The 144,179-nt window shown below is 36.8% G+C and overlaps 6 protein-coding genes across 25 annotated transcripts in view; 1 reads left to right on the forward strand and 5 right to left on the reverse strand.

Annotated features, from left to right (window-relative positions):
- LOC137026190 (rasGAP-activating-like protein 1) overlaps positions 1 to 1,798 on the forward strand; it is a 46,598-nt gene extending 44,800 nt beyond the window's left edge. Inside the window, exon 21 of the mRNA XM_067393448.1 lies at positions 1 to 1,798. This exon is cut by the window's left edge and continues 738 nt beyond it. The gene's annotated coding sequence lies outside the window, so the exon portion shown is untranslated.
- A 1,458-nt stretch (positions 1,799 to 3,256) lies between these two features.
- dtx1 (deltex 1, E3 ubiquitin ligase) lies at positions 3,257 to 47,560 on the reverse strand. 6 transcript variants are annotated; one of them, XM_067394260.1, is made up of 11 exons: positions 47,325 to 47,560; positions 44,293 to 44,955; positions 27,832 to 28,552; positions 19,295 to 19,356; positions 18,032 to 18,193; positions 16,353 to 16,414; positions 16,067 to 16,225; positions 15,684 to 15,845; positions 15,525 to 15,609; positions 12,570 to 12,659; positions 3,257 to 11,066 (listed from the first exon to the last, which is right to left on the reverse strand). In XM_067394260.1, the coding sequence occupies exons 2-11, from the start codon at positions 44,546 to 44,548 to the stop codon at positions 10,951 to 10,953; spliced, it is 1,875 nt and encodes a 624-aa protein (XP_067250361.1). In that variant the 5' UTR covers positions 44,549 to 44,955; positions 47,325 to 47,560; the 3' UTR covers positions 3,257 to 10,950. The 6 variants fall into 6 exon arrangements, with proteins under 6 accessions (XP_067250361.1, XP_067250360.1, XP_067250357.1 ...); XM_067394259.1 differs by lacking the exon at positions 15,525 to 15,609; XM_067394256.1 differs by having other exon boundaries at positions 15,525 to 15,845.
- Positions 47,561 to 61,712: 14,152 nt separating this feature from the next.
- Positions 61,713 to 63,985, reverse strand: LOC137027419 (thyrotropin-releasing hormone receptor). The gene is made up of 2 exons (XM_067395604.1): positions 63,209 to 63,985; positions 61,713 to 62,108 (listed from the first exon to the last, which is right to left on the reverse strand). The coding sequence occupies exons 1-2, from the start codon at positions 63,983 to 63,985 to the stop codon at positions 61,713 to 61,715; spliced, it is 1,173 nt and encodes a 390-aa protein (XP_067251705.1).
- Positions 63,986 to 84,716: 20,731 nt separating this feature from the next.
- On the reverse strand, positions 84,717 to 102,031 carry LOC137026779 (uncharacterized). Of its 2 annotated transcripts, XR_010895926.1 has the most exons (4): positions 101,928 to 102,031; positions 95,073 to 95,237; positions 87,602 to 87,704; positions 84,717 to 87,516 (listed from the first exon to the last, which is right to left on the reverse strand). XR_010895926.1 is itself a non-coding variant. In XM_067394262.1 (2 exons), exons 1-2 carry the CDS (start codon positions 101,938 to 101,940, stop codon positions 94,207 to 94,209), a joined length of 1,044 nt encoding a protein of 347 aa, XP_067250363.1. In that variant the 5' UTR covers positions 101,941 to 102,031; the 3' UTR covers positions 93,416 to 94,206. The 2 variants fall into 2 exon arrangements, 1 of the variants encoding a protein (XP_067250363.1); XM_067394262.1 differs by lacking the exons at positions 84,717 to 87,516; positions 87,602 to 87,704 and having other exon boundaries at positions 93,416 to 95,237.
- A 2,148-nt stretch (positions 102,032 to 104,179) lies between these two features.
- LOC137026780 (zinc finger protein 91-like) lies at positions 104,180 to 119,325 on the reverse strand. 4 transcript variants are annotated; one of them, XM_067394265.1, is made up of 5 exons: positions 119,238 to 119,325; positions 118,266 to 118,327; positions 110,910 to 111,018; positions 110,287 to 110,392; positions 104,180 to 110,187 (listed from the first exon to the last, which is right to left on the reverse strand). In XM_067394265.1, the coding sequence occupies exon 5, from the start codon at positions 110,180 to 110,182 to the stop codon at positions 104,675 to 104,677; it is 5,508 nt and encodes a 1,835-aa protein (XP_067250366.1). In that variant the 5' UTR covers positions 110,183 to 110,187; positions 110,287 to 110,392; positions 110,910 to 111,018; positions 118,266 to 118,327; positions 119,238 to 119,325; the 3' UTR covers positions 104,180 to 104,674. The 4 variants fall into 4 exon arrangements, with proteins under 4 accessions (XP_067250366.1, XP_067250364.1, XP_067250365.1 ...); XM_067394263.1 differs by lacking the exon at positions 119,238 to 119,325 and having other exon boundaries at positions 118,266 to 119,213; XM_067394264.1 differs by lacking the exons at positions 118,266 to 118,327; positions 119,238 to 119,325 and adding an exon at positions 112,445 to 114,594.
- Positions 119,326 to 120,545: 1,220 nt separating this feature from the next.
- Positions 120,546 to 130,328, reverse strand: LOC137026782 (zinc finger protein 91-like). 11 transcript variants are annotated; one of them, XM_067394274.1, is made up of 6 exons: positions 130,246 to 130,327; positions 129,401 to 129,468; positions 127,546 to 127,674; positions 123,213 to 126,361; positions 121,548 to 121,581; positions 120,546 to 121,409 (listed from the first exon to the last, which is right to left on the reverse strand). In XM_067394274.1, the coding sequence occupies exons 3-4, from the start codon at positions 127,616 to 127,618 to the stop codon at positions 123,624 to 123,626; spliced, it is 2,811 nt and encodes a 936-aa protein (XP_067250375.1). In that variant the 5' UTR covers positions 127,619 to 127,674; positions 129,401 to 129,468; positions 130,246 to 130,327; the 3' UTR covers positions 120,546 to 121,409; positions 121,548 to 121,581; positions 123,213 to 123,623. The 11 variants fall into 11 exon arrangements, 9 of the variants coding, with proteins under 9 accessions (XP_067250375.1, XP_067250372.1, XP_067250371.1 ...); XM_067394271.1 differs by lacking the exon at positions 127,546 to 127,674 and having other exon boundaries at positions 120,546 to 120,845; positions 121,256 to 121,409; positions 129,401 to 129,642; positions 130,246 to 130,312; XM_067394270.1 differs by lacking the exon at positions 127,546 to 127,674 and having other exon boundaries at positions 120,546 to 120,845; positions 120,967 to 121,409; positions 129,401 to 129,642; positions 130,246 to 130,312.
- Positions 130,329 to 144,179: the final 13,851 nt, after the last annotated feature.

Raw genomic sequence — 144,179 nt, forward strand, 5'->3', positions numbered from 1 at the left:
CATACACTCTCATTGATACACACACACACTAATTCACAAACAAACACACTCACACAGACACACACACTCACACACACTCACTCAAACACTCTAACAGACACACACACTCACAATAACACACTCTAACAGACACACACTCATACACACTCACACTAACACACTCTAACAGACACACACTCACACACACTCACACTCACTCAAACACACTCTAACAGACACACACACTCACACACACTCACAATAACACACTCTAACAGACACACACACTCACTCAAACACACTCTAACAGACACACACACTCACACACACTCACTCAAACACACTCTAACAGACACACACACTCACACACTCACAATAACACACTCTAACAGACACACACTCACACACACTCACACTAACACACTCTAACAGACACACACACACACTCACACACACTCACACTAACAAACAAACACTCTCTCACACAGACGCAACATAAACACACACACACAGACAAATACTCACACAACACAAACACACACTCGTACACACTCTTTCACAGATGCACTCACACACACAAAACACACACGCATACACTCACTTACACACACACCAACACACTCTCTCACACATACTCTGACAAACACTCACTAACGCAACACACACACACGCACAAACGACACACACTCAGTTACACACACACACAACAACAAACACACACTCTCTCACACAGACGCACACACACACGCAACACAAACATACTCACGCACACACACTCACACAGATGAACACTCTCACACAACACAAACACACACTTCACACACACAGACGCACTCACACACACCAACAAACAAACACACACACACACAAAACACACTGACAAACAAACACAACACACACTCACATGCAAACACACACACACTCACTCACAAACACACACTAATTCACAAACACACACTCATACACACACACTCATGCACACACTCTCACTCTTTCTGGCTTTTCTTCCATGCAGGTGAACTAGTTCTCGACCAAATGAACTTGATTAATATTGTAATTGTAATATTTTTATATTTGCACACAAAGGATCCATATATCTTGTAATGAACATTAATTGTTTTATGTTTAAAGTGAATTTAAACATCCAGCCATGTTCTAGATTTGCCATTGCTGTGGACACAACCAGGTTACCCTGAATCCAGGTTAGGTGTAAAACTGAAACGGGGGCAGCCAATCAGACGCTTGACATCCAGTTGTGCTCTCTGTCATCCACTGCAAAAAATCTCTTTCTTCCTCAGTGTTTCTGTCCAGTTTGTGCTTAAAACAATAAAAAAATAGACTTAATTCAATAGGAAAACAAGATTATTTTTCTGACCCCATTGAAAGATTTTTTTTCTGTTTTAAGTATACATTTAATTAATTCTTCAGTCATTTTTCTTCTTCAGTAAATGTATCTTGATTTAAGATTGTTTAGATATTTGTGCTGGAAAACACTGAGGGAAAACATTGTTTTTTGCAGTGTGGAGTGTTTGTTTTTGGTTTAGATGTTTCTGGATCAGTTCTCTGGGTGGTAGTTGGTTCATTTAGGCCAATTCTGGTGGTTTTATTTATTTGTCAAAAAAAATACGACCTGGTTTTCCGAATAATCTTGGCTTTTTAAAGAGGCTTTTCATTGTGCCAAACAGTGTTTTGGGTTGTGTGAGCATGTGCGTGCAGGAAAACAGCTGAAAATAGTTGATTTGTTTTGTTTTTTGGCCAAATATACATTTAAAAGATTTGTTTTCTTGTGCAGTAATTTGATTTTGTTGGTTTATTTGGACGGAGAGCATTTGTTGTTGACTATAAAACCCATTTACACAAAACTGTGAAACTCTTTCTTTCTCTCAAACACACAATCCAGTCTGACCTCCAAAAATTCATACAGCGTTAGGTTAATGATTACATAAAGTTGACATTTAACGTAAGTCAATTTTGATTTGAAAGGAAATATTATTGCCTGCTAATATTTTGCTGAGAATGAAAAATTAAAGTTTTAAAAATTAGTAAAAAATTTTTTTAAAAATAAAGCAAAAATCAGCTGTGAATTTATATATATATATATATATATATATATATATATATATATATATATATATATAATTTTTTTAATATACACTACCATTCAAAAATTTGGGGTCATTTTTATGGGGTCATTTTTCACAGCCTACCTGAAAGCCTCATTAATATGCAACAATATTAGAGGTTCTTTATGCAATTCTTTTGTCTTCTCAGATGTAAATGGCCCATTATTCATGATGATTCACGCCTCCATGCATACTGTGTTTCTTGACAAAAAGTGTCTTACAAAAACTAAATCAATATGTTGTTTTATATGAAGGAGTAGGCATTATAATTTTTACATAATTTTGAAGCAAAAACTCTAGCCTACAACCTCCAATACCCAAAAGTCTTGTGAACACAGATTTAATTTATATTTTTGGCCTTATTTCAGTGACTTAAGTTTTTTGTTTTTCAATAACCATGCATAAATGTTATTCCTTCAAAAACACAAACATGTACATACATGTTCCTCACATATTATTGTAGCCTAGTTTGTGCTGAATACAGTGTAATGACACTTTTTCCATTAATATGTTTATGAACAACTGAAAAAAGCACAAATGTCAGGGCCTTTCAAAACTTCTCCAGGGTCCCAAATCAGCCTCAGACTCCAGAGGGTTAAAGAAGTCTTCTGCTCACCAAGGCTGCATTTATTTGATCAAAAATACAGAAAAAATTGTTAAATATTATTACAATTTAAAATATCCGTTTTCTATGTGAATATATATTAAAGTGTAATTTATATCCTGTGATCAAAGCTGAATTTTCAGCATTATTACTGATGATACATTTTATTTCTCAGGATTCTTTGATGAATAGAAAGTTCTAAAGAACATCATTTATTTGAAATAGAATCTTTTGTAAAATTATAAATGTTGTTACTGTCACTTTTGACCAATTTATTCTTACAGATCCTAGTTTTAGTTCTGTTCATAATGATAATGTCTGTACATTACCATGGCTTCAGGTCAATTTTCACTCGTCACCTCGGCTCTATTTTCAGCTTCGGAGCAAATAACTGCTGACAAAACAGGAGAAATAAAGAGGCACTTAAAGTAAAAGTCCAATGCATCAGCCGCTCAGAGCTTATCACCATTAATAACGCTGCCAATAACAATACATCTGAGACAAAAGAGAAGAAAAGAAAGAAAGGAACAAGTCAAATCAATCTCCCTTTGCTCAAGGAGAGGGTTTATTTCACAGGAAACATAGACATGCAACAAGATCATAACAGATTCATTAAGACACGTATCATAAAAGCCCTTTGTATTGTTTCATCAAACAACAATTCGTCTGATATTTGAAATAGATTATCTTGATGTACATGTTAATTCTATTGCCTGTAAGAGTCTATGACATGAAGAACAAATCCATGCGCTTTTTATTTGACATCAATTTTTAAATTCATCATGTGAGAGGTCAAATGAAAGAAAGACCTTCCCCCAAAACACACAATATCATCAACCACTTACACACCATTTACCAATACCCTTTAAATAAATTCAGAAAGATCTCTGAGAAGAGCAGGTTTGAGGTTGTGACACACTTAAATGTGTGCCAGCTACAAAATTATTCAGCCGTATTCTCATCAGAAAGCTTATTTCCTTCTGGGAAACTGTCCTGCGACGCTATTTCAGTTCCGTCACAAATGCTTTTCATTATAAAACGCTAATGAATCTGGGATGATGACGGATTTGGCTCGAATCAGCAGGTCTTTTTAGGCGCCATATGGTCTGAAATCACCTGACTAATCACCTTCCGCCACAATAAACACACACCAAAAACACACATCTATTCTTTCACCTGAAAACATCTCATGACCATCATGCAGCTGAGAGGATGACTCAAAACGTCCCATCGGCGGAAATATTGCGCTTATAGTCAAGTTATTTTGGGATGAGCCATATGGACAGGTGATAAATGATATAATCAGGCCTAATGAGGGGGGTCTAATTAATTAGTCACCTTTGAAAAGAGCGGCATGCTGGGTAAAAACAAAACATCCACCACAACGTTCAACACACGCCGCTTACAGAATTGCATAATGCGCCTCTCGTTTTTTAAATCCTTTTTCTTTGTAACATCTCTAGAAGAAACGAGACACAGACTATGAGAACGACGAACAACAACAAATTAAAGCTACAGTACCTGTACAAACCATCCAGTTACAAGATCTGAAACATGACATTCAATTTACCTCGACAAAAGTTTCTTTAGTCAGTAGTATTTGGGTTGCTGACGCATCAAACGGTGACAGCAGCGTCTGACAGCTTAAAACACTTCATCCAAAACTCATTTTAACACTAATTTGTGTGTAATTATTAGGCATATGTTTATTATGTATAATTATTTGAGCTTTATAATTGAGAGGCTACAAGGATTTATTTTTCACACTACAAAATGATTGAAGTGAACAGCAAAAAAACCTCAAATGTGATTAAATTTAGTGCTATCAACTCGATTAATCGCGATTAATCGTATCGAACCTAAAAGTCTGTGTATATTATACTCACACACACATATTTACAAATCTTTATATTGGATGCGATTAATAATTAATCGCGATTGTGATTAAAGTGCTGCCAAATCGATTAATTGCTTCTAACATAAAAGTGTGTGTGTGTGTGTGTGTGTGTGTGTGTGTGTACAAACTTTTGTTAGATGTGATTAATCCCAATTAATTGATCTGACATCACTTTGATTGTGATTAATCAAATTTGACACCACTTTAATCACAATTAATCGGTTTAGCATCGCTTTACCCTGATTAATCGTTTTTGGCACCACTTTAATCACGATTAATCGATTTGACACCACTTTAATCGTGATTAAGCGATCTGACACCACTTCATCCTGATTAATCGTTTTTGACACCACTTTAATGACGATTAATCGATTTTGGCACCACTTTAATCACGATTAAGCGATTTGACACCACTTTAACAGTCATTAATCAATTTGACACCACTTTAATCACGATTAATCGATTTGACACCACTTTATCCCGATTAATCGTTTTTGGCACCACTTTAATCACAATTAAACAATTTGACACCACTTTAATCACAATTAATTGATTTGACACCACTTTATCGTGATTAATCGATTTGTCACCATTAAATGTGATTAACTGATTTGACACCACTTTAACAGTGATTAATCAATTTGACACCACTTTAACAGTGGTTAATCGTTTTGACACCACTTTATCGTGATTAATCATTTTTGACACCACTTTAATTGCGATTAAGTGACTTGCCACCACTTTAATCACAATGAATCGATTTGACACCATTAAACGTGATTAATCAATTTGACACCACTGTAATTGTGATTAATCGATTTGGCAGCACTTAAATCATGATAAATCAGTTTGACACCACTTTAATCGTGATTCAGCGACTTGACACCACTTTAACAGCGATTAATCGATTTGACGCCACTCGTTAGACTTCAAATTGTTTAAAAAAATATATCAAAAGGTTTATGTCCATGGTTATCGGTCAACAACCCATTTATTATAATCAAGATTTCTTTTTGATGCAAATAGTTTTGTTGTATTAGTAACCGAACACATTTTTGTGGATTATCATCAACTAAAACTAAAATAAAAACATTTTTGTTAATTTAAATAAAATAAGAGTTAACTGAAATAAAATAAAACATTTCAGTTTGAGTTCATTCAGAACTTTCAGCTTGTTTGCAAGGCAACATTTATCATTTTCGTTTAGTTTAAGAGTACTAAAATTAATAAAACTGAAATAAAAGTTATTAAAACTATATAGGCATATTTAAATAAAATGAATAAAAATGGCAAAAAAAAAATTACTAAATGTTTGATTAAAATAAAAATATTTTATTTATAAAATAAAAATATTAATGAAATCTATAATAGTACATTAATGACTGTCAGTTCTTAAAGGGACGTTTCCTTCTCCAATCTCAAAGTCAGATTCAACACAGAATGTAGGTTTGTACAGGTTCATTTATATTTGTAAGGAGCTCTCCAGTGATGTCAGACACATGTGAGCAGTGCTTGTATTAATGACAATGTTTAATATTCCCTGCAGATTATAAAGGTACACGACCCATTTGGGTGGGCAAGTTAAAGTCACACAAACAAACCCTTCCCACCGACATCATCGATAGCAACGGTGATCATTGCTTGAACGGCACGACTAATATAAGACGCTCAGAACACGTTAACAGTCCCTGACGTTACTGACAAACTGTCAGATTTGACAAAAAAGCATGTATCAAATATGTACACGTTTATGTGTGTATGTGTGTGATGCAGATGTACACGTACATCGTGTGTAAGTATAAAAATAATTTAAACACTGCAAAGATATAATCACACTCTTACATGTATGTGTGTATATATGTTGACTTCTATATATTGTACTCTATACAGTTCTTTAAAGCATTACAAGAAACGAGGATAACTAAAGACACAATCAAAGAGTTGCTGCGTTTCAAGGAAGACTGCAGATCTGTGGGCCGTTCACACTGACACCGCTACGAAACGCAAATGTTTTTATGCTTTTATTCAGTAAAGGTGCATTAAATTGATCAAAAGTGACACTGTAAAAAAGAACTGTTGGTTTAACTTAGATTTTGAGTTAATACAATGAAGGTGATTGATTTTATTAACAGAAACTCAAAAAAATATGTTAGTTGATTTGTTTCATGATCATGAAAATAATTTTTTACAATGCAGTAAAGACATTTATAATGTTACAAAAGATTCTATTCCAAATAAAAAACTTTTTATTCATCAAACAATCCTGAAAAATCAAACATATGAACTTTTTTCAACATTGATAATAATCATAAATGTTTCTTGAGCATCAACTCAGATGATTTCTGAAGGGTCATGTGACACTGAAGACTGGAGCTGAAAATTCAGCTTTGAATCACAGGAATAAATTAGATTTTACAATATATTCACATAGAAAACAGCTAGTTTACATTGTAATAATATTTCACCATTTTTACTGTATTTTTGATCAAATAAATGCAGGCTCAAAAGGAAATAAAAAAAAAAAATGGTGCAATTTAAATGGAAATACTTCTCAAAACTAAAGCTTGTCAGTGTGAACGGTTACTGTAAATCACAGCAGAAGTAAACGACAGTTCACAGGCCCAGAGGGACGAGAGGAAACATCTCTGACTCTGAACGTCACAAACCCGCACGAGATCAGCAGTAAGACACACCGCCCAGGCCGTGATGGATAACACTGGCTGCGCTCGCGTCTCCACGGGCGGCATAATGACTGTGTGTTTCACACACGTCTCTGGGATCGACTTTAACCTTGAGACGAGTTTGAGTCGTGATTTATCAGCTCCGGCGTTACCAAACACCATGCCTGTGTTCAGAAGACAATGTTAACATACTACTTTTTCTGCAGTGTTGTATATGTGAATGTGTGCGCTGAATATCTGCATTTGTCGAAACTCTATGGAATACAGTATCCCACAATGCAGTGTTTCTCAACCTTTTTGACTCAAAGGTCCCACATTGCTATGGGAACACCTATAGTTTCTGTAAATTGTAAAAAAGCATCTAAATTTCAGGATTCCAGAAGTTTTCTCTTCCTCAGAAGTCTTCCTCTTTTTAACCAATGAATTTCCCGATTTTTTTTTTTTGTTTGTTTTTATTATTATTATCAGTGCTGGGTAGTAACTCGGATTATGTAATCATATTGCAAAAATTAAGTACTTCAATTACATTACATTTTAAAATACTCATAATCAGACTACTGTTACCTTTTTATTGATTGCATGTACATGTTATTCTCACAATGGCAGTGAATTATTCATAATTCTCTCTACGTTCAGAAGCTCTTCCAGGTTTGTGGAATTTCACACACATATCAGCCGCTTTGTCATGTGACTATCATTGAAAACCCACTGGATCTACAGAAATCACTTCACTTTTAAAAAGTGTTTTCTCAACATTGCAATCAGCTCCTGATGAACACATTAAATATGATTTGATTTATCACTTAGTGAGTCGTTTAACCATGCATTACTGTCTCTGGAAGGCTTACAAAGTACATATTCACATCATTTCACATTTACATGCAATGCAGAAATTTCCAAACGTTTGACTCTTTGATCTTATATATTTACTTGAAGTAACCCCTGAGATTTTACCTTAACCTTAACACAAGTTAATAAAATTAACCCAATAATAATAAATAAAATTAAGTTCTCTACTGTTGGTTAATGGTCACAAAAACAAGTACGTTTTTTATTGTGATTGTTTTTATTTTTAAATTATTTTAAAATTTTAAATTTTTATGCTTTTTATTAGAGATGCACCGATATATCGGCCAATAATCGGTAGTGGTATAGTTTAAAAACAGCCAATAGTCAGGGCCGATATATCCTGTCAATCAAAAGAGGGTGGGAAAATGCACTGAATTTGTGATTTGTGTAAAGAAAATGCTAAAATAACAATATTTCAATATTAATAGTAATTATATGAATTAACAACATTCCGAAAGTTAAGAAATATTAATTTAATCCTCAGAATTTAGTTAATGTGTGTTAATATTAATTTGAGATACCCATTATTCTGAAACAAGTTGATGCAAATCATGCAATGGAGAAAATAAAGTTTTCTTTATGAATATAATAATTAAAAATATAATAATTAATTATAATTAAATTATTACTAATTTAAAAGAAGGTATAAAAGTCAGAACCGGTATCGTTATCGGCAAATATTACTCCGATAATCGGTTATCGGTAGAGAAATTTAGTATCGGTGCATCTCTATTCTTTATTAAACTCATGAACCCCAGTCTGGGAAACCCTGATGTAATGCAATATTTAATGCACTGCATGTTGTTGATGACAAACAAAGGAATTCATTTTTTCTCTGTTTTTTTATAATCAATTCATGGTGATAAATGAGTTAGGTCAAAAGTAATCTAAAAGTAATCAGATTACATTACCTTAAATGTGTAATGTAATGGATTACGTTATGAACTACAATTTTTGTCATGTAATTTGTTAGCAGTAATCTACCCAGCACTGATTATTATTATTATTATTATTAATTTTACCTAAAAGTTCTACCCGATAAAATATTTTAGAGCTCGGCATAGCTAGTAAAATGTATATTTATTGTAAAAATGCCCAAGGAGCTTTAAGATTTTATTAATTTACATATTTTTTTAAGGAACAGAGATCACAAATGAGGCTTCCTCAAATATCCCAGTTTTCCCAGATTTTTTTTAAAAAGTAATAAAGTTTTTTTTTTTTTTATGTGTGTGTGTGTATGTGTATGTGTGTGTGTGTATATATATATTTACACACACACTTATTTTTATTTCAGTTTTTAGTTTTAGCTAGCTTAGCACATCAAATTAAACAAAAATGAGTTGCTTTGAAATAATTTGAAGTAATTATATAATTTATTTTATTTGTTTTTTTTTATTTTACCAACTATAAAAACCTGATTCTTTAAAAACAAAAAACAAAAAAGTTGTTGACTTAAAATGAAAAATAACTTGATTTTAGCTCATTTTAATGCTTGTTTTAGCTTAGTTTTGTCATATTTTAAATCATTTAAGTCATCTCACGGCCCCCTAGTGGTTGAGAACCACTGCAATATGCTCAACTTGATTTCTAGTGACAAATGAACTAGAAATGTCAGCCACAATTTGGATTATTTTGACAATATGTGGTCATTAGACAACTATTTAAAACATTTATCCTGGGATAACACCTACATTTTTTATTTTTAAAAACTCTGAACACAACATAAGCAGTGTGCAGTACTCGAGTAAAGTAGTATGCTAGTATCCCGTCCCAAACACAGCAAAGGACCACAAACAAACCCGTCTGCAAGCACTCTCAGATTTATGACATAAAAGAGAAACGAAGCAAGATAGAATATGAATCATTGCATATTTCAAGAAGACATCCTATTCATCTTATTCACTCTAAATATTAAACTGCACACAGAAGGATCCTCAAATCTCAGTTCGCTCCGCCTAATTGCTCTGAAGTTCAAAAGTAGCACACGAGCTGAAGAGCTGAATGTTTTGAAGTGCACATATTTTATGCAGCGGTTGCACAAACATCAGAAACAGCCCCGCGGATCCATCTACACAAATATCCCTACAAACGCCGACAACTACAGGCCTCCTTTAATTATATATACGGAGGCCAAACCGATAATGTTTCAAAGAATCCAGGCAGAAAACACCAGGAAAACCATCCCTGTCTGAAAGTGATGCAAAAACAACATGGAAACAAAAAAGTTGTCCATGTCAACCAATGGAAATAACAGATATTGGGTGCAACGGTTGACCGATATATCGGGAAACCCGATTATTAATCATCTGATATCTGGTGGTTTTGTGATTATCAGCATCAGAGGTGTTAACTTAGCATAAAATAAGCATTTTAAAAAGCGTTAAATCGTCATCTGCCATCTGTAGATCGGTCAACCACGAATGTGTGTATATACAGCCACCACATGCACTTGGGTCCGAGCCCAGCTGCATTAAGGGTAGCCTCAAAAAAAGAACGAGATAGAGAGAGATAGAGAAAGCTGTGACTGTTGTTTTCTTCGCTCCATCATCATCCACTCGGACTGACTCGGAGTCAGCGAGGACCGTCGCTCCCTGTTCAAGCCGCCGCCGCCGAGAGGTCAAAGGTCTCTCCAGCGGTCAGAAACGCCTCAGAATGAGGGGTGTGTGCAGTTGTGTGCCCCGCAGCGGACCGACCCGCACCGCACCGCCTCAGTCCTTCAGGTTGTCCTCGCCGACGCCCTGAGCGGACAGTTCTCTCATCACGTTGTCCAGGTAGTTGGGGTCGGGGTAGCCGTGGCCGGTCAGGTTGGAGCCGAACTCAGTCTTGTGGTGAATCTCGTTCCACACGACCGTGTCCGACTCTCCCGTGGTGCTGGACGTCCCGATGGTGAAGATCAGACGACGGTCCCACGCCATGATTAGCAACTTCAACACCTTCAGATAAGACAATATTCAGTCATATCATCAATTCAGCTTCATGAGAGCAACATTTGAACATTTGAATTAAATCAACACAAATGAATAGAGAATACACGGGTCAATGACGGGGCATTTTTTGACTAAAAGGACTTAATAATAAAAACCAAAGATATGACATGCAAAGTATGTAAGGCAGTACAACTAGATCTCTTTTATTGAACCCAAAAGGTTTTAATTATATTTTGCTACATATAAAGGGATTTTTAAAGATTTTGAAGGGTCATTCGGTTTTACTGGACTCCAATACAGCCATTTCATTTGTGATTAAAATATCTTAAAATGTAATAAATGTATATATTTTTCATTTTATAACATCATATATCAACATGGTGCAAAATGTTATTAAAATTATGTGTAGAAGTCATTTTGTTATGAGAAAGAATGTCCGGAAAAATTAATTTTACTGATGTCATTCGGAGTAACTGATATAAAGGGACCATTTTGGATCAAATCATGTGACAGGATGTGACATCATTCAGAAACATGAAAAGGACCACATGGTCGTGAAGCAAAGTCACTAACTCTCTCTTAACTATTTGAAAAATTCATGTTTTCTCGTTTATACGCATGTCCCGAAACATCAGGTCATTCGGTGCAACCGCTATAAAACATGGAAAATTATGGAATATTTTAAAAACTTGTACTAAATATAAAATGTTTGATTGTCCTTTTGATAGCTAAATTGTTTGTCATTCGTCAAAACCGAGATTTTGGTTAAATCGAATGACTTTTTTGGTGACAAATTTTGGAAAAAAAATGACAAAAGCAGTGATAATTGATTATAAAAACCACATAATCTCATTGTTAACATTTAATGAAACTTCAAAATTAATTATATCTCCATTATGTTTTTTTTTTACACTTTTAAAAACCTTATTCGTCAATTAACCATATACAGAAATATTGAGTAAAATAGTCTACATTCACATTTTTTGGTGTTTTTGATAGAAATTAATACTTTTATTCATCAAGAACACATTAAATTGCTCAAAAGTGACAGTAAAGACATTTATAATGTTACAAAAGATTCTATTTCAGATAAATGCTGTTCTTTAGAACTTTCCATTCATCAAAGAATCACAGTTTCCACAAAAATATGAACACTGATAATAATCAGAAATGTTTCTTGAGCATCAAATCATCATATCAGAATGATTTCTGAAGGATCATGTGACACTGAAGACTGGAGTAATGATGCTTTGATCACAGGATATAAATTACATTTTACAATATAATCACAGCTATTATAGCTATTATAAAATGTAATAATATTTCACAATTTATGAGCTAATAAAACATTAAAACATCTTAATGATTCTCATCTTTTGTGTTGCAACAGAATTACTTATTAAAAAATAAATAAAATGCATTAATTACATTTTATATTTTCATATAGTCTATAAAAACAACAGTAAGTTTTAACCGCAGTGATATGATTCACATCAGATTTAATCTCACCTTCCGGCCTTTCTCGTTGTCCGGTAAGTAGCAGTGTCGAGGAAATCCCCGCGCGCTGTACTTTTTCCCAGGGTTGGGATGCTCCGTGGTCTGGATGAAACACACAGAAAACACAGGCGGTCACACTTCACACTCCGCTCGCTCAATTAGCGCACAGCAGAGAGGAAGAGGCTAACGATGCCCTGAGGACTCGTCAGCGCGTGTGCTGTTCTTCAGAGGACAGAAGATCTCTCTGATCACATCACAGCTCCACATGTGCAGATCAAAGGCATACGCAGCAGAAAACCATTACTGCAGTGAATGAAGCATTATACTCCATCCCTCTCATCTCACACAACACCAGCGCGTGCCTACACTGGAATACGGCCTGCGGCGAGAATATTAATGAGGATTTATCATGCTCTTTTGAAATAGTTTGATGTGACGTACTTGAACTGTCACAACCTCACGTTGTTTATTAATGGTGTCTATTATATAATTATTGCTAGCAGAAGGTCGTTCAAAATGGACAAAAATGATATAACCGTTTTGGTGCAAGAATCCTTTCCTAAAACTGTAGGGGAACAGGGTTAGTTACATAAAACTAAAACTTAATCCATAAAAAAGACATTTTTGTTACTTGAGATCAAATAAAAATGAATTGAAACAATTAAATAATAAACAAAACTTAAACTTGTTTTATTTCAGCTAGTCGCCAAAGCAACACGTCTCATTTTCATTTAGTTTAACTTGTTCTAAAATAACTAAAACCTAAATAAAAACTACATTAGACATATTAAAAAAAATAATTAGTAAAAAGAAACACACACAACGAAGTTACTAAAAAATGAAAATGGAAAATTGACAATGAAAACAATAATTTAAAAAATATATATGTATACACACAATTTTAATATATATATACACACTACTGTTTAATTTTTTTTTAAAGAAATTAATACTTTTATTCAGCAAGGATGCATTAAATAGATCAAATTAACAATACAAACATTTATAGTTTAACATAAAATACATTAAAATAACTAAAACTACAATAAATATTAGACATATTTCAAATAACCCTAACCAGTAAAAACAAACTCGCACAACAAAATTAAGAAAAACAACTACAATGAAAATGTAAAAATAAATATATATATATATATATATATATATATATATATATATATATATATATATATATATATATATATATATATATATATTTTTTTTTTTTTTTTTTTACATTTTCATTGCAATTGTTTATATGTAAATTTTTTAGTAATTTAAATAATATATATACTAAAGTCTTTTATGTTTATATATTTTTTTTTTGTTTTTTTTTGTTTTAGTTATTTTAGTACATCAAATTAAACTAAATGATACTAAGAAACGTTGCTTTGGCAAATAGCTGAAATAAGATAAGTTTAATTAGGATATATATATATATATTATATTTTGATATATTTTTTTACATTATTTTAATTCATTTTTTTAAGTTTTACTAACTAGTAAAAAATTAAAGATATTTATAATGTTTCAAAAAATATATATTTCAAACAAATGCTGTTCTTTAGAACTTTCTATTCATCAAAGAATCCTGAAAAAAAAGTTTCCACAAAAATATGTTTTCAACATTGATAATAATCATAAATGTTTCTTGAGCAGCAGATCAGCATATTAGAATGATTTCTGAAGGATCATGTGACACTGAAGACTGGAGTAATGATGCTGAAAATTCAGATTTGATCACTGGATATAAATTACATTTTACTATATATTCACATAGAAAACAGTTATTTTACATTAAAATAATATTTCACATTTTTACTGTATTTTTGATCATATAAACCCAGCCTTGGAGAGCAGAAGAGACTTTCAAAACATTAATCAATTTTACCGACTCCAAACTTTTGAACAGTATTCTCAATGAGACTAAAATAACTGGCATAAAAACGCATTTCTTGCCATGATAATGATCATATTATGGATGGAATATGTTTATCAAGTTAATCTGGTGACGTGGGAGCCCAGAAAGCGAGTGGGAAGCCGATCATGAGCTTTGCTACTGTCCCCATTGAGCAGGAAATCCCCGCTCAGCCACTTCCTGTCTCACATATGGCAAAGCACGGTGAAAACACAGTGACCATAAGCCACAAGCCCACAGGTCATTCTGCAGAAACAGCTTGACATATTAAATATTGGTGCAAAGCATTTCTCTACAAAAACTGGGCCAAAGAACAAATGCTCCAGTTTCTACAAACGTGTCCCTCATTAACATTTAAATCTATAATTACAGTAATATCCGACACCAACTTTTAGTATGTATGTTTTTAATCGTCCAGAATACAGTTTTGTTATATGTTTACAACAGAGTCTTGTTTGTCCGGTTCCTACTCTTCATCTCCTCGCTGTATTAGCAAACAAGCACAATTTGACAAAAACAAAAAATATAAAACGTTTTTTATTCTCTCTATATAGATTTTAGCTGACATACTGTATTATTAAAAAGACACTGCAAAAAATTATCTTGTTTTCCAGCACAAATATCTAAACATTCTGTGCTAAAGTTTTCAAGAGTAATACTGAGCTATTTCATATGCAAAGATGTCAGCCAATCACAGCAGTGGGCGTTTCCTCTGAAGTCTCACAGAAGACACGCCCCTTAAAACAGAGCGTTCAAATCAGAGGATAAAATCAGGGTAGGAAAAACTGCCTTTTATTTCTAAATTATGGCAGTTTTTGATGTAAAAAGCATCCTAACATTATAAGTGCACCCCAAATGTTATAAAACAACGCAGTTCATGACCCTTTTAAATCAAGATACATTTACTGGAGAAGCAAAATGACTGAAGATATTATGAAAAAAACAAAAATATCCATAAAACAAGAGCAAATATCTGCTAATGGGGTCAGAAAAATGACTTTTATGACTCCATTGGCAGATATTAGTTCTTGTTTTAAGCACAAACTCACTTTTTTCCAGTAAACACTTAATATCTTCAGCCATTTCTCTTCTCCAGTAAGTGTATCTCGATTTAAGAATGTTGGGATATTTGTGCTGGAAAACAAGATAAAAGGAAAAGACATTTTTTGCAGTGTTGATAAGGAAAAGACAGATTTCACTGAATATACCTGTATTCCAGCAGGAATGTCATAGACGATACGGATAGTCTTGGTGTCGGAGTGTCCAGGCAGAGAATGAGGAATGACGTGGTACTCCATCTTCCCAGGGGGCTGCGTGCCGGTTTTCTCCCCGTAGATGGCCTTACAGGTGGGACACTGCAGACTGCCGTCCTGAAACACACATGAGCAACATTCAACCACAACAACACATGAAGAAGACTGCAGTGCTGTCGCACCAACATTTCTGCAAAGAAAATACATATTATCATCATATTATCAGTCATTATCAGTCATATTATTGTGGTTGATCTTGGAACTGGTTTAGTTAAAAGTCTTTGAAAAACTATGTACAATAAAACAGTGCTATGATCAGAGTCTTCTCATGCTCTGACCTTATTGCCGTTGTTGTACATGGCCACCAGACACAGGAGATGGTACATGTGACCACACTTTCCCAGTTTGCCGACCAGCTCGGGTTTGATGCCCTTGTAGTTCAGCACTCCCTCGTATCCGGACGCCGTGGCCAGTCTCTCCATGCAGATGGTGCAGTCCTGACGGATATCAACAATGAGTAACACCGACAGACATCTGCTGCCTCAGTCATTAGCTCTGCTAGTAAACAAGACAACGCTCTGCTGGTCACATGACGCTCATAAATCACATGCGTGCAGGAATCACCTCATCTGGGGCCGTTTTGACTTTCTCTGTGTACCGTCGAACCACATCCTCTGGGTTTTTACCTGAAGAAAGAGACGAAACAAACAAATGATTTAGATCCCAATCTCACAGACTGTGGGCTCGTGTCGTGTGTTTGAGCTTGATCTTGATCTTGATATCGGTGCTAAAACCATAATTTGCTTGTATAAATAAAATAATTCATCATTTGTCTTTTTGTTAAAATAATTTATTGTTTTTTATTTTACTTAAAATAAAAAATAAAATAAAAAAACATCTCTATATGCTTTTGTACAGAGTTAAGCTGTTAAAGTCTTCAAATAAAATAAAAAAATAAAAATACTAATATATGAAAAATATACACAAATAAAATAAAATAACTATTCATAATTTATTCATAATTTATGTATTTTTGTTAAAATTCATTAATTGGTTCTTATTTTATTTGCATGTAAAATAAAGAATATATATAAAATAAAACCATTTCTATACGCCTTTGTACAGAGTTAAGCTGTTAAAATGTTCAAATAAAATAAAACATAAAAAATAAAATAAAAAATACTAATATATGAAAAATATACAAAAATAAAATAAAAAATAAAATAAAATAATTATTCATAGTTAATTCATAATTTATGTATTATTTGTCTTATTTTATTTGCATTTTATTTTATAAAATACAATAAAATAAAAAAACAAGTTAAGCTGTTAAAACATTAAAATAAAATAAAAGAATACTAATAGGAAAATTAAACAAAAATAAAATAAAAAATACACAATACATAATACATAATAAACAAATAAAATAAAACAATAATAAAATAAAATATACAAAATAAAAAAATAAAAATATATAATAAAAAATAAAATAATTTCTGTACACCTTTGTTAAGCTTACTTGAATGTTTAAAAATAAAACAAAATAATAAACATAGTAAATAAAAATAAAAATAATAATAATAATAATAATAATAATAATAATAAAATAATAAAATAAAATAAAATAAAATAAAATAAAATAAAATAAAATAAAATAATTAACAAATAAATTCAATTAATAAATAACCAGCATTTGTCTCTGGTCAGGCTTTCACCAAGAACTTCAGAAATATAAGATGGCAGACAGAAGTGTGCGTTTATTTGACTCCATATGACAGACTCCAGCTTTTAAAGCTCTTATGTTTCTACTTTCCTTATTAGTCATTTTTACATTGAAAGATGCTAAAGAGAAGACCTGCCAAATTTAACAAATGTAGTCTTTAAACTATAGTAAACACAGTAAACACACACACACACACACACACACATACACACACACAGCGTGCTTCAGTTTATTCCTCAAAGCGTCTTTATTCTCGTGACCTTTAGTGCATGAACACACACCTGCTGTCACACTTTCAATACACTACTGATTCCTGCTTCTTGATTTTTGCAGGAACGGCAGCACAAAAGCAAATCTGTGTGTGTTGAGCAGATCTTTGGTAACATGGTTGAGATGTTGTAATGCGGTTGTGTAAGAGAAACCTTGTCACTTTCCGTTGTTGCTCGTTTCACACTCTGTGTGTAAAGTCTGTTCTGCTCACATCAGCAAAAAACTGAGACAGAGAATCAATCGCAAGACACACACACACACACACACACACACACACACACACACACACACACGGCCTCTGCTGCCTGACCTTTACGAAGGTGTTTTTTCTTGGTCTTGCGTCGGATGCTGTTGATTCCCGGCACTGGTTTCAGGTCGCTCTTGTTGATCGGCGGTGGATGGAGGATGGGTTTAGGGGCTCGAGTCAAACACACGGGGAGTCCGGCAGCGCACATGAGGATACCTGTGATACCTGACACAAACACACATATATGTGCTTTCATTTATGCTATACATGTAAAAACTAAAAATTATACTGTGCCAATAGAGCAGTTTGTATCAGATATAACTTTTTCTTTATTTATTCCTATTTTATGTGTTTTTTAAAAACTCATTTATTGGAACTTGTTTTACTTGCATTTTAAAATAAAATTTAAAAAACAATAAAAAATTAATTTCCATACACCTTGGTACAAAGTTAAGCTGATTATTTGCAAAATTAAATAAATAAATAATATAACTTTGTACAGAGTTAAGCTGTTTACTTGCAAAATTAAATTAAATTAAATTAAATTAAATTAAATTAAATTAAATTAAATTAAATTAAATTAAATTAAATTAAATTAAATTCTATACACTTTGGTAGAGTTAAGCTGTTTAATTAAAATAAATAAATAAATAAATAAGATAAAATAATACAAGTATTTTTATATACTTTTATAGAGAGCTAAACTGTTTACTTGTGTAATAAAATAAAATTAAAAAATAATAAAATTAAATAAACAATTTTGATATACCTTTGTCCAGAGTTAAGCTGTTTACTTGCAAAATTAAATTAAATTAAATTAAATTAAATTAAATTAAATTAAATTAAATTAAATTAAATTCTATACACCTTGGTACAGAGTTCAGCTGTTAGTTAAAAAAATATATTAAATAAAATAATAAAACTATTTTAATAAACTTTTTTTTTTACAGTTAAGCTGTTTACTTGCAAAATAAAATAAAATCTAAAATAAAATAAACTGTTTTTATTTATCTTTGTAGAGTTAAGCTGTTTACTTGGTAAATAAAAAAAAATTAAAAAAAATAAACTATTTTACTTGCAACTGTTTACTTGCAATATGTATATATATATATATATATATATATATATATATATATATATATATATATATATATAATTGTTGTATATTGTTATACAGAGTTGATAATTACTTGCAAAATAAAATAATTAAATAAAATAAGCCATTTTATATACCTTTGTACAGAGTTAAGCTGTTTACTTGCAGAATCACATAAAATATTAAAATAAAGTTGTTGTTTTACGGTAAACTGAATTTGATTGTAGTACCTGCTAAGGCAGGATGGACGGGTCCTGATCCAGTGAGGTTCTTCACAGGAAGTGCAGGAACCCTGAAAATGACAGACATCAACAGTCAAGGATCCATTTTAGCTCAAATATTTGCAGCTGAAACACTATAAGAGACGATTCAACACTGATGATGAGAAATCAACATACAGTACGAATAAAACACCAGAGTGAATACAGCCTAAAACTCACAACCTTCCTCATCTGTTCACCAGTGGAACCGTCCAATCAAATTAAGCTCTGAACGAACCAATCAGCATCCAGTGACAAACACTGAAGCCACCATCAGGTCACACATGTAAACACAAGGCTAAAGATGTGCAAGCTCGTGTTAATCTGAACATCATTTTAATTACATCAGCGGGGTGGAAGAAGCATCATTACAGCTGATCGGATCACATGAGGAACAAAAACTAATTAATAAAGAACAGAAAATGAGACTTTCATCCCAGAGGAGAGAAGATTAGCTTATCCAGCACATAAACAGCATTAATCTCAAATCAAGTGTTTCGTCTGGAGAATCTCACTATTGTTCGCTTAAAAGCCCTGATAGTTTCAGCCACACGACCGAGAAATGAAACCAGATAGAGAGCGATGATGATGATGATGGTGATGCATTTATAGATCAAATATGATTAGAAAGTGGAACTAGTTTTATTTGTTACTGTGTCTGAAAGAAATAATATTCTAGGATGCAGGAAAATAATAATAAAAAATAAATAATAAAATAAAATAGAAACAGGAAAGAAAGAATGAAGGAGACTGAAAATAAAATAAAATAATTACACGAGAGAAAGAATGAAGGAGACTGAAAATAAAATAAAATAAAATTAAATTAAATTAAATTAAATTAAATTAAATTAAATTAAATTAAATTAAATTAAATTTAAAAAAAATAGGAGAGAAAGAATGAAGGAGATGGAAAATAAAATAAAATAAAATAAAATAAAATAAAATAAAATAAAATACAGGGGAGAAAGAATGAAGGAGACAGACAATAAAATAAAATAAAATAAAAAACAGGAGAGAAAGAATGAAGGAGACAGAAAATAAAATAAAATTAAATTAAATTAAATTAAATAAAAAAGGAGAGAAAGAATGAAGGAGACAGAAAATAAAATAAAATTAAATTAAATTAAATTAAATAATAAATAAAATAAAATAAAATAAAATAAAATAAAATAAAATAAAATAAAATAAAATAAAATAAATAAAATAAAATAAACAGGAGAGAAAGAATGAAGGAGACGTAAAATAAAATAAAATAAAATAAAATAAAAACAGGAGAGAAAGAATGAAGGAGACATAAAATAAAATAAAATAAAATAATAAAATAAAATAAAATAAAATAAAATAAAATAAAATAAAATAAAATAAAATAAAATAAAGGAGATGGAAAATAAAATAAAATAAAAACAGGAGAGAAAGAATGAAGGAGATGGAAAATAAAATAAAATAAAATAAAATAAAATAAAATAAAATAAAATAAAATAAAATAAAATAAAATAAAATAAAATAAAATAAAATAAAATAAAAACAGGAGAGAAAGAATGAAGGAGATGGAAACTAAACTAAACTAAACTAAACTAAACTAAAATAAAATAAAATAAAATAAAATAAAATAAAATAAAATAAAAACAGGAAAGAAAGAATGAAGGAAATGGAAAAAAAATAAAATAAAATAAAATAAAAACAGGAGAGAAAGTATGGAGATGGAAAATAAAATAAAATAAAATAAAATAGGTCATCTAATAAATGGAATTATTACATAACTCACTGAATTAATAATAAAAAAAGATGAATAAAAAATACAAATTAATAAAATGAAATTTAAAAAAAATAAAAATGATTCTGCTCCACTGGCCTATACATTCAGATGAATAATTAAGATGTTTGAAATGTACATCTGATTAATGGATTACATAACTCAAAAAAAAAAATCTCTGCACAGAGTTAAGCTGTTTACTTGCATGTTAATATAAAACAACATAAAACAATTTCTATACACTTTTATACAGATTTAAGCTGTTTTCTTGGAGTAAAATAGAGCGTCTCATAACAATACGCATCAGGAAACAGTCGCGCTCATCTCGTCTCATCTCTTATCTCTCGTCTGTTATAGATCTCAAACTCTTTCTGGTTTCCACATGCAGCGAGTCAAAGCCCTGCTGCCCCGATCGAGCCACCAAACCAACATGAGAGCCATCCTACCGTCTGTCCTCCTCTGAGTCTTCATCCGACTCCATCGTCTCTCCTGCTCTCAATAAACACTAAACAACACCAACTTCCTCTTCTGGTCTCACACACACTCACTCTCACAGGAAATGAAACAGGAAGTCAGTCGCTGTGTTGAACTCTGAAGCCTGTTAGTGTTCATTTAAGCCAAAAATAAGATAACACTGAACTAGATCAGATGTTCTAAAGCTTTTTAGAAAATTAATCCGCTTCAAATACCCTTAGGAAAAGTACTGTACCATTGTACAAAATGATTAACATAGAGATATATCTGAATTACACCATATAATACACTAATTATACATAGGTCTATATTTGTTATTGAAGGCCAACGGCACTAAACTATGAATTCAGATTGAATGATTTGGCTCAAAATGGCCTATTGGTTACGTTATGATGAATAATGAAGATATCTGAAATGTACATCTGGTCAATGGAATTATTCAGTAATAACTCAATGAATTATAACAGCATGACAAGACATAACATGACATAACATGACATAACATGACATAACATGACATAACATGACATAACATAACATAACATAACATAACATAACATAACATAACATAACATTAAATGCCAAGGCATGACAAGACAAGACAAGACAAGACAAGACATGACAAGACAAGACAAGACATAACATAACATGACAAAACATAACATAACATAACATTAAATGCCAAGGCATGACAAGACAAGACAAGACAAGACAAGACAAGACAAGACAAGACAAGACATGACAAGACATAACATAACATGACAAAACATAACATAACATTAAATGCCAAGGCATGACAAGACAAGACAAGACAAGACAAGACAAGACATGACATGACATGACATGACATAACATGACAAGACATAACATAACATAACATAACATAACATAACATTAAATGACAAGGCATAGCATAACATAACATAACATAACATATCATAACAACATGACATAACATGACAAGACATAACATGACAAGACATAACATGACATAAGACAAGACATAACATAATATAACATAACATTATGTCATAACAACACGACATAACATTAAATGCCAAGGCATAACATAACATGACAAGACATACATGACATAACATGACATGACATGACATGACATGACATAACATGACATAAGATAAGACATAACATAACAACATAACATAACATGACAAGACATAACATTAAATGCCAAGGCATAACATAACATAACATAACATGACATAACATGACATAACATGACATAACAACATAACATAACATGACAAGACATAACATGACATGACATGACATGACATAACATGATAAGACATAACATAACATGACAAGACAACATTAAATGCCAAGGCATAGCATAACATGACAAGACATAACATAACATGACATGACATAACAACATAACATGACATGACATGACATGACATGACATAACATAACAACATAACATAACATAACATGATAAGACATAACATAACATGACATGACATGACATAACATAACGTTAAATGACAAGGCATAGCATAACATAACATAACATAACATAATGTCATAACAACATGACATAACATTAAATGCCAAGGCATAACATAACATGACATAACATAACATGACAAGACATACATGACATAACATGACATGACATAACATGACATAACATGATATGACAAGACAAGACATAACATGACATAAGACAAGACATAACATAACATAACATGACAAGACATAACATTAAATGCCAAGGCATAACATGACGTGACGTGAAGTGACATATAACATAACATAACATAACAACATTAAATGACAAGACATAACATAAGAAAAAACAACGTAACATGACAAGACATAATATTAAATGACAAGATAACATAACAACACGACAAGACAAGACATAACATAACATGACAAAGCAGCATTAAAAATGACGAGACATAACATGACAAGACATAATATTAAATGACAAGATAACATAACACGACAAGACAAGACATAACATAACATGACAAAGCAGCATTAAAAATGACAAGACATAACATGACAAGACATAACATAACATAACATAACATAACATAACATAACGTGACATAACATGACATAACATAACATAACATGACATAACATGACAAGACATAACATGACAAGACATAGCATAACATAACAAGACATAACATGACAAGACATAGCATAACATAACATGACATAACATGACATGACATGACATAACATGACATAACATAACATGACAAGACATAACATGACATAACATAACAAGACATAGCATAACATAACATGACATAACATGACAAGACATAACATGACATGACATAACATAACGACAAGACATAACATGACATAACATGACAAGACATAACATGACATAACATAACAAGACATAGCATAACATAACATGACATAACATGACAAGACATAACATGACATGACATAACATAACGACAAGACATAACATGACATGACAAGACATAACATGACAAGACATAACATGACATGACATGACAAGACATAACATGACAAGACATAACATGACGCGAAAACATTAAATGACAAGACATAACACAGCATAACAACATGACAAGACATAACATGACATAATATATAACATAACATAACATAACATAACATAACAACAAGACATAACATAACATTAAATGACTAAGCAACATAATAACATGACAAGACATATATAACATAGGCTAACATAACATGATATGATTCTGCTCAATTTGCCTATTGATTACATTATTATGAATAATGAAGATGTTTAAAATGTACATCTGATCCATGGAATTATTAACTAATAACTCAATGAATAATAAAATAAGATAAAATGAAAATAAAATAAAATAAAATAATAAATCATTTAACCTCAAAACTCTTCAGATATAATAAATCTCACAAACGTTCATGTTCAGATCAATAGTAAAGATTAGTAAGAGCATATATAAGATGAATAAATGATTTGAAATGAGATTTAGCAAAATCTGCAGTCAAGAGGAAAACTGGAAGCTGTTTTGGTGAAAGTACTTTAGATCCTGTACCATAGTAAGCTTGTGTAAGTGCTTTTGGGCATTAGAATCTGTCAGAATCTGCCCTCTAGTGGTGGTGCAAAATCACACAGTAATCAGACTCGGTTGTGCAACACAACTTCCTTCTGTCCGAACTGTGTGTGGAGGTCTCAAAACTTCAAAACCAGAAGCGTTTCTAGCATTTCATCATCAGAAAAAACTGTCCCCGTATTTTGATACTTTTCTTTTTATACTGTTACTGATATGGGATGTAAAGTTGTTCACAAGCTGCATGTGCAATAAAGATCTGCTTCAATGCTGACAAACGACAGAACACATTTCCAAGTTTTGTTTCCTAAAAGGGATTGAAGGTAAATATCATCTGACGCTCTTTTTGTTTTCTGATTTCTGGTACTATTTCAATGTAATCACTAGAAATGATTCAGTACATAAGTGAACTGTCCGAATGAATCAAACTGAATCGCAAACAATTCCAGTGCCTTGTGCAAAGCTGTGTGTGTTTCAGAGTGTGAGTGTGTTTGACTGATTTAACGTCTCAGTGAAAAACACTATTGATTATTTCTCTGTTCAAGACCATCAATCTCTACAAAACTGAAAAGCATCAATAAACAAAGAAAAGAATGATTTGTGACGCAGTAAAAATAATAGAAACCTGTTAAACAGCAAATTGTTAGCCAGACCTCACTATTTAAGAGGTAGTGAATAAAAAAAATGTAATTGTCAATGAGATTTATGAGAGATCCTTAATCTTTGTGTCTGTTCGTGTGTTCATGTCACACAGCTGAGAGATTGACGGTGTTTTATGCACGTGATGCTTCTTTATCTCATGCGATCTGCTTGAGTGTGTGTTTGTTTATGCACATGCACAGGCAGTGTTACACACGTGTGTGTGTGTGTGTGAACCACGCTCATCCTGTGTGTGGAACCGCTCGCCTGGGAACAAAGCAAACTCGTCTGTCTTTACACTCTTTTTCTTTCTGCCTCTCTCCGTATCTGCGCTGCTCTCTGTGATTCTGCTGAAGTGTGTTTGTGGTTTCAGAAATGTGGTTTCATCGTCACTTCACATTTCCTAGGATTTACACCCCTTCATTAGATGCTTTACTGGGTGTGTGTGTCTCTGCTGAGGCTCCGTTTTGCCTTGATCCATTATTCATCTTCCCCCTGTGTATCACAGCCTGGATGGCAAATGATTCACACACACACGCACACACACTCGCATGCGGTTTAACTCGACCAAAGACACACTCAAACTATGATTTTCACACGCTCAGAGGAAAGGACAGGATTTATAGATGCATTACAGCAGTACTGTGTGTGTGTGTGTGTGTGTGTGTGTGTGTGTGTGTGTGTGTGTGTGTGTGTGTGTGTGTGTGTGTGTGTGTGTGTGTGTGTGTGTATGTGTGTGTGTGTGTGTATGTGTGTGTGTGTGTGTGTGTGTGTGTGTGTCTGTGTGTGTGTGTGAGTTAGTGAATGTGTGTGTTTGTGACATATCAGGACACAAATGTGTATAATGACACGGGTATTACAAGGAGAGGGTGACTTATGAGGACATTACCCCATGTCCCCATTTTTCAAAAGGCTTATAAATCATACAGAATTTTTTTTTTTTTTTTTTTGAGAAAAGTAAAAGTTTTCTGTGATGGGTAGGTTTAGGTGTAGGGCGATAGAAAATACGGTTTGTACAGTATAAAAACCATTACGCCTATGGAATAGCCCCACAATTCACAAAAACAAACCTGTGTGTGTGTGTGTGTGTGTGTGTGTGTGTGTGTGTGTGTGTGTGTGTGTGTGTGTGTGTGTGTGTGTGTGTGTGTTTGACTGATTCACTGTCACAGTACAAAAGGACACTATTGATTATTTCCCTGTTCAAGACAATCAATCTCTACAAAACTGAAAAGCACCAATAAACAAAGAAAAGAATGATGCAATAAAGTGCAAACAGCTCAAAATACAGATATTCAAAAGAATCAAATATAACGATAGAATGATAAACGATAGATATAGCAATAGAACAATAGATATAGTGATAGATAGATAGATAGATAGATAGATAGATAGATAGATAGATAGATAGATAGATAGATAGATAGATAGATAGATAGATAGATAGATAGATAGAGACAGAACGACATATAGATAGAACGACAGATAGATATAATGATAGATAAAATGATAGAATGATAGATCGAACGAACAAATGAATGATAGATAGATATAGAATGATAAATAGATTGATAGAATGATAGAACGAATGATAAATAGAACAATAAACAGAATTATATAATGATAGATAGAATGATAGATAGACGAACAAACGAACAAAAGAATGATAGAACGATAGATGGATAGAACAAACAAATGAACGAATTATAGATAGAGAAACGATATAGTGATAGATTGATAAACAGAACAACAGAACGATATAGACAAACGAACGAACGATCGATAGAACGATAGAATGATCAATAGAATGATAGATAGATATAGTGATAGGACCAATGATAAACAGAATGATAGAATGATAGATAGAACGTTAAACAACGAGCGAACAATAGATAGAACAATAGAACAATATAGAACGATAGAATGAGATAGATAGATAGAACAACAAATAGAATGACAGAACAAATGATAGATAGATGGAGAGAGAGAGAGAAAGATAGAATGATTGATAGAACGATAGACAGATAGATAGATAGATAGATAGATAGATAGATAGATAGATAGATAGATAGATAGATAGATAGATAGATAGATAGATAGATAGATAGATAGATAGATAGAATGATAAATAGATTGATAGAATGATAGACCGAATGATAAACAGAACAGTAAACAGAACGATAGAATGATAGATAGAACAAATGATAGAACAATAAATAGAAGGATAGAATTATAGAAGGATAGAACAAACAAACGAATGAACGAATGATAGAGACAATGATAGATATAGTGATAGAATGATAAATAGATTGATAGAAAGAACGATAAATAGAACACTAGATAGACAAGCGAACGAACGAATGATAGATAGAATAATAGATTGATAGAACGATAGAACAATAAATTGAATGGTAAATAGAAGAATAGACAGAAGGAAGGAACGAATGCTTGATAGATAGATAGATAGATAGATAGATAGATAGATAGATAGATAGATAGATAGATAGATAGATAGATAGATAGATAGATAGATAGATAGATAGATAGATAGATAGATAGACGTAATCATGTCTTACCCAGGAGGGATGGATCCTCGGCTCGTCGTCACCGCGATCCGCTGCGTTCCCGGCCGGTTCAGATTATTCTGTCCGTTAATAGTAAGCGCGTGATTGGTCGGAAGCGTCACCAGCGCAGGGGCGCATGGGAAATTCCCCCCGTTCATCTCCATCTTCCCGGCTCCTCCTCCAACGACCTTTATGTTGTTATGGTGTCCCCTGGCAACAGTCGTCGTGGGCGACCAGAGGGAGGTGCCAGCGAAGGTGTTGCTCTGCCTCACAACAGCGGCCGTCTGATTGGCTCCGCCCTCCGTCCCGTACAGTTTCCTCCTCTGTTGCAGGGCCAGGATGGCGTTGGACGCGGCCCGTGTGCTGTGGACCAGCATGCACTGCTGGCAGGTGCACGGGGTGCCCGAGTTGGTGCCCACGGGCCAGGACTGGGATTTGGGGATGGATCCGGCGATGAGTGGATACGCAAGGTCCATCCGCCGGCGAATGCGCCGCTTCCTCTGGCTCTGCCGGTTGGTTTGTGACATGCCGTCGAAGTCCACCAGGTAGCTGAAGCCCAGCGAGCTCAGGTCCAGCCAGGGGTGCTGCTTCTCGTAGGCGTTCTGGATGCTGACGCACAACTCCATGTCATACGCCGTCCAGGATCCACAGTCGTTTTCCCACTCCCATACAATGCCCTTGCCCGGAGACGAGGACGGGTCGTAGAAATTGCGCTGCACGGGACGCATTGTGCCTACAGGAAGAGAGAGAGAACTAATGAAGAACTAATGAACTGATACAAAGCATACCTTTAATTAATGCAGTGTAAGATAAAAGCATCTGCCAATGTAAAGAACTTTAATTATTTTTCAACACATTCTCACTCTGCAATTAATGATGTTCTTCTTCAGTGTTTCTGTCTTGTTTTCCAGCACATTTATCTAAAAAATTCTTAAATTACTGGAGAAGCAAAACGACTAAGGATTTGTTTAATGAAAAATGTATCAAAACGAAGTGAGTTTGTGGCTAAAACAAGAACAAATACATCTGTATCTGCCAATGGAGTCAGAAAAATAAACTTAATTCAAAGAGAAAACAAGATTATTTTTCTGACCCCATTAGAAGATACTGATTCTTGTTTTAATCATAAATATGATATTTTTTTTTATTAAGCAAGACTAAATATCTTAAGTCACTTTGCTTCTTCAGTAAATGTATCTTGATACAGATATTGTGTGATATAAAGTCGCATTAAATTTAGAGAATAAAGTCGTTGTGTCGTTGAGAAGAAACTTGTTAAATTTCAAGAAAAAGTTTAAATAAAATGTTGAGAATAAACTCATTAAATTGAGAATAAAGTCGTGTTTGTTTTGAGAAAAAACTTGTTATATTTAGAAAAAAAGTTAAAATAAAATGTTGAGAATAAACATTAAATTTTGAGAATAAAGTCGTGTTTTTTTTTTCGTGAAAAATGTTGAAATAAAATGTCGAGAACAAACTAATTAAATTTAGAATAAAGTCATTATTTCACAAAAAAAAAAAAAATTGAAAAAAGTTCAAATAAAAAGTTGAGAACAAACATTAAATTTTGAGAATAGTCATTGCTTTCAAGAAAAAAAATCTAAATAAAATTGAGAATGAAGTCGTCATGTTTCGAGAAAAAAAATCTTTAAAGGCGTCCTAGAACTTCTTTTTAAAAGATGTAATATAAGTCTAAGGTGTCCCCTGAATGTGTCTGTGAAGTTTCAGCTCAAAATACCCCATAGATTTTTTTAAATTAATTTTTTTAACTGCCTATTTTGGGGCATAATTAACTATGCACCGATTCAGGCTGCGGCCCCTTTAAATCTCGTGCTCCCAGCCCACAGAGCTCGCGCTTGCCTTGAACAGCATAAACACAGTTTACACAGCTAATATAATCCTCAAATGGATCTTTACAAAGTGTTTGTCATACATGCTGCATGCATGCTTCGGATCATGTGAGTATAGTATTTATTTGGATGTTTACATTTGATTCTGAATGAGTTTGATAGTGCTTCGCGGCTAAAGCTAACATTACACACTGTTGGAGAGATTTATAAAGAATGAAGTTGTGTTTATGAATTATACAGACTGCAAGTGTTTAAAAATGAAAATAGCGACGGCTCTTGTCTACGTAAATACAGTAAGAAACGATGGTAACTTTAACCACATTTAACAGTACATTAGCAACATGCTAACGAAACATTTAGAAAGAAAATTTACAAATATCACTAAAAATATCATGTTATCATGAATCATGTCAGTTATTATTGCTCCATCTGCCATTTTTCGCTATTGTTCTTGCTTGCTTACGTAGTCTGATGATTCAGCTGTGCACAGATCCAGACGTTAATACTGACTGCCCTTGTGTAATGCCTTGAACATGGGCTGGCATATGCAAATATTGGGGGCGTACATATTAATGATCTCGACTGTTACGTAACAATTTTAATTCTAGGGCACCTTTAACTTTGAAGAAGAAAGTTGAAATAAAATGAGAAATAAATATGGCTGCTGTCTCAGATGAGTGTTTGATAAGGAGCTCCAGACAGGACGGACAGTGCGACTGCAGGGACGTGACGGGAGGAAGATGGGCAGAGAAAGAGGAAGAAGAGAGGTGAAGGAGAGCAGCACTGTTTTAAAGCTCATTACAGTCACACACATGAGATCATCACACACACATCAGCACAATCAGCACGACTGACCTTGAATTTTCACAATCCAACCCTGACTTTCCCATCCAGGGCGGATCATAACGGCATCACTGACCTGAGGTCAGACCTCAAAGTGCCACATCCTTAAACTAAATCTGAAACGTTTCGGTACAGCTGCGAACTTTTGCACCAAGTATTTCCCAGTTCCTTATTGGGAATGAATTATTGACAGTGGTTACAGGTGAAGACTCATACACTTTGTTTGTATACGTAAAGACCAAATCAAAGTAGTAAAATGAATCATTCCTTGTCATATTATGATAAAAGAAGACCAACTTATGTGATTTACAACTTTAAAAATGTAAGTTTGTTATAATTGTATCTTATAAATGAACCCATAAATGATGAGGATATGAGAATGCGCTGCATAACAAGAATTACAGTCCACAGATCTGGAGATTTCAGCCTCATTTCCTGGAATTGCATAACTAGATAAAAGTTTCCCGCAGGCCTTATCATGATGGACTGACTCTTCTTCAGTCTCAGTGTGACTTACAGAAAGGTCACGTGTGTAAACGTGAACACGCACACCAAAACACACACATAAATATGCAATGAGCTGTTACAACAGTAAACCACTTCAGTTCCATGGGCTGTGAATCTGTCAAGAGTAATTGCGATTAGGGCTGTATATATAACAGGACGTTCTGTTCTCAGACTTCAACTGAGACCAACACTTGAACACAGAGTTAAGGAAAACACACACACACACACTTTCTCCATGTCCTTCCTGTATGCACTGGTCACATCCTGCCGGATCCTCCGATGATTTTATCCTCATCTGTCCTCTTCCCTGAACCCAAACCTCACACTTTCCCTTTACACTCGCTTCCGGTCACTCATCCTGTCAGTCTGTCTGGACCGTGTGTCTCTGTCTCGGTCACACGGCATCAGACTTCTGACATTTGCATTAAATTTGATCCAATTTTCAGCTTATTCTGGTTAAGACTCGCCCACTTATACAGAAAGAGACCATCTGGCTGACCTGAAAAAGTCATGTACATTAATAAAATCATAAAGATGCATGAGCATTTTTGATGTTATGGGTAGAAACAGAGAGTAATATTCAGTTGCAAAAGAAAAAGTATGTGAACCACTTGCAGAATCTGTGAAAATGTGCAAAATTTTAACAAAATAAGACAGATCATACAAAATGCATGTTATTTTTTATTTAGTACTGTCCTGAGTAAGATATTTTACATAAAAGATGTTTACATCTACATCTAATAAGACAAAAAATAGCTGAATTTATTAAAATAACCCCGTTCAAAAGTTTGTGAATCATTGATTCCTAACACTGTGTGTGGATCCACGACTATATATCTTACTCAGGACAGTATTTGTTAAAATTATTAACATTTTCACAGATTCTGCAAGTGGTTCACATACTTTTTCTTGCAACTGTACATATATACATACTAATATATATCAAATGACTGGAAAAGCCGTTTGGCCTTCGAATATTGTTGTATTTTTATATTTTCATATATTTATATTTCATTATAATGTATAAATTATATAATATTAATTATATATTAAAGATATTTATTATTTTAATTCACCCCCTCAACAACTGAAAACCTGGACATGTGAGGTAGCTTAATTTTACAAGTGATTTCTAGATCTTGAACAGTGATGTAAATTAATAAAATTGTGCATTTTTACACATTTTTGTCCATTTTATACACTTTGCTACTTGCACCAAGCTCATAAGTATTTTATCGAGTAAAAACTGAGAGTAAAAATATATATTTTACTAATATCGAATGACCAGAAAATCAAGAGGCCTTCGAATATTGTTGTCTTTTTATACATTTAACTTTTAAATATTTTTACATTTTATTAATGTATTTATTTATTTACAGTATTTTGTTTATTTTATGATAAGATAAATACAATATAAAATATTTATAAAATAATAATAATTATATATATTAAAGATATTTATTATTTTAATTCACCCTATCAACAACTGAAAACCTCGACATGTGAGGTAGCCTAATTTAAGAAGTGATTTCCAGATCTGGAAAAGTCATGTAAAATAATAAATAAATAAATATATATATAATTTTATTTTTATTTTTTTTACTCTATCAACAACTGAAAACCTGGATATATGACGTAGCCTAATTTTACAAGAGATTTCTGGATTTCTAGATCTGAAAAAGTCATATAAATTTAAAAAAAATTATTTCTAATAATGCCATGCTATAAAATATTTTTAAAATACAGGTAAAAATTGAGAGTAAAACATTTTTTTTTTTTACTAAGAAACCATGAACGACAGGAAAACTTACAGGGCCTTGGAATATTGTTGTAAATAATAGTGGGTTTTAAAAAAACATGGTACAGTTGTACTGTGTCAGATCAGATCTGATAAAAAACAGTATTTGCTGTATGTTAACAAAGGGAACAGAATTGCAAAAAAATTACTTATCAGTTTAGACAAACTCCACATGCGGTTTTATCTAAATACAGATACAGATACAAATAATTTTGCAATTGCAACAGATAGAGATATTGGCTTTGCTCTAGTGTGAATCCTTTGAGGCTGCTAGTTAACAGAGAGTTACTGCAGAGCTTGCAGAAAATAAGGACTTAAAAGACTGTAGCTCTAAGCCATGACTGCAGAAGACCCAAAACACACACACACACACACACACACGTGTAGATGCATCGTGACCGTCCTGCGCCAAAGGAAGTTGGTACAACAAAGTGTCCGCTGCCCCTGTGATGCCCAGTATGTGAGCGATTATGCCCACTTCACTAAACAGATCCACACACATACAGTATATGATGTACTACAGTAAACTCAGAGGGTACAGTAAATGCTTTGCTGTGATGCAGCTCTTGGTGTCAAGTGTTTCAGATAAGACCACTGTATTTCCTGCAAGAAAAACCCAAAACGCATACTCTCACACACACACATGCACACACTCGGTGGAAAACCCCGTGATAAACCAAAGTAGTTCAACACCTCCACTATTCCCACACACTGTCTGGGGTGGAGCCTCTAATCTAACAATCTGGGGGCGGAGCCTGTCATTTTGATGTCTTCAAATCATGTCAGAAAAATTGGATTTAAGATAAACAACCGTCAATGAAAGAATCATAGCGGAGTCAGGGTTATTAATAAAACTATTAAAAAATTAAACCATTAAACAACGTTGTTACGTGCAATATATTAAAAATTAACTGAAATAAAATAAGATAAAAAAAAGTAAAATAAAATAAACTTGGCTAGTTTCCAAGAGAATATTTCTCATTTTCATTTAGTTTAAGTCAAAGTACTAAAATAATAATAAAAAATAAAAAAATGAAATGAGAATATAAACACTATAGACTTTTTAAAACATTATATAAAAAAACTGTATTACTAAAATAAATACAGCATTACAATTAATTAAATTAAAATTAAAATGGAAAATTCAAAACATAAAAAACAATAATAGTATCTCAATGATACTAAAGTAACACAATATTAATCATAAAGATTTTGACATGGTTTTCTAGTTTGTTTTCTAATCAATGTATTGCTAAGCAGAAAAAAATACAAACCCATTTTATTTTTAAATATCATTAATATTATATTAAAGTTTTTAATATTAGTTTTTATATTTTCTATTTTAATTTTAGTAAACATTTTAGTAACTTTGCTGTGTGTATTTGTCATTTGTATTTGTTTTTTTAAAAATATATTATTTTAATGTTTTATGTTATTGTAGTAGTTCAAGTTAATCTAAATAAATTAGAAATTAAATGTTTTTTTCAGTTAACGTTTTTTATTGCAAGTAACAAATATGTATTTTTAATGGTTTCAGTTTTAGTTAATGATAATATTCTTGCTTCAAACTTCATGTAAGAAAGTAAAATAAGCGTAGAACTAGAGGACATGTCATGTTCTGCCTGATTAAAAATTCACCTTGAGACTGCAGATCCTTCTAAGAGCACCTTTGGCTGTCATTCCTAATGAGCAAAGTGGAAACTGTGTCCGTACGCTACTCCATTTTGGATCGGCCGCATGGGGAGCTGCTGCCAAAAAGCATCTGGCTGAAATTATTCATTCCACCAGTCAAGACAAGACAAGTGCTGACCAGAGAGAAAGAGAGAGAGAGCAAGAGCGAGGGGAGGAGTCTTGGCTCTCCTACATCACCTTTACTGGTTAATTGTTTTAAAATGCTTCAGTGTGCAAACGTGATAATAATACAGAAGAGGCTGCTGTAATGAACTGCCCTGCAAGTACAACAACTCATCTGTCAGACGGCCTGTAAAACACACACATGACAACTAAAGCTGAGGTGTGTGCTGTATAAATATTCTGACCCAACCAATGGCGTGAGTTTGGGGCGGGGCTACCTGTGTGCCTGACAAATAGAAAATAAGAAGCAGAGCGGAAGAAACAGAGAAAAGTTGCTACTTTGGTGCATATGGGAGTGGCAGATTTTAGTTGTCACAGAACTGCTAAATCTCCAACCTTCCATTTTAAACAATGGAAAATAGAGTGACAGAGCTCGTAATAAAACAAGAATAAACATTAGCTTGACTTTACAGAGATGGTGAGAACGGAGCGATTTGAAATGTCATAAAAGCGACGTAAAGATGGTGTTTTTATGACTCAACAGGTGAGTAAGGTGTTTTATTGAACAGATAAACTGCCATATGTATCTCTCTAACAGAGTTCAGTGTAAAGCATAATCTGTTGTGAAGATCATTTCATTTTGGTTGTTGTAGCTGTGCTGGAATTTATTTTTAAGGAAGTGTCTATTAATGGGTAAAACTAGAGTAATGTCTTCAGCTAGTCAGCGTGAGATAATTTCCATCTAAACTGTTTATATCCCTTAAGCCTAGTAATGAGTGTTTTATAAGCAGGATAACCATATTCATCCACACAATCACGCAGAGCCGAAACAAAACCAAAACAATGTTCTTCCACAAAATGCATGTAGTTTTTTTTTTTTTTTTTAACCGCTAAAAGTTACATAGTGCCCTTTTCACAAGATGTAATATCAGTCTCTGGTGTCTCCAGAATGTGTGTGTGAAGTTTCAGCTCAAAATCCCCCACAGATCATTTATTATAGCTTGTTAAATTTGCCCCTATTTGGGTTTGAGCAAAAACACGCCTTTTTTGTGTGTGTCCCTTTAAATGCAAATGAGCTGCTGCTCCCGCCCCCTTTCCAGAAAAGGGCGGCGCTTTAACAGCTTATTCTTCGATGAGTTGATTCAACTCATCCACTAGCATGTGCCGTCATGTTAATCTTTTGTGTTGAATTGACCCTCGTTTGTGAAGCATGACGGCATGGCAACAACACTCTAATACAACAACTCTTCCTCTTCTCTAAGGGGCCGTTCACATATCGCGCCTAATAAAGCATCGAAAGCACTGCCGCGGCGCTTTCTCTTCCTTTCCACAAGCACAAGTGATGTCACCAACCTGGGAAGAAGCTTGTTGTAGTCCCTACCAGCCGTTTGTTGTAGTCCTTAAACAGAGATTTCTGTAAAAGAAAATATCTCCTTTGCATTGAACCTTGAGTGTCGTAACTTTGCAGATGTTGTTTATGATCAAACAGCAACATTACACACTAACTAAAGTTAAAAAAGTGAAATCATAATCAACCACCCCTTTAAGCCTTACCAATTTAAATATCCAAGCACAACAAGACACGAAAGAAAACTTAATTCAGTACTCACATGCAGTGAAAGAATTTTCTGTGCGAAAACATCCGAAGCGTGCGCCTAGAAAGCTGCCTCTCAGACACCGTGTGAACACTGAATTGAGTTCTCTTTTATGTCTTCTTGCACTTGAACAGACAAACTCTCTCAAAATTGTGTCAAAATGCCCGTCTTGGTGAGTATTCCAGTAAACACAGTCGGTTATGTCTTAAGAGAAAACTTGTGTAACAGTTTATTGGATCCGTGCAGCTCTTAAAGTAACGGCAGCCTAATGAACCTATTTTTGCCTGTGTCCTTAAAGGATTCGTTCATTTCAAAATTCAAATTTCCTGATAATTTACTCACCCCCATGTCATCCAAGATGTTTATGTCTTTCTTTCTTCAGTCGAAAAGAAAGTTTTTTGAAGAATACATTCCAGGATTTTTCTCCATATATCACACATGATCTTTCTAACGTGATTACGCCATGCGTGGCGCATCGCAGAGCAGGGCAAGATGAGCATTTGTGGTTAAAAAGTATATACATTTTCATTTTGTTTAGAAAATAACCACTGGTTTCTCTAGATAAGACTCTTATTCCTCGTCTGGGATCATGTAGAGCTCTTTGAAGCTGCACTGAAACTGACATTTGGACCTTCAACCCGTTGAACCCCAGTGAAGTCCACTATATGGAGAAAAATCCTGGAATGTTTTCATCAAAAACCTTCATTTCTTTTCAACTGAAGAAAGAAAGACATGAACATCTTGGATGACATGGAGGAGAGTAAATTATCAGGAAATTTTAATTCTGAAGTGAACTAATGCTTTAATGTTCATCTAAAAACCAAAAAGATTTTGGAACAATTTATTGTGTCCTTACTCAATAAAATGTTGTTCATCCGCTTGCTGGGAAACTGCTGCTATAGACTTTACCTATATATAAGTTTCATTCTCAGTAAGAATTCGCAGGTATGAGACTCTGCACGCAAATGCCCTACAAAAAACACTAACACAATACAAACCTGCATTCAAAGAACACACACTAACACGTTTGTGACCACACACACCACAACATTCACACATCAGCTCTGATGAGTTTCTCACGCTCAAAACAGAGCTGTGGAAATCTTACCATGACAACTACCCATCCTTGAGGGTAAACGGAAACATCACAGTTGAACACACTCATACACAACACAATCAATCAATCAATCAATCAATCACAGGCGTAGCCATCATTGTACCTGATCCCTCCACCTCTAGAAGTGACTTTAAACACTACTTTCTGGCAGATAAACTACTGGACACCAGCATGAAGGGCAAAAAGCAGCCAGAGGCATGAAACAAAAACTTTATGACCAAGCAGAAGCATCTGCCAAATGACTGCTTTAGCACTCGACTGAATGAAAGCATTACACACTAATCCTATTGGCTAACGCTCACCTTCTAACATCTGCCTTTCAGCAAATCAGATATCACATAACTTAATTAATATTCATGAGCCAAGCCATGGCGCAGACCACAGGCTGTTCTGTTTGAATTAAAGACACAAAAAATTAGTCACACTATAAATTAGCTTGCCGCCGACATACGAGCATTTCTAGGTGTTCGTCAGGGTCAGCAGAAGGCGTGTTCTGTGAAAAAAAACTTAATGCAAATGACAACTATGTGACGCCTGCTGCAGTTTACATACAATCTCAATCTCCAGCAGAACCTTTATTTCTATGCATTTATCCAAAGCAACTTGCATTCAAGCTATACATTTTTCCAACTCATGCATTCCCTGGGAATCAAACCCATGACATTGTAAGTGCCATGCTGAACTGTTTGTGCTTCAGGAAAGCTGCATAACTGGTTAGTTTAGTTTTAAAACTTATTTTTAATATTGATTGGCTGATGAGATTTATACTGTGATTTATAATGCATCCTTGAATACAACACTGTATATCTCTGGCCAGTCCATTGAGCAAAACAAATGATTGCAGTGTCACTTTACAAATCTGTGTTAAACGTGTAAGAGAAGACATCTACAGCACTGCAGAAAACCACAGACTCTCTCCTGAGACAAACAGACCGATTCAGTCTGGCCAAAGATCAAACCCCATTCAAACACACACAATCACATCTGACACAGTCTCTGCACTGCTGTTCATCACAGACAATCAATCTGTACCTCTGTTGTCATTCCTTATTAGAGATGAGATGAAACCTCAAACAGTCAGTATTAAAGTTGAGTGTGTGCGTCATCCTGCAGCGTTTGTGCTCCAGACACAAATAATTCCCTGAAACCCTGTGTGTTGTTGAGGAGAGAATGCTGCTACTTTACTAAGTGATCAGATGCACCACTTTTACCTGTTGGACCCTAAAACAGGTAAAAAATATCCCACAGATGCACATAGAAGCAACCCAGAACACCTTAGAAACCCCTAGCAACGCCTTGGCAACCATCCACAGCACCATAGCAACTGCATAGCACCACCAGTCAGAACACACTAGCTACTGTTCCACATTGCAACATGCTAAAAACTATTTAGGAAAGGCTGGCAACTGAATAAAAACATGCTTAAAACCTTCTTAGAAACCACATAGCAACACCCTGGCAACCACCCACAGCACCATAGTAACTGAATAGCAACACCCTGGCAACCAGTCAGAACACACTTGAAATTGTACAGCAACATGCAAAAATAAATTGAGAAAACTCTTGCAACTGCAAAAAAACAACCTTAAAACCACTTTAGAACCCACATAGCAATGCCTTGGCAACCATCCAAAGTACCATAGCAACTGCGTAGCAAAACCCTAGCTACTGCATAGTAGTGTTGTCAAAAGTACCGACTTCGGTACCTATCGGTACTGAAACTTTAAAAACGTGACGCTTTGAGCGCTGTTGAGCGGATTCATAAACATCTCTGATTGGCCATTGTGTTGACACGCTCATCGGATATGCCTGTGATTGGCTAAAAAGATCAACGCGTGGGAGCATTTGAAAGCTCACGGAAGTGTTTGAATTTGAAAGCGTTTTGAAAGTGGGAGCGTGAGCGATTGAAAGCAGGCGTCTAACAGTGGACCGATCCGCGATAGGCGCCTGCTTTCAAACACTCCCGTGTGTATCTGTGTAAGCGCTTAGTGAAGAGATTAATTGATGACTATTTACAACGTTTTTACAGCGTTGATCATTGAAGCCTATCACAGACATATCCGATGAGCCGTGAAAACAACGGCCAATCAGAGATGTTTACGAATCCACTCAACAGCGCTCAAAGCATCACGTTTTTAAAATTTCAGTACAGACTAGGTACCGAAGTCGGTACTTTTGACAACACTACTGCATAGCAACTTGATAAAATCATTTAGAAAACCCTAGCAACTGCATAAAACATCCTTAAAACCACCTTAGAAACCACTCAGCAACACCCTGACAACCATCCACTGCACCATACCAACTGCGTAGCAACACCCTGGCAACCAATAAGAACACCCTAGCTACTGTATTGCAACATGCTACTATAATTTAGAAACCCCTCCCAAATGCATAAACATAACTTGAAAACACCTTGGAAATCACATAGCAATGCCCTGGCAACCATCCACAGCACCATAGCAACTGCATAGCAACACCCTGGCAACCAGTCAGAACACACTAGCTACTATTCCGCATCGCAACATGCTAAAAACCATTTAGAAAAGCCTGGAAACTAAATAAAAACATGCTTAAAACCACCTTAGAAACCACATAGCAACAACTTGACAACCATCCAAAGCACCATAGCAACTATGTAGCAACACCCTGGAAACCAATAAGAACACACTTGATATTGTATAGCAACATGCAAAAAAAACAAGAGAGAGAGAGAGAGAGAGAGAGAGAGAGAGAGAGAGAGAGAGAGAGAGAAATCTCTTGCGAATGCATAAAAATGTGCTTAAAACCACCTTAGAACCGGATAGCAACGCCTTGGCAACTAGTCCAAACATGCTAGCTATTGTTCTGTAGAACAACATGCTAAAAAAACATTTAGAAATCCCTAGCAATTGTATGAAACCATGACAAAAAAGCACCTTAGCAACCACAAAGTGATGGCCTGGAAGATTTGATCAGATTTACCTCATTTCTCTGCAGGGCTGAGGGCTGATGTCAGTGTGACCTTAGTGACCAGCTGCTGTTTATTAGACACCGTACCATACTGCATACTTACTGCACATGAGGAAACTGACAGATCCAACACCACCACGACTACACACACACTCACACACAGATAAATCTCAGAACACTAAGTCTATTAAGAGAGCTCCATCTGGAAGAACCAGGACACCTAAAATAAGCATGCATACATACAATTCATGGTCCAAGATTTTACACACATGCGAGATAAAATGCAGTAACTACCGAAAACAATGAAACACAAAAATCTCTTTATAGTTTTCTTATTATTGAATTTTGAATGATTTGACATCAGTTTTCTGATCAAAGTTCAGTCAAGCCCATCTAATCTGAGACAACTCATTTTAGTTGTCATAACTCAAAATTAATTTTGAGTAATTTTACTTAATAACTCAATTCCCAAATGGAAGGAAGGTTTTATCAGATTTAACTCAAGTCTAATGGTTATATCTAACAATAGTTAAGCAAACCCACACAAACACACATAAATGACAACACAGCTTAGACATATTGCTTTTAGATAATCCCCATTATAATGACTAAACACCATAAAAGAAAACTTTATGCATGTTTAGAGTGTTTAAAAACTCCCAAAGGGAGGTTTTGACAGTTTTAGTTCACTTCTGGGGACAATTTTGTCCCACAAGTATAACTAAAATTAAATCAATCCCACACACACACACACAGAGAGAGAGAGAGCATCTGGAAGTTGGTGAAGCAGTGTAAAAACAAATTCATCATACAATTTTAAGCTTTCACAAATTAGCCAGAAGTCTGAGTCTGTGGCACATTTTTACTTTCAGATACTTCCATATAAACAACCTTCCTGTGCCCATTTTTGAATTCACATGCTGGTTAGTACCAGTGGCGCCTGCAGCTGTACGGCCTGTGCATACCTTGAGAGGGCGCTAATTCATGCCGTTTTTATTTTTTACATAATTTTTAAATTGATTATTAAAATCTCTCTGCGAACACTCATGACATATTAAGAGAGCAAGAGAGAATGAAAATAAATAATGTGTTTATGTGCATCCATGGGTGGGCGTGGGGGATATGGGTGAAAAGAAATCTGATTGGCTAGTTTAGTTTCGTCGTTTTTTTCCACACATGAAAAATGACGTTACAGATAATGTTAACAGCTAAATTCAACTAAAACATTTGCAAAAAGGCCTAAAACTATTGAGTAGGGATGGAGAAATGAAGCCTATTAAATCTTTGAAGCTTTCCTCTAAATGGTTCGGGAAAAGGTTAGCATCAAGAGTGTCGAAAACAGCGCCATCTTGTGGCAGGTAAAATGTACGGCACCCATAAACTTGAGTGTGCGATTCCATTGTTTTATCCATTAAGCACAAACAAAAGCCTGACGATGCTAAATGTGTTTATTTAAATAATATAATTCACATATTAAAGTCTGGCAATAGATGAAATAATTAGGCCTCTAATAATATAATGATACTAATGCATACTGAGTTGTTTGAGGCAAGTAAATTGTGCTGTTATTTTATTGTAAATACTGTTTATATGACTATAGGCTTATATATATTTAAAATGTTTAGTAAATAGACTCCATATGGTCTGGGTTCAAACATTCAGACACGCAAAGTGAAGTTTCACTTGACTAGAAAAAAATGCGAGGATCGTTTCTCTGAAAACATACCCACATTTCGGGACAAAGCTGCTCAGAGACAACATAAAAAAACAAAACAAAAAATTCAAGAAGCATTAAGCAGTGCAGTTACATGCATTGGATTTTCTAAGTGGGGAACATGAAAGAGACAGTCGATCGCTCGATGTGTACAGCATTAGATCGTTCCCACCAACTCACTGATTGATTTAATCGGGACACCAACATTCAGATCACATTGATGTCACTCATCAGATCAATGTTCAGAGTCATTGTGGTTTGATAAAGAAACGCTGACTCAAACCAATGCGAGGAAATCTGTAGAAATATTTTTACTAATACCATCTGGTGATGTTATTTCCACGGAAATGACACACTTCGCCATTAAAAGATGTGCACAACACATAAACATGCACCAAAATAACACACAGCTCTGTTTTCCACGGAGCATCCCATGTGTCCTAATTTAACCCTGAACTGTTCTACTTTAGGTCATGTTCTCTCATGAGGGAAAACAGTGGCCTGCGGCAATGGCATCATGCGAACGGAGAGCCCTGGGGACGTGCCGATCTGTGTGTGTGTGTGTGTGTGTGTGTGTGTGTGTGTGCGGAGAGGGACGGTCTTCTGAGAATATCAGCTCTTGGTTGGAACTGCACAGATTTTCCAAACAGTCCAAAAACCCTGAAGCTTTCTTTGTTCATCGAGTTGACTTCAAATGCAGCACACACTAGAACATGAGAACATCTCAGTCTCTCCGCTGACGCTCTTTTCTGACTGTTTAACCTTGAAAGGTGTGCTTTTGATGTGTGGGAAATTTAGTAAGTTGTTATTCAGCTAGTCATTTAGCAGTTCACACATTCACATTCAGTTCAAATCCACTTCACATGCACTATAAAAAATGACTCTCTTTATTTAATATCTAAACATTCTTAAATAAAGACGCATTTACTCCAGAAGCAAAGTGTTTAAAAGGTCTTGTTTAATATTTAAAGGGGTGGTTGATTATGATTTGATGTTTTTAACTTTAGTTAGTGTGTAATGTTGCTGTTTGAACATAAACAACATCTGCAATGTAAAGACACTCAAAGTTCAATGCAAAGAGATATTTTCTTTTACAGAAATCGATTTTTAAACGGCTGGTAGGGACTACAATGAGCTTCTTTCTGTATTAGTGACATCATAATCCTAAAATTTACATAAACCCCGCCCCCGAGAACACACAACAAAGGGGGTGAGGCCATGTGAGCGTTGCTGACATGCCGTCATTTTACTCCGGACTGCTTCACAAACGAGGGTCAATTCAACACAAAAGATGAACATGACGGCACATGCTAGTGGATGAGTTGAATCAACTCCACAGCAACTACATCAATTTATCCACTAACCATTCAGAAACGTCTAAAAGTTGTAACTTCTTCCTGAGTCTCTCCATCAGTGTCGACTCCGGTTTGAACAATGTAAGGCTGAACACTTTCCTCATTTTGGCTGCGTGAGATTCTCCAGCTTTGTTGTTGTTGAGCTGCTAAAGCTCCGCCCTCTTCTGGAAAGCAGCAGCTCATTTGCATTTAAAGGGACACACACAAAAACGGCGTGTTTTTGTTCACACCCAAATAAGGGCAAATTTAACAAGCTATAATAAATGATCTGTGAGGGATTTTGAGCTGAAACTTCACACACACATTCTGGAGACACCAGAGACTAATATTACATCTTGTAAAAGGGGCATTATAGTTCCCCTTTAAACTGTACCAAAACTAAGTGAGTTTATGATTAAAATAAGAAATTCAATTCAAAAGACACCACTGATAGATATTTTGTTCTTGTTTTAAGCATAAACTCACTAAATTTGATATTTTCAGAAAGAAATACTATTTCCTTCTCAATTAAATGCATCCCTGTGGTGAAAATCAAGTTTTTAGTGTTGTTTATATATCTGTTTTTAATGTGCTTTAAGGCGGGGCTAATTTGCATATTCATAGAACTGCGTATACTAAATGAGGCAAGGGTGTAGAGTTACATTCAAGCTATTTTAAGGCATAAAGAATTAAAAAAAAAAACATTTAAATATGTCATTTTGGTGATCAAAGATAAGTTTTAAGGGATACAATTATTGACTACAGTGGAACTTTTTTACATTTGTACTGGAAAACATAAACACTGAATAAGAAAATCTATTTTTTGCAGTGCATGTGAAGTGGATTTGAATTGAATGTGAATGTGTGAACTCGCCTAAACACTTACTAAAGTTCCCACTCACCTTTCTAAACATCCAGGAAAAGTGCATCAGCGGAGAGATTTATTTGCAGTGTGTATCTGAGACTCACCTGTGTCTTGTCTGAACTGATGCATGGACTGCAGGTCTATGACGTACGGCGCGAGCTGCGGATCCACCTGTCCCAGTATGACGGTCCCACGTGCGTCTCCCTTCAGGACGTTTTCGATGTGATGGCAAACAGCGGCGCTGTACGGCCTCCAGCGGCCATGTTCATTCATCCATTCCCAAACCACCACCCTCGCCATGCTCTGAGACGAGTATCCGCCTCCCAGCGAAACCAGGACCCCGGAGCCGGGTCGAGCCATTGGATTCAACTCCACACCAACAGCAGGCAGAACAGAATTTGAGAGAATGTAAGCAGGAAATAACCTTCCAAGAAAATGATCTTAATAAAAAGACACTGTGAACATTCCGAAATTACACGAGCTGCTGTGGAAGTCAATGCACGTCCTGCAGCAAAATGAAATCGCCGCTGCTCTGTTCACATTAGGCATTCGCCGATGTAATTCAGTTTGCCCACATAAACTAGATTAGTCTCTAGTATTCCAGCTCTGGAAGTAATCATGCTCTCCAAAGTAACTCCTCCTCAGAAGAATAATCCAGAATAGATGATCTGGGATATGCAGTGGGATCTAGTTTTGAAGGAGTCACTGTTAGTGATGCTCAGAAAATCCAGTCCAGTTTTCTGGTCTAGTCTGAAGTAATATCACGTCTAATGAAACACATGGAAAAAAGAGAGAGAGAGACAATTTCATTTAATTGAAGGTCACACTAAATAGCTGTAGAGTTATAATTAAGGCCGTGTGTCCACCAAAGCTTGTAACGATACGGAATATCCGCGGAAGTGTCTCATTTCACAGATTCTATTTTGTTCCATTATTATGCTTGTTGTTGTCATCTTTTGACATTCTACAATTAGAATGTGTCGGGTGGTCGGTGTTGTGTTTGTCCCGCCCCTCCTCCACTCTGATTGGACGGCTACAAAGTGACAGTGATGAGTGCAACAAAAAGTTTAACAAATCTTCAACTCGAGGCGACTGTAAAAAACGCAGAGCGTGAAAAGATGCTCAGCACCTCGTTACGCTCCTGGTGTTTAAAAAACGTGGCGCTCCCATTGAAAACGATTGGAAAAGTATACTAGCCGCTGGAAAAAAATGCTTTGGTGGACAAACGGCCTATGGGGCCGTTCACACAGAATGCATACTTTCCATTGCACCAGATGGACGTTACGTTCGTGTCTCGCATCTTTTGCAGCGCCTCGTTTTTAAGACGCTGTGTCAAGTTAAAAGAGTTTCAACTTTTACACGCAGCACCGCACATCAATGTAAGTTCCAAAACAGTGGACCAATCAGAAGAGCTCAGAGTGCTGCGAGCTTCTGTTTACAGTAGCAAGTTGGTGTGGCAACTGTTTTATTTTTTCGTTATTGTCCCAAAAGCACGTCTCAAGACCCTCGCATTCTGCACTCCACTTTTTTTTTAAACAATTTTGACGCAAAGACTTTTTGCCATTTTTATATTGCATTAACACCATTTAAATTAAAAATTGTGATTGCTTTCATGTAAAATTATTTAGTTTTATAGTAAAATATACAACAATTTGATTTATTAAATGATATCGTGAAAAGTGCTATACAAATAAATGTGAATTGAATTTGATTTATTATTGAACTGGAATGTCTCAGATGCATTATGGAGCTTCAAATTTTAAATACATTTGTGACCCTGGACCACAAAACAATACATTGTATGGGTCAAAATTATCGCCAAAAAACATTAGGATATTACATAAAGATCATGTTCCATGAATTTCCTACCTACATATCAAAAAATATTTCTGTGAGTGGATATGCATTGCTAAGGACTTCATTTTAATGGTGATTTTCTTAATATTTAGATGTTTTTGCACCCTCAGATTCCAGATTTTCAAATATTGTCCTATCCGAACAAACCATACATCAATGGAAAGCTTATTTATTCAGCTTTCATGGTGTATAAATCTCAGTTTCAAAACAATTAACCCTGGTTTTCTGGTCCAGGGTCATTTTAGATATTAGTTTTAGTTGTTTACATTGCAGTTTCACAATATAAAAAAAATATTTTCATGATTTGTTACCAACATTTTTTCTTTTTTAAAATCAACTTCAATATTTAATGTGGTTCAAATAACATAATATTTTGAGTTTCTGTTGATTAAACCAATAGTTGTATTAACTCAATTTTTTTTATTTTAATGAACTCAAAATTTTAAGGCAACCAGGAAACTTACTTTAAGTTAAACCAACAATTCTTTTTTAGTGTTGACTTTTTCCGTGAGTAGGTTATACTGATGCCACATCCAGAACCTGTAGGAAATCATGTCAGACATTTGCATGCGAACATGATAGACTGAAAAATCACTCATACCGAGAGAGAGAGATCCCTCTCCTCCTGACACCCATGATCAGCCCTTTAATAAACCATAATGAAAGATCCTGTATCAGTGATCAACAACTACATGATCGCTAAACATGATAAACCGATCATAAATCCAGAATAAACCCTTCATATGCTTCTCACTCCGCCGCGCGTGATGTTCTGCGCGCAACCCAAACCCGAATCTAACGGGGAAATAAGCGCGTGCGATCGCATATGTGGCCTCAAATCTGGTCTATTACAACCCAGTTCTAGCCGAACATCTGCCTGAGATCCATGTAAACGGGCAGGCGTGTAGAAGAGCCGGTTCTGCTCGTAAATCTGCTCTCGATTCATCTTCATTTACGAACAAATGATCTCGTTCTTCTCCATATGGACTCGCGATCCGCGTCTCCTCTTGATTTGATTCGATCAGAAACTCATCAGTGCATCACACCGGATCAGATGGGACGATTTTCTCCACTAAAGCGTCTCGCGCAGGTCTAGTCAAAGCGAGGATTCATTAATAGATATAAAATGCGCGCTCACTGATCTCTAGGAATAAATGGGACACACGTTTATTTATTCAAGTGGATGGATACAACATCGTACATGCATTATAATTCATTTTATTTGATTTCTGTTTTACCTCAGAATGGACGCAGAAATGAGGAAAGAGGAATCAGTCACCTGTGATGTGAAGCGTCTCCGCCGAACCGTGTCGAAGAACCGGAGGTTTGATCCAGAATAAAGGACGCAAAAAGCATGTAACCGGCCTCAAACGAAAGGCCGGACAAATAAAGTGTTTGTAGATCACATTACCGACACGAAATGAGCAGAAGAGAGTCAGAATTCACCGTGTTCTGCTGTGCATAAGCTGTATTGGCTGTTGCTCATGTTGTGCGCATCCTCCGCCGCGCGACTGTTGCTCGTGCGCGCGCGCGCGTGTGTGTGTGTGTGTGCAGCTCTATTTACCTCAGCATGGAAATTTCAGCATGAGAAAATCAGATTTTCCGTTCAGACGATCTCATGCGGGACTTCCACCTCAGAAATCCCTTAAAGAGAAACATAATACTTATATTGCTTAAAAATATAATACATTTTACATTGAAAAAAATGGTGTATAAACAATTTTCACTAAGAAATTGCTAGTAAATTGCACTATTATTTACCACAAAAACGTGAACTTTTGAACTAGAAAGACTGAAATAGTATTTTCTTGTAAAATTCATTTTTAATGAATTTATTTACATTAGTCTATTAAAAAAATAACAATTTTGGTAACATAACAAATGAAACCATACTGTAAACTATACACTCTAAAAATAATTTAAAAAAAGAAACAAATTTACAGTAAAATACCGTTTTCCATTGAAACAGTAATATACTGTAAAAACAATGCATTCTGAGTAATATTATTAGTCGTTTTCGAGAAAGTAACCTATAAGCTACTTTCTTGAAAACGATGAATATATAGGCTATTCTGTACATTACAATGCATTCTGGGTAATATTATTTGTTGTTTTCGAGAAAGTAGCTTATAGGCCTCTTAAAACTATAAATATTACCCAGAATGCATTGTTTTTTATAGTATATTACTGTTTCAGTGGAAAACGGTATTTTACTGTGTAAATTTGTTTCTTTTTTTTGTCATTTTTTAGTGTAGTTAAAATTAATAATACTTCTACAGCATGTATAAATCTTAATGTTAATTTTGACAATTACTAAGAAACACATTTGGTAAATCCAATTCGATACAGTTAACGTTGATTTGTATAGCACTTTTCACGATACATATCAGTTCAAAGCAGCTTTATAGACAATGCATGTCAACATTACAATTTAATGAATGCAGTTACCTAATAATGTAATAATTTAGGCAATTAATTAACAATCACTGTTAGCAGTTTAACTGAAGGTAGAAGCAATGAGCTCCTGGAAAAATGTAAAACAAAAAGTTAATAATTTTGCTAACATAAATGAAACCATATTGTAAACTATACACTCTAAAAAATAACTGTAAAAAACTGTAAAAATGCAATTTTCCATTGAAACAGTAATATACTGTTAAAAAAAAAAACAAACAAAAAAAAACAATGCATTCTGGGTAATATTATTAGTCGTTTTTGAGAAAGTAAGTAGAATGCATTGTTTTTACAGTATATTACAATGCATTCTGGGTAATATTATTTGTTGTTTTCGAGATAGTAGGACTCTTTTCCTAAAATGACAAATATTACCCAGAATGCATTGTTTTCACAGTATATTACTTCTGTATATTACAATGCATTCTGGGTAATATTATTTGTTGTTTTCGAGAAAGTAGGCCTCTTTTCCTAAAATGACAAATATTACCCAGAATGCATTGTTTTATGGTATACTACTGTTTCAGTGGAAAATGGTATTTTACTGTGTAAATTTGTTTTCTTTTTTTAGTCATTTTTTAGTGTAGTTAAAATTAACAATTCTTCTACAGCACGTATTAATCTTAATGTTAATTCTGACAATTACAAACACATTTAGTAAACAAAAAGCTGTGTAAACATCTGTTATTGTGAACTAATATTAATGAACAGTAAATAATTGCATTTTTATTAACTAACGTCAACTAAGATTAATAGATGTAGCCTATTTGATAACAAATGAGATCTTATTATAAAGTGTTTTATATTACACAACAGTGTTGCTGACATACTCATATATTCAGAAAACAACAGTGTGATGCTGTCATGAAGTTGTTAATATATTTTCTTCTCGGCCAAAGCATCAATCTTTGCGTGTCACACACTAACTGAAAGCCTGTCTGGAGGAGCGTATGTGAGAGAAACACTGACGCTTGAGTTCAGCACCACTCACTCTCTGATCTGCTCCAGCGTAAGCTCAGATAAGTCAAGTGAGAGGAACAGTGAAACTGTAAGGGTATTATACTGTAGCAGCGCTGTAATACTGTCGCCTCCTTCAAGAGGAACCTTCAAGGTCAATTTAAACATACTCCTGGTATCACAGATGAGGCTTAAAGGATTAGTTCACTTTAAAATGAAAATTCTGTCATTTATTACTCACCCTCATGTCGCTCCACACCCGTAAGACCTTCGTTCATCTGACTTTGGCAGTTTGATACGCGCTCCAAACCACTGATTCGAAACAAATGATTCGTAAAGCTTCGAAGCTTCATGAAGCAGTGTTTTGAAATCGCCCATCGTCCGTTTTTTTTGGCACACAAAAAGGATTCTTGTCACTTCATAACATTAAGGTTGAACCACTGTAGTCACATGACTGTTTTAAATATGTCTTTAGTAGCTTTCTGGGCATTGAAAGTGTTGATTATCTTGCTGGCTATGCAGGCTTGAGCCATCGGATTTCATCAAAAATATCTTAATTTGTGTTCTGAAGATAAACGAAGGTCTTACGGGTGTGGAACGACATGAGGGAGAGTAATAAACTACAATTTGCAAGTAATACCCAACACATATATATATATATATATATATATATATATATATATATATATATGAAGAGTTTTTTTTATTATTATTATTGAGTTTTTAATTGTTTTTAATTGTTCTATATAGTCTAAGTATTTAATGAAATTACATCTGAAGTAACTGCACTGTAAAAAATTATTTTCATGATTTATCACTTTTTTTTTCCGTCAAATCAACTTAAATAATTATAATGTGGTTCAGATAACATAATATTTTGAGTTTCTGTTGATTAAATTAATCGCCTTTATTGCATAAACACAATTTTTTTATTTCAATGAACTCAAAGTTTTAAGGCAACCAGGTAGCTTATTTTTTTTTAAGTTAAACCAACAATTCTTTTTTACAGTGTGTAATAAAAATTAAGAATAAAAGTGATTACATTACAGTAATAATAGTAGTGCACTGTCTATATATATATACAGTGCACTACTATGCAATTAATTACTGTAATTTAATTACTTTTATTCTTAATTTTTCCGTATATATACTGTATATTTTTATTTAAAAAAAAAAAAAGAACATGCCAAATTCCATCTGAATGTAATCAGGAATGACTTTGCAATATTGTAATTAAGTTAGTAAGTTGCATAATATCATTCAGAGTGGAAATTGGTATGATCTGTGATGGTAAAGTCTGTGAAACGATTCAGTTTAACACCACAAAAAGTACCAGGTTGGAAAATTTTGATATATAGCAAAGTAATCTGTTTACAATTACGTTCAGAGATTAATGCTTTAACATTTCCAGACAATAAAACAGTCATTTGAAGAATAATCAACACACCACTAATCATTAATCAACTGCTGCATTCATCATTCATGGTTTTGACTGGACAGGTTGTTCTGAGAAACAGACACAGCGTCCTCTAGTGTCTGAGGAGATTTACTGTACTTCTGAAATCATCACTGACCACAGAAGCAAGACTGTACCCAACATCCACGTTACCAAGGCAACCACAGCATCCGCTTACAGCCTGATGAGAGCGTGCAAAACAAATTATAAACACTGCGAAAGGATCATTCCTGCTCTGAACAAGCGTCTGACGTCTGTAACTTCATAAAAAACTTAGTAGCCTATTTTTGTCTTGTTTTCAGTCTAAATACAGTCTAAATTCAGTCTTTTTTTTTTTTCTTGTTTTCCGGAGGAAAAATCTAAATGAAGTGAGTTTTTGCTTTAAACAAGCAAAATTATATGACAATGGGGTAAGAAAAATAATAAAATGAGATTTCAAACAGAAGCAAGATTATTTTTCTTACTCTATTGGCAGATTAAAGCAAAAATTCAATTTTTCCCCACAGAAAACAAGAAAAAATATCTTATGTCATTTTACTTATAGTAAAAGCATCTGGATTTAAGAATTTTTAGATATTTAGACTGAAAACTAGACAAAAATGCTAAATAAGAAAAGCATTTTTGCAGTGAGGTTGCTAAATGGACATTACAAAACTAGGAGACTATCAGAACAAAGAGTGATCTTGATTTGAAGAAACTCCTATAAAATGAATTACCAAACAAAAATGTTTCAATCTTTTCAACTAGCTACTAGAAGAAGGGGGTTGAATTTGGTGGGGGGGAAGGATGAATTTCTTAATAAACTGTTAGTTCTTCATGTCTGAGATATGACAACAACAACAAAAGTGAACATCCTCACACACCAAATGAGAGAAATCCTGATGCCTGGACTGAAATCCACTCAGTAGCTCCACACTGCAGGATGAACGCCATGTTTGTAGTTACTTCATCCAGCCACTAGAGGAGGCCATCTCACTGCTTCATGAAGGACTGGGTTAGCAAACACACCTGGGCTGTTTTTCCGATATTGTGTATTCTCTTGAGTAGGTAGGGGAGGTTGGGGTAAGATGAGCCATTTTTTACTTATGTGGTTCTCAAGATAAGGGAAAATGAGGCAGAAGTACAATGAAAGTATTTAAAATAGGATGTTTTCCTATCATTTTGAATGATCAGAATAGGTCTATGACAAAGGGTTCTAAAAATATGGCTTCTCATAAAAAAGTGTTCCTCTGGCTCAATTTACCCCAGGTTTGGGGTAAGTTGAGCCGAGTTATTAGGTGGGTATAAACTGACCTTCTGAATGAATCTGAATCAAACCCATGTGAACTTGTAAATATAACCTCTTTTAAAAACTAATAGAATAATCAAATCTCAATCTCCGTTTACAAATATTTATATTTCTTTTCATAAAGCTACCTTAAACAACATAAAACAACCAAATTAAGTTGAAATTTAAATATGTTTAATTGTTCGCATTTTTGAAACACCAAAAAAAACAGACTAAACAGAGAATTTGAGTCAAATTAAATAAAAACTGAATTGGGATGAATACATTTTACTGAAACTAATAAGTATTTTAGTATTTTCTGCAATGTTGACCATGTTACAGACTACTGGTGGAAAGACATATGATAAAACATCATCTGGTTCATATCAGAGAAGGATTTGGTGGACTTATCAAAAATGGCCATTTTAAAATCCATCATATGCACACTATTATTGTCAGATTATGAATATTGTCAGAGTTCTTTGATTTCATACATATGTTTTTTTTGTCTCATAGGAGTAATTGGGACACTTTTTGCCATTGAGATGACTGGGAAAACGTGTCCCAATCAATCACCCTGCTGTTTTTCAACTATTATATCGGCTAGTAAGGAAGTATACGATTTCGGATGCAGCCTTGGGCATAAAAAATAAATGTAGAACGCTGATTTAACACTGAGGGTGACTAAACATACTTATTGTTTAGTTAATTATTCAATGTTGTTTAAAGATTTTTTTTAAAAAATGGATGCCTGCTTACAGTTTTAAATAAAGAAAGAATATGCTGTTCCCTCCTCAGTGTATCTTCAAAAGAGGGTCAATATATAATTGTGGGAGATTTTGAGTTTGAATAATTCTGGGAAAAAATATATTTATTTACAAAATATTATTATCTTCCCTGATAAATCATCCCTGAAATATTTTGTTTTTAGTAATTGCCAAGCTCAGGCATGATTAATTTCAGATATTTAGTTTTAAAAACAAGAAGTTTACTCATTATTTGGTCAACTATGTTACGGACAAAACCTATAAGTTTTAACTTTATGTAAATGGCATTACTCTTGGAAGAATATGTGTCTATTTACCTACCTTTCAATTAAAATTCCCAATTAATTAAGAAAATACACATTTTGTTCAATTGAAACCCCAAATTTCAAGTACTGAAGTAACCAGTCTGTATATTTTGTTTCCAAACTGCTTGATTCATGATAATTTTCTTGATTAAATTATGCTGAGGTATATATTTGACAGCTACTCAGTTTCTAAATATTTACTTGGAGATTAGGGAACCATTGAAATACATATATTTTTTAAAAAAACATAATGGTAACTTAATTGACAGCCCAGTATCATAGTTGACAAAAGTAACATAGTTGACTGGACATGACAAAGTAGGATGACGTATTTAACAAACACAATCCTAAACTATATCAATTATTATATGTTAGCTAATGTTTTATTGCATTTAATCAAGACCTGTTGAATATTTCATGACATAAAGGAGAAATACAGACGCACATCAGTTTAAACTGTTTGTGTCAAAACTAAATTTCCTTCATTTAAACAGTCAGTGCCCCCAAAATGCTTAGTTCCTTTGGCATTGTGTAAGCACTGCAAGTCAAAATGTTTAGATGTTTTGTCACTATGGCAAATATCCCTCATGTCCACCTTTCAGTCTTAGTCCAGTCCTTCACTGACAATGGTTACTGTACAGTTTTTGTCTAGCTAACAGAATACAATTGTGTGTAAAACTGAAAAAAGACAGGATTTTAGGGTAAGAGTAGCCTCCAAGGTTTGACATCATATATTGCACTCATACTGCCAAGGAAATTGTAACCATTATCATTCACACACATAAAGTAACTTCCATACATCAGAGTAAAAGGAAAATGTATACAGCATAATATACTGTAATATAAACACACAAACAAAAAATAATGAAAATTATATGCAGCCTACAGTGCTGTAAATAAAGCTGGAGTTTCACAACTAACAGTTCTTCACTGGTCGCTCGTTTCCTTCCAATGCCATTATTCTCTACAATAGCGTAAAAAAAGAAAACATCAAATCAGTCATACAGAAGAGTCATACACTACATTACAGACAATTACATAGGAATGTTCTATGTTCTCCACAACTTCATTATACTACTGGCCACTACTCCAGTGGTTCCAAACCTGGGGTACATGTAGCCCTATGCAGAGGTACTACAGGGGGTATTTGACAGAAAGGGGAGGGGGAAAATCATCAATGACTAGACTTACTGAAATGTTACAGTAAAACCCACAGTATTAGATTTACATGGGAGGCACTAATTGCAGCTCTTTGACCCTTTTTCTTATTGTATGTTATATTCTTCAAAATAAGGATTATAATGATAATTGCATCATACAGTAAGCTGCAGTTTTTAGGCAAAATGTTGAAGTCAGATAAGTCAAATACTTTCATACCTGGATTACCTGGATACACAAATGAGGTAAAGTGGGTACTGAAGCCAAACAAGTTTGGGAACAACTGCTTAATTGTAAAAAAGTTATAATGATGGACAACCAGTAACTGACTTACATGTTACATGTTAGTCAAGTTCTAGTTTCACCTGATTGTCAATTGCTGTAATAATTTATCAAATGTTCCAAGGATTCATATATGGTATTCATGGTATTATGTTCTTGACTAATTTTGACAATTGAACAAACTATTGTGCATGTGATGACTTATACAATGAAATGACGCTGACACGTTTTGGAGCAAACAACCATTAGACTGAGAATCGACAATCAGTTTAGATCAACAAGATCTATTCACTTGGAAATTGTGCTAAATGTAGGCTACCTGTACTTAATCATTCCCAAAGATGTAGTGAGACATTGAGACATGTACTTAGACATTTGCAATTTGCAAAATGAATGAGAAATTCAATTCTGTTGTGAACAATTGCCAAGTGGTTTAGAGGTTTGTCCATGTAGTTTTGAGAATATAATTTCTGTTTCAAGAAATGAGCCAAACCAATGGAGAAAAACTGTAAGATATGATTTGGCAATATCTTCCGAACACATCTCTTTTTATTTCAACATGACATGCTGTCACGTGCTTTGGGGCAGGAATCAACCTGAGCACATCTTTTCTGCAGCAGATAATCGTGGCATTTGCCTGAAAACAAGTTTACTTTTATAATATTTATTGCAAAGTATTTTATAGTTACTGTACAATTAGAATATTAAATGAACTCCTGAAAACTATAAGAACATGTCATGAATGTCAACTATGTTACTCTTGGTCAACTAAGTTACCTTTGCAGAGTAACATAGGTGACTGGTAACGTAGTTGACATTTTTGCTGTTTTTAGGGATAAAATCAAAATGGTGAGTGGAATTGAAATTCAAAGTTATTTATGAATTCATTGTAGTAACATTGTTGACATATGATAAGTACACATTTGCCCTAAGCACTACTTTAGGTGAAATAACTGAAAATGTGGAGGGAGAACATACCTTGGAGTCTTGCTAGTTTTCTTTTCAGGAGGAAATGACATCATGTGGAGCAGGTCATGTGATTTGGAAAACACACTCTTCCTTGAGGGGTGTATTTGCTATGGGTAACTTAGATGACAGCGACTTCTAGGACATATATTCAATTTGTCAATTTCTATTGAAAATGTGACATATTGCCCAAAAAGACACATTGTTCACAATTACTTCAACTTAATGTAAATAATATAATTAAAACTGTTTTTAAATAAGTTTTTTAAATGTTTTTTTAGGTAATGAGATTGTGGTTGTAATTCATTTCGGACGGTTATTTAGTTGACATTTTAGGGATATTTAGTAATTTTTTATAAATATATGATTATTTCCATAATAATTAACTATGAAATTTGTAAAGACAAGATCATGAAGAACACTGAAGACTTTTAAAATTTTATTTTAATAATCATGTTTGCGAGATAAATCTCATGGACATGAAAACTCCCTCAATTATATATTGACCCAAGAAATGATTGGAATGACAGTAGGGGAGGCTCTGGCCCGCCTCGAGCCGAGGCGCAGAGATCCAGTGTCGCCGCTCGAGCGCCTCCTCCACCACGGAGTAATGGCCCTTTCACACAGGACGCGGTATGCGCTGCGCTATAAAACCCATTTGTTTCAATGGCTTGCGCCGCGCGAGAACTGCGTCGACCAAAGCGCAGACGCAGCGGAGCGCAGCTTGCGCGCACGCCGCGGTCAAAGTTCAAAATAGTTCAACTTTTGCCGCTGCGCTCTGTGACGATTACCCGCGCGACCAATAGCAGCATCCAAACAATCGGAAAGCAAAATGGACGAACAGCTATTTACTGTGTTGGAATTTCCAGAGCTATACAATACAAGTTTGCTGGTCGTATATTGACATCGGGAGAAAAGCTGTGTCATGGAGACATGACAGACACTGTCAAGAGCTGCTTTCTTTCTTCTTCTTACAAGCAGGGCTATTGCTATTGCTCACTTCTTAGCACAGCCCGGGACATATACTTTACTGCTGACCGAAAGGTGGAACAACAGTCAAGTGACTATGTATAAAACTCCCGCTACATGTTTGGAAAATTCCGCCTACTGTGCTCTCTCAGCGCAGCGCAAATCGCTTTGTATCTGAAGGGCTGCGCTGAACCCAGCGGCGAGCGCAGCGCATGCCGCGTCCTGTGTGAAAGGGCCTTAAGTCGCAAAAGCGACGGGATGCGAAGAGAAGGAGAGGTGATCTGAGAGAGGTGATCAATCGCCGGCGCGATCAGCATCGCTGATCGATCCCCTTTCCTGGCGAGGGAAATTTCGTTTTGGTTAAAATTTCCTTCGCCCCTTTTCTTTGTCCTCCCGGGTTACATTTTTAACTATGCACGTTCGGGATAACACCTTTGAACAGTCAGACCGGTGGCCGGCCAATGATGAATTTTCTTTCTGAAGGCCCGCCTTCTGGCTTGATAGTGAAACGGTTCGGTGGTTTACGGAACCAGGGATATCGTTCTTCCCCTTTGATAAGGAATGAAGACGGATTCTTTGGTCTGCGAGCCACGGGAAGGTAAGACAGGGTCTGGTTTAAATTTGACCTTGTTTTTAATTCCTGTTTCATTTCCTGAATGTGTAACAGTAAATGTGTTAGGGGTTCTTTGAGCAGAACTGGAGTGTGAGATTGACTGAACAAGCCACAAAATGGCTGCTGTTCAGTTTTTCTCTGTATGCTCAGCCGTTCGGCTATCTTCAGTATAGTTTGAGCTGGCACTCATCACTTCAGTTGCTTGGGCTAGGGCTGTGGTGCGTATGGTATATGTGAAGTTAAGTTCTCATATGTATTGTAGTTCTGGCCTCCTCCTGAGGGAGTGGCCTGTTTTCAGTCTGCCCATATTATCCCCTTGCTATAATATATAGGTGCAATAATGGGTGTAACAGCTAGGTTTAGACTATTTTGTTAGAACCTGATGCTGTTTTCTCAGGTGGTAGGCTATATATTGTCTAGGCCCCACTCTCTAGAACTTTCATGCTGTGAGAAAATGTTCTCTTCCGAGCTCCTTGTTTTCCTTGAGTTGACGATGCAATTAGCTCCGGCTTGGAACAGATTTGAGAATCTGTGGTTGGGATACATTTTTCTCCTTTTTCTTGAAGCATGCATATCAAAGTTCCTTTGAAGTTCGTTTGCCCTACATTTGTATGTGAGCTTAATATGCTGCCACAGGTTGACACCTGCTTTTGTATAGTAGGCCCTTTTTGAGAAAAGCCTGGCCTCTATCTAAAAGTGTTTGGTGACCCCCCTTTAAGCCCCGGCTAGGAGAGTTTTTTGTTGTCACTGAGTGCTTCACCTGTTGGTTTGCATACTCAGGGTGGATAGATCACTTTCTGTTTAAAGTGTGTATCTGTCAGCTCCCTTTCAGTTATCTGTCTGTAGCAGCTATATTGCATATACGGTGATTGTAGGCTAGTTTGTTAAGCCTCTTTCCAGGTAGCAATAGTGTTGTATTGGCTGTTTCATGGATATCAGTGCTCACATACTGTGTTTACACTGCTTCAGGCCCTGCAGCATGTTTGTTTGAGGTGGTAGGCTTGATTAGCCTCACATAGACCATGTTGGTTGTTTCGGTTCCCTTTAGTCACAGAACTTAGGGTGCCTGTTTGGAAAGTGTAGCCTAGCACAGGTTGTAGTTAGCTTCCCATAGCTAGTGGGTTAGAGCTGGTTCCCTGTAGCTTGGTCCCCTGGAAACTCACGAGCTGAAGCCTTGTGTCATTGAATCGGTAGGCCTCTTCTGGCCTCCGTTTTAGTTTACATATGGGCACAGTTTGTGTTTTTCTGTGTGGCTCTGGATGAGATGTCAGTAGTGAAGCCTTACTGAGGTTCGGCTTAATCTATTGTTGCCTCTTTGAGTCAATGATTCTAGTTGAGCTAAGAGCCACCTAGGGATTAGGTTGGACCTTGTGCTCCTGGAAACGGCCACAAGACTTACGCTGTATAGAGCAGATGTTTACCAGGCTTTTGAGTGTTGCAACATTTGAAACATCTAGTGTAAAGGTGAATTCTGAGTAAATAAGTGTGTGATGAATAACTGTCCCTGACATCAAGAGCATGACAGGATCTGAAAAAAAAAAAAAAATGAAAGCATGAACTAAATAGCTAAAAATAAAGCAAACAAATATAACTACAAACAGAACAGAAGAAATGGAGAGTCGAAGTGGAAATGCAGATAGTGATGGAGATTCTGTTCAGAGAAATATGACCAGTGTTTGATCAGATGCAGTGCATTTATGAAACGTGTGCTTTTATTCCCACAGGAAATGATAAAACGGCTATTTTTACCTGGTATCTGTCAGGAATGAAGCAGAATGACAGATGAAAACAGGTAAAGGAAGTAAACAGACATGAAGCACCACCAGGCTAAATTTATTTTCGCAACTTTTTTCATGCTCTTAATACATTCAGATGAAAATTACAGTGTTCAATAACTCTTTCCAATCACAGCAAAACAGAGATTGAAGGGCAATAAACAGTTTATATCATAAATACAGTGTGAGAGGAAGAGGCTCTTTTTATTTGACAATTAAACCAAACCCTTGTTTCTTTATCTATCGCTAGTAACATTTAAAATACAGTATTGCATTTCATTAAAACACATTTCTTTTGAGATGTTTAAAGAGTTCATATTATGAAGTATCCAGTGTTTCCTAAAATTTAAAGTACTATCAAACATACGTAACTTAAAACCTAAAAAAAAAAAGGTTTTATTTTATGTCTTGGAAGGAGGTTTTCCATTTTAAAAGTAATATTTTATTTTCCTAATACAATAAACTCGTATTTTAAAAAACAATGCAAATTTGATTCCTCCTGATACGGTTCCCTCGAATGTTTTATTCATACTTTAACATTAACAGAGACATGCCAACACACAAAGAGCTGAATAATTAAATTATTTCTCACATTTATGAATACAGCGCTGTCAACATTTACTGGATCGATCACAACAACCACACTGATGTATGATAATTCAATTTATATGCAAAATTTCTATACAATCTGTATACAAAAATGAATGAAAGCCACTGTTCCTTGTGAGAGACGAGCGCGGCTGCGCTCTCCAGTAACTTTCTACACTCCACAGGCGCCGCATGCAATGTTTTTGTCAGGAGACAGGAGTAACAACTGCAGATTATGAGTTACCTGCGGTGAGTCCGACATAATGAATCCACTAACACGACACAGCGAATGACGGTGGTAAACACTCGTGTTCCAATACTCGTGCATTCCTTTGAAATGAGCTGTGAAGGAGGGGGGCTGTTCTTACGCATGCGCTCATTTCAAAAACTCACTAACAGTCTTTGGATTCTCAGTCGACGAAAAAATCCTCTCTATCACCTTTAAAGTAATGTAAGTTACAATGACTTACTTATGGAAGCTTGTTTCCACCACTAAATAAAAAACTAAAAAAGGTAATTGCAAATATTTATCTCGCAATTCTGACTTTATATCTCAATTCTGATTTTATATCACCTAATTCTGACTTCATAACTTGCAATTCTGACTGTTTTTCTCGCAATTCTGACTTTATATCTCGCAATTCTGATTTTATAAATCACAATTCTGACTTTATATCTTAATTCTGACTTTATAACTCGCAATTCTGACTTTATAACTCGCAATTCTGACTTTATAAATCGCAATTCTGACTTTATATCTCAATTCTGGCTTTATAACTTGCAATTCTAACTTTATAAATCGCAATTCTGACTTTATATCTCGCAATTCTGACTTTATATCTCGCAATTCTGACTTCATATCTCGCAATTCTGACTTCATATCTCGCAATTCCAACTTTATAACTCGCAATTCTGACTTCATAAATCGCAATTCTGACTTTATATCTCAATTCTGACTTTATATCACGCAATTCTGACTTTATATCACGCAATTCCGACTTTATATCTTGCAATTCCGACTTTATATATCGCAATTCCGACTTTATATCTAGCAATTCCAACTTTATAAATCGCAATTCTGACTTCATAAATCGCAATTCTGACTTTATATCTCAATTCTGACTTTATATCACGCAATTCTGACTGTATATCACGCAATTCTGACTTTATATCACGCAATTCTGATTTTATATCTCGCAATTCTGACTTTATAAATCGCAATTCTGACTTTATTTCACACAATTCTGACTTTATCTCGCAATTCCGACTTTATATCTCGCAATTCCAACTTTATAAATCGCAATTCTGACTTTACATCTCACAATTCCGACTTTATAAATTGCAATTCTGACTTTATATCACGCAATTCTGACTTTATATCTCGCAATTCTGACTTTATAAATCGCAATTCTGACTTTATTTCACACAATTCTGACTTTATCTCGCAATTCCGACTTTATATCTTGCAATTCCGACTTTATATCACACAATTCCGACTTTATATCACGCAATTCTGACTTTATATCACGCAATTCTGACTTTATATCTTGCAATTCCGACTTTATATCACGCAATTCTGACTTTATATCTTGCAATTCCGACTTTATATCACGCAATTCCGACTTTATATCACGCAATTCTGACTTTATATCTTGCAATTCCGACTTTATATCACGCAATTCCGACTTTATATCTCGCAATTCTGACTTTATATCTTGCAATTCCGACTTTATATCACGCAATTCTGACTTTATATCTTGCAATTCCGACTTTATATCACGCAATTCCGACTTTATATCACGCAATTCTGACTTTATATCTTGCAATTCCGACTTTATATCACGCAATTCCGACTTTATATCTTGCAATTCCGACTTTATATCACGCAATTCTGACTTTATATCACGCAATTCTGACTTTATATCTTGCAATTCCGACTTTATATCACGCAATTCCGACTTTATATCTCGCAATTCTGACTTTATAAGTCAGAATTGTGAGATATATTTCATGGCATAAACAAGCTTCAGTACTTACTGATCATATAATATTTAAGATAAAAATAAAAATGAAGTTGCAACTTTTTATTTTTATTTCTTATTTTCACTTTTCATGAATCAGAGGCTCCTGACATTAATGTGCTCAGATCAAGCGTGTCTGTCTTCATACCATCGTGTTTCTTCTCTGCTCTCTGTGCGTTGTTTTCACCGGAGAATTCTTTTATGACGCTGTAGTAAACACTTACGGTGCATTTTCCAGCTCGGCCCTGATCTGACCTGCGTTTACACTCGCAGAGCCTCTTAAAAGCAGCGCGGAACTTCTGCGACATGGCGTTGTAGATGATGGGGTTGACAGCGCTGTTGGTGTAAATGCACATGCGACAGAAGAGCAGGAACCAGGTGTTGAGATACGGCGGGTCCATGAGGGAATTCACCACCACCAGAGTCCGGTACGGCATCCAGAGGAGAGTGAACAGAACCACCACCACCGCCAGCATCTTTGTGACCTGTAACGCAAACATGAGAAGGGAAGTGTGAGCTGCTGCATTTGTTTTGTGTAAGACACACATGATTGCATTACTCTTAGGAAATGTGTGAAAGCACCGCTGGTCTCAAAATAACTCGGATCCCTCCTTCAATGTAAATCTGAGAATTTTTTGCCCTTTTTTTCCAGAAAAAAAAAAAGAAAGAAAAAGTAATTTAAAAAAAAAGGTAACTATAAACACAAAATTATATAAACTCGCAATTGCATCTTATAAAGTCAGAATTGCACGATATAAACTCACAAAAAGGATTGTTTTTTCGATTTTATATCTCGCAATTCTGACTTTATATCACGCAATTCTGACTTTATATCTCGCAATTCCGACTTTATAACTCGCAATTCCGACTTTATATCTCGCAATTCCGACTTTATATCTCGCAATTCTGACTTTATAACTCTGACTTTATATCACGCAATTCTGACTTTATATCTCACAATTCTGACTTTATATCACGCAATTCTGACTTTATATCTCGCAATTCTGACTTTATATCTCGCAATTTCGACTTTATATCTCGCAATTCTGACTTTATAACTCACAACTCTGACTTTATATCTCGCAATTCTGACTTTATATCTCGCAATTCTGACTGTATATCACGCAATTCTGACTTTATATCTCGCAATTCCGACTTTACATCTCGCAATTCTGACTTTATAAATCGCAATTCCGACTTTATATCTCATAATTCCGACTTTATAACTCACAATTCCGACTTTATATCATGCAATTCTGACTTTATATCACGCAATTCCGACTTTATATCTTGCAATTCTGACTTTATATCTCGCAATTCCGACTTTACATCTCGCAATTCCGACTTTATATCTCGCAATTCTGACTTTATAACTCGCAATTCCGACTTTATATCTCGCAATTCCGACTTTATAACTTGCAATTCCTCCTTCAATGTAAGTCTGAGGAATTTTGTGCCCTTTTGGCCAGACAAAAAAAAGAAAAGAAAAAGTAATTAAAAAAAAATTGCAACTCATTTTTTATAGTTTTTCTTAATTTCTTTCATTTTTTCTATTTCTAGAATTTAGATGATAGACAGATCAAACCTGTTTTCTGGATGTCGCACTGTTTGTTTTACAGGACACCTTCACTGAACTCTGCCGTCGGCCCTGATGGACGGAGAACCTCTGCTCTGACAGATTCATCGGCAGTGGGTCCTGAAACAAAATCCTAGCGATCAGACCGTACAGAACCAAAGCCACGACGAGAGGAACGACATAAAACAAGGTAAAGTCCAGGAAGTATATGGGCATATAGAGGTTCCTGGACACCCGATATCCACACCGGACCACGACGCCATTAGCATAAACCGTCTCATTTGTGTCCACCAGGAAGAACCACATGATGCAGTACAGAGACGTGAAGAGCCAAACGCAGGCGATGATCTTCTTGGCTCGTGACACGGTGCAGATGAACTGGGCTTTGATGGAGTGGCAGATGGCGATGTAGCGCTCGATGGTGAAGGCTGTGATGGAGCAAGACGAGACGTTGATGCCCAGGTACTGCAGGTACGTGATGCAAACGCAGCCGGCGTAGCCGTAGATCCACGAAGCCACGACCTCGGAGATGTTGGGCAAGCCGGCGGCCAGCAGAACTGTCAGATCGGCCACTGCCAGACTCACCAGGTAACAGTTGGTTGCAGTCATCATATGCTTGGTACGGATCACCACCAAAACCACCATGACGTTCCCAGCGATTCCCACCCCACAGATCAGCAGCGACAGAGATATGGTGACCAGCTGAACCTCCAGCGAGTTCTCCGGCATTGAGGAGTTTCTATCGGGATGTGTCAAGGTGCTGTTATCCATCGTGGTGTTTCCCATTTCAGCCGTCTCAACAAAATCCTGGAGAAAGTTTGAGAGAAGTGAGATCAAGTCTACTTATTTGAGAGCAGATCAATGAAATGTCACTCACTGAGATGCTGGATGATCCAGTAAGAGGAACGACTTCTTCTCCAGAGAGATGCTGCATCTACTGAGAAAACAAGACTCGGTCCTCTTCTTCTCTCCTCCTCCTCCTCTTTCACTCACTACCAATGAATCTCGCTCTCTCTCTCTCTCTTGTGGTTCTTATCAAAAGCTTTGTGTTCAGTTAGAAATAGTTAATTAAATGCATATTTCAAGAGTTCACACTTACAAATAAGTCAGGTAAATTAATTGATAAACGTATTTGGCGTGCTGTCCGGGGAGAGGGCTCCAAGCTCGAAGAACCCCCCCCCCCCCCCTTTAGGTTATATGAAGTAACCCTGAGAGTGTGAGGAGACGGGGTGGTGGAGGGATTCTGGAAACTGTCAAGGATCCTTGGGTGAGTTTGACTGTGATTATATATAGGCCTGAACTCATGCCGATTGGGTAGATATGTTGATTACAGATTGTTGACAGCTGGTTGAGATGACGTAATGAGATGACGAAATGATTGTGTAGCTTATTTGATTTGTTCCTCCGGAATTACATTAATAAAACATAATTTAGTGGATCTTTTGGGATGCAGGTCATGATCACACAACTGATGAAGCTGCTTTGGTAAGTGATGAAACAGCTATAAACAACGAGAGTTCAGGTGTAACAATATAAATCTACATTACATAAAACAGCAGCAAATAAAGCCAAAAATTGATAAGCCAATAAGAAAAGATGGATCTCATTCACTAATAAGTGTATGCATATTGTGCACCCGCCTATAGGCGCATATTACTAACGTGCCCCTTAAATTAAAAAAAATACTGCTTATAACTCGCAATTCCGACTTTATAACTCGCAATTCTGACTTTATAACTTGCAATTCCGACTTTATAACTCGCAATTTCGACTTTATAACTCGCAATTCTGACTTTATAAATCGCAATTCCCACTTTATAACTCGCAATTCTGACTTTATAACTCGCAATTCCGACTTTATAACTCGCAATTCCGACTTTATAACTCGCAATTCTGACTTTATAAATCGCAATTCCCACTTTATAACTCGCAATTCCGACTTTATAACTTGCAATTCCGACTTTATAACTCGCAATTCCCACTTTATAACTCGCAATTCTGACTTTATAACTCGCAATTCTGACTTTATAAATCGCAATTCCCACTTTATAACTCGCAATTCCGACTTTATAACTCGCAATTCTGACTTTATAAATCGCAATTCCCACTTTATAACTCGCAATTCCCACTTTATAACTCGCAATTCTGACTTTATAACTCGCAATTCCCACTTTATAACTCGCAATTCCCACTTTATAACTCGCAATTCCCACTTTATAACTCGCAATTCCCACTTTATAACTCGCAATTCTGACTTTATAAATCGCAATTCCCACTTTATAACTCGCAATTCAGACTTTATAACTCGCAATTCTGACTTTATAACTCGCAATTCTGACTTTATAACTCGCAATTCTGACTTTATATCTCGCAATTCTGACTTTATAACTCGCAATTCTGACTTTTTTAACTCGCAATTCCGACTTTATAACTCGCAATTCCCACTTTATAACTCGCAATTCTGACTTTATAACTCGCAATTCTGACTTTATAAATCGCAATTCCCACTTTATAACTCGCAATTCCGACTTTATAACTCGCAATTCTGACTTTATAAATCGCAATTCCCACTTTATAACTCGCAATTCCCACTTTATAACTCGCAATTCCGACTTTATAACTCGCAATTCCCACTTTATAACTCGCAATTCCCACTTTATAACTCGCAATTCCCACTTTATAACTCGCAATTCCCACTTTATAACTCGCAATTCTGACTTTTTAACTCGCAATTCCGACTTTATAACTCGCAATTCTGACTTTTTTAACTCGCAATTCTGACTTTTTTAACTCGCAATTCTGACTTTTTTAACTCGCAATTCCGACTTTATAACTCGCGATTCCGACTTTATAACTCGCGATTCTGACTTTATAACTCGCGATTCAGACTTTATAACTCGCAATTCAGACTTTATAACTCGCAATTCTGACTTTATAACTCGCAATTCTGACTTTATAACTCGCAATTCCCACTTTATAACTCGCAATTCCCACTTTATAACTCGCAATTCCCACTTTATAACTCGCAATTCCCACTTTATAACTCGCAATTCCGACTTTATAAATCGCAATTCCCACTTTATAACTCGCAATTCCCACTTTATAACTCGCAATTCTGACTTTATATCACGCAATTCTGACTTTTTAACTCGCAATTCCGACTTTATAACTCGCAATTCTGACTTTATATCTCGCAATTCTGACTTTATAACTCGCAATTCTGACTTTTTTAACTCGCAATTCCGACTTTATAACTCGCAATTCCGACTTTGTAACTCGCAATTCTGACTTTGTAACTCGCAATTCTGACTTTGTAACTCGCAATTCTGACTTTGTAACTCGCAATTCTGACTTTATATCTCGCAATTCTGACTTTATAACTCGCAATTCTGACTTTATAACTCGCAATTCTGACTTTATAACTCGCAATTCAGACTTTATAACTCGCAATTCTGACTTTATAACTCGCGATTCCGACTTTATAACTCGCGATTCCGACTTTATAACTCGCGATTCTGACTTTATAACTCGCGATTCCGACTTTATAACTCGCGATTCAGACTTTATAACTCGCAATTCTGACTTTATAACTCGCAATTCTGACTTTATAACTCGCAATTCCGACTTTATAACTCGCAATTCTGACTTTATATCTCGCAATTCCAACTTTATATCACTCAATTCTGACTTTATATCACTCAATTCTGACTTTATAAGTCAGAATTGTGAGATATATTTCATGGCATAAACAAGCTTCAGTACTTACTGATCATATAATATTTAAAATAAAAATAAAAATTGCAACTTTGCAACGTGCCCCTTAAATTACAAAAATGACTGCGCCATTGACTTTAGAGCAGGTTTTGGTTGGTCAATGGCGCAGTCATTTTCAGTTGCCTCAAAATAGCAGCACGCCAACAATGCACCTTATTTTCAGACCAGCAAGCTGAAGGACGAAGAGATGGGCACAATTGCATTTGCTATTGTGAAAATGGATGTCCTGGATGTGAAAATGATAACTGCGTCAAGCTGAAACTAGCAAAAAAACTCTTGTGTCGCACCTGGTGTCGCATTGCTCCAGGTGTATGATAGGGCCCAAAATCTGTGTGCAAATTATTTCACGCAGAAAACATGATTTTCACCAAAACAGTTTCACTTCATCTCTCTGTATTTAGAGGACAAATATAATCATATAATCATGGTGGATTTATTCCTTCTCTGGTGGACTTACTTTCTTCTGTGGACCACAAAAGATATTCCAAACAATAAGTCAATGGAGCCCAATGTCTTTAAAAAATCTTCTCCACAGAAGAAATCATTTCAGACTGGACTGACACGAAGGTGGGAAAATAATGACAGAATAGTCATATTTGGGCAAACTATCCCTTTAATGCAGCATAACTCCTTTTGGTCCCACTTTATATTAAGTGGCCTTAACTACTATGTACTTACATTTAAATTAATAATTTGATACAATGCACTTAATGTGTACATACATGTTTTTACATTGTACTTATATTTTAAAAACACCTGCATGTAATGACATTTGTAATTAGTTTATGTAATTACATCTATAATTACACCCTTAACCCTACCCTTAAACCTACCCATACCACCAAAGCTTTCCCTAACCTTACCCGTATCCACCTCAATAGCAGCAAAAGTATTTTGAAATTCAATATGAACCCAATAAGTACATTGAACTTGTTTTTTGATGTAAGTACATAGTAGTTAAGGCCACTTAATATAAAGTGGGACCCTCCTTTTTTCTACAATCATTTCTACATGTTAGCTCTCTAACCCCAGCTAACATGTATATTCTAACTGGACAATCTTCACCAGGCTGGTCAGACGAGGGCCACTATAAGAACCCGACCCCTGACGTCCCCTGGACTTTTGCTGGGTTGAGGACTTGTCACAGCGATCTGACGAATCTCTCTGATATTTAAGAATGCCATTGACACGTATTCTAGTTAAGGGTCTTGCAGATGGTATGTTTGCATCCAAATGATTTCTCCTGTTTCCAGATAGTCCACCCTTCTCTGAGCTTTTGTCTGGATGCTTTAAAGCCGGTGTAGGCATGAGACCCATCCTTCCACAATTAAACCATTTTACTTTGGATTTTTGTTTGGTAGGTCTTGGTTTTGTTTAACATTTCCAAAAAGTTCAAAGTTACGTCACACCAGTCCATTCATCGATTTTGCTTACAGTATAGCAGTATAAAAGGTCAAACGGATCATGCAGGAGCACACCTGCCCTGGGACAATTCAACATGCTCCCATCAAGTTTACTTAAGCAGTAGTTTTTCAGAAAAAAAAAAAAAAATGGAATATAGCGCATTTACTGGAGAGGAGAACATAATATGAATGATTTTTTAGGATGGCACCAAATCAATGTTACATAAATTAAGAAAAAAGAAAAGTGAACCTTTCTCGATGAAGTGGAGCATCAGCATCTGGACGACATGGAGACCTCAGCATCTTTACCCAGAGAGGAGACAGTCTGGACATCTTTGCTGATCATTCAGGCATTTGATTTAACTCACCCTACTAAAGTTATCCTGTCTTATCCTAATATATTGTAAAGAAAGTAAATGTTCACAACAAGAAAAAATACATTGTTTAGCCAGGAATGAAAGTGTTTGCAGGCAAATTCAATTTGGTAACACTTAAGTATAGGGAACACATAAACTATTAACTAAGACTTTTCCCTCAAGAAACTCCTAATTTACTGCTTATTAATATTTAGTAAGATAGTTGTTAAGTTTAGGTATTGGGTAGGATTAAGAATGTAGAATGTATGCTTAATCACTAATAAACAGCCAATATTCAAGTCATATGCATGCTAATAAGCAAGTTAAAAGACCCTAAAGTGTTACCTGCAATTTCACTTCCCTTCTACATTCATACCAATAAAATGGATAACACGGATAGTGAGGCAAACCACAATAAACACTGACTGCCTTCCATCCAAACATCTTATGAGTTACAGTAACAGGACGACAGCAACCGCCAAAGGAAGAGATTTTCAATCTGAAATGTTTTCAATGAATCTCAATGGCACAAGAACATTCATGCAATGGAACTTTCTAGAAATTCAGCTGTAAAACGACCCTTCACATGGCATCTCTGTAGAAAGATAAATGAATTTGGATCTTCTCTCTTCTGTTTTATTTTATTATGTCAGTCACATTAAAGTTTCCACTCAGAGATACGAATTACAAACACTGACAGCTGGATCGCACTAGAGAAGTGTCTCACACAGCAATTACTCAAATAAAACACACACTACGAAGAATGTTTTTTTTATCTCTTTTATTTTTTTTTATTTGTTATGCATTCAAGGTTGTTATAAAAGAAAGAACAATACTGTTATGGTTCCATCATTAAATCAGGTCAACATGCATGACCAATTTCCATCGGCACGTATCTCAAGCGTGGCTGCTGTACGATCGCTTTCCTATTTTCGTCAGCACGCAAAACAGGGAGTTTTTTTGTTCCGGATTAAAAAACAAAAAAAAAATCATAGTAAAAATCATAATCACTTTCCAATTCCCGTCAGCACGTGTTAGCCTACGTGTGACAAAATATAAGGGTATATCTTGATAAGGCTGAAAATCATGGTGCGTCATCAAACTATCATTGCTTTGCCTCATTTAGCATACTGTTCTATATTGTCTTCAACTTTATTGTCTTGTGTTCTTGACCCACAGCGTAGTTGGGGATAATTTTCTGAATTATCTTCTGAAAATCTGAACAAAATCTAAACCCAGTTTTCTCAAGTTAAATATAGCTAATAAAATAAACCGAGGATCCATATAGTTTCAATTTGTTTCGTTTCTTGCTTTACTGAGTCACTATAGCTATAGCTGAGAACGATATTCTTTTAATATCTTAACCAAGCTTTTTCCATTTGAAAATATTTTTAATACAGCTGAACCCAGTTGTGCCCAGCTAAAAACAAAAGAGAATACCTGAACTATGTCAAATACAGCTGAACCAGTGTTGTATATATATATATATATATATATATATATATATATATATATATATATATATATATATATATATATATATATATATATATAAAACGAGGCAGAATATTGTCAGCACATTGTTGTCTTGTGTTACTGAATCATTGCACTGTTGAGAACGATATCTTTGAAATATCTGAACCAAGCTATTTACAGCCGAAGTTATTTTAAAAATAAATGAACACAGTTGTATCCAGTTTAACACAGGAACAGACTGTTCCAAATCCAATATAGCCAAAGAAATGTCATAAATACATACAATGACCATGCAGGAATATTTCGGCTACCACAAATGATAATAAGAGACAGGATGAACCTGCTGCTTCTCTATCGCAACACTAGGCATGTGACGGTATCAAATTTTCATGTTGCGATTAATTGATGAAGCTTTTATCACGGTATACGGTATTATAACGATATTAAAATAAGTTGCAAAACCATTTTTGTCAGTTTAACAGGTTTAAGAACTCTTTTTGTAATAAAACAAAAACAACTCTGACTGAAATTTTCAAACAGATTAAAATGCAAAAGAATTAGGCTATAAAGAACAACAGATAACACTTTACTCTATTTAATGCATTAACTAAGATTGAGCAATAGCTACATTTGTTACAGAAAGTGTTATTTTTTGTTTAGAAACACAACTGATCATTGTTAGTTTTATCTCAGGTCCATTAAATAAGTTATTTTGATTTTAGTAATGTTATTAAATAGTAACTAAGAAATTAACATTAATTAATAATAATTAATACTTTATAGCCTAAGTATTTTTATTGTCAGTTTAGTGATAATGAATTAACACGTTAACTAATGAAGCTGTATGTTTTCAAAGTTTTACTGAACAATATCAAATAATCAGAACATTTCTAATCATTAGGGAATGTTGTAGTCCAGATTAAAATATAACAATGTTTAGGTTTGAAAATAAATATCCTTTTAAGTCTTTTTTAAGTATTCAGTATTTGGTGCTGTGATGAACAACACTGAGATTACAAAAAAATGAATGGCTTTTTGAAGCATTTTAAAAACTTCACCAGCGCAGTTGCTTTGTTTGCACGGTTTCCGTGGTAACCGCTGCATTTCTGCTGTTCCATCAGCGCCCTCTGCTGTCAGAGAGTGAACGCGCACTTTCATTCAGCTCGTCTCCTTCACTCGTTCCGTCATGTGCTTCTCGTGCACGTTGGGATTGTTTACATCTGAGCGCGTGTCCTTTTGACGCAGAATACAGCGGTGTTGTACATTTTATACGACTGATGGGTAAAGTATTCTTAATTGCCTTATAAAAAATTAATAATTGGTAATAAATTACTATTTACGGTATTCTGAAGTGCCCACGATTACAATATCGTGCATATTCATTATCGCGATTTATCGCATTACCGAATATCGGCACAAGTCTACGCAACACTCCCCCAAAATGAGAGAGACAAGGAAATTCAGGTCAATATAATCTATTTTAATGGGGTGTGTCTTCAGACATGTCAGATTTTCATTTCGTTCACTCATTCACTATTCCCTATATAGTGTATGGCATTTGAGTGCACTATCTGCATGGAGTGAACGAAATGAAGTGAGTGAATTTGGACACTGATGTATACACTGTGCGTCGGAGAACTGGAGCTGTCGCAGAAACGGCTCGACACGATAAAACAATTTTATCCTACATGTTCCTTACATTATAAAATAATGTTAATAACAATAACAATCATAATGACTTTATTTTGTAATCATACATGCCTCCGTGCCAGCTTTGTATAATTGGTTTGTCATGCTTAATATGTGTTCATAATCAATAAATACTATAAAATACTGTAAACAAAAAATAAACACATTAACAAGTTTATATTATTTCATGTATTTACTCTTTTTAATAAAGTTTTTTTAGTTTGTTATAAACTCTCATGCTCACAGATGAGGTGGTGTACACTCGAAATCAGAGAGAATTGTGGGTAAAAAGTAGTGAACGAATGTAGGGAATTAAGTCACTCACTCAGAATTCGGACACCACTACAAAATGTCCGACAGCCGATATAGTGGACTATATAGTGGATAGGGAGCGGTTTCGGACACAGCTTGGGTGTAAAATAAGACGTTATTTTGCTCATTATGCTTCATCAAATATGGCAATAGTTCATTGTCCAAAGTCTAAAGCAATAAACCTCTGAAGAAAGTTTGATCATTGAACTCTTTAGTTGGCTCATGGCATTCATTGGTGAGGGGAAAGTATTAATATACGCAGTGAAGCTTAGATTAATCTTAGATTACTGTATTTAAAATAACAGTAACTTAAAAAAAAAAAAATATAAACCTTGTGCTTTTGAAACCTAAACAGAGAAAATAGAATAAATAAACTCTAAGGATGTCCAGTATATTTTACATAATGTAGCTGCCAAATATTAAAATAAATAACCAAAGAAAAATGCATTTACAATTTCTTGTCAACTAATATCAGTCTTTTCATGAGGAAATTTAGCCTATCTTTGCTATCATCTGTTCGCCAAATTATGTGATATAAATGGGGTTTAAGAAAAAACAGGGAAGATAAAATACAGGGAGTTAACAAAGATCCTGTCAAAGTGTGAAAACGTGCAGCTGGTTCATGAGTTATTGCAGTATTTTTATACCTAAGGCATAACGACGTTAAACTTTTGTTTTGTATGAAGTGCTTTTGTTGAAACAGGTGGGATTGTCTTGAACACTGGTTAGTGTGACTGGGTTGTAATGGGAATGTTTATTTCATATTGTGCTTATATGTACTGAAGTGTCTTTGAGTCATTGTAGTATTTTGTTGGATAGTGGTTTGAATACTAATGACAGTAAAAAGGGATTGTTAAATTAGGGACTGAAAAGGATGATGGTATCTAAGCTGGTTTGTGCATTAGAGCTTTTCTAGGACTTTATAATGCTTGAGATATTGGTAATCTCCAAATCAAACTCATGCTGGTAGAAGACTTAGAAGAGAGAACCGACAATCTCTTCAACCAGCTGCTCCAGATGATTCCTGATGTCAGCTAGAAAACACACACACAAATCCCACAAAATATTAGTAATGCTCTTCAAGACCTTCTGGAAAGTTACAGTCAATAATGTTCCACGTCACTGAAGCAGAAACAAGACACACACACCTCATTCATGCATGCGTGGACACACAATGTGCCAAATATTCATTAAAATCAATTAAATATTGTTAAAGAAATTTAACTGTTACTTCCCTGTGATATCGAGGCATATCTGGCCAAAGTTCGTAGCCTCAGGAGCAGAAACCAACACAACCAGTGAATCTTTCGTCTTTACACACCTGTTAGTAGGTATCAGAAAACAAGAGCGTTTAGGCTTTTAAGTTTAAAGTTCTTGGCAGACTTTTTTTTTGGTTTGTTCTGCTATGCATTGATCTGCTATGCATGATCAAGACAAAGAAACAGTTCACAAAAACATGTGAATTCTGTCATCTTTTGCTCGCCCTCATGATGTTCTGAAGGACTATAAATTTTCATGTGTGCTATGAAGTTTTCATAAGGTAACAATAACACATACTGTGCACTCGTGTACCACATCCTGTAAAGATGATATATGTTTCATTATGTGTGTGGGTTAATATGGGTGCTGGGGCAAAAGAGCATTGTCGTGTCTAAGTGCTAAATATGAAGATTAAAAATTCAGATAAAATGTACAATATAAAATGTGTGTATATTGATGCAAACAAGAAATGTGTTGACACTGCTAAATAAAGCAATTGATGCAATAATGTAACAATGAACACATTAGAATTAAAATGTGCATAAAAAAAGAGAGATAGTGTGCATCATTAGGGATTTTAAAAAGCACAGCATTTATAGTTCTTGAGGTGGAAGATGTTTTGGAGAGCAAGAAAACCACAACATCAGAGAATGGCGTCATACCTTTTTGTAGAAACCATGGAAACACCAAAAACGCTTTAATATATTAAGTTTTATTAGAAAAGCGAACAAAAGACAGAAAACAATTTATTGTTATATAGTTATATACACAATAGCTTTATGAATACTTTATTATCAACACTTTGGGTAGTTTCATTAAAAAAAGGCAACATTTTAAACAAAATTCTGAATCCGTATGGGATTCAGAATGATGATCAAACACAGACGGAGTAGATCGAGTCTATCAACACCCCCAAAGCTTCACAGTCTTATAGCTCGTCCTGGGTTGACATTTAATTTATTAACATTTTTTACATGCTGTTTAAAGGATTAGTTCACTTTCAAATGAAACTTGCCCCAAGCTTTACTCACCCTCAAGCCATCCTAGATGTATATGACTTGCTTTTTTCTGATGAAGACATTTGGAGAAATATTAATAAACATCCTGATGCATCCGAGCTTTATAATGGCAGTATGCGTTAACAAGAATGAGCCGAAGAAATCGTCTCCATCCACATCTATCCATCATAAACAAATTCGGCTCCGGAAGGTTAAAATACAGAAATCAACCAGCTTCTTTTTCTGTTGAAAAAGGCGACTGACTCTTCAACCAGCTGCTCCAGAAGCTCCTCAATGTCAGCTGGAAAACAGAAAACAAACACAAATCCCACAGAATAAACCAGATATCACTGATCTCACCTTTATCATGGGTTTAGTTACAGTATCTGGTCTCCAGCTTAATGCTCTTCAGATGTTTTGTGATGTCTGTCGATGACTCACAGAAGCTTCTGGAAGGTTCCCGTCGATAATGTTCCACGTCACTGAAGCAGAAACAAGACACACACACCTAATTCATACATGCTGAGAAACACATTATGTGCAAATGTTCATTAAAGTTGATGAAATGAAGCATTGTTACTTCCCCGTGATAGCGAGTGATGGATCTGGGTTTGCACACATGTTTGTCTTTTGTTCCACAGTTTGGATAAAATCATCTTTCATTCTTATTCTACTTACCGTCATATCATCTGTTCTCCAAAAACCTACCTGAATTTATTCCGTTTTAACTTTTGCAAAGTTTTCCATAAATACTTAGTCATTTGGGTAAATAAAAACACAAAAAAGTATGTTTATTCATATTTTTTATTTTAAATTAAGCAATGTTTTTGTTAAGTTTGTTTCCAATAGGTGTCAGAGTCTATTCACAGACTCAGATTCACAATGTATAAAAAGACATGCAGAAAGCATGTTGTGTTTTCTGTAGGGATCTTCTTCTCCATTAGGTGACAGACTCAGATTCACAATGTATAAAATACATGCAGAAAGCATGTTGTGTTTTCTGTAGGGATCTTCTTCTCCATTAGGTGACAGACTCAGATTCACAATGTATAAAATACATGCAGAAAGCATGTTGTGTTGTCTGTAGGGATCTTCTTCTCCATTAGGTGACAGACTCAGATTCACAGATTATTCGTTTTTTATAAAGGTCGACCAGCTCCTTCTTCACTGCCGCTGAATAGAATCAGCATCCGAGCAAGAACTGGACCAGTTTTGCGCAGAACTGAACTGAGAATTATGGGGCTGTACCCATTTGACCAGAGCTGACAAATGTCAGAGACAACTGAACAGATGTCAGCTATAAATGAAATATACTCACAAACTGATGAAAACCCCTGCCTTGCAGACCAAACCGGCAGGTTTGCTGGGGTGTTCACAGGTGGCATAACTGCAGCAGGTTTAGGTGAAGCAAGAGTTGATCTGTAGTATTAAAGTATTCCTTCTCTTTCTCGAGGTCCACCCAAAATGGCACACGAGGTACACAAGGCACTCAATATACACATTACGTACAACCGTGTCAGATTTTTATTGGCCAGAAAAAACATCCAATGAAAAGTCATTAGGGATGTCAGGTGATTTGACGTCAGAAATTGGGAAAATTCCAACAACAGTCCAACAACAAAATTATTTTCATTTTAAATGAAGAGAGAACATTTACAGGAAACATGTTTAACTTTATTATTTATGTTCTTTTTATCAAAGATGCAGATTATGTTTTTCCTTCACCAAACTATCAAATGTTGTTTTTGGAAACAATACACTACAGGAAGCACTTTATATTCCATAGACATATTCATATTTCCTGCAAACATTTTAAAGAGAAGGACTCATCGCTGCCTGTGGTCACACATTGTTGTTAAGCTACAAATACAGTAACAACACAAAACAACAACAACACAAAATCCTTGTGCTCCTGAAATTTAAACAAAACAGCAGGAGAATAAATAAACCCTAAAGGATGTCCAATAGACTTCACATAATATAGCCTCCAAACATTAAAATAACAAAACAAAAGAATACACACATCTATTGTATAATTTCTTGTCACCTAACAATAACAATATTTACGAAGAATTATAATGATACACATGGGGTTAAAGAAAAGAATAAGGAGGGTAAAATACATATTCAAAACATGAAAACCTGCACCTGCTTTATGACTTATTACAGCTGGAATGTTGGTAAAGCCTAAAGCATAAGAACACTAGCAAGATTAAACTTGTGTTTTGTATAAAGTGCTTGTGTTAACACAGGCAGGATTGTCTGTTTACTGATATTGTATTTAGTTACCACTGGTAACTAAATACATTTTTTAAAAACAGAGATAGTATATTAAAAGCACATATTAGTTCATATTTCATGCTGTCTCAAAATAGCACACTTAGATGTTCTTAAGATGATCTTAAGAAGTACTAAAGTAGAATTTTTAATATATTAAGTAAAAAATTAGTGCACGAACATAGAGCACTTTAAGTACATTATAGAAGTGTACTTGTTTTTCATCTGATCATTTCTGTATTCTCTTTGATATATTGATCTCTCCTACTGTTGAAGCTAGATCTGTGCATCCGAGCAGATGGTGAATGAAACTGTGCCGTTTAACCTGAGGCGATCATTGGGTCCAAGCACAATGTCTTGTGGCAGATGATATATTTATACAATGGACATGTCTCTTTACAAATAAAATATGAGTCTTTAAGTGTTGTCACTCATTTGATATTCATTGGTTCCTTTGTTCAGTTTCCCACCACTCCGTAGTTGTCATGGTCCCCTTAATTATGATTGCTTATCAGCTGTGTTTGTTTTCTAGTATTTTTTAAAGGCTGAGATATTTGTGGTGTTTTAGGAAAAGAAAAATGTATGCCTATGATTATTATGATTATTCTTCCCCAAAAGCTGAGATGATATTTTATTCCATCTTCTGCTTAGTGTGGTATCCTGTTTCCTGTCTAATATGTGTGGTATTTGTCTGGTCAAGATGATTATAATTGATTTGGTGTATGGCTGAACACCATGTAACACCTGTAACACCATCTACCGCAGCAAACCACCTTCGTCTATACAGGTGTCAGATTTGTATTGGCCAGAAAACATCCAATGAAACGTTATCAATGATATCACATGATATGATGCCAGGAAATTCCAGTATGAACAACAAATTTATTTTAATTGAAGAGAGAACATCGACAGCAAACGTTTTAATACACTACCTTATAATTGATTTAATCCTTTTATACCAAAAATAATGTTTAAACAAAAATGAAATGTACACCTTAGTAAACAAAATACAAAATCAAACAAGACGTTGGAAAACTAGAGATAAGTATTACTGTTTTCTGTATGTGTATATTCTTCTACTTGAATTATTATATAATTCTGTTCACCTGGTAAAGTTGATCTCAAACTCAAAATTACTTAATATTAATGCATTAACTAACATTAAATAACAATGAGCAATACATTTGGGTAACACTTTATTCTAAGGTGACGAAGTTACATGTTACTACATGTACTCACTATAGTAATAATTGTAAATTATGCACAATTACAAATAACTAACCCTAAATCAATCCCTAACTCTATCACACACTCTACCCTAACTCTAACTACAATAAAGTGTAACCTACATTTGTTACAGTATTTTAACATTTATTAATTTTTAATAAAGAATAGCTAATTGTTAGTTCCTGGTTGCTCAGTTCCATTAAATGATGTTAACAGATCGTTTTTTGAATAGCCCTATTAGTAAAAGTATTTTTCATTGTTAGCTCACGTTAACTAATGAAACCTTATTGTAAAGTATAACAAAAACAATCTTTTGATGAAGCGCATGATGTTTGCCACTGATATAAATCTATATGATTAATCTTATATGAAATAAATATGGTTTAAAGCTGCTGTCCATGATTTTTGGCCCTCTAGCAGTTAATAAACAGATCTTGCGGAGGAACATTATAGCCAGAGCTACTTTTCTCTGTGTATGTCTATGGCGAGTCACGCAGTTACTGTGATACTCTGCGGCGAGTCCTACCAGTCTGAATATAAACACTTATTATAAGTGTACCATAAGACAAAAACACGGTTTGGAAAATGTATTCATGTTGTATATTCCCATTATATAATTTTTATAAATTTTTAACACAAAAAAAGTTGCGGACTGCAGCTTTAACAAAAGAACAGGGATGGGGGAAAAGGCAGGATCTGTATTCAAAACATGAAACTAACATGCAGAGGGTTCACAACTCATGATTTAATCTGAATGATTGATTTTTTTTCTTGCAAATAAAACAAAACAAAACAGGAACATCTTATTTCATCTTAGGTTGAATATGGCCTACCAAATATGTGGCATATTGAACATGAAAGCTGTATTGAGATTTAATATTGAGTGCTTTGTGCATGCAAAAAAATATTTAACGACTACCTGGATAATTAAGAAAATTCAGATAATTAAAATTAGTCCATTGATTAAAAGCCCATAAAAAGTGATCAAACCAAAGATAAAACAGTAGATTACCTGCAGAACTCAAATGATATGTTTTCACACAGGGATTGGGCCTCATTCATGAAACGTGAGCAGAACGAATATTTGAGTAATTCGTTCATAAATCTGTTCTGACGTAAATTTACAGATTAATTAAAGTCTTTGTATTTTCAAAATTTAAAAAATAAATTTTCACCTGCTCCTTACCAAAATCTCCCAAATGTTTCAGCTTCAACACAATCTCTGATATAACTTAACCTCAGCTACTATTAAAAAGGTCCACCGAAGAGTGTTGGAGCACGCAGCATTATTCAATGTGTTGACATAATTTCAACTGAAACAGGAAGACAGGGCGATATATCGAACAGCCCCGCCTCTTTTTTAAAATAGCCAATAGCGTTTCATTTATGTTACAGCTCGGCCAGAGTCGTTAGACTCTGTAAAACCTCAGTTTCCTTCTAATCTCTAACCGTTTCTCCTCCTAATGTCCTTTATATCGCTTTAATATACAGCATTCTGTGCAGAATTCAAATGGGTTTGATATCTTTTTTGGTCTGTGCCGACTCGTGCATAAGATCCGCTCCGTGCTCTCGTGTCTCTGAACCGGAGCAGACTGTGCTTGCGCTGCGGCAATTCATGTGACACTAACGTGAAAACGGACTTCGTGTCAAATGACTGATTTCAGCCACAGCTTCCGCGTCTGTAAGAGTGTAGGAGGAGGCGGGACTTCCGATTCTAGAGAGCATTTGATTGGACAGAAGATTTGATGAGAAGCTGAAGTGTGATGTGATGTCATGTAAATCTGTGATCCATGCGAGACTGTAAGTTTTGAATCCTTATACCTTCTAAATGCGAATTTTGTCATTGTTTTGGAACACACCAGCTTATTCATAACCTTAAGGCTAACATATTCATACTACAAGCTAAAAAAAAACTAAATTTTTAGTTAGTGCTTAGAAGATAAGTCGTATTTATTTGTTTGTTTGTTTGTTTGTCCGTGAGAAAAGAGAAAAACTGTTCAACATTAGGTAACATGAAAAAAAAACAAAAAAAAAACTTTAGGTAAAACGCAGCGCTCATCACTGTCACTTTTTACCCAGGCGTTCAATCACAGTGGAGGGGCGGGACACATACCACACAGACCAATCATCCGCTCTGTATGACTGAACAACAAAGGAGAAGTTAATGATGTGAAGTGATGATATTATTGCATTTTTATATTCAGTAATTGTTAATAAAACAAACTATCTGCAAAACCATATACTAGCAACAGATTACTGCCTGGCATATATTGGTATATCATCATAGCAAGCGCCACCATCTGGCTGTTTCCAGAAGAGCACCTGGCATTTTTTTAGCAGGTCATTTTTTACATAACTCCGAATTTACTCACATATTTACAAAAGATTCATGAATGAGGCCCAGTGTATTCCTGGAGATCACGGTTCTAGTTACATCAGTTTGCTTCCCTACAAGGCTGGAACCACAACTTCAGAAGTGGTGGGGCAAAATTTTATGATTTTCGGGTGTATAGTGGGGATTATTATTTTAATTCCTATGCTTTACAAGTGTTGTACATTACCATTTGCTCATTACATTTTGAAAATATCATGAATTAATGAATGTCTTTAGTGTTTGGTTAACGTTAATTTATAAATTACCTTTCTGTTTTAGTTATTATTCACTGCATAAGTAAGGCTCAGTACTAGGACCATTGCTTTTCACTCTGTACATGCTATCCTTGGGAGATATCATTAGGAAGCATGGTGTTAGTTTTCATTGTTACGCTGATGATACTCAGCTCTATATATCTTTGCACCCTGACTAAACCTACGAATTCACAAAATTAATGGAATGTATATAAAAAATTAGATGACCAGTAATTTCTTACTACTAAATTCAGAAAAAACAGAGATTCTAATTATTGGACCAAAACTTTCTGCACATAATAACTTAGAATACTGTCTAACACTTGATGGATATTCGGTTAAGTCTTTGTCATCAGTTAGGAACCTAGGTGTGTTGAAAGCCATGCTTCCATCTTAAAGATATATCTAAACTACGACATATGCTCTCAATGACAAATGCAGTTCATGCGTTCATGACCTCAAGGCTAGATTATTGTAACACTCTACTGGGTGGTTGCCCTGCTCGCTTGATAAACAAACTCCAGCTGGTCCAAAACGCAGCAGCTAGAGTTCATACTAGAACCAGAAAGAATGAACATATTAACAGGAAGCCACTGCATTGGCTTCCTGTTAAACATTAAAATCTTGCTAATTACTTACAAAGCACTAAATGGTTTAGCTCTTCACTACCTGAGCGAGCTCTTAACGCATTATAGTCCTTCATGTCTATTGTGATCTCAGAATTCTGTCCAGCTGATAATACCTAGAATATCAAAATCAACCACAGGTGGTAGATTGGTCCGTGTACTTTTGCGTCCATTCATTTTTCGTTTTTTAACCACGTCAAGAAAAACAAAAAACGGACGGTTGCTGTATTTTTAAATGCTATGGTGAATACAAAAATTTAAATTGAAACCGAATACCCAATTTTTATGTGCACAAAATAAATATTGACTTCTTTTCAGATTTTTGTTAATTACATTTTGTATCTTTATAAACCAAAATTAACATCGCCAACACGTTGCGGAGGTCCTTCAATGCCTGAGAGAACACCAACTCTATCTCAAAATTGAGAGGTGCTCCTTCCACCAATCCTCCACCCATTTTCTCGGCTATAACATCAGTGAACACGGCATCCAGATGGGCGAGGGGAAGGTCGAGACGGCATGCAACTGTCCAACACCTTCAACCATCAAAGAGTTTCAACGTTTCCTGGGATTCTCCAATTTCTTCCGTCGCTTCATACAAGATTACAGCTTCATTACCGCTCCACTCACCAACCTTCTCCGCAATAAGCCCAAGTCTCTGTCCTAGATTCCAGCCGCCACCCAGGCTTTCCAGAGCCTCAAAGATTTCTTCACCGAGGCACCGCTCCTCATCCATCCTGTCCCAAACAAGCCTTTCGTCGTCGAAGTCGATGCATCTACCACTGGGGTAGGAGCGGTGCTTTCTCAGCAGCAAGGGAATCCAGCACGACTCCATCCATGCACCTTCTTTTAAAAGATGCTCTCCCTGGCAAGAGATGAATTACAACATCGGGAATAGAGAGTTACTGGCCATCAAGCTCGCATTGGAGGAGTGAAGACAGTTCTCAGTTCTCATCGATCACAAGAATCTTCAGTACCTTCAGGACGTTAAATGTCTCAACCCCAGACAGGCAAGATGGGCTTTATTCTTCACATGGTTCAATTTCTCCATCTCCTATCGCCCAGGCGACAAGAACCTCAGACGCTCTATCCCATCTCCATACCCCAGAGGAGAACATCGAAGAGCCTGAGCCCATCTTGCCTACACAACTAACTCTCTGTCCCCTCCAGTGGTCTCTCGACCAACAGATTTCCTCTTCCAATGCTTCCGAGCCATCTTCGCCGGGGTGTCCTCCCGGCCGTACTTATGTTCTCAGAGCTCAACGTAACAACCTCACACACTCGGCTCATTCCTCTGTGGGCAGTGGCCATCCTGGGGCAAACGCACCCTCTCACTAATGTGCGAAGGTTCGTGGGATGCCCCGACTGTGCCATCTCCAAAACCCCACGCCATCTTCCATCTGGCAAACTCCTTCCCTTGCCTGTACACAATACCTTTGGTCACACCTAGGAGTAGATTTTGCCACTGACCTACCTCCATTGGAAGGTAATACATGTATTCTAGTCATCATTGCCCGATTCTCTAAATCATGTTGTCTGATTCCTTTGAAGGGCCTACCAACTGCCATGACAACAGTGGAACTACTCTTCAACCATGTATTCAGGTACTACTGTATCCCAGAGGACATTGTGTTGGCCCACATTTCATCTCCTAGGTATGGAAAGCTTTCTTCAAGCTCCTAGGTGTGACCGTCAGCCGTCTTCGGGATACCATCCACAGTCAAATGGGCAAGCTCAGAGGAAGATTCAGGAGATTGGGCACTTCCTGAGAACCTTCTGCCACGGCCAACAGAACTCTTGGAACCAAATCCTAGGCTGGGCCGATTACTCGCAGAACTCTCTCCACCAAGCTGCTACTGGACTGACTCCCTTCCAGTGCGTTCTCAGTTACCAGCCTCCACTGTTCCCATGGTCATGTGAACCATCCGACGTCCCCTCCGTCGACCATTGGTTTTGAGAGAGTGAGAGGGTCTGGGACTCTGCACATCACCATCTGCAGCCGGCAGTGCACAGCCAACAGATCCAAGCTGATGCCTGAAGAGCAGACACACCAACCTATTAACCCGGACAGAAGGTGTGGCTATTGACAAGGGACATCAAGCTGCTCCTGCCCTGCAAGAAGCTGAGTCCCAGATATGTTGGCCCCTTCACCATCACACGACAATCAACCCTGTCACCTACCAGCTTCAGTTACCTGCACATTACAGAATTCACCCCACATTCCATGTCTCACACCTTAAACCCTGTCACTCACCTGTGTCTGTTCCCACAGAGCCTGGCCCGACAGAGGAATCTCCCCTCCCACTCATCCTGGAGGACGGTGCTGTGTACACTGTGCATGAGATCTTAGTTTCCCGGTGCCAGGACTGTGCCCTCTTGAGTACCTGAACCTCATCACCCCATTATCACGAGAAGTATTTTAGCACACACTTCACCACAGCACTTTTTCCGGTCTTGACTTCGTGTTGGGACTCACTTACCTGCTTCACTTACCTCTATGCCTCCTTGTTCCTGCACCTTCCATTCCAGGACTCCTTCCCAATTCCACTAAACTCACTGAAGTGTGTGCTCGACTGCTCGTTTCCACAATCTCCTCCAACAAGCTGCAAAAACAAAGAACTCTCAGTATTTTCTCTCATTATTGCATTCCTGCTTTAACTGTCATACTCACCTGTTTGCCATACCTGTCATGCTCAATAAAGCCTCATATTAATTTTTACATCCTTGTGAGTCTGCATTCTGCAACAGTGAAAGGTACAGACAATATTCATCATTATTTTCTAGTGTTTGAAAAGGATATATATAATGAAGCAGCAGATTCCAGAATCCAATCCTCCAATTTTTACAACGGAATGAATCAATAGTTAATTTAAGCTGGACAATGACACCATTTGTGTGCAGCCAAAATTATTTGCCAATAATTACTGTAAAGCTGCTTTGACACAATTTGCATTGTAAAAAGCGCTCTATAAATAAAGGTGACATGACTGGCCTTGATAAAATGAACTTGCATTTTGTCAAAAGGAGTTGTGCTGGTGGGTTAACTGTTGTGGTTGACTCAGGTGAAGCAAAAGATATGCTGACTGAAAGCAACTGGCTTTCTTGGAGGAGAGTATCCTGACGTGCTTCTACCGTGTGGTGACAAAAGCTTATAAAGTGTGATGATTTGACAATGCTCTCCCGACTCTTGTTCTGCCCTTCAGAAATAAGGCCATCCTGAAGAAGACACGGTTTGACCAATCAGATGAAAGGGGCGTTTCAGTGCCGCCCACATTTGTGAATGAAACATCAATGCCATAAATCACAACCAGAAAATGAAAAAATCAGACCAAAAACTAATTTTCTGAAAAGTCAAATAAATGAGCTAATAAATTATTTCTCGATAATCCATTCCAAATAGGAAATGAAATGATCAAAAATGTACATGGACCCTAGATACAGCAATATAATCGATAACATCCCAGACCCAAGATAGCGATCATAGCCTCCTTCAGTGCATTTCTCCACCTACTGGACTGCGGAGAGAATACTGCAGTTCTATACAAGTGTTTTGAAAACAAACAGTGCAGAGTTCTATACGAGAGGTAAATAAATGCATATGAATGTAAAAGATTATATATATGACACGTGACAATTAATAACCTGCAGTAATATTATATCTCCAAACAGAAACAATTTAATTAAAGATTATAAAAAATGTTACAACAACATGCATGGATGAATTGTTCCCGGTAATATGCATTCACAAAATAAACCAGGTCAGTCCATCAATTTTGTTTTGTTTTTTGATCATTTTGCCTGTTGATGCCAGCTATGCAGCTATAATGCTGTGGGTGTGTTGGTATGTATGTCAGAGTGTGGTTTGTATGTACTGCACGCAAACAAAATCTTACTGAAAGCAAATTTTTTGAGATATCAACCACAACTTGGAACACAACTTGTTTAGATCTATGGCTTTGATTTTCTAATGTTCATAAATCATTTTCATAAACTTAAACTTGTAAAACTTTTTTTTTGTTTTTACTTTTTAAACTTTTTTAATTCAACAAGATTCTGCCAAGGGTCTTTTTTTTTAAATGAGACAAAACTTAACTCTGTGCTCCCAAGCTTGAAATTTTTATTAGAGTTTTTGAGAGTGTTTGAGAGTCTCACAACTTTTTACAGATATTAGTTACAGACATGTGTAACGGACATAGGCCGGTAAGGCCAGCCTGTAAACTTCCCCTGATCTCAAAAGGAGATCTAGTGACTGACGATAGAGGCTGCGGTCTTTAACCTCCTTGTTAAAACGCCCATCTCCCATGTGGATGGGCCCAGGTTCACGTCTCGCTCGTAGCGGGTGGTACGAACTGGAGGGGCTACAAATGCTTTCTTTCCTTGTGTCTTTTCAGATTCCATGACTGGCTGAATCTCATGTCACAGTATGAACACTTGTAAGGTTTCTCTCCGATGTGGATCCTCTCATGTATTTTCACACTTACTAACTGTGTAAATCTCTTTTTGCAGTATGAACACTTGTAAGGTTTCTCTCCTGAGTGGATCCTCTTATGTGTTTTCACATTTCCTGACTGACTGAAACTCTCTCCACACTGGTCACATGTCAAGTCAAGTCAAGTCAAGTCAAATTTATTTATATAGCGCTTTTACAATTGGTAATTGTTTCAAAGCAGCTTTACATATTAGAAGCACAGAAAAAAAGGGAAGTGGTTAAAACTGTACAAACAAGCGTGGTAATATGTAACATATACAAGATGGTGCTACATTAAGCCAATGTCGGCTGACTTCCAGGGGTGGAAAAAACCCCCTAGGAGAAAAACCCAGCGTGCTAGCACTGGGAAAAAAGTCCTAGGAGGGAAAAAACCCCTTGGAAGATATATATATGTAAATGTATATGGAGATCAAAATCTGAATTGTACATTTTTATTATAGAGATTAAAAATCGATTATATATGTAAGCGGATACGGGGATCCTGGGCTACGTTGTAGTCTGGTCCAGACGCAGGTTCTCCATCTGACCTGGATACGGCCTGGATCCAGCACCCGGCAAACCTCAGGATAAGCAGAGAGACAGATATTAGCGTAGATGCCATTCTTGTTCTGATGTACAGGTATATCTAGTGTTATAGGAAATGTTCTCGGTTCCGGCCGACCTAATTATTGCAGCGTAACAATCCTTTAACGGATTTGAAAAATGTTAATGTATTGATAATGTGTTATGTGTATGCAAGAGCAAAGAGATGTGTTTTTAGTCTAGATTTAAACTGACAGAGTGTGTCTGCTTCCCGAACAATGCTAGGAAGATTGTTCCAGAGTTTAGGTGCTAAATAGGAAAAGGATCTGCCGCCTTCAGTTGATTTTGATATTCTGGGTATTATCAACTGGCCTAAATTCTGAGATCGCAATAAACGTGAAGGACTATAATGCATTAAGAGCTCACTTAGGTACTGGGGAGCTAAACCATTTAGAGCTTTATAAGTAAGTAGCAAGATTTTAAAATCTATACGATGTTTAATAGGGAGCCAATGTAATGTTGACAGAACTGGGCTAATATGGTCATACTTTCTGGTTCTAGTAAGAACTCTAGCTGCCGCATTTTGAACCAACTGTAGTTTGTTTAAAAGCCGAGCAGAACAACCACCCAGTAGAGCGTTACAATAATCTAGTCTTGAGGTCATGAATGCATGAACCAACTGTTCCGCATTTGTCATTGAGAGCATATGTCGTAATTTAGATATATTTTTTAGATGGAAGAAGGCGGTTTTACAGGTACTAGAAACATGACTTTCAAATGAAAGATTGGTATCAAAGAGCACACCCAGGTTCCTAACTGAGGACGAAGGTTTAATGGAGCACCCGTCAAGTGTTAGAGAGTATTCAAGGTTTTTTCGTGAGGAAGTTTTTGGTCCAAAGATTAGGAAATCAGTTTTTTCTGAATTTAATAATAAGAAATTTCTTGTCATCCAGTTTTTAATGTCAGCTATGCATTCTGTTAGTTTTGTGAATTTGTAGGTTTCGTCAGGGCGCGAGGAAATATAGAGCTGAGTATCGTCAGCGTAGCAGTGAAAACTAACACCATGCTGTTGCATGTCAACAGATTCTCTTTAGGATGAGTACTCATGTGCTCCCTGAGACTTCTTTTACGTGTGAAACTCTTTCCACACTGAGGGCAGGCGAACAACTCCTTGGCTTCAGTGTTTTCAGTCTGTGAGAAACTCAAAGATTTTCCTCCAGTGATGAAATGATGTTCCTCCTCCACCTCCTTTGATTCTTTCCTTTTCACCTCCATCTGGTCTAAAATAACCCAAAAAAAAAAAAAATCATCATCAACTTAATGTATAGTGATATGTACTATTAATGAAGGATCAAGAACACCAACCTCTTTGTTCTTGATGCTCATCTTCACCCGTAGACTGATGGGAATATTCCAGCATTTATTGGTGAATTGCAGTGGGAGGAGCTTCACTGAAGAAGGAGGAGATCTGACAAAAAACAAAACAAAAAAACAATTATACAAATTGATAAATGAATTGATATATTTCTATACTAATTGTGTGTGTATATTGATATTGCTGCATGAGTCTAGATAAAAGTAGGGCTGAATGATTTTGGAAAATCTAATTGTAATTATTTTTAACAATGTTGTGATTGCGATTTAATATGCAATTTTTTAAGCTCTTTATCTACTGTATTATTCAACAAAGACAAGCAATAAATCATTGTAGGTGTGGGACTATTTAGGCACCTCACAATTCGATTCCGATTCTGGGAGTCACTGTCACGGTTCACAGATACATTGTTTCCTTCTTGTCGCGTGCTCTGTGTTGTGACAGCTGTGGGTGTGTTTGTGCTTGTGTGTGTGAGTGTGTTTGTGGGCGTGTCCAGGCCATGCGGCTCATCAGCGGATCCAGCTGCCGCTCATCATCTCATCACCTGCTACTCATTCTCTCACCCTATATATACTCATCTCATTCTCATCTCCATTGTCAGATCGTTGTTTGGTGTCCTGTGTTGTGAGTGTTTTCATCTGTTCCTGACCGGAGTTCCTGTTCATCTCGTCTTCAGTTCCAGTTGGTTGTCTACGTTGTTCGTTCTATGTCTGGACCTTGGAATTAATCTTCACGTCACTTCTCGTCACTATCATTCACCTTCAACGGATCATCTCAGTCCCTGCGTCACTGGAAGCCTGCACCATTCATTGACTGTTTGTCTCTCTCTGTTTCTCTTGGAATAAATCTTCATAACTTTCAATTGCTTCCTGTGATTCATCATGACAGTCACAGTCCGATTCCAAAATGATTGTTAATAATGATTGTTATTAATTAGTCTTAATACTTTTTTTTACTATTTAATTACATATGTAATTATATTTACTTTTTAAAATAATTACACATGAAAAAAAATAATTAAAACAATTGCATGTTAAGAATTTTAACCCTTAAATGTGTGACTGTTTCGCCAATCATTCTTACATATTCGGGTCGGTATCTTTAAAATCAATATTTTGATCGCTAACAGCTTCACCAGATCCATTCAGTAACAGTTACAGTCATATTTGATTGCGTTCAGTACTTGTTTTGCAGTAAATTGCTGAGCCTTTTCATGCTGTTATTATTATTATTATTATTATCCAGTGGTGAAGTGTTTTCTGTGTTGACAAATCTTTTGTGATGTCCTAATAACAGTCGCGATTCGCACGCAACGCATCAACATCCGCTAATGTCCAATTCGCGACCTAATGACTCATTTGAACAGATTCATTTTAATGAATCATGACAACAACTGATCTGTCCACACGGTCTATAATGAATCATTTACTCGAACAACTCTGAAATGAGAACATAAGTGTGCTTACCCCATTTAGCAAGAGTGGTTAGTAAAATCAGCCTTAATAATCCACTATATTTTCAGGTTATTTAAATGACAATGTGTAGTAAATTAGGCCTACCTATAAAATCAGTTAGTTTAGACTGTTTTTTCTTATTAAAAAACCTCAACTAGATCCGAGAGATTTAGTAAATTACAGGCCAATCTCGAATCTACCTTTTCTGTCAAAGATACTAGAAAAGGCAGTTTCAGTTGTCAAAAGACAATTTCCAGTCAGGATTTAGACCATACCATAGTACTGAGACTGCTCTCGTTAGAGTTACAAACGATCTACTCCTATCATCCGATCGTGGCTGTATTTCTCTATTAGTGTTATTAGATCTCAGTGCTGCTTTTGACACTATCGATCATAACATTCTTTTAAAAAGACTTGAAAACTATATTGGCATTAGTGGAATTGCTTTGGCATGGTTCAAATCATACTTATCTGACCGTTATCAGTCTGTGGTAGTTAATGAAGAGATGTCGTATCGATCACAGGTTAAATATGGGGTAACACAAGGCTCAGTATTAGGACCGTTGCTTTTCACTCTGTACATACTGCCCTTAGGAGAGATAATTAGGAAGCATGGTGTTAGTTTTCACTGCTACGCTGACGATACTCAGCTCTATATTTCCTCGCGCCCTGACGAAACCTACAAATTCACAAAACTAACAGAATGCATAGCTGACATTAAAAACTGGATGACAAGAAATTTCTTATTATTAAATTCAGAAAAAACTGATATCCTAATCTTTGGACCAAAAACTTCCTCACGAAAAAACCTTGAATACTCTCTAACACTTGACAGGCGCTCCATTAAACCTTCGTCCTCAGTTAGGAACCTGGGTGTGCTCTTTGATACCAATCTTTCATTTGAAAGTCATGTTTCTAGTACCTGTAAAACCGCCTTCTTCCATCTAAAAAATATATCTAAATTACGACATATGCTCTCAATGACAAATGCGGAACAGTTGGTTCATGCATTCATGACCTCAAGACTAGATTACTGTAACGCTCTACTGGGTGGTTGTTCTGCTCGGCTTTTAAACAAACTACAGTTGGTCCAAAATGCGGCAGCTAGAGTTCTTACTAGAACCAGAAAGTATGACCATATTAGCCCAGTTCTGTCAACATTACATTGGCTCCCTATTAAACACCGTATAGATTTTAAAATCTTGCTACTTACTTATAAAGCTCTAAATGGTTTAGCTCCCCAGTACCTAAGTGAGCTCTTAATGCATTATAGTCCTTCACGTTTATTGCGATCTCAGAATTTAGGCCAGTTGATAATACCCAGAATATCAAAATCAACTGAAGGCGGCAGATCCTTTTCCTATTTAGCACCTAAACTCTGGAACAATCTTCCTAGCATTGTTCGGGAAGCAGACACACTCTGTCAGTTTAAATCTAGACTAAAAACACATCTCTTTGTCAAGTCAAGTCAAATTTATTTATATAGCGCTTTTACAATTGGTAATTGTTTCAAAGCAGCTTTACATATTAGAAGCACAGAAAAAAAGGGAAGTGGTTAAAACTGTACAAACAAGCGTGGTAATATGTAACATATACAAGATGGTGCTACATTAAGCCAATGTCGGCTGACTTCCAGGGGTGGAAAAAACCCCCTAGGAGAAAAACCCAGCGTGCTAGCACTGGGAAAAAAGTCCTAGGAGGGAAAAAACCCCTTGGAAGATATATATATGTAAATGTATATGGAGATCAAAATCTGAATTGTACATTTTTATTATAGAGATTAAAAATCGATTATATATAAATATATGCAAGCGGATACGGGGATCCTGGGCTACGTTGTAGTCAGGTCCAGACGCAGGTTCTCCATCTGACCTGGATACGGCCTGGATCCAGCACCCGGCAAACCTCAGGATAAGCAGAGAGACAGATATTAGCGTAGATGCCATTCTTGTTCTGATGTACAGGTATATCTAGTGTTATAGGAAATGTTCTCGGTTCCGGCCGACCTAATTATTGCAGCGTAACAATCCTTTAACGGATTTGAAAAATGTTAATGTATTGATGATGTGTTATGTGTATGCAAGAGCAAAGAGATGTGTTTTTAGTCTAGATTTAAACTGACAGAGTGTGTCTGCTTCCCGAACAATGCTAGGAAGATTGTTCCAGAGTTTAGGTGCTAAATAGGAAAATGATCTGCCGCCTTCAGTTGATTTTGATATTCTGGGTATTATCAACTGGCCTAAATTCTGAGATCGCAATAAACGTGAAGGACTATAATGCATTAAGAGCTCACTTAGGTACTGGGGAGCTAAACCATTTAGAGCTTTATAAGTAAGTAGCAAGATTTTAAAATCTATACGATGTTTAATAGGGAGCCAATGTAATGTTGACAGAACTGGGCTAATATGGTCATACTTTCTGGTTCTAGTAAGAACTCTAGCTGCCGCATTTTGAACCAACTGTAGTTTGTTTAAAAGCCGAGCAGAACAACCACCCAGTAGAGCGTTACAATAATCTAGTCTTGAGGTCATGAATGCATGAACCAACTGTTCCGCATTTGTCATTGAGAGCATATGTCGTAATTTAGATATATTTTTTAGATGGAAGAAGGCGGTTTTACAGATACTAGAAACATGACTTTCAAATGAAAGATTGGTATCAAAGAGCACACCCAGGTTCCTAACTGAGGACGAAGGTTTAATGGAGCACCCGTCAAGTGTTAGAGAGTATTCAAGGTTTTTTCGTGAGGAAGTTTTTGGTCCAAAGATTAGGAAATCAGTTTTTTCTGAATTTAATAATAAGAAATTTCTTGTCATCCAGTTTTTAATGTCAGCTATGCATTCTGTTAGTTTTGTGAATTTGTAGGTTTCGTCAGGGCGCGAGGAAATATAGAGCTGAGTATCGTCAGCGTAGCAGTGAAAACTAACACCATGCTTCCTAATTATCTCTCCTAAGGGCAGCATGTACAGAGTGAAAAGCAACGGTCCTAATACTGAGCCTTGTGGTACCCCATATTTAACCTGTGATCGATACGACATCTCTTCATTAACTACCACAGACTGATAACGGTCAGATAAGTATGATTTGAACCATGCCAAAGCAATTCCACTAATGCCAATATAGTTTTCAAGTCTTTTTAAAAGAATGTTATGATCGATAGTGTCAAAAGCAGCACTGAGATCTAATAACACTAATAGAGAAATACAGCCACGATCGGATGATAGGAGTAGATCGTTTGTAACTCTAACGATAGCAGTCTCAGTACTATGGTATGGTCTAAATCCTGACTGGAAATCCTCACAGATTCCATTTCTTTCTAAAAAGGAACACAGTTGTGTTGAAACTGCCTTTTCTAGTATCTTTGACAGAAAAGGTAGATTCGAGATTGGCCTGTAATTTACTATATCTCTCGGATCTAGTTGAGGTTTTTTAATAAGAGGTTTGATAATAGCCTGCTTAAAGGTTTTTGGCACGTGTCCTAGTGTTAAAGATGAATTAATTATATCAAGAAGTGGACCTACGACCTCTGGAAGCATTTCTTTCAGTAGTTTAGTCGGCATTGGGTCTAACATACATGTCGTTGATTTTGATGATTTGATAAGTTTAGATAATTCTTCCTCTCCTATAGCGGCGAATGATTCTAGTTTTACCTCAGGGACACTACAGTGCACTGTCTGAAGAGAAACTGTAGACGGTTGCATGTTTATAATTTTCTCTCTAATATTATCAATCTTGCAAGTAAAGAAGTTCATAAAGTCATTACTGCTGTGCTCTATGGAAACGTCAGCAGTTGAATCTCTGTTTCTAGTTAATTTAGCCACTGTGTCAAATAAATACCTAGGATTATGTTTGTTTTCTATTAAGAGATTTGAAAAATAAGTAGATCTAGCATTTCTTATGGCTGTTCTGTACTCAATCATTTTTTCTTTCCACGAAAGGCGAAAAACTTCTAGTTTTGTTTTCTTCCAACTACGTTCAGCTTTTCTAACAGCTCGTTTTAGAGCCCGAGTGTGCTCATCATACCACGGCGTTGGATTAGTTTCCTTAATCTTCTTTAGACGTAAAGGAGCGACCGCATCTAATGTGCTGGAAAAGAGAGAGCCAATAGTTTCTGTTGCAGCATCGAGTTCTTCTATGTTGTCAGGTATACTAAGGCGATGAAACTGCTCGGGGAGATTATTTATAAAGCAATCTTTAGTGGCAGACGTGATTTTTCTACAATATTTATGGCTGGGTGGTGGTTTTGTAGCCTTGGCTAATTGTATTATACACGAGACTAAATAATGATCTGATATATCATCGCTCTGCTGTAGAATTTCAACAGCATCAATATCTATTCCATGCGACAGTATTAGATCTAGGGTATGATTACGACAATGAGTGGGTCCTGACACGTGTTGTTTAACTCCAATAGAGTTTAAAATATCTGCAAATGCCAATCCAAATGCGTCTTTATTATTATCTACATGGATATTAAAATCACCAACAACAAGGACTTTATCCGCAGCCAGTACTAACTCTGATAGAAACTCAGCAAATTCTTTGATAAAGTCAGTATGGTGCCCTGGTGGCCTGTATACAGTAGCCAGCACAAATGTCAACTTACATAATGTTACATAAAGCACCATCACTTCAAAGGAATTATATTTGAAATTCTTTTGAATGATTCTGAATATATTACTATAAATTACAGCAACACCTCCCCCTTTGCCTTTCTGTCGAGGATTGTGTCGATAATCATAACCTTGAGGACTAGATTCATTTAAAGTAATGTAATCGTCTGGTTTTAGCCAGGTTTCTGTCAAACACAGCAAGTCTAGTTTATTGTCTGTGATAATTTCATTTACAATAAGTGCTTTTGAAGAAATAGATCTAATATTCAGTAACCCAAGCTTTATCATTTGTTTATCTGATTTATCTGTGATTTTCATTTTTTGAACATCAATTAAATTTTTACCCTTAAAAGGTTTTGGAAGTTTTTTGTATTTACTAGTTCGAGGTACAGACACAGTCTCTATGTGATAATATCTAGGTGAAAGTGTTTCTATGTGCTGTGAATTATCTGAGTTATGTGACGTGAGGCGGCTAGCAGACGGTCGGTTTAGCCAGTTTGTCTGCGTCCTGATCTGGGCCCTGGTTTGTCATGTTTCAGCTCTAAGACTATTTGCCAAATTTCTAGAGAGAAGAGCAGCACCATCCCGGGAGGGATGAATACCATCTCTTTTCAACAGATCAGGTCTGCCCCAAAAGCTTTTCCAATTGTCTATGAAACCTATATTATTCTGCGCACACCACTTAGACAGCCAGCCATTGAGTGATGATAACCTGCTAACTATCTCATCACTCCGACGAACAGGAAGAGGGCCAGAACAAATTACTTTTGCTGACATTGAATTTGCGAGTTCACACACCTCTTTAATGTTAATTTTAGTGATCTCCGACTGGCGAAGTCGAACATCATTTGTGCCGACGTGGATAATGATTTTAGAATATTTACGTTTAGCATTAGCCAGCACTTTTAAATTTGCTTTGATGTCAGGTGCTCTGGCCCCCGGCAAACATGTGACTATGGTGGCTGGTGTCTCTATTTTCACGTTCCGTGTAATAGAATCGCCAATTACTAGGGCACTTTCAACAGGATTCTCAGTGGGTGCGTCACTGAGTGGGGAGAACCTGTTTGATGTTCTAATCGGAACGGAAGAGTGGTGTTTGTTCTTGCCATTATGCCGCCTCACAGTCACCCAGTTAGCCTGCTGCGTGGCTTCTACAACCGGAACCGAATGTGTAGTGTTTACTAGGCTAGTCGCATCCAAAGCAGTATCTAAGGCCCTTTCATTCTCACTATCCTCAATTAAAGTTTGGATGCGTGTCTCTAATTCTGAGATTCTCTCTGTCAGCCTGACAATATCCCTGCATTTATCACATGTGTAAGTCTCACTGCTGACAGAAAGAGCTAAGCTGTACATGTTGCATTTACTACACATGATAATCGTCGGACATGACTGACCGTGTGTTTGATGAACGCCGTCCGAAAAACTGCAACGCACACGGGACTCGCTGGCTGGATGTCTCGGTCGCTTGCCGGTGCCTGGGGCGAGGGTGATGTGCGGGACGCTGTACCTCGCGGTGGATCGATGAATGCCGGGCAGCAACGTCTCCACAGCTTCCCGATCTGGCGAGGACAGATCAGAATAACATACATCGGATAAATCCGCCATTCAATCGACAAGGAAGGTAGGTTTAGAGGAAAAAAAGAAAGTAGACGGTAGCTAGCAGGCTATGGCTAACACTAGGTGATTACGCTGGTGGATTGCTAGTAATAAATCGTTCCGTTTAGTAATACTATGCAATAGGTTAAGTAATCAGGTGAAAAATAAGAAAGTTATATTATGCGAATAGGAATAAAGAGAAGGATTTAGGATAATCTCCACGAAGCTCCGAGCGTAGATCAGACAGCTGGCAGACAGCTGGCAGGCAGCAGCGTTGAGCCTTTGCTCTTGCATACACATAACACATTATCAATACATTAACATTTTTCAAATCCGTTAAAGGATTGTTACGCTGCAATAATTAGGTCGGCCGGAACCGAGAACATTTATAGATATACCTGTACATCAGAATAAGAATGGCATCTACGCTAATATCTGTCTCTCTGCTTATCCTGAGGTTTGCCGGGTGCTGGATCCAGGCCGTATCCAGATCAGATGGAGAACCTGCGTCTGGACCTGACTACAACGTAGCCCAGGAGACAATGGGCCTAAAGATCCAATTCTGGCTGCATCTATAATTCAGATTTTTAATCCCCGTATCCGCTTACATATATTTATATATAATCGATTTTTAATCTCTATAATAAAAATGTACAATTCAGATTTTGATCTCCATATACATTTACATATATATATCTTCCAAGGGGTTTTTTCCCTCCTAGGACTTTTTTCCCAGTGCTAGCACGCTGGGTTTTTCTCCTAGGGGTTTTTTCCACCCCTGGAAGTCAGCCGACATTGGCTTAATGTAGCACCATCTTGTATATGTTACATATTACCACGCATGTTTGTACAGTTTTAACCACTTCCCTTTTTTTCTGTGCTTCTAATATGTAAAGCTGCTTTGAAACAATTACCAATTGTAAAAGCGCTATATAAATAAATTTGACTTGACTTGACTAGAGTGAGGTGAAACCAGAACAAAGCAAGTTGTTGTTAGCTAGGTGCATTCAATTGCATATGGTAGAAAATTATATTATTAGTTAATATAACTTCTAAATGCTTTTTAATACTTTTCAGGTTTAGCAAAAAAGCATCTTCTCTTACAAAGCTATAAAATCACTTTTTTTTTTTGCAAAGAGGGCAAGAAAGAATTACAGTGAGAGTGACGGGTACTTTATTGTCAGTATCAGGCTTGCAGATCACGTGGGTAGGGCACTTTACTGTTTGTGTGGATGACCTTGTCTGTCACCACCAAAGACCATTTTTGACCCAGGAAAAAACCTGCATTAATTCATTTGAATTGAAATATTTAATACTTTCACAGCAAGTTATGTATGCGATTAATTTAGATTAATTAATCACAGAGTATGTAATTAATTAGATTAAAATTTTTAATCGATTGACAGCCCTAAATAAAACACAACTTCAACATTTATTAGGTGAAAAAAGAGATTGTATCCTACTAGCAGCAAGATACATTGAGACCTGTCACAAAAAGAGGGAGGAGTCGACTAATCAGTACACAATTGACTAAATTGTTCATAGAATTCTAAATGTTGATTGATTAATCGTTCTGCTTTTTTTATGTTTCTATATGTACAAGTGATTCACTGTATGTTGATGATAAAAATGCTTTGGCAATACTTTGTAATAACTGTCATGCCAATAAAGCACTTTTGAATTAATCGCAGGCTGTAAGGGCTGTTCCTGTAAACCTCACTCCCCTAATCTCAAAAGGTGCTCTAGTGACTGACACTAGAGACTGCGGTCTTTAACCTCCTTATTAAAGCACCAACCTCCCATGCAGACAGACCCAGGTTTGAGTCTCGCTTGTCGAAGGCGGAGTGAACTGACGTTAGGTGGAAGAGTATTCCAGAGTCTCGGGCCGGCAACCGAATGCACGATCCGATCACAAGTTTTCGGAACTGAGCAGTAAGCAGTGAGCAGTACTAGGTGTAGCGGGCGGTGCGAACTGGAGGGGCTACAAATGCCATCTTTCCTTGTGTATTTTCAGACTTCCTGATTGATTGAATCTCTTGTCACAGTATGAACACTTGTAAGGTTTCTCTCCGGTGTGGATCCTCTCATGTATTTTCACATGTTCTGGCACACAGAATCTCTTTTTGCAGTATGAGCACTTGTAAGGTTTCTCTGCCGCTTTGACGCTTCAAACTTCATCAAGAGATCGGAAAACTAATCCATATGAATTGACCCTTCGCTGGAAGTTTGATTGACAAGCGATCTAACCAATCAGAATGCCGAATCTGCCATTTTGTCTGACAAAGCAGTCAGGAGTTAGAAGATTAACCTTGGTGGACTTAAACTTGGAAAAATGGTGTGTATTGATGTCTTTCCGCGTCTGAAACAACATTCCTTCTGATGTTCATTCATGTTTATTTGATGCTATAAATGAACTAGTAGGAAGAGATGATCGGTTTATGAGCCTCTTGAGCTGAGGTGCTACAGCAATCTGTCACGACACATTAAAGAGCCACAAAATGTTTTTTATTGTTTGAATTTCTTAAAAAAACTACACACTTTGAAAGCTGGGACTTTGTTTAATATCATAAGTAACCTGCTTTGTCTTGTCTGTCGACGTGTTGTCAGTATCCTCTTTGCTCCGCGATGTATTTTTCACTGCGTGTGGCGTGACAGCACCATGGCTTGTCAGACAAAGCAACAGTAACTAAGGGGGGCCGGTCTTTGCGAACGGTCAATTGAGTGGTTTATCGATCGCTTGGTATGATGAACCGATTTGATGGATTAGTTTTCTGATCTCTTTATGAAGTTTGTGAAATGTAAAAGTTTCAGTATCAAAGGCAGTGGATGGAAGGAAATCTGACAGCATTTTGACATCAAAAATATCTTAAAGGTGCCTTAGAATCAAAAGTTGAATTTACCTTGGCATAGTTGAATAACAAGAGTTCAGAACATGGAAAAGACATATATTGAGTTTCAAACTCCATTGCTTCCTCCTTATGTAAATCTCATTTGTTTAAAAGACCTCAGAAGAACAGACACATTTAGGGAACACCTTAGACTTATATTACATCTTGTGAAAGAACGTTCTAGGGCACCTTTGTGTTCAGAAGATGAACAAAATTCATGGTGTGGAACAACATGAGGGTGAGTAATTAATACAGAATTTTCATTTTGGGCTGAACTAACCCTTTAAGAGGTGTGTGTTTAGAGCATGTTACATTGTAAGAGATGAATAACAACTACTTCAGAGTGTAAAAGATCTAACCCAACAAAAGGAACTACCGGTGACATAAGCGCACACGAAACACCAGCACCCGCCATTTTTAAAAAGCTACTCCACGAACTAACTCTACAAAAGTTATTGTGTTTTTTTGGCACATAAAAAGTATTCTCTGCGCTTTTTAATATTAAGGTAGTTTTTAGTACCTTTATTGACCTTGAGAGTTACAATGGCATTGCTGTCTATAGAGATTTAATCGGATTTAAACAAAACATCTCGGTTTGTGTTCCGAAGATGAACAAAGGTCTTACGGATGTAGAATGACATGATTGGGTGAGTAATAAATTGCAATATTTTCATTTATGGGTAAACTAACCCTTTAAATTGCTCTTTTATAGTAAATGTGGCCGTGCCTTAATTGACTCATTTTCAATAAACTAACATTACCAAACATCTAATTAGGTTTAGAAAATATTAAAGCTATAAAATGATAATTATGAGTTAAAGATACTGGGGGGCACAAATAGGACAATATGAAGCAGAAAAGTTTTGAATGATTTAAAATGTAAAATATACAAATATAAAGACCAATAAATAACATTAAATTGTTTAAAACTTCTAATAAAAAGGACATTTTGTTTGACTTTTCCTTCAGAGAACAGTGGTAGTTGACCGTTAGGATTCAAATGATGCGCATGTGCAGAGCTTCGACTTTCCAGTCAAAAAAAAAAAAAATAGAAAAAGCGTTATGAATATGATTTTGAAAAGAAAAAAAGGGGATCGGTGATAGATGCTTATGAGTCAACCTCATTCCAAACTTGTATGGATGCTTTATTTTCCGATCATTTTTCCCGACTTAATCGTGTCTAGCAGCCGTCGGAGATTACGTCATCACCAAAAGCGACTGAATTCTATTTATTTTATAGACCATTTCAAGGAAGTAAACAAAAACAAACGCGCTGCAATGCTACTGCGCATGTCTGGTCCTTAAGCATTTCCGGTGGCGCCATTTTTAAATCACAAAGCTGTCAAAACAAAATGACTAGCGCATATTTTTTAAGTCTAGCTAAAACAGAACAGTTAAGATATTTACAAAAACTAAAAATAGATGATAACGTGGAATTACCGGACCCTTTAACTCAAACACTGAGGCGACAACTTTTCACTCAGAACGTTAAACGTTTACCTTAAGTAACTTATCCAGACGTGTATCATTATCTAGTTGAGACAGAGTGCGTCTACACGAAAGAAGCAGTAAAGGCATATCGTAGTCTGGATGCTTACAATTACTGCCTTAGCGGAAAAGTTGGAAACATTTGTTCCTACAATGTGGACGATTTTTGTCTTGTGTTTGGTGAAGTCGGGGCAAGTCAAACGTTGTCGAAAACATACTCTGCGTGGTTCGTTGCTTAGGTGACCGGGGAGGTTATTTGTGGGCATTGCACTTGCATGGCCGGGTTTGTACGTCTATGCAAACAAGACGTACTGAATTCTAGTAGTAAACTAATTGTTGTGTTCCATTATTACCTATTACATACGTAATTATTTCATACGTTTCGAAATGTTTGTGGTTAGGTTAGGTGAAGTGTGTAGCTATGTTGCTGCGATTCTCGTTGCTGTGGAACTGTGTGAGAGAGGGTTTTAATGCTCCATCTGAGCCCTGCATGTGGTCACGAATAAACAAGAAGGTGCATGCAATTCAATGCTGGCTAATGTGTTTTTATTCTAATTTTTATTAAATTCTAATTCATCACATCCTTTGCGAAAATTAACCATGGTTTTACTACAACAGCAAAAAAAGTATAATCCCACTTTGTTTTAGATTGATCCAAAACCAGTGGCAGACATTGACTTTGGCCTGTCTGACAAGGCCAGACTTCGGTAAAGTTGGTTTTATTTTCGCACATTCGGACTTCTGACTTTCCAATAAATGTGCAATAAATTAATGTTTGTGAATTTTAAGCAGCGACATGATATTGACAACCAACGATTGTCAACTTATAACATTTTTCACAGTCGATCAAAATAGGCAAGTATTGTTTTAATGGCATATTTACTTGTGAATGTCCAATGTAGTGTGATTAAGGCTATTGAATACGATGTCCGAATGTGCGAATATAAAACCAACTTTACCAAACTAAAGGCCAGTTCAGAGTAGGGAGCCCGTCACATCTACCGTAGTCACACCAGTCTCACCAAGCATGCTTTTTAGGTCCTTGAAGGTAAGGAAACATTTGCAGAAATCTGACAAATTACAATATGTGCAAAACACACGACACGAGTACCGACTGCGTTAATTGTCATATGCGATCTGAAATTATCGAGTATTAAAAAAAACACACACACACTACGTGATGTAACGTTAGTCTAGTCTAGTAGGTTAGACTAGTGCGCTTTTATTGTATATTGTTGTATATATCTTTATTGAAAATTGTCTTTATAGAGTGCACGCTTTCACTGTGTGATATGGTCCATTTAAACATTTATAACGCACCCCACTATTCAATATAGTTTTTCGGAAGTCTAAACGCTTTAATTTCAGAAAGCAAGTTAGTTCCCGGTCTGAGAGAGCATTCAACCACCGAACAACACGGTCCTAATTTTAATCTTGACATTTATTATCTGTAAATTGTCGCAGTATCACCGAACTGAAGTGCCTCCCGCTAATGTTTAGAATGTGCGCGCTAACTAACCGGAAACTTCCGAGGACCAAAGACGTCACTTCCTTACTTCAACGAATAGCAGTTGAAATGGTCTATAGAACAATGTAAACTCAAGTAGGGAACAGTAATATGCATATGAAAATATACACAAATTACATGTAATTAAATCTCCATTTGTATACCATATGCTTAGATAAGTTCATGTGTATAAAATAAATAACAGCAAAGCATAATCTGTAAACATTAAATGGGGGTTGCAAGGAAAGTTTTTTTGTTTGTTTTTGTTTTTTGCCTAATTTAAACTTTGCCACTAACCTAGGTTTTGCCCATTTGTCAACAAGCATTAAATTGAGTATGCTCACTTATTCTTTTATATTTTAGTACAAGTCAGAATAAGTATGTTGTTTCAATTTTACATAAATATAAGTGTTACACTGAATGACAATTGACCATTATTTCACCCACATTTCGTTCCCCAAACTTATTTGAAAAATTAAAAGTAGACATTTTACTTGCATTTTCTATGTAGCCTAAACAAAAACACTTCTAAATTTCTTTTGATGCGGACATCTAAATATATTTGACCCATAAACATATAAACATAACAATATACAGTATATAAACAGTTTATTCTGAGACATGTGGTCAGATGTGATGCACGTGTTAAAACCTTACAACATGTGGAAACATTTTCACGTCCTCTTCATGTTAGTAACGTGTTTTCCACATTTTGTAGCACATGTGGTGACATATTGTCCACATAATAGGAAAATAATAATTTTACACACCCCAGATGATCATCTTTGAATCGACCAGACCTCAGACAGTAGTTTTATTCTTTTGCTTTCTTCTTTCACTTTTGTGGCAACTTATGGTGTGTTGTCACCACCTAGTGGACCGGAGCGGGAAAACACACTGCTTTTCCACAGTGCAGACAGAAATACAGGCGCCAAAGATCTTTAAAATATATAAAAAGTATTTATTTATTTTTAAAGTGCTTAATTCTGTCTGATATTCTGCTGTTCACTCCTAATCAGTGGAAGAAATTAAGCTTTATTTAGGGCAAAAATGACAACAACAAAAATGGAACTGTAGAAATGTTCTGTTTGGAGGCATATTTAACAATTTATTCTGCAAAGAGATCAGTTTCCAGCTGTTCCAACACTTCTCCCATGCTTCATGTAGAATAAAACAAAACTATATGAAATTACTTATTATTTCTCCATGTTTAAAACGTTTTCTATGAGGCGTGTCCATAGCTTTAAAGTACACATGAAATCAAAATTGACTTTATTTTGTTAGCTTAAATTGCTAGTTTTGTGGTGAACAATTATTCCGTGCAAGTCAATCCACACAAAAAAATTGTTTGGCTTCATAATATTTAATCAAAATCTGAAAATGCTCCTCCCGTCTGCAACGGTGCCTCTTCTCTAATGACATCAGTTTGACGGCTTGGGTTGAAAGCGCTTTAACCACTCCCCTCCAACCGTTAGTCTGCTATGAGCGAGAGATGGAGAGAAGGAATGCTAAAGTAAAACTCTGCCCTCTATTCAATATTCTGTTTCACTTGGAAATATGTCACAGCATTGGCACAGCAAGTCGTTTGCAACTTCCGGTTTACTCAGACTTTAAAGTCGCTTTTTCAGACATTTGTTGCCCCTGTGACAACTTTTTTGAGACCTGTAGCCGGCGTCAAATTTCAAATGAGCTCATTTTGGGTATGAAATCTTAAAATTTCTGTTTAAACATTTGTTAGTTATGTTCTATTCTGGATAAAATATTGGCTCATAAGATCTTTTAGTTTTCATTTTATTCAAATTTAAAAATGTCTCAACTTCGAGTTGTATTGTAACTGTTCGTAACACCATAAAGGTTCCCAGGTTTGGCAGACCCGTATAGTACATTAACATCATCATCTCCAAAACAAACATCAGACATCCTGTACTTGTCAAGTCCATGCTACAGCTGTCGGTTTACTTCTGCACATGCAGATCACCATCTCCTCCAGCCTCCAGCGTCTTCTCAATGTAAATCCAATCTGTTGCTTGTCAAGTCAAGTCTCATATCTACTTAATTTACAGAGACCTTTCAAAGTAGACCAAAGGACTGTACAGCAACACAACAAACAAAGACAAAACTTTACAATAACAGTAAAACATTTAAAACAATATACATCATCCAAAAGTCAACAGATAAAAGCCATAGAAAACAGGTATGTTTTCACGTGAGATTTAAAAACATCTACTGAGGGTGATGTCAGGTGGAAGGGTATTCCAGAGTCTTGGGCCGGCAACCGAAAATGCACGATCCCCTTTTGTTTTCAGACGAGTTTTTGGAACTGAGAGCAGTAAGCAATTAAATGATCATTGAGATCTACCAGAGTTCATATGAATCAGGCCTGAAATATTTTCTGGGGTCATCTCATGGACAGCTTTAAAAACGTACAGTGGCACTTTGTACTGAATTTAACCAGAAGCCAATGCAACTTTTCCAAAACTGGAGTAATATGCTCCCTTTTCTTTGTGTTCGTAAGGAGCCTCACAGCTGCATTCTGAACCAATTGCAATTTTGACATAAGAGTTTGGCTTACTCCCAAATAAAGTGCATTACAGTAGTCCAAATGGGAGGAGATAAATGCATGTATCTCATGGTCAGCAACAGACAGAAAAGATTTCATTTTTGCAATAGTCCTCAACTGAAAGAAGCAAACTTTTCACCACACTTTTAATCTAATGATCAATCGTTACAGCCGAGTCAAAAACACATTGTTTATGTCACAGTCAACCTTATTTGGACCAAAAATTATACTTCAGATTTATTCTCATTAAGCTTTATGCAATTTTGCTCTAGCCAGCACTTCAGCTCCTAAAGACATGGTAGCAAAGATGACTGAGAAGTTGATCCTCCAGATCGAATAGGTAGATAAATCTGAATATCATCATCATAAAGAAAAGACATACTGCGTTTTTTAAAAATAAGGCCTAAAAGGCAACAGAAATAGTGAAAAAAGAAAAGGCCCCAAAATGGAGCCCTGGGGTACTCCACAGTCAATAGGAACTGAAGAGGAAGAAAACTCCCCAACCCTCACTGAAAAGGGTTCAAATAAGAAGAAAAACATTTTAAAACAGTCCCTCTCAGACCCACAACATGCTCTAAACATTTAATAAGGATGTCATGATCTATTTGATCATTTTACTTCAACAAGATTCTGCCAAGCGTCTTTTTAAAAAAAATTAGACTAATCTTAAGTATGTGCTCCCAAGCTTGAAATTTTAATTAAAATTTTATTTTTATTTTACATTTTTGAAAATCCATGTTTGAGAATCTCACAACTATTTACAGATATTAGTTACAGACATGTGTAACATACGTAGGCCGGTAAGGGCTGTGCCTGTAAACCTCACTCCCGATTTCAAGAGGTGCTCCAGTGACGCTAGAGACTGCGGTCTTTAACCTCCTTGTTAGAATGCCAACCTCTCATGCAGACAGGTCCAGGTTTGTGTCTCGCTTGTAGCAGGCAGTGCGAACTGGAGGGCTACAAATGCTGTCTTTCCTTGTGTGCTTTCAGACTTTCTAAATATCTGAATGTCATGTGACAGTATGAACAATTGTAAGGTTTCTCTCCGGTGTGGATCCTCTCATGTTTATTTACAGATGCTGAAGTAGTAAATCTCTTGTCGCAGTATGAACACTTGTATGGTTTCTCTCCGGTGTGGATCCTCTTATGTTTTTTCAGACTTCCTGCACGATTGAATCTCTTTTTGCAGTATGAACACTTGAAAGGTTTCTCTCCAGTGTGAGTCCTCTCATGTTTTTTCAGATGTTCTGACCGCTTGAATCTCTTTTCGCAGTATGAACACTTGTAAGGTTTCTCTCCAGTGTGGATCCTCTCATGTGTTTTCAGATTTTGTGACTGATTGAAACTCTTGTCGCAGTATGAACACTTGTAAGGTTTCTCTGCTGTGTGGATCCTCTCATGTATTTTCAGATTTTCTGATACACAAAATCTCTTGTCACAGTATGAACACTTGTAAGGTTTCTGGTCGCATGTCAACAGATTCTCTTTAGAATGAGTACTCATGTGCTCACTGAAACTTATTTTACATGTGAAACTCTCTCCACACTGGTTACATGCGAAGGGTATCTCTTTAGAATGAGTTCTCATGTGCACATTGAGACCTCTTTTACTTTTGAATGTCTTTCCACACTTTTCACATGTGAAGGGTATCTCTTTAGAATGAGTTCTCATGTGCACATTGAGATTTCTTTTACGTATGAATCCTTTTCCACACCGGTCACATGGGAAGGGTTTCTCTTTAGAATGAGTACTCATGTGCTCCGTGAGATATACTTTACGTTGGAAACCCTTTCCACACTGGTCACATATGAATGCTCCGTCTAGAGCATGAGTTCCAATGTGCTCATTCAGGCTTTGTTTACATGCGAAACTCTCTCCACAATCGTCACATATCAACAGATTCTCTTTAGAATGAGTACTCATGTGCTCCTCGAGACTTCTTTTACTTGCAAAGCTCTCTCCACACTGGTCACATGTCAACAGATTCTCTTTAGAATGAGTACTCATGTTCTCCTCGAGACTTCTTTTACTTGCAAAGCTCTCTCCACACTGGTCACATGTCAACAGATTCTCTTTAGGATGAGCACTCATGTGCTCCTTGAGACTTCTTTTACATGTGAAACTCTCTCCACACTGGTCACATGTCAACAGATTCTCTTTAGAATGAGTATTCATGTGCTCCCTGAGACTTCTTTCACATGTGAAACTCTCTCCACACTGGTCACATGTCAACAGATTCTCTTTAGAATGAGTAGTCATGTGCTCCCTGAGACTTCTTTTACGTGTGAAACCCTCTCCACACTGGTCACATGTTAACAGATTCTCTTTAGGATGAGCACTCATGTGCTCCCTGAGACTTCTTTTACGTGCAAAACTCTCTCCACACTGGTCACATGTCAACAGATTCTCTTTAGAATGAGTACTCATGTGCTCCCTGAGACTTCTTTTACATGTGAAACTTTCTCCACACTGGTCACATGTCAACAGATTCTCTTTAGAATGAGTACTCATGTGCTCCCTGAGACTTCTTTTACGTGTGAAACCCTCTCCACACTGGTCAAATGTTAACAGATTCTCTTTAGAATGAGTACTCATGTGCTCCCTGAGACTTCTTTCACATGTAAAACTCTCTCCACACTGGTCACATGTCAACAGATTCTCTTTAGGATGAGTACTCATGTGCTCCCTGAGACTTCTTTTACATGCGAAACTCTCTCCACACTGGTCACATGTCAACAGATTCTCTTTAGAATCAGTACTCATGTGCTCCCTGAGACTTCTTTCACATGTAAAACTCTCTCCACACTGGTCACATGTCAACAAATTCTCTTTAGAATGAGTACTCATGTGCTCCCTGAGACTTCTTTCACATGTGAAACTCTCTCCACACTGGTCACATGTCAACAGATTCTCTTTAGAATGAGTACTCATGTGCTCCCTGAGACTTCTTTCACATGTAAAACTCTCTCCACACTGGTCACATGTCAACAGATTCTCTTTAGGATGAGTACTCATGTGCTCCCTGAGACTTCTTTTACATGCGAAACTCTCTCCACACTGGTCACATGTCAACAGATTCTCTTTAGAATCAGTACTCATGTGCTCCCTGAGACTTCTTTCACATGTAAAACTCTCTCCACACTGGTCACATGTCAACAGATTCTCTTTAGAATGAGTACTCATGTGCTCCCTGAGACTTCTCTTACGTGTGAAACCCTCTCCACAATGGTCACATGTCAACAGATTCTCTTTAGGATGAGTACTCATGTGCTCCCTGAGACTACTTTTACATGTGAAACTCTCTCCATATTGGTCACTTGTCAACAGATTCTCTTTAGGATGAGTACTCATGTGTTCCTCGAGACTTCTTTTACTTGCAAAGCTCTCTCCACACTGGTCACATGTCAACAGATTCTCTTTAGGATGAGTACTCATGTGCTCCCTGAGACTACTTTTATGTGTGAAACTCTCTCCATATTGGTCACTTGTCAACAGATTCTCTTTAGGATGAGTACTCATGTGATCCCTGAGACTTCTCTTACGTGTGAAACCCTCTCCACAATGGTCACATGTCAACAGATTCTCTTTAGAATGAGTACTCATGTGTTCCTCGAGACTTCTTTTACTTGCAAAGCTCTCTCCACACTGGTCACATGTCAACAGATTCTCTTTAGGATGAGTACTCATGTGCTCCCTGAGACTACTTTTACGTGTGAAACTCTCTCCATATTGGTCACTTGTCAACAGATTCTCTTTAGGATGAGTACTCATGTGATCCCTGAGACTTCTTTTATGCGTGAAACTCTCTACACACTGTTCACATGTCAACAGATTCTCTTTAGGATGAGTACTCATGTGCTCCCTGAGACTTCTTTTACTTGCAAAGCTCTCTCCACACTGGTCACATGTCAACATTTTCTCTTTAGAATGAGTACTCATGTGCTCCCTGAGACTTCTTTTACTTGCAAAGCTCTCTCCACACTGGTCACATGTCAACATTTTCTCTTTAGAATGAGTACTCATGTGCTCCCTGAGACTTCTCTTACGTGTGAAACCCTCTCCACACTGGTCACATGTCAACATTCTCTCTTTAGGATGAGTACTCATGTGCTCCCTGAGACTTCTCTTACGTGCAAAACTCTTTCCATACTGGTCACATGTCAACAGATTCTCTTTAGGATGAGCACTCATGTGCTCCCTGAGACTTCTTTTATGTGTGAAACTCTCTCCATACTGGTCACATGTCAACAGATTCTCTTTAGGATGAGTACTCATGTGCTCCCTGAGACTTCTTTTATGTGTGAAACTCTCTCCACACTGGTCACTTGTCAACAGATTCTCTTTAGGATGAGTACTCATGTGCTCCTCGAGACTTCTTTTACGTGTGAAACTCTCTCCACACTGGTCACATGTCAACAGATTCTCTTTAGGATGAGTACTCATGTGCTCCTCGAGACTTCTTTTATGTGTGAAACTCTCTCCATACTGGTCACATGTCAACAGATTCTCTTTAGGATGAGTACTCATGTGTTCCTCGAGACTTCTTTTACTTGCAAAGCTCTCTCCACACTGGTCACATGTCAACAGATTCTCTTTAGGATGAGCACTCATGTGCTCCCTGAGACTTCTTTTACGTGTGAAACTCTCTCCATACTGGTCACATGTCAACAGATTCTCTTTAGAATGAGTACTCATGTGCTCCCTGAGACTTCTCTTACATGTGAAACCCTCTCCACAATGGTCACATCTCAACAGTTTCTCTTTAGAATTAGTACTCATGTGCTCCCTGAGACTTCTTTTACGTGCAAAACTCTTTCCATTCTGGTCACATGTCAACAGATTCTCTTTAGGATGAGTACTCATGTGCTCCCTGAGACTTCTTTTACGTGTGAAACTCTCTCCATATTGGTCACTTGTCAACAGATTCTCTTTAGGATGAGTACTCATGTGCTCCCTGAGACTTCTTTTACGTGTGAAACCCTCTCCACACTGGTCACATGTCAACATTCTCTTTTTAGAATTAGTACTCATGTGCTCCCTGAGACTTCTTTTACGTGCAAAACTCTTTCCATACTGGTCACATGTCAACAGATTCTCTTTAGGATGAGTACTCATGTGCTCCTCGAGACTTCTTTTATGTGTGAAACTCTCTCCACACTGGTCACATGTCAACAGATTCTCTTTAGGATGAGTACTCATGTGCTCCTCGAGAATTCTTTTATGTGTGAAACTCTCTCCACACTGGTCACTTGTCAACATATTCTCTTTAGGATGAGTACTCATGTGCTCCTCGAGACTTCTTTTATGTGTGAAACTCTCTCCACAATGGTCACATGTCAACAGATTCTCTTTAGGATGAGTACTCATGTGCTCCTCGAGACTTCTCTTATGTGTGAAACTCTCTCCACACTGGTCACTTGTCAACAGATTCTCTTTAGGATGAGTACTCATGTGCTCCTCGAGAATTCTTTTATGTGTGAAACTCTCTCCACACTGGTCACTTGTCAACATATTCTCTTTAGGATGAGTACTCATGTGCTCCTCGAGACTTCTTTTATGTGTGAAACTCTCTCCACAATGGTCACATGTCAACAGATTCTCTTTAGGATGAGTACTCATGTGCTCCTCGAGACTTCTTTTATGTGTGAAACTCTCTCCACAATGGTCACATGTCAACAGATTCTCTTTAGGATGAGTACTCATGTGCTCCTCGAGACTTCTCTTATGTGTGAAACTCTCTCCACACTGGTCACTTGTCAACAGATTCTCTTTAGGATGAGTACTCATGTGCTCCTCGAGACTTCTTTTATGTGTGAAACTCTCTCCACAATGGTCACATGTCAACAGATTCTCTTTAGGATGAGTACTCATGTGCTCCTCGAGACTTCTTTTATGTGTGAAACTCTCTCCACAATGGTCACATGTCAACAGATTCTCTTTAGGATGAGTACTCATGTGCTCCCTGAGACTTCTTTTACGTGTGAAACTCTCTCCACAATGGTCACATGTCAACAGATTCTCTTTAGGACGAGTACTCATGTGCTCCTTGAGAATTCTTTTATGTGTGAAACTCTCTCCACACTGGTCACTTGTCAACAGATTCTCTTTAGGATGAGTACTCATGTGCTCCTCGAGAATTCTTTTATGTGTGAAACTATCTCCACAATGGTCACATGTCAACAGATTCTCTTTAGGATGAGTACTCATGTGCTCCCTGAGACTTCTCATACGTGTGAAACTCTCTCCACACTGGTCACTTGTTAACAGATTCTCTTTAGAATGAGTACTCATGTGCTCCCTGAGACTTCTTTTACGTGTGAAACTCTTTCCACACTGAGGGCAGGTGAATGACTTCTTGGCTTCAGTCTTTTCAGTCTGTGAGAAAGTCAAAGATTTTTCTCCAGTGATGAAATGATGTTCCTCGTCCACCTCATTTGATTCTTTCCTTTTCTTTTCCACCTTCATCTGGTCTAAAATAACCCAAAAAAATCATCATAAGCTTAATGTATAACAATATGTACTATTAATGAAGAAATCAACACCAGAATAAATTAAGAATAAACACCAACCTCTTTGTTCTTGATGCTCATCTTCACTTGTAGGCTGATGGGAATATTACAGCATTTATTGGTGAATTCCAGTGGGAGGAGCTTCACTGAACAAGGAGAAGCAGATCTGACAAAAAAAAAAAAACAATTAAAAAAATTAAGGACCAACTTTTTGGGGTTGAGCAAAAACGCTACTGCAAATCACAAAGCTGTGGCGGGTAAGACAGCCACTACCATTAGCCACTTTGTCGGGTTGAATATAATTTCAGCCTACAGCCAAAAGAAAGGTAGCCAAGCTCGTCGTATCACAAAATTACAATTAAATCACAATTCTTTATCGATTAACTTGCAGTTAATGAAGGTGGGATAGGCAGAATTGCACTGAATGACACAACAGAAGTGCTCTCTCGTGCACACGATCAGTTCCCCTTGCGCCTGAATAGTCAAATACAGGCACACAGACGTCAAAATGCCCATTGTGTGGAGTAGGCTATCGCGTGAATACAGTTGCACGTGTTAAAACCTTACAACATGTGGAAACATTTTCACGTCCTTTTCATGTTAGTAACGTGTTTTCCACATTTTGTAGCACATGTGTTGACATGTTGTCCACATAATAGGAAAATAGTTATTTTTTTACACACCTCAGATAATCATCTTTAGAGTGATCAAACACCAGACAGTAGTTATCTTCTTTTGCTTTCTTCTTTCACTTTTGTGGCAACTTATGGTGCGTTGTCACCACCTAGTGGACTGGAGCGGGAAAACACACTGCTTAAAAAAATTAAGCTTTATTTAGGTTAAAAATTACACCCAAACAAAAAATGCAACTGTAGAAATGTCCCATTTGGAGGCATATTTAACAATTTTACACTTCTCCCATGCTTCATGTAGAATAAAACAACAGAACTGTACAAAAGTACTTCTTATTTCTCCTTGTTTAAAACGTTTTCTATGAGGCGTGTCCATAGCTTTAACTCTGTGCCTGATTGTACAGTATTATATCTCACCTTAGTAAGATTGTGCTCCTTTTTTATTTCTTGTAACATATTATTAGTGTTAGTAATAGTATTAGTAATATTGAAAAAAGTTATTACAGAATTCTATTTGAATACATAGTAAAGTTTAATTTATTTCTGTGAACAAATATTTCAACATCATTACTCCAGTCTTCAGTGTCACATGATCCTTCAGAAATCATTCTAATATGATTATTTGAAAATAAGAATTGCACATATGGTATGGAAAATGTAAAGTTAAATACATCAATGCATTGCTATATTTAAATTTACATTTTCCATACCATATGTGCAATGTTTAGAGCGAAATTATCATTTAAATTCAATAATATAATTTACATTTGCTATTTCCTATACTAGTTTTAACATATAATTTAAATAATTTTATGTTGCAAAATTAAAATGAAAATGTATTACAGAAATGATTACATATGTTTAACAAGTTCAACAGAAATTGTAGCAAAATGGCCATTTAAATGTTATTTTTCTAATTGCATTTACACTCGCATGTTAAGACACTCGCGATTGCATTTTCATTAAATGTCCAGCAATAAATGTAGCAAAATTCTATGTGGATTTGAAAATGCATTCCGAGCCGATCACGTCCCCGCCCTTCCCTAACAATCATTGTGTCAAGGCGGGGCCAGGTGTTGGAAACATGGCGGCAGCAGAGCTATGAAGAGTAGGTGATAAACTGGCAGATGAAGTAGAGCAAGAACAGAGAAATGTCAATGTTCCTGAAGATTATGCCTGTCTATCAGGGATGGAACCAATACTTCATTAGAAGCATAGATATTTATGGTTAGAACACCTCGCAGAGTAACATATGTAACTGCGGTTCTATGAGTTCTGGATGACCACCAGAGGCAGTGCTTAACACTGGATATTATCTCTCATTGCAGATGCATAGGTCAGGTTTAATACAAAGTCCCTCATGACCAGGATGACTTAGGGTGCTCCCCTATTTAACCCTGTGACTTCCTGCAGACTGTCCCTACAGAATCTTCTCGCCCTGACAGAATGTACTGGTGGTCATTCAGAACTCATAGAACCACAGTTACATACATAAATCTCGTTCTATTTCATTCTTCCTGACTGCTAGAGGCAGTGCTTCACACTGGATTACTTATAACAAAAGGTCACAAGGAGGTCCCGCTTACCCTTAAAGGCTGATTTATACTTCTGTGTCGGACCTACGCCAGAGCCTCTGCGCCGTAGGCTATGTGTCCATTTTCATTTATACTTCTGCGTCGTTGTCTGTGTCGCATGCAGACCACTAGGAGGCAGGGTTCGCGGTCATGTTGAGGATCAAGGCAAAAGCAGAAGAAGAAGAAGCTTGTCATGTATGTTGTCAGAGAAACTTACAAACAGAAGCGGTAGAGAAGCGGCAAATAGGTAACGACTTTTGTTGCAATTTGACTGAATGTGTCTCCTGAAACAGAGTGTTTTTTCATTCATATGGAAGTTGGAAATGCTCGGTCTTCTCCAATTGCTCTGTGCCAGTTTTTTGACCTGAGGGAGGGGTTCTAGCAGACCAATCACAGTGCTTGCAGTCCGTGAAAAATTGACATGTTGTTACATTTTTGAAGAGGTGCACTTCAAGCTACGTCGTAGGCTATGCATGCTACACACAGCCTACGCCGTAGCTACGGCATACACTCGACGCAGAAGTATAAATCAGCCTTAAGAGTTGAGGGTCCACACAGGACAGCTGCTTCAATAGTATAGGAAGCAGCCACATCAACCCTGTAATATCTGGAAAAGGTATTTGTTTATGATGTTGATGCATAGATGTCAATCAGAGGGACACCTTTTAGTGCAGCCCAAGACGTTGAGATGCCCCTTGTCGAATGGCACCTCACCCCCAATGGCACTGGATTATTAGATTTGTAGGCATGGGTGATAATCTCAGCTACCCAGTGTGTCAGTCTCTGCTTTAAGAGGGGCTGACGTCTTTTTGGCCCCTCATAACAAAGAAAAAGTTGGTCTGATTGCCAAAAAAATTTCTGTGACCATCAGATAACACTGGAGAGCTCTTACTGGGCACAAAGGTCTACTTCCACTTTCCTCCTGTGTACTCAATACCGTAGGGTTTAAATACTGCCAGTTCAATAGCCTTGTTTCTAAAATTGGCAGAGAGCCTCTTGGGAACAAATGCTGTGTTCGGCCATAACGTCACTACTGAGTCATATGCATTCCATCGCATACAGGATATGTTAACTGATAATGCGTGGAGTTCGCTCACAATCTTAGAAGTGATGGCCAAAAGCAACGCTGTCTTCAGTGAGACCCACATTAGGTCACTCTGCGCCAGAAGTATAAACGGGGGCAATGTAAGAGATTTTAAGCCTAGGCAAGGCAAGTGTAACGGAGGGGACTCACAGGCAGGGATCCAATTGCAGCGTTTTATTAATAACAAGAGTGGTCGTACAGGCAGGGTCGAAACAGGAACAGTGAGGAACAGGCAAAGTCGTAGTCAAGGGACAGGCAGCAAAGGGTCAATAACGAGAAACAGGCAGGAACGATAACAAACAGGCAGACAGGATATAAACGCTCAGAAATGACACAGTAGTAATCAAGACTTCACAAACTGGTGGTGTGAGTGTGAGTCCTTTATAGTCCTGATAATGAGCTGCAGCTGGGTGTGGTGATCAGTGTGGTGTGCTAGGGTGGATGTGGCAACAGGTGATAGGTGGAGTGAGTGCATGTGATTGACAGCGGGGGATGATGGGAAATGTAGTCCGGAACTGACAGGATTCGTGACAGCAAGGCAAGGCAATTTTATTTGTACAGTATAGCACATTTCATACACAATGGTAATTCAAAGTGCTTTACATAAAGAAGAATAATAAAAATAGAACATAAGGAATAGAAATAACAGTCATTAAAAGTCAGAACAACAAGATGATACATAAAGATATAAAATACATTAAAAATGAAATAAAAACAGGAAAAGGAATTAAAAGAATAAAAAGATAATATGTATAAAATGAAATGCAAACAGTTCGGACCTAGCACAGTGCTCAATCACTAAATGCATAGATAAAAAGATATGTTTTGAGTCTGGATTTGAATGTGGCTACTGTTGGAGCACATCTGATCTCTTCTGGAAGCTGGTTCCAGCTGCGGCTGGCATAACAGCTAAAAGCAGACTCTCCTTGCTTTAAGTGAACCCTTGGTATTTTTAAGTGAGTTGATCCTGATGATCTGAGTGATCTGTTAGGTTTATATTCTATGAGCATATCTGCAATGTATTGAGGTCCTAGGCCAGGCATGGACAACTCCGGTCCTGGAGGGCCAGTGTCCTGAAGAGTTTATCTCCATCCATGATAAAAACTCACTTGCCTATAACTTTCTACTAATCCTAAAGACCTTGATTAGCTGGTTCAGGTGTGTTTGATTAGGGTTGGAGCTAAACTCTGCTGGACACTGGCCCTCCAGGACCGGAGTTGTCCATCCCTGTCCTAGGCCATTGAGTGATTTATAAACAAGTAACAGTACTTTAAAATCAATTCTAAATGCAACTGGAAGCCAGTGCAAGGACCTGAGGACTGGTGTGATGTGTTCATGTTTTCGGGTTCTGTTCAGAATCCTGGCAGCAGCGTTCTGTACGAGCTGCAGCTGTCTTATGGTCTTTTTGGGAAGACCAGTGAGGAGCCCATTACAATAATCCACCCTGCTGGTGATGAAAGCATGAACAAGTTTCTCTAAGTCTTGACTGGAGAATAAACATCTAATTCTTGCAATATTTTTGAGATGATAATATGCTGATTTAGTTATTGTCTTTACATGGCTACTGAAACTCAGGTATGACTCCAAGATCACACCAAGATTCCTGACTTGATTTTTAGTTGTTTGACCCCTAGAGTAAAGGTACATGATCACTTTCAGAACTTAATCTTTGTTTCCAAATGCAATGACTTCAGTTTTGTCTTTGTTTAACTGAAGGAAGTTTAGGCACATCCAATTTTTAATTTCATCAATGCATTGGCACAGAGAATCAATGGGGCTGTAGTCGTTAGGTGATAGGGCTAGGTAAATCTGGGTGTCATCTGCATAGCTGTGATATGCAATTTGGTTCTTTCTCATTATTTGGCTCAGTGGCAGCATATATAGGTTGAACAGGAGGGGTGCAAGTATTAAACCTTGAGGGACTCCGCATGCCATGGATGTCCACTCAGACTTATGGTCACCGATACTCACATAATAACCTCTCCCTTCTAAGTATGACCTGAACCATTTAAGGACCATCCCAGAAAGCCCAACCCAGTTTTCGAGCCTGTCAAGAAGAATGTTGTGATCGACAGTGTCAAACGCAGCACTGAGGTCGAGCAGAACCAGCACTGATAATTTACCTGAATCTGTGTTTAGGCGAATATCATTTATGATCTTTATGAGCGCTGTCTCTGTGCTGTGATGCGGTCGGAAACCAGATTGAAAGTTGTCAAAGTATCCATTTAAGCTTAAGAATTTGTTCAGCTGATTGAAAACAACTTTTTCAATGATCTTGCCTATGAAAGGAAGATTTGAGATTGGTCTGTAGTTGCTCATCTGGTGTTATCCAGATTTCTCTTTTTCAGGAGGGGCTTAACAACTGCAGTTTTCAGTGATTTTGGAAAAGTCCCAGAGAGAAGCGAGGTGTTTACCATTTTCAGGAGATCTGCTTCTAAACAGTTAAACACGCTTTTGAAAAAAGATGTGGGAAGTGTGTCAAGGTTGATGTTTTAAGGTGCTGTACTGTTTCTTCCAAAATTTTGCCATCAATTGCTTCGAAAACAGACATAATAGCTACTTTCTGAGGTTGTGATCTGATCTGTTTTACCCCAGTGCAGCTCAAGGATGTGCCGATCGGCTTTCTGATATTATTAATTTTCTCAGAGAAGAAGGAAGCAAACTCACAGCATTTGCTGTCTGAGAGCATTTAACTGGGAATCTGACTTGGAGGGTTTGTTGGTCTCTCTACAGTAGCAAAAAGAGTGCGGGTTTTGTTTAAGTTTCTGTTTATAATATTTGACAAGAAGGTCTGTCTTGCTTTGCCTAATTCCACATTGAAAGCATGATGGATATCTTTATAGATGTTATAGTGGATTTCAAGTTTTGTCTTTCGCCATATGCGCTCAGCTTTTCTAAATTGTCTTTTCATATAGAGTTTCTCCACAGTGCTTTTTGTCTGCCACTCTTCTTCCCGACTTTCACAGGAGCAATGTTATCAATAACATTCTGTACTTTTAAAAGAATCAAGGAGAAAATCAACAGAGTCTGCAGATATGCTTGGTGTTAAAGATATAGCCTTCATAAATGCACTAAAGTGCACTAGTATTCTCATTTAAGCATCGCTTTTTGACCGAGGTAGATCTAACTTCAATAGTCGGAGAGATCAATATATCAAAGAAAATACAGAAATGATAAGATAGCGCTACATCCTTAATGACAATGGATGAAATGTTTAGACCCTTACTTATAATTAAATCTAGACTGTGTCCACGATTGTGTCATCAGTCTCATTTAAGAAAAATAAGATTGCAACATAAGAAAGTATTTACAGTATTTTACACCTCACAATGAATATCAGTGAATTTATGAAGTTATGATGTATGCAGCCTTCAAATGCGACCTTCGGAGGACGCAGCCTCTGAAATGAGATGCAGCTCCTGTCACCAAAGGAGTTTGTTTTTGGTTGTGAGGGAAAGATTACCTTTTTCAGCTTCCCAAAGAACCCAGCATTAAGGGAACAGTGAATGATGTTTGTTTTTCCGGGGTAGCAATGGAGTTATGATTGTTTGTTTCCCAGGATTTCGGTTATGAATACTCTGTAACCAGTTCGGCGCTGGATTTGCAGATCACGGGTGGCGTGTAAAGCTGCATCAGATGTCTGTGTTTTGTTGGCAATTGGCGTGCAAGTGCATGATATGTAAACACCACGAACGTTTTTGTTCCCTTTGTTTTTATAATGATGTTGCAGCTAGCATGCGATCTCTACACAAAAGCTGCGCATGCTCGCGACTCTTTAGCTCCGCCCATGGCACCGATGGCAGACACGCCTCCAAGAGCTCGGCTATTTTTGTAAAGACTCGGATTAGCATATCTATATTTTTTTATAAATATGATAAAACTAAAGACTTTTCAGAGATATGAAGGATGCATTGTTACTCTATATATACTCAAGATTAACATGAGATTGGCAGAAACTGTCATACCACCCTTTTAAAAAGGAAAACAAACCAATGTATAGTTGACATTTGTGGCTTAATATGGTAATTCTACAGTTTTTAAGTGCTGGAAAAAGACATTATCATTATAAAGTTACGAGAATACTTTTTGTACGCCATAAAACAAAATAACGACTTTTCACTGCTTCGGAGCTTTCTTTATTTCAGCAGTTTAGCCATTTGATAGGAGATCCAAATCACTGATTCGAAGATGAACGAAGGTATTACGGGTGTGAAAAGACATGAGGGGGTAAGTAATAAATTACATTATTTTCATTTTTGGGTGAACTAACCCTTTAAATTGCTCTTTTATGGTAAATGCGTAAATGTGGCCGCGCCTTAAAGGTGCCTTAGAATTGAAAATTTAATTTACATAGTTAAATAATTAGAGTTCTGTACATGAAAATGACATACAGTGAGTCTCAAACACCATTGTTTCCTCCTTCTTATGTAAATTTGATTTGTGTAAAAGACCACTGAAGAATGGGTGAAGCTCAACATAACACTGACAGTGATGCAACATTCGGGATCATTAATATGTACGCCCCCAACTTTTGCATATGCAAGCCCATGTTCAAGGCATTAGACAATGCAGTATTAACGTCTGGAGCTGCACAGCCAAATCAACAGACTTTATGCAGGTAAGCAAGCAAGGACAGGACGATATGAAGCAGAAAAGTTTTAAATGATTTATGTAAAATATACAATTATAAAAACCAATACTTAACATTAAATTGTTTAAAACTACTAATAAAAAAGACATTTTGCTTACCTTTTCCTTAAGTGAACAGTTGTAGTTGTCCGTTAGGATTCAAATGATGCGCATGCGCAGAGCTTCGACATTCCCAGGCAAAAAAAAATAATAATAAAAAAAAAATAGAAAAAGCGTTATGAATATGATTTTGAAAAAAAAAATATGGATCGGCAATATGAGTCAACCTCATTACAAACTTGTATGGATGCTTTATTTTCTGATAATTTTTCCCGACTTAATCGTGTCTAGCAGCCATCGGAGATTAACGTTACGTCATCACCAAAAGCGGCTGAATTTTATTTATTTTATTGAACAATATCAATATACAAACTCAAGTAGGGAACAGTAATATGCATATGAAAATATACACAAATTACATGTAATTAAATCTCCATTTGTATACCATGCTTAGATAAGTGTATAAAATAAACAACAGCTAATCTGTAACATTAAACGAGGGTTGCAAGGAAAGTTGTTTTCTTTTCTTTTTTTTTTCTGAATTTAAACTTTGCCACTAACCTAGGTTTTGCCCATTTGTCAGCAAGAATTAAATTTAGTATGCTCACATATTCTTTTATATTTTAATACAGGTCAGAATAAGTATGTTGTTTCAATTTTACATAAATATAAGTGTTACACTGAAAGACAATTGACCATTATTTCACCCACATTTTAACATTTCATTCCCCCAAACTTATTTGAAAAATTAAAAGTAGACATTTTACTTGCATGTAATGTGTATGTAGCCTAAACAAAAACACTTGTAAATAACTTTTGATGCGGACATCTATATATTTGACTCATAAAGATAACACAGTATATAAACAGTTTATTCTGAGACATGTGGTCAGATGTGATGCACGTGTTAAAACCTTACAACATGTGGAAACATTTTCACGTCCTCTTCATGTTAGTAACGTGTTTTCCACATTTTGTAGCACATGTAGTGACATGTTGTCCACATAATAGGAAAATAATAATTTTACACACCCCAGATGATCATCTTTGAATCGACCAGACCTCAGACAGTAGTTTTCTTCTTTTACTTTTGTGGCAACTTATGGTGCGTTGTCACCACATAGTGGACTGGAGAGGGAAAAACACTGCTTTTCCACAGTGCAGACAGAAATAAAGGCGTCCTCGCTTGAGAATTCAGTCACAACGTTTACATGGAGCCTTGTAATCGGTTCAAAAGTCCAATCCGAATGAAAATGCTCCATATAAACACCTCAATCGGAATAAAAATGCCCAAACTGAATGAAATTGTAATCGGTTTGAGAGAGATGGGATATAATACAAACAAAATAAAGTCTGCCATGTAAACACGTTAAACCGATTGTGTCTACGTCATCATGTCAAGTGGTCAGGGGTCACCAAACAGGTTAGCTTCCTGTTCCCGTCTTTTCTTCATACCATCCAGCAGTAATATGCTACAAATCACGCTGTTGCTTGATTAAGGCTTTGATTTTCTCAAGTCTATTTATAGAGCCCTTTCAAAGTAGACCAAAGTATTGTACAGCAACACAACAAAGACAAAAACAAGCAAAAGTGTAATAAATCTTATTTGTTTCCCTCTTTTTCTGGTTGAATTAGCTCTAGTTTCATCCCTCAGGCTTATAAATAAACAAATAAATGAAAATAAAATTTTCTGTGCATTATGATGTATTAAAAATATTTAACCTCATCATCATACTTTGTGTATTTAATCTCAACCTATGATGTATACACTTTTTTTTTTTTGTCATTATTGTTCCTTGTTAAAGATACCACTATGGTATTTTCCCTGATCTTGTATGCAATTATAGGTCCTGCAATAAAAATAAAGATATGAGTGACAGGTGCACTAACACTTCACAGCACCAGTAACTCCACAACCCTACCTAGTGCACAGAGGAGACGCCGGACAGCTGCTCAAAGATCTCACCTTTGGAGAAGACTGATTTTATACTCAAAAAAATGTAAGTATAAACTAATTAAAAACTTAGATTACCCCAGAATGAATTGCTATGCTAGCACACACCAACATTAACCATAAACCAAAACGTAATTATATTACTTTTCATTTTACTTCTTTAGTAAAACAAGCAAAATTTTTATTTTAATAATAATTAATAATTTAATTTTTATAAAAAAAGTTTTATGACGGCTGTGCATGAATACACACTAGACAAATACAGCTGATGTGAATTTACAGTCAAACAATGAATTAATGCATGAAGTAATAAAATGTATAAATTTACTTATAACATAATAAATAAGTAAATTAATAAAATAATGACAAATAAATGCATATACAAGTCAACAAAACAAAGCTTTATTCAAATTTATTGATATAACAATCACATATTTGTAGTCCTGCTGCTATCTCAACACAGCTGTGCCAGTTCTGCAGCTTTATTTTGACCAAGCAGCTGATGAACACCTTCATCCATCATGTCCCTCACTACTGCACTTCTCAATGGGGACATTGTTGATCCAGAGGATGAGGAAGACCATGATGATGGACCCCTGAACCCCACAACCTTGAAGTAAGAGTGAAACCAGATGTGTGGGACAATCTGGCTGCTGCAAACATTCATGTGTTCTCCATCAGCATGACTAAATAAACAGATTAAAACATTTTACAATTCACTCATGTCAGCATTCATTAAAGCTGATTAAAGCTGTTTAAAGTTTACTTTTTCAAGGTACTACTACTATAATATAAATGCATACATACATGTCATACAGTTTCTATTTGGAGGCATAACGGGTTAGTTCACCCAAACATATAAATTCCGTTATTATTAACTCGGCTTCACGCTGCTCAATCTGTTCGTTTTTTTTTTCTTTTTTTTTTTCTCAACACAAAAGGTGATTTTGATCAAGTTTTTCCAGCTGGTTTCTGTTCATACAATATCAGTCAATGGAGCCTGATTTCCAGAAACTTCATGACATTATTTGATGATGCTTTTCAGAAACCAGTCCTTTGGTCTTTGTCTAGATGCTCTTGCTGGCTCTGGACTCACTGAGGATGAATAAATCAAATCAACATCAGGTCAGATGAGACAGTAAGGGCAGGTGGAGTGATGGAGGGTCTCATCCATGGCTCTCCACCATTCCCAGGATCTGCTGTGGCTCTCCATCCTCAGTGTTCACACCAGTCAGAGGACATTTCACATCCTACAAAAATGCACAAACATAATAAAAAAGCAGTCATTTTAACTGCACAATGTCATCTGATTTCTGTATTAGAAGTAACAAAATGATCTTTAAATTTTTGTTTCAGGTTCTTTTTTCTTTTTTGTTCACAAACGTCACCTTTCCTTGTAGGTCCTGCTCCAACACAAAACCTCTGCAGCAAACATACAGACATCAAGAATCAGAAAAGTGCTGTAATAACTCTGTTTGAAATTACATTAATTAAAATAAACTACAACTTAAGATTTAAATAGACTTTGTATTCATTTCTGTCCCTGTAACATCAGACATGATTCAAGTTTCCTCTGAGATTTATGTGCTCAAATCTACATTTAAATGTTGAGGTAGTTGAAGATTTATTTTAACTCACTTTTTATCCAACACAAATGTTCCTTGTTTTATTAACAGTACTAACAGACAAATAGAATAGATAACTTAAGTCTGTCTAGATAAGTGTACATTGTTTACATGAATGAAAATAATGCAAATAAACAAGTGTTGACAACAGTGAATTCTACATAATAGCACACACACATCACTCATAGAACATAATTCATCAATAAGTCATAATACTTAAAGGTGCCCTAGATTATGTTTTTAAAAGATGTAATATAAGTCTAAGGTGTCCCCTGAATGTGTCTGAAGTTTCAGCTCAAAATACCCCATAGATTTTTTTTTTATTAATTTTTTTTAACTGCCTATTTTGGGGCATAATTATAAACTCGCCGATTTTATGCTGCGGCCCCTTTAAATCCCGTGCTCTCCGCCCACAGAGCTCACGCTTGCCTTAAACAGTGCCTTAAAGTTTACACAGCAAATATAACCCTCAAAATGGATATTTACAAAGTGTTCGTCATGCATGCGGCATACATGCATCGGATTATGTGAGTATTGTATACTGTTATATTGTTTACTTCTGATTTTGAATGAGTTTGATAGTGCTCCGTGGCTAACAGCTAGTGCTACACTGTTGGAGAGATTTATAAAGAATGAAGTTGTGTTTATGAATTATACAGACTGCAAGTGTTTAAAAATGAAAATAGCGACGACTCTGGTCTCCGTGAATACAGTAAGAAATTATGGTAACTTTAACCACATTTAACAGTACATTAGCAACATGCTAACGAAACATTTAGAAAGATAATTTACAAATATCACTAAAAATATCATGTTATCATGGATCATGTCAGTTATTATTGCCCCATCTGCCATTTTTCGCTGTTGTTCTTGCTTGCTTACCTAGTCTGATGATTCAGCTGTGTACAGATCCAGACGTTACTGGCTGCCCTTGTCTAATGCCTTTTATAATGTTGGAAACGTAGGCTGGCATATGCAAATATTGGGGGCGTAAACCCCGACTGTTACGTAAAAGTCTGTGTTTTGTTGAGATTCGCCTGTTCTTCTGAGGTCTTTTAAACAAATGAGATATAAGAAGGAGGAAACAATGGAGTTTCACTGTATGTCATTTCCTTGTACTGAACTCTTGTTATTCAACTTTGCCAAGATAAATTAAATTTTTAATTCGAGGGCACGTTTAAAAAAATATTTTCCTATCAGAGGTTAAATAAACATTAAGTAAGCATCTTTAAGATGTATCCTCTTCGGAGAATTAAGTTATGTGTGTTTACTAGAGCTCCCTGTTATTTACATATAATAAACGTGTTTTTACTGTAAAGTCACAACTATAGTGTCCAGCATATTTACACATTCAGCAGTTTACTCTACAGTAGTTCAACAAATGTGACTTTAACAAAAGGAACCGTGTTTTTGGTTTTTAATACTCACTTTTCTCCTCCGTGTTTGATTATGACGTATACTCTCCCGATAAGTCCGACTCTCTATCCATTAGGCCACGACTGCCCGTTTAAGTAGACGCACGGCCGAATCTCACAAGAATTAGTACCCAGGTCATTTTCGCATACTCTTTTGCTTTGGACATCCTTATTTGCTCGCCTACTGCTTTTCCCCTACTAAATAGTAAAGAAGTAGGCCGTTTCGGACGTAGCCACAGAAATGTGTAACATACGTAGGCTGGTAAGGGCTGTGCCTGTAAACCTCACTCCCCTGATCTCAAGAGGTGCTCCAGTGAGTGATGCTAGAGACTGCGGTCTTTAACCTCCTTGTTAGAATGCCAACCTCTCATGCAGACGGCCCAGGTTTGTGTCTCGCTTGTAGCAGTCAGTGCGAACTGGAGGGCTACAAATGCTGTCTTTCCCTGTGTACTTTCAGTCTTTGTAAATATCTGAATCTCATGTCACAGCATATACACTTGTAAGGTTTCTCTCCGGTGTGGATCATCTCATGTCTTTTTACTGATGCTGAAGTAGTAAATCTTTTGTCGCAGTATGAACACTTGTATGGTTTCTCTCCGGTGTGGATCCTCTCATGTTTTTTCAGGCTTCCTGAGTGACAGAATCTCATTTTGCAGTATGAACACTTGTAAGGTTTCTCTCCAGTGTGGCTCATCTCATGTTTTCCCAGATGTTCTGACCGATTGAAACTCTTGTCGCAGTATGAACACTTGTAAGGTTTCCCTCCAGTGTGGATCCTCTCATGTCTTTTCAGATTTTGTGACAGACTGAAAATCTTGTCGCAGTATGAACACTTGTTAAGTGTCTCTGCCTTGTGGATCGTCTCATGCATTTTCAGATTTTCTGATACAAGGAAACTCTTGTCGCAGTGTGAACACTTGTAAGGTTTCTGGTCACATGTGAACAGATTGTCTTTAGAATGAGTACTCATGTGCACCTCGAGACTTCTTTTACTTGCGAAACTCTCTCCACACTGGTCACATGTCAACATTTTCTCTTTAGAATGAGTACTCATGTGCTCCCTGAGACTTCTTTTACGTGCAAAACTTTCTCCACACTGGTCACATGTCAACAGATTCTCTTTAGAATGAGTACTCATGTGATCCCTGAGACTTCTTTTACGTGTGAAACTTTCTCCACACTGGTCACATGTCAACAGATTCTCTTTAGAATGAGTACTCATGTGCTCCCTGAGACTTCTTTTACGTGCAAAACTCTCTCCACACTGGTCACATGTCAACAGGTTCACTTTAGAATGAGTACCCATGTGCTCCCTGAGACTTCTTTCACATGTGAAACTTTCTCCACACTGGTCACATGTCAACATTTTCTCTTTAAAATGAGTACCCATGTGATCCCTGAGACTTCTTTTACGTGAGAAACTTTCTCCACACTGGTCACATGTCAACAGATTCTCTTTAAAATGAGTACCCATGTGCTCCTCGAGACTTCTTTTACTTGCGAAACTCTCTCCACACTGGTCACTTGTCAACATTTTCTCTTTAGAATGAGTACTCATGTGCTCCCTGAGACTTCTCTTACTTGCGAAACTCTCTCCACACTGGTCACATGTCAACAGTTTCTCTTTAGAATGAGTACTCATGTGCTCCCTGAGACTTCTTTTACGTGCAAAACTCTCTCCACACTGGTCACATGTCAACAGATTCTCTTTAGAATGAGTACTCATGTGCTCCTCGAGACTTCTTTTACTTGCGAAACTCTCTCCACACTGGTCACTTGTCAACATTTTCTCTTTAGAATGAGTACTCATGTGCTCCTCGAGACTTCTTTTACTTGCGAAACTCTCTCCACACTGGTCACTTGTCAACATTTTCTCTTTAGAATGAGTACTCATGTGCTCCCTGAGACTTCTTTTACGTGAGAAACTTTCTCCACACTGGTCACATGTCAACAGATTCTCTTTAGAATGAGTACCCATGTGCTCCCTGAGACTTCTCTTACTTGCGAAACTCTCTCCACACTGGTCACATGTCAACAGTTTCTCTTTAGAATGAGTACTCATGTGCTCCTCGAGACTTCTTTTACTTGCAAAACTCTCTCCACACTGGTCACTTGTCAACAGATTCTCTTTAGAATGAGTACTCATGTGCTCCCTGAGACTTCTTTTACGTGAGAAACTTTCTCCACACTGGTCACATGTCAACAGATTCTCTTTAGAATGAGTACCCATGTGCTCCCTGAGACTTCTCTTACTTGCGAAACTCTCTCCACACTGGTCACATGTCAACAGTTTCTCTTTAGAATGAGTACTCATGTGCTCCTCGAGACTTCTTTTACTTGCAAAACTCTCTCCACACTGGTCACTTGTCAACAGATTCTCTTTAGAATGAGTACACATGTGCTCCCTGAGACTTCTTTCACATGTGAAACTTTCTCCACACTGGTCACTTGTCAACAGATTCTCTTTAGAATGAGTACTCATATGCTCCCTGAGACTTCTTTTACGTGCAAAACTCTCTCCACACTGGTCACATGTCAACAGATTCTCTTTAGAATGAGTACTCATGTGCTCCTCGAGACTTCTTTTACTTGCGAAACTCTCTCCACACTGGTCACTTGTCAACATTTTCTCTTTAGAATGAGTACTCATGTGCTCCCTGAGACTTCTTTTACGTGCAAAACTCTCTCCACACTGGTCACATGTCAACAGATTCTCTTTAGAATGAGTACTCATGTGCTCCCTGAGACTTCTTTTATGTGAGAAACTCTCTCCACACTGGTCACATGTCAACAGATTCTCTTTAGAATGAGTACTCATGTGCTCCCTGAGACTTCTTTTATGTGAGAAACTCTCTCCACACTGGTCACTTGTCAACATTTTCTCTTTAGAATGAGTACTCATGTGCTCCCTGAGACTTCTTTTACGTGCAAAACTCTCTCCACACTGGTCACATGTCAACAGATTCTCTTTAGAATGAGTACTCATGTGCTCCCTGAGACTTCTTTTATGTGAGAAACTCTCTCCACACTGAGGGCAGGTGAATGACTTCTTGGCTTCAGTCTTTTCAGTCTGTGAGAAAGTCAAAGATTTTCCTCCAGTGATGAAATGATGTTCCTCCACCTCATTTGATTCTTTCCTTTTCTTTTTCACCTCCATCTGGTCTAAAATAACCCAAATAAGAATTAAGAATAAACACCAACCTCTTTGCTCATCAACATCATCAACATACACAGCAAAGTACACAGAAACACTCGTTACAACTAACATTAAACAAATATATAAAGACATTATGGCTTTTTCGGGTGGTGCTTAAAGGTGCTGTAGAACGTCTTTTTAAAAGATGTAATATAAGTCTAAGGTGTCCCCTGAATGTGTCTGTAAAGTTTCAGCTCAAAATACCCCATAGATTTTTTTTAATTCAGTTTTTTTAACTGCCTATTTTGGGGCATCATTAAATATAAGCCGATTCAGGGTTGCGGCCCCTTTAAATTCTCGTGCTCTCCGTCCACGGAGCTTGCGCTTGCCTTAAACAGCATAAACAAAGTTCACACAGCTAATAAAACCCTCAAAATGGGATCTTTACAAAGTGTTCGTCATGCAACGTCTAATCGCGCAAGTATGGTATTTATTTGGATATTTACATTTGATTCTGAATGAGTTTGAGGCTGTCCTCCGTGGCTAACGGCTAATGCTACACTGTTGGAGAGATTTATAAAGAATGAAGTTGTGTTTATCCATTATACAGACTGCAAGTGTTTAAAAAATGAAAATAACGACAGGCTTGTCTCCATGAATACAGTAAGAAACGATGGTAACTTTAACCATATTTAACAGTAATTAGCAACATGCTAATGAAACATTTAGAAAGACAATTTACAAATATCACTAAAAATATCATGATATCATGGATCATGTCAGTTATTATTGCTCCATCTGCCATTTTTCGCTATTGTTCTTGCTTGCTTACCTAGTCTGATGATTCAGCTGTGCACAGATCCAGACGTTAATACTGGCTGCCCTTGTGTAATGCCTTGAACATGAGCTGGCATATGCAAATATTGGTGGCGTACATATTAATGATGCCGACTTTTATATAACTGTCGGTGTTATGTTGAGATTCGCCTGTTCTTCGGAGGTCTTTTAAACAAATTAGATTTATATAAGGAGGAGGAAACAATGGTGTTTGAGACTCACTGTACGTCATTTCCACGTACTGAACTCTTGTTATTTAACTATGCCAAGGTAAATTCAATTTTTAATTCGAAGGCACCTTTAATAATCTGGTAAACTTTATAACTTTATATCCGTAATTCAACTCCGATGAACTGTAATAAAGTGCTCTCACCTTCATTACTGCTGTATCCAGTATCACTCTGGATACTATATGTTTTGTATTGTCCCTTTGTATTGACATTCATTCACAAAAGCACTCAGGTGTGCAATGATTCGCGCAGACAAACAAATTTCGGTAAAGCTGAAGGAGCAATTTATAAAAAAAAAATAAATAAAATTTAAAAGGTGCCATAGAATGCTTTTTTTTTAAGATGTAATATAAGTCTAAGGTGTCCCCTGAATGTGTCTGTGAAGTTTCAGCTCCCTATAGATTTTTTTTATTCATTTTTTTTAACTGCCTATTTTGGGGCATCATTATAAATGCGTCAATTCAGCTTGCTTCCCCTTTAAATGTTCACGCTCCCCGCCCCCAAGCTCGCGACTCTAGAATACATTGCATAAACAAAGTTCACACAGCTAATATAACCCTCAAAATGGATCTTTACAAAACATTCGTCATGCAGCATATGCAGATATGCAAGTATAGTATTTATTTGGATGTTTACATTTGATTCTGAATGAGTTTGATAGTATGCTTCTTGGCTAACGGCTAATGCTACACTGTTGGAGAGAATTATAAAGAATGAAGTTGTGTTTATGCATTATACAGACTGCAAGTGTTTAAAAATGAAAATAACAATGGCTCTTGTCTCTGTGAATACAGTAATAAACGATGGTAACTTTAACCACATTTACCAGTACATTAGCAACATGCTAACAAAACATTTAGAAAGACAATTTACAAATATCACTAAAAATATCATGTTATCATGGATCGGCGGAAAATGAAAAGTTGCGATTTTCTAGGCTGATATGGCTAGGAACTATACTCTCATTCCAGCGTAGTAATCAAGGAACTTTGCTGCCGTTCCATGGCTGCAGCAGGCGCATGCTTCTCACTAAAGGCTGGAATACACTACACGATTTTCACTACATTGACTATTCTTTCTCATACACTGGGAAAAAAAAAATAAAAATAAATAAATAAAAAAAAATCACTGAAGAATACTAAATGGAGCTCCACCATGATAGAAAAATTGCTTCAGTAAGTAAGTTACTATACTGTTAGCTTTGTCTTGAGAGAGTTAGCAAACCACATTCTGTGGTAAATCCGGATTCATTCATTATTAAATATGTTAATATTCATCACTATCCATTATACATTTACGCTTTATCCTGGATATGTAGCTGGATTAAAATGTCAGAAGCTGCGAATTATTTATTATATTACATTAAATGTACACAGCGACTGATAATTGATTATTTTAAAAGGTAACAACTTGGATAATCATACAACTACACAATTTACCTTTAACTCCTGTTGTAATCTATACTGACTGTGTCTACCCACCCCTGTCTATCTCCAAACCATAGACTGTAAAAAATATGGAAGTAGTGTCCGTGACGTCACCCATAGAGTTCTGAACAGCAGTTTTGACGCGTAAATGAGGCCGCGGCCATCTTAGCTGCACATGACCGCACGTCACTCGCGGATAACTGAAAATGGGCAAAGAGGCGGGACGAAGTTGGAGCCCATGCGACTTGATGTTGAAACCACGCTCGCCCTAGCTATCTATCTTAGATTATATCTAAAATATTAATAAAGATAGCAATATCATTAGAAAGTACTAAATGATTACTGTCAATTACTGTGATTTTTTTACGATAACGTTATAGATGCTCCAACACCAATAGGCTAATTCATTTGTGTGGGGTGTGCAAATAACACAAATCAAATGGGATCGGGGGCGCGAACAGGACAATATGAAGCAGAAAAGTTTTAAACGATTTAAAAAGTAAAATATACAAATACAAAAACCAATACTTAAAATTAAATTGTTTAAAACTACTAATACAAAAGAGCTTACCCTTTCCTTCAGCGAACAGTGGTAGTTGACCGTTAGGATTCAAATGATGCGCATGCGCAGAGCTTCGACTTTCCAGTGAAAAAATAGAAAAAGCGTTATGATTTTGAAGAAAAAAAAGGATCAGCGATACATGCTTATGAGTCAACCTCATTCCAATCTTGAATATGCTTTATTTTCCGATCATTTTTTCAGACTTAATCGTGTCTAGCAGCCGTCGGAGATTACGTCATCACCAAAAGCGGCTGAAATGTATAACGTTATTTATTTATTTTATTGAACAGTATCATACAAACTCGTAATTAAATCTCCATTTGTCTATCTGTGTATATGCCAATGCTTAGATATGTTCATGTGTATAAAATAAACAACAGCATATTAATACAATAAGTTTAGTATGTTCACTTATTCTTTTCTATATTTCAATACAGGTCAGAATAAGTATGTTTCAATTTTACATAAATAAGTGTTACACTTAATGACAATTGGTCGTTATTTCACCCACATTTTGACGTATCATTCCCCAAAACGTATTTGAAAAATTAAAAGTAGACACTTTACTTGCATTTAATGTGTTTTCTATGTAGCCTAAAAAATCACTTTTGTAATTTTTTTGATGCGGACATCTAAATGTCTAAATATCTAAATGTCTTTGACCCATAACAATATACAGTATATAAAAAGTTTATTCTGAGACATGTGGTCAGACGTGATGCACGTGTTAAAACCTTACAACATGTGGAAACATTTTCACGTCCTCTTCATTTTAGTAACGTGTTTTCCACATTTTGTAGCACATGTAGTGACATGTTGTCCACATTATAGGAAAATAGTAATTTTTTACTCACCTCAGATGATCATCTTTTGCGCGATCAGATCATAGAGGATCAGATCAGACCCCGGACAGTAGTTTTCTTCTTTTGCTTTCTTCTTTTACTTTTGTGGCAACTTATGGTGTATTGACACCACCTAGTGGACTGGAGCGGGAAAACACACTGCTTTTCCACAGTGTAGACAGAAATACAGGCGTCAAAGATCTTTAAAATATATAAAAGCTATTTATTTATTTATTTATTTATAAAGTGCTTGATTCTGTCTCATCTCCTAATCAGTGGAAGAAATTAAGCTTTATTTACTGTAGGTGCAACGAAGAGATCAGTTTCGAACTGTTCCAACACTTCTCCCATGCTTCATGTAGAATAAAACAACAGAACTGTACAAAAGTACTTCTTATTTCTCCATGTTTAAAACGTTTTCTATGAGGCGTGTCCATAGATTTAGCTCTGCACCTGATTGTAAAAGTATTATATCTCACCCTTGTAAGATAGTGCACCTTTTTTATTTCTTGTAACATATTATTAATGCCTTTAGTTATAAAAAAAAATACGAATGAAAAAAGATACAATCAAAAACAGTAGGCCTTGCCAAACTGGAAAAAATTAGACATTTGTTAAGGGGCTCCCAAGAAAAAAGTTTTAAGACCTGGGACCCCTTTTTTGAATATGTTGGGTAGTTAAAGGTTTTTTTTTATTTATTTTTATTTGGAATATATATATATATATATATATATATATATATATATATATATATATATATATATATATATAATTATTATGTGGTCTGTCCTTGTTTATTTTTGTTGATTCTTGGTGTTTTGGTCTTTGTATTATTATTATTATATATATATATATATATATATATATATATATATATATATATATATATGTGTGTGTGTGTGTGTGTGTGTGTGTGTGTGTGTGTGTTAAGGAAAAAAAAACAAAAAAAAAACAGTAGGCCTAATATTGAAAAAAGTTATTACAGACAAATTTTTCAGTATCATTACTCCAGTCTTCAGTGTCACATGATCCTTCAGAAATCATTCTAATATGATGATTTGAAAATAAGAATTGCACATATGGTATGGAAAATGTAAATTTAAATACAGTAATCAGTAATGCATTGCTATATTTAAATTTACATTTTCCATACCATATGTGCAATGTTTGGAGCGAAATGATCATTTAAATTCAATACTATAATTAACATTTGCTATTTCCTACTAGTTTTAACATATAATTAAACATATTTCAACACTTTATGTGTTGCAAAATTAAAATGAAAATATTATATATGTTTAACAAGTTCAAGCAGAAATTGTAGCAAAATTACCATTTAAATGTTATTTTTCTAATTGCATTTACACTCACATGTTAAGACACTCGCGATTGCATTTTCATTAAATGTCCAGCAATAAATGTAGCAAAATTCTATGTGGATTTGAAAATGCATTCCGAGCCAATCACGTCCCCGCCCTGTCAATCATTGTATCAAGGCGGGGCCAGGTGTTGGAAACATGGCGGCAGCAGAGCTATGAAGAGTAGGGGATAAACTGGCAGATGAAGTAGAGCAAGAACAGAGAAATGACAATGTTACTGTAGATTATGCCCGTACATCAGGGATGGAACCAGTACTTCATTAGAAGCATAGATATTTATGGTTAGAACACCTCGCAGAGAATGAGAGTAACAGATATAACTGTGGTTTTATGAGTTCTGGATGACCATCAGACCATCAGTGCTTCACACTGGATATTATCTCTTGTTGCAAATGCATAGGTCGAGTTTAATACCAAGTCCCTCGTGACCAGGATCACTTAGGGTGCTCCCCTATTTAACCCTGTGACTTCCTGCGATCGTTCCTACAGAATCTTCTCAGTCTAACAGAAAGTTCTGGTGGTCATTCAGAACTCATAGAACCACAGTTACATACATAAATCTCGTTCTATTTCATTCTTCCTGACTGCTAGAGGCAGTGCTTCACACTGGATGACTTATAACAACAAGGTCACAAGGACATCCCGCTTACCCTTAACCCTTTGATGCACAACATGGGTCAAAAATGACCCGGCTGAGTTTTTATTTTCTATATCTTTGCAAGAAATTATTTTAATCATTCAGTATTCCAGGTATTCCTCAATTAACTTGTTTTTGATCATCACAAATCCTCATTTTAATTTTTTCTTTCTTACTTTTTTAATAAAAATCATTTTTGTATCACTACCCTTCTAATGCGCAACATGGGTCAAAAATGACCTGTATTCATTTCCTATGTAATTTCAATCATGGTTGAGTGTTTCTTTGCTGAATCTTTAAAAGAAATGTATTTTATCATTCATTTATTCCAGGTATTCCTTAAATATCTTATTTTTGATTGACAAAAATCATTATGTTCATTTTTTCTTTCTTACTTTATAAACAAACACAGTTTTTGTCTGTCTACATCAATTTTACACACATGGGTCAAAAATGACCCGTATTCATTTCCTATGTAATTTCAGTCATGACTGAGTGTTTCTTCGCTGAATCTTTGAAAGAAATTTATTTTATCATTTATTTATTCCAGGTATTCCTTAAATATCTTGTTTTTGATTTTCTACAAATAATTATGTTTATTTTTCTTTCTTACTTTATAAACAAACAGTTTCTACATCAATTTTACACACATGGGTCAAAAATGACCCATATAGAAATCTTTAAGATTTGCAAATTTTTGCAAGTAGGAACATATTTATTGCAGACAACTGTTCATCTGCCACACATTTTACATCTTAACAAGGCTACTTTTGTATATTTGATGGATGTAAGTCTTATTATATTTAATATATTAGGCTATATATTTCATAATTTTTAATTTGTGAGGGTCAGCATACAGATTTTTGTAACTTTTTATAATTTCCGCCGGATTTCTGTAACTGTGTATGTGCAACCCTGCACATACACATTTAAATTGCGTTTGACTGTTCGCAAAGTACACTTTCAGCTTTTTTTACAGTGATGTCATCATCCACCTCAGTTCTGTTGAGGACCAGCCATTAACACTCTAGATAAAGAAATTCAAAATCACTGTTGATCAATACACTTATTATATATTTTCACTGTTGGACAGAAACCTTGTTCAAAACTGTTACTTTTCAGGAACACTGATAGATGTAAAAGGTGACCAGTAGCATTGGTTTATGACAAAAAATACAAATTATGAAATATAATATACAGCCTATTATATGAAATATAATATGCCTTTCATCCATCAAATATACAAAAGCAGCCATGTTGAGACATGAAATGTGTGGCGGATGAACAGTTGTCTGCAGTAAATATGTTCCTTCTTGCGAAAATTTGCAAAGGTTTCTATATGGGTAATTTTTGACCCATGTGTGTAAAATTGATGTAGAAATACAAAACCTGTGTTTGTTTATGAAAAAAAGAAAGAAAAAATAAACATAATTATTTGTAGAAAATCAAAAACAAGATATTTAAGGAATACCTGGAATAAATAAATGATAAAATACATTTCTTTCAAAGATTCAGCGAAGAAACACTCAGTCATGACTGAAATTACATAGGAAATGAATACGGGTCATTTTTGACCCATGTGTGTAAAATTGATGTAGAAACTGTGTTTGTTTATAAAGTAAGAAAGAAAAAATGAACATAATGATTTTTGTCAATCAAAAACAATATATTTAAGGAATACCTGGAATAAATTAATGATAAAATACATTTCTTTCAAAGATTCAGCAAAGAAACACTCAACCATGATTGAAATTACATAGGAAATGAATACGGGTCATTTTTGACCCATGTTGCGCATTAGAAGGGGTTTTCATAGCTTGTGCATCAAAGGGTTAAGAGGAAGTTGAGGGTCCAGACAGGACAGCTGCTTCAATAGTAGCGGAAGCAGCCACATCAACCCTGTAGTATCTGGAAAAGGAATTTTTTGTTGATGTTGATGTTGCACAGATGTCAATTAGAGGGACACCTTGTAGTGCAGCCTAAGACGTTGAGATGCCCCTTGTTGAATGGCATCTCACCCCCAATGGCACTGGATAATTATAAGATTTGTAAACATGGGTGATAACCTCAACTACCCAGTGCATCAATCTCTGCTTTGAGAGGGGCTGACGTCTTTTTGGCCCCTCATAACAAAGAAAAAATTGGTCTGATTGCCAAAAAAAACTTCTGTGACCATCAGATAGCCCTGGAGAGCTCTTACTGGGTACAAAAGTCTGCTTCCACTTTCCTCCTGTGTACTCAGTACCGTAGGGTTAAATATGCCAGTTCAATACCCTGGTTTCTAAAAATGGCAGAGAGCCAATCACTACTGAGTCATCTGCATTCCATCGCATACAGGATATGTTAACTAACGCGTGGAGTTCACTCAAAATCTTAGTTGAAGTAATGGCCAAAAGAAACGCTGTCTTCAGTGAGACCCAGATAAGGTCACTCTGCTCCAGAAGTTTAAACTGGGGCAATGTAAGAGATTTCAGGACTAGGCTCAGGTCCCATGAGGGCACCCGAGTGGACTGAGGAGGGCGCAGTCATTGAGCACTTCTAAGACACTGAGTAACCAAGGTATCCAGTCCCCAATGGCTGACCATCTATTAGCACGATATGCTGAAAATGCAGCTATATAGACTCTTAAGGTAGAAGCTGCCCTATTATTCTCAAACGGTGAACGCAGAAAACAGGGCAGTACTCTGGGGCCACTACATGCTCTCTGCACCAATCACTGAAGAGCTTCCATCAATAGGCATAAGCACTTCTTGTAGAAGGTGCTCTAGAGATCAATATGGTGTCCTGCACCTCACAATCGCAGACTCTAAAAAGTGGTTCTGGCCAAACACAGAGGTGCAGGCGGTCTCGATTCAGGTGCCAAATCTGACCCTCCAATTGGTGGAGGAGATCCATTCTCCTGGGAAGGCTCCAGGGATCCCACTCTAGGAGCTTGTACAGCATTGGAAACCAAGGTCTCACTGGCCAGTTTGGCGCTACTAACAGCAGCCTGTGTTTTCTTGAAGGACCCTGTGAATAGTCACCAAGATCAAAGGTATCGGGGGAAAGGCATTGTAACACAGTTCGTATATAAGGGAAGGAGGAGGCGGGAACCGGCGAACATTTAACAAAACTTTAATTCAAAATAAACAAAGAACAAAACGAAAGTAATGCTGGCAGACCCTCGCAGACGTCTGCCGGCCACACAAACATAATAAAACATAACATAAAGTCCAGGCCTGGTCGTCTCTTGTCCTTCACTGACGTTGCTCCTCCTTTTATGCTTCCGGAGCTCCTCCATGAGAGACTCGAGGCCGGAGTGCCTCGCAGGTGATGCTCATTATCACTAGCGTCACCGGCCTCGCGCCGTTCCCTCACGGCTCTCGCCCGCCCCGCTCGTCACATACCCCCATCACCCCTTGCAGGCCGGGGGGTACTCCTGAGACTGCACTCTACTCCCCCCTGGGGCCTGTCTCGGCGGCCGCAGCACCTTGGGGTAAGGACAGACGAGACGAGAGAAAGGAGATGGAAGCAAGGGGAGCGACAGAATGAAAGAGGGGAGAGAGGAAAAAGAGAAAAAAAAAAATCTTGGTCCGGTTCCCAGACACACTGCCGCTCGGTCCTCAGCCTGCCAAGCGGCTCTTACTCACGGTGCCATGTGGTGGCACTGGACGCTCGGTGGACGGCCCGATCCTCGACCGCCTCCTGGCGGCCGGCGATGGCATCCGGGTCTCCGCCCCACCTTTCACTAGGCTCCAGCACCACCGCCTTAGGCAACCTCTTGCGGTCTTCCCACTCCCGCGCTGCCCGAACTCCGCAGCACCGCGATCCCCCTCAGCAGCGAGGGCTCTCCGACAGCATGTCCCTCCTTCCTCCCGGGTTTCGGCACCAATGCAACACAGTTCGTATATATGGGAAGGAGGATAACATACAACATAACTTTAATTCAAAATAAACAAAGAACAAAACGAAAGTAATGCCGGCAGACCCTCGAGGACGTCTGCCGGCCACACAAACATAATAAAACATAACGTAAAGTCCAGGCCTGGTCCTCTCGCAAGAAATCTGCCACCACGTTTGACACCCCTGGAATGTGAATTGCTCATGCTTACAACAGAGGGAAGGCCCAAGTCAGCAGTTCCTGTGATACCTGAAGGGATAGGCTGGACCACGTGCCCCCTTGATGGTTGATGTGATAAACCACTGATGTGTTGTCGGACCTGACAAGAATGTGCCTGCCCTTCAAAAATTGTGCAAAGTGCTTTAGAGCCAGCGGCCATTATCTTCTGACTGCTCTGTTTGTCAGACTGCCCCCCAGCCTGTAAGAGACGCGTCGTTTTGGACTACCTCCCTTTGAGAGGGAATCACACCCAGAGCAACCCCTTTGGTCAGATACAACCTCCTCCATGACTTCAAGGCCAGAGGGCATCGTTCTGTTATCTTGATGCACCTGTTCTTGTGTCAACTGGTATTCAAGTGGAGATTGTTCACCCATCTCTGAAAGGGACAGAATGAAAGGAGGCCTAATGGTATGACAGCAGCTGCTGCCTCCAACATACCCATGAGCCTGAGAATCACTTTTGCCCAGTCCGCAGTTTCTCCACAGAATTGGGCTACTTTTACACTGTTGCCACTGGTTGTTTTTAATATCTGCGGGTTGGAGCAATTGAAATACGGAAGTATGCATCCTTTAACACTCAGAGGTCTGTGGTCACACCAGGGATACCACTTCGGTTTTTTCTTATTAGTCAGAAAGAGACTCAAAATACTTCAGCAATTTTGGATGTATAAATAAGAGTTTTATATTAAATAAAAACTGTGGAATGTCTTGTTTTATTTGTATACACTGACAGTAAAAACAAAATGTTGTGCTTTTTGCAAAATAAAGAAAACTAACATGATGCACGAGGCACAGTCTCTCTTTGTCCATTCTGATAGTCCTCAGAAAATGAACTGTAACTTAGTGAAAACTAATCACACAAACATGAGACATATGTCTAAAGAAATGATGAAATGTCAGGTTTTAAAGCATGTAAGTCAAATCAAAAACAAATATTCTCTGTTTATGTAATCTGTGTTTGAAAAGAGAGAGATATCAGTCGTTCGTGAGTCAGCTCATTATCCACTAATGTGGCCACGACCACGGAGCTTGCGCGCCATTCAGACGCAAATTCTGAGGCGATGAATGCAACAGAAAGTGAACACCCGCATAGCTCAGAAAAATGCATCAAGCTTAGTCAGATTCATGTGCATCGTTTTGAGACGCAGTGAGGAATAATTCTAGAAGAAGTAGGAATTAGCACTTTCAATTTCATTTTGATCAAGGATCAACTTGATCAAGCCGATGATTGTGAATTTTCTTTATTGTAACTGCGATACAGTGTCTGTGAATATTAAACCACAAAAAGACTGTTTAAATATGAATTCTGCAAGTTTTGTGTGTCTAGTGTGAATTAACTGGATGCAGGAAAGTTTTTTCGCCAGTGCAGAAACTCCAGGTATGTGATGTTCACATATATCTTTGAACAGGACTTATTTCCAGGTAAAACTGTTAACTATATTCTAAATAAACTACAAACAAAAATGATTTATTTCTTTTGTCATTGCATTCTTTCTTAGTTTACTCAATCATATTTCTCACTAAAAGGCTCATTATGCGGCGCATTAGGGGCAGGGTCTTAATCTCCTAAGGTGTGAATCACAGCATTATTCATACACTATTGTGAAGGAAAAACTCTAGACTAAAATATACAGTTCCCAAAAGTCTTGTGAAAAAAATGTTTAGTATGTGTTTTGAGGCCTTATTTCAGTGACTTTTTTCTCAAAAATACAAACATGTACATACTTGTTGCTCACATATTATTGTAGATTTGTTTCTGCTGAACACAGTGTAATGAGATTTTTGTCATTAACATGTTTATAAGCAACTGAAATAAGCACAAATGTCAGGGCATGTCAAAACTACACCAGGACCCCACATCAGCCTCAGACCCCAGAGGGTTAAAATTAAAGATGTATAAGACAGACAGGGAAGAGGAAAAAATTGTTGAATACATTTGTTATTTTTGTTTTGTTTTTGCTACATAAGTAGGCCTACTATAAATTTCAAAATTTACTCACCCTCATGTCATTACAAACCTGTGTGACTTACTTTTTTCTGTGGACCACAAAAGAAGATTTTCCAAAAAATATCTTATTTTGGGTGCACAGAAGAAATCATACCGGATTAGAATGACATGAAAGTGGGAAAATGATGACAGAATTTTCATATTTGAGTGTTATCAAAGGTAAATGATGAATGTTAGTCTGTAGAGACTCTGATATGAGACTCAGATCACAACTCTGATGATCAACTGATCTCTGCATTTACAATCTGACATAAAACACTGCAGGATCAACACAGTCTGAAATGCAGTAAATTCATCCAGCCACAAGAGGGGGCCATCTCACTTCTAGAACTTGAAAAGCTCATGTAGTAAAACATGTTACAGATACACAACTGACTTACTGGAAGGGTTTTAAGAGCAATAAGGCTTGTGCACAAAAATGACACAAAAAAATGGTCTGAGCTGTTTTCTGCACTGATTTGAGTGTTTCTATTACTTTGGTTGAGATATTGGTGATGTTGAAATCATATCCCAAATTTTATATAAAGTTAATAAAATAGGCCTTGTTATTGTTACTGTTGAAATTCAACATTGTTACTTCCTTTTGAAAATGAGAGGTGGATCTGGGTTTAGTTTGGTGTTCTTTCGCCTCAGAAACCACCAGAACCAGTGAATCTCACATCTTCACAAACATGTTGGAAGGTATTAGACAACAAGAGTGTTTGGGCATTTGAGGCGTCATTGAATATTTTATCAATGATGCAGAATTAGCTTTTCCTTCGCCGAACCAATAAATGTTAATTTTGGAAACTATACACTTCATTTCTTTATATTCTGTTAAACAAAGATTAACATGCAAAACATTTCCTGTAAATATTTTAATGAAATGGTCTCATCGCTGCTTGAGGTCAATCATTATTCCTGTAAAATACACGATTCAAAACATGTTTTATGAAGTGCTTGTGTTGAAACAGGCAGGATTGTCTGTTTACTGATATGAAACACTGTTTAATGTGACTGAGTTGTAATGGGGATTTTGTGCTGGGATCTTAGGGGAATTCATAAACACACCTGTATTACAGGTTTATCTTAGTGGGACACACCTGTAATTAATGAGTCATGAGTCATATTGTGCTTATAAGTACTGAAGAGTGTTTTGTAACAATCTTTATTGGCAGATTGTATCTGTTTTTTTGATAGTGATTTGAAGTGAAAAAGGAGAGAAAATTGGGGACTGAAAAGGATGATGGGATACATGAGGGTTTCTGAGCTGGTTTGTGCTCTAGTGCTTTTCTAGTACTTTATAATGGTTCAGATATCAGACCTGTGCTACAAGAAATCTTTAGCTGGACCCGAGAGAACCGATGATCTTCAATCAGCTGCACCAGAAGCTGCTCAATGTCAGCTAGAAAACAAACACAAATCCCACAGAATAACAGAGTAAAGCAAATATCACTGATTTAATTTAGTTACTGTTTGATGATCTCCTTCCTGTTGACATTCTGGTCGTTGGCCACATCGGGTTGTTACGCCTGACCCAGGATGTAATAACCCATCAATAATTAAAATTTTTTATGAATTGAAATGTGTAAATCTTGAAAAAAGGCTTTTTGAAAACGATAATAGACCTTAGTCCAGAGAGAAACATGTTTCATTTTTTGCATGCATGAAAAACAAGGTTGTGAGCGACTGATTTACACTGTGTTTGATTATAATGTTGTTTAACAACATGCCAGTTGTTAAAAAAAAGGGTAATTTTCATCTGTATAAAATTCAACTCAGCATCTACTCTCTGACTAAAGTCAATGATGCTTTCAGCGATGGCAGAAATAGAAGAGGTAAATGAATATAAAGGAAGGCCAGCAATGATCTATCTGCTGATTACAGGAAGTACTCGTGAAATATTAGCATATTACTTGAGTTTTGTATGAAGTGCTTGTGTTGAAACAGAGACTGTTTACTGATGTGTGACTGGGCTGGAGTAGGGATGTTTTCTACTGGGATTTGAGGGGAATTCATAAACAGACCTTTATTACAGGTTCTCAGTGGGACGCACCTGTTCGTCATATAGTGCTTATAATACTGAACTGTGTTTTGTCACAATCTTTATATTTGAAACTGATAATGGTTTGAATCTTACTGTGGACAGTGAAAAGGGGAGGAACAGGGACTAAATAGGATGATTTACTGGTTTGTGTACTGATCTCACTGGATTTCAGTGTTTCAAGTACTGCAGGACGCTGAAATACCAGTGATGTTAAAGTCAAACTCGTGCTGGTAGAAATTGTTCGCTGGACCTTAGAGAGAACTGATGAACTCTTAAACCAGCTGCTCCAGAAGATCCTCAATGTCAGCTGGAAAACAGAAAACAAACACAAATCCCACAGAATAAACCAGATATCACTGATCTCACCTTTATCATGGGTTTAGTTACAGTATCTGGTCTCCAGCTTAATGCTCTTCAGATGTTTTGTGATGTCTGTCGATGACTCACAGAAGCTTCTGGAAGGTTCCCGTCGATAATGTTCCACGTCACTGAAGCAGAAACAAGACACACACACCTAATTCATACATGCTGAGAAACACATTATGTGCAAATGTTCATTAAAGTTAACGAAATGAAGCATTGTTACTTCCCCGTGATAGCGAGTGATGGATCTGGGTTTGCTGAATGGAGTCTTTTGTTCCACAGAAGAAAGTTTCTGACTGCTTTGGATAAAATCATTTTACATTCTTATTCTACTTACTGTCATATCATCTGTTCTCCAAAAACCTACCTGAATTTATTCTGTTTAGCATAAGAGCCACTGTGAGGGAATGGTTTTGCAGTGAAGTGCAGTTTTTTCCCTGTTTACATTCAATGAAATCGATCAGCATGTGTAAAAATCCACATCAAACACTGACTGCTGTCCAAACGTGATATGAGTTACAGCACCAGGACTGAATCAACCGACATTAGAAGGGGTTTTCCAATCCGAAGTGAATCCAAATAAGTGTATATTTAAGATGATAGATGAAAAACGAGGATGCAAGCTGAAAGACTTTGAATTTCAGCGACACTGAAGTTTGTCCAAACGGCTGTAGTTTCTGATTAGCAGTTTCCAGACGAGCGCTGTCTCCTGGACCGCACCAGAGAATTGTGTCACGAATTTGAGTAAATAAAAACACACAAAAAGTGTCACTTTGTTTTCTTATTTATTTCATTTTATTATTTTTTATTTAAGTTATAGTCATTGGTTATAGTCAAACCATCTCTGCACTTGGAGGAGAGAATCGTGGCACCTCTCTGAGGTTGAGGAAGTGTTGCAATCTGCGGGCTTCTGAAACCAAGTCCTTCACACCTGAACCAATCTGGTACAATAAATCAAGTTGTCCCCAGCCAAACTCAGATGAGAACAATTTATATATACCTGAACCAATTTGGCATATAGAAAAAATGAGCTTGCATGTTGTCGAAAGAAGTTGTGCCGGTTGGTTTACTGTGGTGGTTGATTCAGGTGAATACGACTGGCTTCTTTGGAGTTGAGCATCTCGATCCATCTGTACGGCCGTTTGACCGTGTCTTCCCGCGCCCGCGCCGCCTTGTAGGAGAGCATCTCGATCCATCTGTACGGCCGTTTGACCGTGTCTTCCCGCGCCCGCGCCGCCTTGTAGGAGAGCAGCTTGATCCATCTGTACGGCCGTTTGACCGTGTCTTCCCGCGCCCGCGCCGCCTTGTAGGAGAGCATCTCGATCCATCTGTACGGTCGTTTGACCGTGTCTTCCCGCGCCGCCTTGTAGGAGAGCAGCTTGATCCATCTGTACGGCCGTTTGACCGTGTCTTCCCGCGCCCGCGCCGCCTTGTAGGAGAGCAGCTCGATCCATCTGTACGGCCGTTTGACCGTGTCTTCCCGCGCCCGCGCCGCCTTGTAGGAGAGCATCTCGATCCATCTGTACGGTCGTTTGACCGTGTCTTCCCGCGCCGCCTTGTAGGAGAGCAGCTTGATCCATCTGTACGGCCGTTTGACCGTGTCTTCCCGCGCCCGCGCCGCCTTGTAGGAGAGCATCTCGATCCATCTGTACGGTCGTTTGACCGTGTCTTCCCGCGCCGCCTTGTAGGAGAGCAGCTTGATCCATCTGTACGGCCGTTTGACCGTGTCTTCCCGCGCCCGCGCCGCCTTGTAGGAGAGCATCTCGATCCATCTGTACGGTCGTTTGACCGTGTCTTCCCGCGCCCGCGCCGCCTTGTAGGAGAGCATCTCGATCCATCTGTACGGTCGTTTGACCGTGTCTTCCCGCGCCCGCGCCGCCTTGTAGGAGAGCATCTCGATCCATCTGTAAGGCCGTTTGACCGTGTCTTCCCGCGCCCGCGCCGCCTTGTAGGAGAGCAGCTTGATCCATCTGTACGGCCGTTTGACCGTGTCTTCCCGCGCCGCCTTGTAGGAGAGCAGCTTGATCCATCTGTACGGCCGTTTGACCGTGTCTTCCCGCGCCCGCGCCGCCTTGTAGGAGAGCATCTCGATCCATCTGTACGGCCGTTTGACCGTGTCTTCCCGCGCCCGCGCCGCCTTGTAGGAGAGCAGCTTGATCCATCTGTACGGCCGTTTGACCGTGTCTTCCCGCGCCCGCGCCGCCTTGTAGGAGAGCATCTCGATCCATCTGTACGGTCGTTTGACCGTGTCTTCCCGCGCCCGCGCCGCCTTGTAGGAGAGCATCTCGATCCATCTGTACGGTCGTTTGACCGTGTCTTCCCGCGCCGCCTTGTAGGAGAGCAGCTTGATCCATCTGTACGGCCGTTTGACCGTGTCTTCCCGCGCCCGCGCCGCCTTGTAGGAGAGCAGCTCGATCCATCTGTACGGCCGTTTGACCGTGTCTTCCCGCGCCCGCGCCGCCTTGTAGGAGAGCAGCTCGATCCATCTGTACGGCCGTTTGACCGTGTCTTCCCGCGCCTTGTAGGAGAGCATCTCGATCCATCTGTACGGCCGTTTGACCGTGTCTTCCCGCGCCCGCGTCGCCTTGTAGGAGAGCATCTCGATCCATCTGTACGGCCGTTTGACCGTGTCTTCCCGCGCCCGCGCCGCCTTGTAGGAGAGCAGCTCGATCCATCTGTACGGCCGTTTGACCGTGTCTTCCCGCGCCCGCGTCGCCTTGTAGGAGAGCATCTCGATCCATCTGTACGGCCGTTTGACCGTGTCTTCCCGCGCCCGCGCCGCCTTGTAGGAGAGCATCTCGATCCATCTGTACGGTCGTGCCTCGGGTGAGAGTATCTCGATGATCTTGACCCGTCTGTGTCTTGAGTACGTCTGTTGAGTCGGCGAAGTAAGCAGTATTTATCTGTTTACCAGAGTCGCTTCCTTCTCCCTCTCGATGCCCGCCCGAAATGAGAGCGCACAAGCTGCTTCAGAGCTTATAAAGACAGAGCGCATTTAGGCCACGCCTCTCCCGAACTGAGCACTGGAGTAGACCGCTGCGGGAAACCAACCCTCTCCATTGAGTTTGTATTGCGTGAAGCTGCCTTCTTGTTATTTATTTCAATATTGAGGTTCAGTTTTATTTGTGCATCTAGTGCTGGTGCATCGTTGAGTATCTGATTTTAACAAGTATTTTACTCCTACTGAATGTAGGTTACATTCAGTAGAAAATACTTGTTAAATTCAGGTACTGCAATACTTTTACTCAACTCGTGTTAGAATCTTGTAACTTGTAATGGAGTCATTTTTGCTGCAAGAGTATCTGTAATTGTACTCAAGTATGGTTTTCAGGAACTCTTTACACCTCTGGTTTGAAGTTTATCACTGTGACGCTGCTTTGAAACTATCAGTATTGTATAACGCGCTGTAGAAATAAAGCTGACTGATCTTGACT

This window comes from Chanodichthys erythropterus, chromosome 9, assembly GCF_024489055.1.
Source record: "Chanodichthys erythropterus isolate Z2021 chromosome 9, ASM2448905v1, whole genome shotgun sequence".
Taxonomy (NCBI): Eukaryota; Metazoa; Chordata; class Actinopteri; order Cypriniformes; family Xenocyprididae; genus Chanodichthys; species Chanodichthys erythropterus.

Bases quoted from the DNA above. Each gene is read 5' to 3' on its own strand.
- dtx1 (XM_067394256.1), bottom strand. From the start codon at position 44,548: ATGGCTCGACCCGGCTCCGGGGTCCTGGTTTCGCTGGGAGGCGGATAC. The intron at 28,553-44,292 runs GTGAGTCTCAGA...CTCTTCCTGTAG, and splicing joins TCAGTTCAGACAAGACACAG to GCACAATGCGTCCCGTGCAG. The intron at 19,357-27,831 runs GTAAGACATGAT...TGTCATTTTCAG, and splicing joins CGAGGATCCATCCCTCCTGG to GGTTCCTGCACTTCCTGTGA.
- LOC137027419 (XM_067395604.1), bottom strand. From the start codon at position 63,985: ATGGGAAACACCACGATGGATAACAGCACCTTGACACATCCCGATAGA. The intron at 62,109-63,208 runs GTTTGATCTGTC...TTTGCGTTACAG, and splicing joins GTGCGACATCCAGAAAACAG to GTCACAAAGATGCTGGCGGT.
- LOC137026780 (XM_067394265.1), bottom strand. From the start codon at position 110,182: ATGAAGGTGGAAAAGAAAAGGAAAGAATCAAATGAGGTGGACGAGGAA.
- LOC137026782 (XM_067394272.1), bottom strand. From the start codon at position 129,551: ATGAGGTTGACTCATAAGCATGTATCGCTGATCCTTTTTTTTCTTCAA. The intron at 126,362-129,400 runs GTAAGCTCTTTT...GGGTTATTTTAG, and splicing joins ACTGTTCGCTGAAGGAAAGG to ACCAGATGGAGGTGAAAAAG.